This window comes from Mytilus californianus, unplaced genomic scaffold, assembly GCF_021869535.1.
Source record: "Mytilus californianus isolate M0D057914Y unplaced genomic scaffold, xbMytCali1.0.p SCAF_15, whole genome shotgun sequence".
Taxonomy (NCBI): Eukaryota; Metazoa; Mollusca; class Bivalvia; order Mytilida; family Mytilidae; genus Mytilus; species Mytilus californianus.
Window position 1 is genome coordinate 26,883,895 of NW_026262637.1, and position 140,717 is coordinate 27,024,611.

The 140,717-nt window shown below is 32.4% G+C and overlaps 4 protein-coding genes across 7 annotated transcripts; 2 read left to right on the forward strand and 2 right to left on the reverse strand.

Annotated features, from left to right (window-relative positions):
- Positions 1-5,545: 5,545 nt before the first annotated feature.
- Positions 5,546-33,588, forward strand: LOC127725778 (organic cation transporter protein-like). Of its 4 annotated transcripts, XM_052233049.1 has the most exons (11): positions 5,597-5,637; positions 15,856-16,128; positions 23,045-23,228; positions 24,430-24,533; positions 25,080-25,234; positions 26,146-26,314; positions 27,143-27,367; positions 29,493-29,719; positions 30,087-30,268; positions 31,273-31,424; positions 32,319-33,588. In XM_052233049.1, the coding sequence occupies exons 2-11, from the start codon at positions 15,974-15,976 to the stop codon at positions 32,386-32,388; spliced, it is 1,623 nt and encodes a 540-aa protein (XP_052089009.1). In that variant the 5' UTR covers positions 5,597-5,637; positions 15,856-15,973; the 3' UTR covers positions 32,389-33,588. The 4 variants fall into 4 exon arrangements, with proteins under 4 accessions (XP_052089010.1, XP_052089009.1, XP_052089008.1 ...); XM_052233050.1 differs by lacking the exon at positions 15,856-16,128 and having other exon boundaries at positions 5,546-5,637; XM_052233048.1 differs by lacking the exon at positions 5,597-5,637 and having other exon boundaries at positions 11,693-16,128.
- A 5,738-nt stretch (positions 33,589-39,326) lies between these two features.
- LOC127726012 (uncharacterized) lies at positions 39,327-47,803 on the forward strand. The gene is made up of 4 exons (XM_052233309.1): positions 39,327-39,940; positions 42,049-42,078; positions 42,794-42,916; positions 47,028-47,803. Exons 1-4 carry the CDS (start codon positions 39,808-39,810, stop codon positions 47,801-47,803), a joined length of 1,062 nt encoding a protein of 353 aa, XP_052089269.1. The 5' UTR covers positions 39,327-39,807.
- A 977-nt stretch (positions 47,804-48,780) lies between these two features.
- LOC127725779 (snake venom 5'-nucleotidase-like) lies at positions 48,781-72,282 on the reverse strand. The gene is made up of 9 exons (XM_052233052.1): positions 71,701-72,282; positions 66,643-66,859; positions 65,391-65,576; positions 62,380-62,577; positions 61,700-61,831; positions 55,203-55,322; positions 52,190-52,345; positions 51,075-51,278; positions 48,781-50,164 (listed from the first exon to the last, which is right to left on the reverse strand). The coding sequence occupies exons 1-9, from the start codon at positions 72,025-72,027 to the stop codon at positions 49,887-49,889; spliced, it is 1,818 nt and encodes a 605-aa protein (XP_052089012.1). The 5' UTR covers positions 72,028-72,282; the 3' UTR covers positions 48,781-49,886.
- A 14,276-nt stretch (positions 72,283-86,558) lies between these two features.
- LOC127725780 (synaptotagmin-12-like) lies at positions 86,559-127,193 on the reverse strand. Its single transcript, XM_052233053.1, has 9 exons — positions 126,938-127,193; positions 100,362-100,552; positions 99,195-99,354; positions 96,666-96,801; positions 93,311-93,443; positions 92,255-92,467; positions 90,429-90,549; positions 89,322-89,455; positions 86,559-87,219 (listed from the first exon to the last, which is right to left on the reverse strand). Exons 2-9 carry the CDS (start codon positions 100,527-100,529, stop codon positions 87,049-87,051), a joined length of 1,236 nt encoding a protein of 411 aa, XP_052089013.1. The 5' UTR covers positions 100,530-100,552; positions 126,938-127,193; the 3' UTR covers positions 86,559-87,048.
- Positions 127,194-140,717: the final 13,524 nt, after the last annotated feature.

Below are 140,717 nucleotides of genomic sequence, written 5' to 3' on the forward strand. Positions count from 1 at the left end.
GTTAGAGCTGGTAGAAGTTTCTATAATTTTGATATTATTTGTATCAATAGTAGTAAACTACACTGTCAAAATCTTTTTGAGATAGAGCAGGTGCGATTTTTTTAATTTGAATTTATTGTCTAAAAGAAATGCACTACGAAATAACTGTGTTCTCGGGCCTAAGAGATGAATTCCGTAAATGTAGATTCTGTACTTTGGCAACTTTCCTGAATGGTTTGCTGGTTTCAATTTGTCAAACTCAATAAAAGTAAAGGATTTACATCTTTGTTTGACAGAAATTCTGTTAAAATGTCCCATTTTGTCATTATACGGCTAAAATAAGCATTTTAAAGCAGTTTCCATTTTATGCCTAAGAGCCATATGCTGACTTTCTATCTGACAGCTTTTTATGTTCCTGATATTTGTGTTTCTATGCTTAAATCAAATTTAATTAATCATTTGTGAACTCGGAATCTAGAGAAAAGTAGATTATCACAGAAAAAATGTGCAGAATATTTGTATTTATGTCCCTGGTTAAACGGCCTGTTTGATGTATGTGAAATGTGAAGAGCTTTGTACATAAAATCTGTAGTCCGTCACAAATATTTCACTAAATCTTAAAAAAAACCACTTTACAATGATCAGTACACCCTATTCATTTCATATGCTACCATAATTTTCTTCTTTAGGATAGTAAGTGGTTCAAATATATGCCGAATGAGACTAAAACTACATGCAAGTTTTCCATTGAAAAGAGAAAAACTGGTCATCAGACCATACTGTCTGCAAAAAAAAGTTAAATTCAAGAGTCCTTTTGCAATTAGACTTCTTGTATCATGACATCTTAGCATAGAAATGAGCGAAACGTAACAAATTTCAATTTCTTATAGCCTCTGTGTGCATTTTTATATGTAAATATGGGCTACGGCCTAAATAATTCTCAGTCTTACATGGCCTAAGACCATTTCATACTCATGTGGTATGCTTTTTTTTTAACTTTTCTTTACATTTAAAGTACATTTAATATATATGGAAGAATAATGCATGGTTAAAAACCTTCAAAAACTTCAAATTGGTTGAAAAAAATGCATGTTTATGTAAGGCTCCCCTTAATTCGAAAATCTCTATTTTCAGGCACAGGCTCATAAAAATTTGACTTTTGAATAACTGTAATAAATCTGATAAATCAAATGAGTGTTCCATTGCTTTTAATACTTATTATATTAAATTCAAGAGTATTTAAAAAGCAAATTTTTGCAATATTTAAATTTTTTAGGGCAAAATCTTGACAGTTGAAAATATTTGATTTAAACGTCAAAAATAAACATCCAAATTTCAATATTAAAATGGCCTTAGTTTCTATAATATATATCCTATGTCCCTGAAACTTGGCCAACTATCTTAAAATTGCCTAAGCTTAGGTCATGCAAAGTTTCATTAAAATTGGTCAAGTCTTTCTATCCTATTGGGTATCGTCCTTTGGTTTTCGTTGACGAATATAGTCCCTAGTGTGAACAGTGTATAACTTGCATTTTTTTTTATACACTTTCCCAATTTATTTCTTGATATTTTATGCATGAAATATTAAGTAAGGGGATGAAATTACATGTTTAAAAAATTTGGGTGCTTAATCTTTATGTTAAGTAGTGATTTGGTTCAGTTAAAAAAGGTCAAAAATTAGAATGTCTGAAGCTGTCAAACTGAATTTTAGCCCCCCTTAACACAGAATTGTCAATATTCTGAGTTAGAGCTGGTAGAAGTTTCTATAATTTTGATATTATTTGTATCAATAGTAGTAAACTACACTGTCAAAATCTTTTTGAGATAGAGCAGGTGCGATTTTTTTAATTTGAATTTATTGTCTAAAAGAAATGCACTACGAAATAACTGTGTTCTCGGGCCTAAGAGATGAATTCCGTAAATGTAGATTCTGTACTTTGGCAACTTTCCTGAATGGTTTGCTGGTTTCAATTTGTCAAACTCAATAAAAGTAAAGGATTTACATCTTTGTTTGACAGAAATTCTGTTAAAATGTCCCATTTTGTCATTATACGGCTAAAATAAGCATTTTAAAGCAGTTTCCATTTTATGCCTAAGAGCCATATGCTGACTTTCTATCTGACAGCTTTTTATGTTCCTGATATTTGTGTTTCTATGCTTAAATCAAATTTAATTAATCATTTGTGAACTCGGAATCTAGAGAAAAGTAGATTATCACAGAAAAAATGTGCAGAATATTTGTATTTATGTCCCTGGTTAAACGGCCTGTTTGATGTATGTGAAATGTGAAGAGCTTTGTACATAAAATCTGTAGTCCGTCACAAATATTTCACTAAATCTTAAAAAAAACCACTTTACAATGATCAGTACACCCTATTCATTTCATATGCTACCATAATTTTCTTCTTTAGGATAGTAAGTGGTTCAAATATATGCCAAATGAGACTAAAACTACATGCAAGTTTTCCATTGAAAAGAGAAAAACTGGTCATCAGACCATACTGTCTGCAAAAAAAAGTTAAATTCAAGAGTCCTTTTGCAATTAGACTTCTTGTATCATGACATCTTAGCATAGAAATGAGCGAAACGTAACAAATTTCAATTTCTTATAGCCTCTGTGTGCATTTTTATATGTAAATATGGGCTACGGCCTAAATCGACTCTAAATAATTCTCAGTCTTACATGGCCTAAGACCATTTCATACTCATGTGGTATGCTTTTTTTTTTAACTTTTCTTTACATTTAAAGTACATTTAATATATATGGAAGAATAATGCATGGTTAAAAACCTTCAAAAACTTCAAATTGGTTGAAAAAAATGCATGTTTATGTAAGGCTCCCCTTAATTCGAAAATCTCTATTTTCAGGCACAGGCTCATAAAAATTTGACTTTTGAATAACTGTAATAAATCTGATAAATCAAATGAGTGTTCCATTGCTTTTAATACTTATTATATTAAATTCAAGAGTATTTAAAAAGCAAATTTTTGCAATATTTAAATTTTTTAGGGCAAAATCTTGACAGTTGAAAATATTTGATTTAAACGTCAAAAATAAACATCCAAATTTCAATATTAAAATGGCCTTAGTTTCTATAATATATATCCTATGGCCCTGAAACTTGGCCAACTATCTTAAAATTGCCTAAGCTTAGGTCATGCAAAGTTTCATTAAAATTGGTCAAGTCTTTCTATCCTATTGGGTATCGTCCTTTGGTTTTCGTTGACGAATATAGTCCCTAGTGTGAACAGTGTATAACTTGCATTTTTTTTTTATACACTTTCCCAATTTATTTCTTGATATTTTATGCATGAAATATTAAGTAAGGGGATGAAATTACATGTTTAAAAAATTTGGGTGCTTAATCTTTATGTTAAGTAGTGATTTGGTTCAGTTAAAAAAGGTCAAAAATTAGAATGTCTGAAGCTGTCAAACTGAATTTTAGCCCCCCTTAACACAGAATTGTCAATATTCTGAGTTAGAGCTGGTAGAAGTTTCTATAATTTTGATATTATTTGTATCAATAGTAGTAAACTACACTGTCAAAATCTTTTTGAGATAGAGCAGGTGCGATTTTTTTAATTTGAATTTATTGTCTAAAAGAAATGCACTACGAAATAACTGTGTTCTCGGGCCTAAGAGATGAATTCCGTAAATGTAGATTCTGTACTTTGGCAACTTTCCTGAATGGTTTGCTGGTTTCAATTTGTCAAACTCAATAAAAGTAAAGGATTTACATCTTTGTTTGACAGAAATTCTGTTAAAATGTCCCATTTTGTCATTATACGGCTAAAATAAGCATTTTAAAGCAGTTTCCATTTTATGCCTAAGAGCCATATGCTGACTTTCTATCTGACAGCTTTTTATGTTCCTGATATTTGTGTTTCTATGCTTAAATCAAATTTCATTAATCATTTGTGAACTCGGAATCTAGAGAAAAGTAGATTATCACAGAAAAAATGTGCAGAATATTTGTATTTATGTCCCTGGTTAAACGGCCTGTTTGATATATGTGAAATGTGAAGAGCTTTGTACATGAAATCTGTAGTCCGTCACAAATATTTCACTAAATCTTAAAAAAAACCACTTTACAATGATCAGTACACCCTATTCATTTCATATGCTACCATAATTTTCTTCTTTAGGATAGTAAGTGGTTCAAATATATGCCAAATGAGACTAAAACTACATGCAAGTTTTCCATTGAAAAGTGAAAAACTGGTCATCAGACCATACTGTCTGCAAAACAAAGTTAAATTCAAGAGTCCTTTTGCAATTAGACTTCTTGTATCATGACATCTTAACATAGAAATGATCAAAACGTAACAAATTTCAATTTCTTATAGCCTCTGTGTGCATTTTTATATGTAAATATGGGCTACGGCCTAAATCGACTCTAAATAATTCTCAGTCTTACATGGCCTAAGACCATTTCATACTCATGTGGTATGCTTTTTTTAACTTTTCTTTACATTTAAAGTACATTTAATATATATGGAAGAATAATGCATGGTTAAAAACCTTCAAAAACTTCAAATTGGTTGAAAAAAATGCATGTTTATGTAAGGCTCCCCTTAATTCGAAAATCTCTATTTTCAGGCACAGGCTCATAAAAATTTGACTTTTGAATAACTGTAATAAATCTGATAAATCAAATGAGTGTTCCGTTGCTTTTAATACTTATTATATTAAATTCAAGAGTATTTAAAAAGCAAATTTTTGCAATATTTAAATTTTTTAGGACTAATCTTGACAGTTGAAAATATTTGATTTAAACGTCAAAAATAAACATCCAAATTTCAATATTAAAATGGCCTTAGTTTCTATAATATATATCCTATGGCCCTGAAACTTGGCCAACTATCTTAAAATTGCCTAAGCTTAGGTCATGCAAAGTTTCATTAAAATTGGTCAAGTCTTTCTATCCTATCGGGTCCAAGGACACAGTTATCGTCCTTTGGTTTTCGTTGACGAATATAGTCCCTAGTGTGAACAGTGTATAACTTGCATTTTTTTTTATACACTTTCCCAATTTATTTCTTGATATTTTATGCATGAAATATTAAGTAAGGGGATGAAATTACATGTTGAAAAATTTTGGGTGCTTAATCTTTATGTTAAGTAGTGATTTGGTCCAGTTAAAAAAGGTGAAAAATTAGAATGTCTGAAGCTGTCAAACTGAATTTTAGCCCCCCTTAACACAGAATTGTCAATATTCTGAGTTAGAGCTGGTAGAAGTTTCTATAATTTTGATATTATTTGTATCAATAGTAGTAAACTACACTGTCAAAATCTTTTTGAGATAGAGCAGGTGCGATTTTTTTAATTTGAATTTATTGTCTAAAAGAAATGCACTACGAAATAACTGTGTTCTCGGGCCATTTGAAGTCAAATTTGCTAGCTAAACGCTAAAATAAACAAAACTGCACCATACGACTATTTGACGACCAATCTTAAATTCAAGTAAAATCATTTTACTATGACTGTGCAAATTTTTAGCCGTGTATTATGAAGTGAAATTAAACTCTTTTAATATTCGACTTTTTCATATTACGTCACCGCACTATTAAACAAGGAAGTACTTTATTGAATGCCATTATTGACCACATGGACATATTGTATAGACACTTGTCCATATTATTGTTGAACTCGGACATGTAAGTTGACCTCTATATGTATTTGGTTTTTTTTTCAAGTTATTGTGTCGTTGTCTAATTGGCGCATGTATACCAACATCTCCCTTTGTTCTTATACATGACTTTGACTAAAAAATGTGGTGTAATAGTTGTTTTTATTTCCATATACCTACTTGCTACACGAGTTTAACACGAAGCTTTCGAGAAAAAAAACCTTGCACTGATGGGTTGCAAGGGCACACGGATGGGTAAGAAATATCCAAACACGACTTTATAAAGGCAAGACTAGGACATCGACATTTCTGTAAGAGAGAGAGAGAGAGAGAGAGAGAGAGAGAGAATTCTTTTGTGTTTTATGAAAAAAATGATTTTAATAAAAAGAACATAAAATTGATTTTACAAATGAAAAAACCACTAAAGATGACATTGTAGTCGGTCTGCCCACTAAAGGTGACATTGTAGTCGGTCTGCCCATTTCCCATTTTGTTTATATTAGTAAATACAAATATAATAATACTCTAGTTTAAGATTGATGACTGAAACACATCGGTGTCTTTTTTGTGGTATAAACCTCTTTTCTTACATTTACATGAGTGACATGCATGATGTAAACTGTACAAAATGATAAAAATAAAATTAAAGAAATATATGATAGAAATTATTTGGTGAACCTAGTTCTTTTGAACTATTTTGTCATGGGCATTTTTGCGAGGTATTTTTTTGTAGTATTCCGAGTAAAACTGGTACGCGTGAAAAAAAAAATCGTCAACTTTTGTCATTTTGCTCTGTCTTCCAGTAATGTACAAAAAGTTAACGATGACGAACCGGAAGTAATATTAAATAAGCTATCAAATTAAAAAGTTCATATTATTTTCACAATTCTACTATCCTTGTCCGTTTTAGGGAGCTACCATTTGATTTTTATGGGGGGGGGGGCTAGGATGAAATTTGAAAAAAATAGGCAGGACAGGAGTTTTGAGTAAAAAAAAAGGCAGGATGAGATTTTTTGCAAAAAAAAAAAAGGCAGGATGACAATTCATGTAAAAAAAAAGTCAAGATAAACTAAAAAAAATAGGCAGGACCGAATAGAGTGAAAAATAAAAAGGCAGGACCGAATAGAGGGGAAAATAAAAAGGCAGGACAAAATTTTTCATCCCCCCCCCCCCCCCATAAAATTCAAATGGTAGCTCCCTTATGTGAATTAAGAATCTTTTCTTTAACGAAGAATCTTCTCTTTAACGATGCACACCTCCCACTGAAAAAGAATAACAATAAACACATACACACAACTTACATACAATCAAATGCAACATTAGTAAAATATATATATTGACCGCAATTAATATTTAATCAAACAAATAGCGAGTAAATATGAATTCAGCTACAGTGGGCGATTGATGAGATATCGCGCCTTTATAAGTTTTCACTTCGACATTTTTTTATAAAGATATATGATATAGCCTCTTTCATAAAACGACTGTCTACGAAACGCTATACAGAAAACTAACGATCGTGCAACACGAACCCCGCCAAAAGCCGGGGTGAATTCATTTGCTCCAGAAGTGTAAGTAGTTCTTGTTCTACAAGTACCAAGTACAATGCCCCCGCTATCATATAACGTTATAAAGGGACATAACTAGAGAACTGTAAAAGTGACGCCACCTAAATTCGAACTTGATCAGAAAAATTTTTGGTAATAAGCATTGTATACAAGTTTCATAACATTTGGTTGAGGCTAACTAAAATTAGAGAACGGAAACGGAAAATTCAGCAATTTTTATTCATTTGTAACGGGGCATAACTGTAGAACTATTAAAGTGACGCCACTCAAATTCGAAATTGATCTGTGTTTTGTGGTAATAAGCATTTTGTATAAGTTCCATAACATATGGTTGAGGAAAACTAAAGTTAGAGAACGGAAAATAATTTTGGGACGTACGTTACTTTATGCCCCTCCGCTGCGGATTTCCTACAAGAGTCTTTACATTTCCGGACTGAATATTCAATCAATTTAAAATTAATGATTGATTGGTAGATTGATTTTTATTTGCTTAAGTCCAGTGGCAAATATGTCATGAATATTAAGGACGAGAACACATTATCAATAACTTGAATACGTTGGTTCTGGATAGTGGTCCGACTGCAATATCCCTACGCTTGGCGTCGGATTAAACGTTATCATTATGACCGAACGTGGCTTTGTACTTATACATCCCGCACATCCAACCAAACGGACGTCCATCTCTATCATGGGTTTTACTGCCAAACGGGAGAGGAAATATGTCCCACATGCCAACATGTCTACACCCCAGTCAACCCATGCGGTCCAAAAGTACTGATACAGTGTGTATTTAAAAAAGAAATATACAGTTACATGATTATGTAAACAATGTGTGAAAATAAATAGTTGCATGTACACTCAAGTAATTACTATAACCAATGGTGTCACGTTTTGCCATTAAGGCTAAACGTTGATGTACATGTCTTGATTTACCGTCAACCGGAAAGTTCAGATCAAATATTTTTGGGCACGAAAGGTGTATAAGGGACTATATACATGTATAATCATAAAAGGTCTAAGAGAAAAGTTTAAACTACTTATGATCAACTTTGACTGAGGGAGTTGCAACCTCCTTTTTTTCTAACATTTACCAAATTTTTCAGTTAAATATTCAAAATTGACATTTAAAGTGAAAGAAGATTGGTAAATAAGTACAATGTAAGTAAGCATTCATTTAAAGTCGGCATATATGTACGCAATGAGCTCTGATGAGGGCTTTAACTAGGCCGCTAGGTCACCTGCATTGGTATAGACTTAGTTTTAATTGATGAGAGCTATACTAACGCTTTTTGCATTGCGTGATCTGCATGTTATTAAGAACTTGTTATACAGTGAATCTAAACTTCTTCTTGTATAGTATGTGTTAGTATTCAAAATTCGTTTGACATGAAATATGATTAGTATAAAAAAACGAATTATTTAAAATATTCAATAAACGTCTAATAATTGAAAGCCTGCATTTTGAATATGTTAAAAAATTGCCCAAAGGCATAAAATATAAAAGATATGTTTATGTGAATATTTAAGTACAAGTATAACAGTTAAAAGTGATTATTTAGTTGTCCCGATTCTATTTAATGTATAGCTCTTATGTGGATGATTATTACATATAAATTATTATTTTTATTCGTATGCAGTGACAGTTGTGAAGTGATCAATTTATAAAAAAATCTCATAATTGCAAATCGCTTGAAGGAATACAAGCGGTCTATTCTGTACTTATTAACCATAACGGAAGTAAAAACAAAACGTAAGAAAATGACTAAATATTAAATCTCATAAATCAATTTAAATAGAGCAATGTTACATTAAAAATCAACAATACTCTTAATTGACACTAACAATGTGCTGGAAGAAATTACATACGATGCGCCATCGGTATAAATACATATTCTGTTTCCAAACTTCGCTGACAGAAGCTTGGACATAGGATCTACCTTTCAATCATATTGAATCATGAAAAACATGTAAGCAATACAGTGTAGCGTGTAGGTGTAAAAGAAAAAGGGGGATAACTACTATCTCAGGAGCGACGAATAAGTCAACACCACGAAAAAAAAAAAAGAAAAGAAAAAAAGACGAACTGACAAACAATAGTCCACAAAACCTTGTACACAGTTAACTTAAACTTGAGTAGCGCGAAAAACCCAAACAAAAACAAAACAAACTCAACGGTGGTTATAGAGGATATCTAGCCAGTAAATGTTTTGTGAGAGTTATAATGGTATGATGACTCTTGAGGTGGGGGAAGTGTGACGGGATTGCTTCCCTCGAGTAATTGCTAGACACTTAGATAGCCGTAAGCGGTTGAGCTAGGGAAGTACTTCTTTATATTAGCTCAGTCGGGTAGAGCGCTGACATGTAACATAGAGAACCCGACGGGTTCGAGTCCCGGAGGCGACAATGTGATTTTCTAATAAGAATCAGGCTCTCCGGTTTCCGAACGGAGTTAAATTCTCAGTAACTCTCATTCTAATCTTTTATTAATAACATTATGATAATTTTCAGTATATATTAATACGTTATGGCAACTGTACTGTAATTGTATATTATAAATAGTATAGTAAATGCGCGATTTGCCCTCAAAGCGTTGTCGACGTCTTTGATATGCTAAGTTCTTACTAACCTATATATGTACGGTTAAATAGTTAGGATTTCGAGGGTTATGGTTACTCTCATTCTAATCTTTTTAATAAAGGTTGCGCTACGAAGCTCCTTATCGTCCATTTAAATTTAAAGTAAATTAAAAAACAATCATTATATGTGCACTCTCATAGCATAATACAATAAATTTACATTGGATACACATGTACACTTTCTAATTCTCATTTGCTTTACCTGGGAAAATATATCATATCAGCTATAAATATTCTTTGATTTGACATCACCAAGACAAAACGGTCTTAAATGCGGAAAAAAGTAAAAAGAAACAGACATCCCAACCTTGTTTTTCTAAATTTTACCCAATTAAGTGATCATCATTGACCTTGAAAAGTAAACCGGAAGTGGTGCATTTTTTTCGGATATTACTATTCGTTTTCATCTGTTGCTAGCTTTTTTCTCGCTAAAATTTATTTGCACTTTTGTATTAGATTGATTCCTGCATTTTGTGTCCTGTCTTATTACAGGCCAGAATAATTTTCTGTTTTTACCAGGCCAGGATATTCATTTTCAAAATCATCCCCCTCCAGAAATCAAATGGTCGTCCCCTAAAAGGTGTGTTGAAATTAGAAAAAAATGTAATCTGTTAGATGGATTTTATTGATAATTTCTGCGTTCTATCCTTTAAAAACCTTTGATACCTTTTGTTGCGTTAAATGTTAGAAATACTATAAGGAATTCAAGGGTATTCCAGATCTTCAACGACTCCTGACTCTTCGTCATAGAATTTTTTGTATTTTAAAATTGCATTCCTTTTAAAATAGCCAGTCGATTTGTCGTCCTTTAGTTTCGAGATTCATTTCTGGAACTTTATTTGTTATTATTGATGTGCAATGACCACACACACGTTATTGGCAGTAATTGACACAATCTATTACAAATAACAACACATATAACCAGATAAACGATTAAGATATATTAATGCAAAGTGAATAGATAATCAAATGCACGTAGTCACCTTTTCTGCATTGTAATAAATGTTTGCTCACACTAATAACCGAATTAATTTATGCTGAATCATAAACTCTATATATCCGAGTTGATGAATCTTGTATATTGCACTAGTATTATTTTTTACATGTTTTATGTAAATGTAATTTGATATCCTGCATTTATCATGTATACAAAACATAATGTAGACTCCCCTCCTAAATTATTGAAATCTATCATTTTGCAATTAACCATAATGCATTGGGGAATAAATTGCCCCATAATCATAATATATATGTAAATTTGATACACCCAAATCGAGCTACCGACCTAATGGGTGCATTTGATTCTTGTGAAAATAGGGGCTGCGCGACTTCGCTGTCAATAGAATTAAGTTTAGGATAGATAGAGATTCTCGGAATATGATATGGCTTTTTCAATATCGCACCCGTATCAACCCGAGACACCAATATAATCCCAAGAGCTCTCTTCTCGAGGGATCATATTGGTTAAGAGCTGATACGGTGTATGATATTGAAAAAGCGATATCATATACATAATATTATATACATTTACCTCAAGTACAACTAATCAAGATGTTTTTCACGAGAGATGACGTTATACATATTAGGGGTTTGATAAAACCTTTGCAACCCATTCGTCATAACTCGGCCGATTCCGTACCTCATAGAAGGAGAGTAGCGGAGTCACCCGAGGATTGCCGATTGCTTTGCAACCGTGACAGATATAGATTACGTGACGTCATATATCAGGGGTTTGATAAAGCCTTTGCAACCGTGACTGATTCTCCAGCACGATTGCCATTGATTGTACCTAACATACAATTTACTTGTATTTACCACTAAGTATGTTATAAATCATGTTATATCATATTCTTTCTCTCTTTCTCTTCTTGACCGTGTTTATGCCAAATATCTGTTCAGCTGCATCTGTAAGCAAAGTTCATATATTCCTTCTAATGTATTATGACACTATCATTTAACGCTTCGTCTAAATCATGAAGTTTTCCCCGCGATGTTGATTGTAGCTTTTCATTAACCTCTTTTATCTTTATCCTGGTTCACTGTGTCAAAGTGCCCCGAAAAAATCAGCGAGCTATTACTCCTGCCCCGGCAAAAAATGTTTGGACTCGATAGTATCTAATATCCAGTGAGGTGACGGACCCTACAGACAGAGAAGAGGTAGGATTTCTGTTTATTTATTTATTATTTGTATGACATTATAGAATATAAATACACGCATTACTATTTTCGATTGTGAGATTGAATATTTTCTACACCCGTTCTAGATTGATTGAGAAATCAGTAAAAAAAAAGAAATGCCAAATGATGAAAAGAGTGAACAACTTTACCTTGAATTTGTAAAATAATAAATTGTGCACATTATATAGAAAGAAGCGTACGAAAAGAAAGACATATACATTGGGATTACAAGATTCGTCACTTTTCGGACCTCAATAGTTGTATTTCTTTCTATGCATAGAACGAAAGAAATTGGGCGTGTAAAAATAGAAGGACCCGGTTTTGAAAATGTTGTTATCGACCGTTTTTGTTTCGTTTTAAAAGCACACATTTATGAAAAGCAACACGGATCTTTTCGTCGAAAGAAACTGAAAATAATGTATGTTATTTTAAAATATACCTGTCGTGTAAAGGTTAATTATCATGGGGATTTTTTCGAAGTAGGTAATAAAAAAAACATTTGTGTTCTCAAAATGTAATTAGTACATCTAGTTGCACTCATTATCTAATGAAATAATTAGTAGTGGAATACAAATACTTCATAACACTTGCAATTAATTCTGTTATTAATAACATTATGATATTTGTCAGTATATATTAATACGTGAAGGCGACTGCATAGTACTGTAATAGTATATTATATATAGTATAGTAAATGCGGGATTTGCCCTCAAAGTTATGTCGACGTCTTTGTTATGCTTACTTATGTCTTATTAACCTATATATGTAAGGTTAAATAGTTAGGATTTCGAGGGTTATGTATTTTTGGATTTTTTTGGGGGGTGATGAAATTGGTCTACATCAGCTGAACTTGGTTTTATCCTGCAATCGACCTTTCTACTATACTAATACAGGTGTACAGATAACACGAAGCGATATACGTATACTCAACGTATATAGTCTCCTGGTATCCTGCTTCTGTTGCCGCGAGCGAACGGTTATGTTAAATTACTGTTTACGTCACAGTTCAATTTGGGGTCCTCATTGCGGTCCGCGTTTTAGTCATGTCGATTTCTTTCAAAAACTTATTCAACGATTGGGATGGAAAAAAATGTACAAAATTAATTGCAGGATAAAGACAATAACTGTTTAGTGTCTTTAAATATCAGCTGTATTTGTACTCGGCTCGAAACAGGAGTAATAGCTCGCTGAAGCTCGCATTACACCTGTTTCTTAGCCTTGTACAAATACAGCTGATAGTTAAAGACACTAAACAGTTATTGTCTATATAAGATTACGATTCCCCAAGAATGTATTTACAATATTGTTAAGCATTCATAATACCGTCTAAAATTTTATTTTGTAATGACTTCAGATGACAGAAAATGTGACAATTGAGGGAGTAGACGAATCATATGGCATAATTTTGAGTACTTTGCTAATTTGCATTGCGGCTATATTGATTGATAAGTTTTTTTATTTTCATCTTCAAAATCCTCCTGTCCCCTAAGAAAATCAAATGGTCGTCCCTTGAGCATTGTTCCATGCATAGAAATGTCAAAATTGAGGTACGAAACGTGACCAATCTTGCAATCTCCGTGTATATATCTCTTTCTTTCGATTCAAAGTGCACAATTCAAGGAGAAATTAAACAAATTCGATAAAAGGTTCACTCTTTGAATTTCATCATATAATGCCGTGTATTTTACTTATTTCTCCATAAATACAATACAGTTACGGGGGAGGGAATGACGTTTCTAACGTAAAATGTTATTTTTCGCGACGTCAAACTGTGACATATCGAAAAAAGATGCATTTTTCGACTGATTTTTTTCATTCATACTGATTTAACTTGAAAACGAGTTCATGGACCGCTCTTTTTTTAAAATGACATTAGGTTTGATTACGTATAAAGGTTATTTGTACCAATCTTTATGAAAAAGTCACCGATGATTTTTTTTTAAATTAGATAAATATACAGCAAAAAATGACGTTTTTTTCTAAAATTCTGCAACTTTGATAAAAATTAATTATTTCCAAAGAATTGTTATACAAATTTAGAGCAAACTTATGTAAAGAAGATTTTCCAAATGTTTTTACAAAAATCCGCTTGTGTTTATCTTTTGAAACAAAAAAGTTAGGTATGTCTATCCAAAGAATAGAAATCTTTAATGTCCAAACAACCGAAATTTTGAGTAAATATCTAAAACTTCGACCCCATTTATCTCTAAAAGTAGCACATGAAGGTTTATTTTTTATTACATATTTGAACTGCTTAGGTAAAAAATAGCTTGTATGCAAATTTTCGTCAAAAATTCACCGTGGGATCGAAAATGTATCGTATGCCCTTAACCTATACGGTCGTAGAAAATAGTACCTATTACAATCGAAAATAGAATTAATTGTTTCCTACAATTTCATACAAATAACAAATGATCAGAAATCCTACCTTTTCTGTGTCTGTAGATTGTACCTCATCGTACTGAAAGTCTGTAGATTGTCCCTCGCCGTACTGAAAGTCTGTAGATTATCCCTCGCCGTACTGAAAGTCTGTAGATTGTCACTCACCGTACTGAAAGTCTGTAGATTGTCCCTCACAGTACTGAAAGTCTGTAGATTGTCCCTCACAGTACTGAAAGTCTGTAGATTGTCCCTCACAGTACTGAAAGTCTGTAGATTGTCACTCACCGTACTGAAAGTCTGTAGATTGTCCCTCGCCGTACTGAAAGTCTGTAGATTGTCCCTCACAGTACTGAAAGTCTGTAGATTGTCCCTCACAGTACTGAAAGTCTGTAGATTGTCCCTCACAGTACTGAAAGTCTGTAGATTGTCACTCACCGTACTGAAAGTCTGTAGATTGTCCCTCACAGTACTGAAAGTCTGTAGATTGTCCCTCACCGAACTGAAAGTCTGTAGATTGGCCTTCACCGTACTGAAATTCAACACCATCGAGTCCAAACATTTTTTGCCGGAGTACTTAAGACATTGTGTAGTTTTTTGTATTTTTTCACGTTTCTGGTTGATGCCTAAATTATTGGTGTCTTAACTTTACTTTTCAAATATGTAGAAGGCAACTGGTGTTTTAAAGGGACACATACAATCTTAGTATACTGCAATAATCTACCCCATCAGAATATGAAGTAATCATAGAAAATATGGTGTATTTATAAGTATTCTTTCGACGGAATCATTTTAATGGTCAAATTTCTATTAATATTATCACAATAATTCCAATACACCATCCCCCTCTCTTAGCCATATTCCCCTGTGTTTCTGGTATATAAGTAGGTGCGAGGTCATCGTAATCTAGGTACGCGGTCATCGAAACCTGAAAGCATTTAATATAGTATTTATCTGATCATAAACAGATGGTCTTCTATAAACACCATGATTGTCTTCTATTGTTTGCAGTGTTGATAAAACATTTAATCTGTAACATCAGTTTGAAACGACTTGTAAATTCTTCTACTTTCATTTCCGTTTTCGAAAGAGTATTGTCTTTTTTGTGGAATCATTATATAAAACCATTTAACATACTTTGCCTTGACTTTGAATGCATTTAAAAATTGTTTTATGACCAGTGTAGTAAATTCGAAGGATCCTCGAAAGTTTATAGGTGTAGAATAAAAGTTGATTGATCAACCTAATGAGAACAATTTAATAGCCTTTCCAAATTCATAAAAATAGAAATATCCCATATCTAGATGCAGGTCATACTAGACATGATAGAGTTATCTCTGTATTTCCTGTGAGACTATCTGATAATATTGACCAAACTCTTATGGTCAAAGATAAGATAAACAGGTCAAAATCCTTAAGTATACATCTTCAGACAGTCTTAATAAACAATATTTAAAGAAGGACAATTTTGCATTCTTAATGAAGATTTGTGTCATGCGCCATAACTTCAAATCTGGAACTGTGATAAAGGAACTGGTTTACACGTGAGAACCTTTACCGAAGATAGACTTCACCAAAAACTATCAGATTTCATAGAAGAACAATGAAACAAAAGTTAAAGTTTGACGATGTCATTGAACTACTTGGTGGTTTTGGGACGTACCAGAAACGTTTATATTTATTGGTAGTGATACCAGCAATGTGGTGTGCTATCATGACTATTATAACAGTGTTTACAGTTGGAGAACAAGATCATAGGTATTTATACTTTTTTTACTGTAGGCGAACAGGTTCATAGGTATATATACTTTTTACTGTAGTCGAACAGGATCATGGATATTTATACTTTTCTATTGTAGTCGAACAGGTTCATAGGTATATATATTTTTCTACTGTAGTCGAACATGATCATAGATATATATATTTTTCTACTGTAGTCGAACAGGACCATATGTGTATATATACTTTTTACAGTTGGAGAACAGGATTATAGGTATATATACTTTTTACTGTAGGCGAACAGGATCATATGTATATATACTTTTTACTGTAGGCGAACAGGATCATAGGTATATATACATTTTACTGTAGGTGAACAGACTCGTGTGTACGAGTAGAGTTGTCATTTGTTTAGACGTACTTATCAAATAATTATTTCGGTGACTGCATCTTACGATCCTCCACGACAGATACTTTAGCTAATCTGCAATCAATTCCATCTTCATGCCTAATATATCATGTACTGTGTTACAACTCTAGATTCTACTGACAAGGAAAGGTAACACTAGGCCACCGAAAGCTGAAATTTTAGTTCAGTCTAGGTGGCCGAGTGGTCTAGAGCGCTGGAAACAGTGCAGGCGGGGTTGTCACGATAATCCAATAGCAGGAGTTCGAATCCCGGCGAGGGAAGAACAAAATTTGCTTCCTCAAATTTGCAGATTTAACATTGTTGTGCTGATATTTAGAGTAATTATATATATATATATTATATATACGTTTTACTGTAGGTGAACAGGTTCATAGGATTACATGTATATACGTTTTTACAGTTGGTTAACAGGATCATAGGTATCCATACTTTTTTTTACTTTAGGCGAACAGGATCATATGTATATATACCTTTTTTACTGTTGGCGACAGTTTCATAGAAATAAAAAGATGTGGTATGAGTACCAATGAGACAACTCTCCATCAAAGTCGCAATGTGTAAAAAGTAAACAATAATAGGTCAAAGTACGGCCTTCAACACGGAGCCTTGGCTCACACCGAACAGCAAGCTATAAAGGGCCCTAAAATGACTAGTGTATAACAATTCAAACAAGAAAAAAACGGTCTAATCTATAAAAAAAAACGAGAAACGGGAATGGCTATATATTCTTTTTCACAGTTGGCGAACAGGATGATTGGTTTATATTCTTTTCTACTGTAGGCAAACATGATCATAGGTATAGATACTTTTTTACTATATATGCGATAATGAACTTATGTTCTGTAGCCCATCAGGATCATAGGTATAGATTCTTTTTTTGACTATATGCTAAAGTAATCACATATATACTGTAGGTATAGATTATTTTTTCTTTACGCGAACAGGAACTTCTTTACTTATATGCTAACGTGATCATATTGGTATAGATCGTATGCACTGTAGGCGAACAGGTTTAGCTAAGGGATAAATTATTCTGTACAGTAGGTGCACATGATCATGGTTTTATGACTCTGTATTGTAGATGAACAGGATCATGGATATTCAATTTTCTTTGAAGTTTAATTTATGTATTGATTGGAAAGCTTCCATGCTAAAATATATTAGATAGAAAATGTTAAGTCTATTGTTTTGTATGTATTAGACAGTTTCCATTGAAATAAACATACTATGCTGTAAAAGGATTATCATCTTGAAGAATTTTGCATTGGAACATCAAACAGTTTTAAAAAAAATTGACAGAAACTTTTACCGGATCCATTGTTCGTAATACTTATAATATATGAAATAATTTGTTCGTTCGTTTTTCTCTCTCTCTCGGAAAAAAGGGAGCAGAAATTGAGTGAGGACTTGTCACAGTAAGCAAATTTATAAACTAATCATTACTTGTGTGAGTGTAGTTGAGGATGATTATATATATATATATATATATATATATATAGATTGCCTAACAATGTAATTTTAACACACTATTTAGTATGTAAATATAAGAAAGTTTAAAATATTTACAAAATGATGAAAATAAACGCAATATTTCGCTAGACTAACTAGCTTTATCAAGCGTGCATCTATCCAGGTGAAATCGGATGTAGATGATAAGAAACTTTTGCAGCTCAATGTATATGTTGCACTTGAATTTAGCTGCCTTGAAAATAATACATAATTTGGATGAAGTTCAAGATTTTTACAAAATTGGTAGTTGAAGTTAGCAACGTCCATTGGCCAATATTACAGGATAAAAAGGACGATGCTGTGTACTAAATTATTCTTTATCTTTCCTGTATCTTTTCTCATCTGGTACAAAACCAACAAAAACTGTCCTCTCACAAGACATCTTCGTTCAACGAAACATTCTTTTGATAATGTTACCTTCCAAATCATAGAAGTCAACACCGAGTGGGACACCACGGCGAGAAGGAGAAGAGAAAATTTTTGGATCAACCAACTCCACACTTTAGAACCTTATGGTCTTAACGAAAAAGATGAGAAAAGATACAGGAAAGATAAAGAATAATTTAGTACACAGCATCGTCCTTTTTATCCTGTAATATTGGCCAATGGACGTTGCTAACTTCAACTACCAATTTTGTAAAAATCTTGAACTTCATCCAAATTATGTATTATTTTCAAGGCAGCTAAATTCAAGTGCAACATATACATTGAGCTGCAAAAGTTTCTTATCATCTACATCCGATTTCACCTGGATAGATGCACGCTTGATAAAGCTAGTTAGTCTAGCGAAATATTGCGTTTATTTTCATCATTTTGTAAATATTTTAAACTTTCTTATATTTACATACTAAATAGTGTGTTAAAATTACATTGTTAGGCAATCTATAATTTTATTTGTGTAATTGAATTAATCTCTGTACTGATTAATCCACACTCCCATAGATTTGTATGTCATGTGCTGCTATTTATAGGCACTTATATATATATATATATATATATATATATATATATATATATATATATATATATATATATATATATATTTTACAATTCTTCTCAAATTTATAAATATAATCAATCGATGGTTGATTTTTGGGTAGCTTCATTTCAGTTTTAAATCAGACATCTGAATTGTATTTCATTAAAAAGGAGGACAAAACTAACAAAAAATAAGATCAAATAAAACATAAAAGTTGCCAAACTCTACACTTGTATATCAATTACCAATATAAAGAAAATATCAATATTTCATTAATAAACGTGTATATTCATATTTACACAAATCTTTTAATTAACAAACTTTAGTAGCGTTTTCTATTTATTTTAAATTTATGCAAAACAAAAATGATTGATTGTAAATCATGTTACAGGTGTGAATTAAAAATATCGTTTGATACTATTACGTAATGGAGATACATGCATGTTTTCTTTTTTATAAGTATACCAAACATTCTCTTTAAAATTATGCAAAAATATCTATCTGTAATTATTAATCATAACAACATTTAACTGTCATTATAGGGAAAACGGTACTATTACATTTTCCCAGCATTAGGTTGGTCTTTTGTGTACCCAAGGCAGGTGAAGGAAGTCAGCTTAGGAGCGCTGTGATTGGATGTTAGGGTACAATATATTTTTTTATTTATCTATGAATAACTGCAGTGTGTATATTTACAATATAAATTTTGAAACCTATTGAAATATTTTCTAGAGAATTATTCGAAAAGACTTCAAAAATTTCATAAATTTGGTGTAAAATGACGGTGGGCATGGATAACATTAACAAGCTCCATTGGAAGTTGGTCATGATACTATTTGGCTTCAATTTTCAAAACAGAATAATAAAATACTAACACCACACATAACTGTTTTATCGGGGTTTTTATTATAAAAAGTGGTAAATTTAGAAAATGTTAGTATTGTCGCCTATGGCAGAATAAATAGTACCGTTTTCCCTATACTGAAGATAGCAAGGGAAATCAAAATCAATCCGACTTCAGTTAAAGTATACTATTTTGAAGCTTTTGGTTAGTACATTTGATTTTTATCACAAAGAATAGAATTTTTTCACTGAGAACAATACTGTGTTGAGAAAAGTGCTGAGTCATCATAATAAGTCAAATTGATGGGTACTGATATAAAACTTTATTCTAGGATTTCAATATTAACTATATTGTATAAAATGCAGCAAACTATAGTTCTTTTGTATTTGTTTTCACCTTTCGCAATGATTAATTCAATTGGAAACACCAGAATTCAAGTCGCGACAAATATTTTTAACTGAAATATTTGCCTTTTTTGCTGTGTAATTCCCTAAATGTATCACTTGGGTATTTCTGTAGACATAATCTATTCAAATGGGAAATTGTCTGGTTAAGTTTGTACTGTTTATGGAGTAAGGCAACATTTGGTCATACAAGAAGCATTTTCAGTGTTAAAATTGTCCATCTAAGAAAAAAAGAGGCCCACTTGAGGCTAAATTTAGATAGAATTTATACTCTCCTGTGTAAAGAATTGGTCATATTCTTGGCAATTCATGCAGCAAATATTTCAATAGTGCTTCATTTTGTAGTTTCTATCTTTTAATATATCAGGCATATATAATTTTTCATTTTCTACTGTTTGAAAGGACTTTTGTTGGAAATTAATACTCCCAAGGGACATAATTCAGCTTTTTCATAGATTAATACAGGCAACAAAGGCAACTTTACAGCTGAGTATTTTGCATATTTAATGTTGAAAGTGTCTAATATCTTTGTTCTCATCATCTCAAGACAGAATAATGGATTTTATAACAAGCTCTGAAATTTTGAACCACAATATGGCATATACTAAAGCATGGAATGGAGATTAGTATGAAAAATCTTGAGTTTGTGCTTATGTTGTAAATTTTGGATGAAATGAATACAAATTGAATGGAACTGTTATTTTTATCTGTTTAAATGGAACTGTTTATTATTCTTTTTAAATAAGATAAGATATGATTGGATACAGGTTGTTTATTAAGCCTTATCTGAAAGAAGTAGAGAAAGAGGTAAACCAGCATGTAGGGGTGGGGACATTAATTGATCCATGTTTCTTTAAGTAATGGGAACATACAAGTATTTATTATAGCCAAGGTTTTCACAATAACCCAGTATTGCATTAATGGTGTCAAAAGAATTCTTTATATCTTTATGTCACAGTATAGGGAAAACGGTACTATTACATTTTCCCAGCATTAGGTTGGTCTTTTGTGTACCCAAGGCAGGTGAAGGAAGTCAACTTAGGAGCGCTGTGATTGGATGTTAGGGTACAATATATTTTTTTATTTATCTATGAATAACTGCAGTGTGTATATTTACAATATAAATTTTGAAACCTATTGAAATATTTTCTAGAGAATTATTCGAAAAGACTTCAAAAATTTCATAAATTTGGTGTAAAATGACGGTGGGCATGGATAACATTAACAAGCTCCATTGGAAGTTGGTCATGATACTATTTGGCTTCAATTTTCAAAACAGAATAATAAAATACAAACACCACACATAACTGTTTTATCGGGGTTTTTATTATAAAAAGTGGTAAATTTAGAAAATGTTAGTATTGTCGCCTATGGCAGAATAAATAGTACCGTTTTCCCTATAGCATCTTCCTTGATGAAAAACAAAGCGGCATAACTCAAGAATAACTTTGTAAAAATATCTGAAATATGAAAGGCCGCTTACGAAACTATTATTTATGGTGCAATATAAAGAAAAATAATGGATCATTCGCTCAAAATAGAATGAAAATTAAGAGTTGAATGCTAATTTTCTAGCCGACAAATATATAGAAAATACGAATAAACCATCATTTGCGAATTTTAAAAATGTTTTTAAAACATAAATGAGGGTGTGAATGGGGTTTAGAGAATAAGGATCCAAAAGTACACAATAAAGAATACAGAAAAACATGCCAAACAACAAAGAAGAGAGAATAATGGTGTATAAAATGTAAAGAAAAAAGAATAATGGACAAAAAATCAAAGAAAAGAGAAAACGGTACAAAAAATTAAAGAATACAGACATGAAGACCCCCTATCCAGACCCTCATAAATCTCTGTTAAAAAAACACATTACGTGACAACTATTTAGCACTTAAATATTGATATTTCAATTATTTTACAGAAACAAGTTCATCAAAATATTTACTGATTTTACGAAATATTAGACTAAGCCATCTCTATGAAAGAATATTATCACTTAAAGTCTTTTAAATAATGCGAATGAAGTATCAATGTTAATGTAACATAAAATAATGTCCCCCATGAAATATTGTCCGTCGAACAAAATTTCATATAAAATATTGTCCGCGGACACTATTTCATCATGCAATACTGTCCAGTACAATATTTCATTATGAAATAATGTCCTTGTCCATGAAATTTTGTCACCTCCTTTTGGACAATATTTCACTATAAAATACTGTCCATAACAATATTTCTTAATCTTATTATGTCTTCCCTGAGGATTCCTCTGCCATGAAATTGTAAGTGTTTCTGTATATTTAAAAAAAAAATTTCATGAAAAGTATGCATGTATAACCATAAACTGCTGCATACATTAATTAAGCAGGTTTGTTTGTTATTATCAATCAAATAAAACACTTTAATGATATCATTATCTAAAATATTAAATGTCTATAACCTCCCTTTCATCAGACAAAATTTCATAATAATCCATTTATGAAATAGTGTCTCAATATACAACCTTGGATAACCTCCCTTTAACAAGATAAAAAATCATACTATTCATATCTATGAAATATTGTCTGTATATGGTCAAAATTTCATATGGAAATTGGTCCTTCTCTGGACATTATTTCATAGATAGGGACAAACTTTCATGATACAAAGTAATGAAATATTGTCTTTGGGGACAATATTTCATAGGACAATATTTTGCTTTACATTAACAATAAAAGTTTGATTGGCCGATTGGCGTAGAAGGATATATCGCAGTGGTATCATTTAATTATTTCATTTCTCATCAGATGTAAGATTCCAGGCCTGGCAAACGATTCTTATAAGAGTCATGATGTATACACCAACAAGTCTTTATCAAAGCTATTAGATGAGGAATGTTCAATAGTTGTAAACAATACAGGAAATATAACAAAGAAATGTGACAGCTGGGTATACGATACATCTATCTTTACGTCAACATTAGTATCAGAGGTGGGTATTAAGTACACAATTGAGATCTACCATTGAACAATTGGAAAATAATTGCACTATTTTACGGTGTCTATCCGACCAAAAATACATAAAAAAGGTAAAAAGGAATTACCAAAATTACTGGACAGCACACCAGACCACATCAACAACCAGCACCCGACTTCTCCGAAAAAACAAATAACAGACAAACAAACAAAGACAAACAACAACAAACAACACACGTCCAGTTAGCCCGACTTGGTACAGGCACAAAATATGGTGGACTAGAAGTGCGCACAAAACATTCCTTTACCACTTTGCTCAGTCTACAGGAACCTACTTAATAAGATAGCTACAATTAGGTTAGATAGAACATTTTTAAGAACCTGGAAGGAGAGAACATAGCAATCTTTAGGACAAAGCGGCACCCATAAAACAGTCATATCCTAAGTAAAAAAGGGTACCTGAATTATTTTGTCTGTTTGAAAGTTCAAATAAAAATAGGGGGTCACGGGCATTCTTTTCTTGAAAATCCACAAAACACAAATTGTCCTAGCAAATTCAGTATAATTATCCGCCTTTGATTTCAAAAGGACTTTTTCTGAAAATTTAAAAATACACTTAACGACACTTGATTTTTTGATAGTTTAATCTTCAAGTTTTAGATGTTTCTGTTGTGCATTGAATGATATTTGGTAAAATATATTTAAACCAACAGAGTATTTTTGAAACATGCCCATAAGAGATGATCAGAATAGAAAATTTGCAAATTATTTTATTTAATTTACATTTTAAATTGCAAATTGCAAAAAATAAAAACAACACTTTATACATTTCATGCGTCCAAAGCGCTTTTTCTGAACTCGAAATATTACTTTGCATACACATTTCCGAATTGTCAAATGTGGACCCTTTAAATACTCTAAACCAACAAATAACAGCAAAAGTGCTTTATCTAGATTTCATTATAGTCTTTAAAAACAAACTACAACATTTCAGGTATTCTAAAAGTAAGTAAGATATTTCATGAAATGGAAGTTGAATTACTGTAAATTGTCATAGACACTTTTCAAAGATTTTACTAAAATATGAAAATCAAACCAAAAGATGTCATACTACTATAAGTATGACATCTTTTGGTTTGATTTTCTACTACTATTAGTATATAGAGTATTAGTCACCATACAATGAATTAAATGGAACTATTCTGTATGCTTTACAGTTCGACCTTGTCTGCGATAGAACAATACTCCAGTCGCATGCTAGCATGGGAATATTTGCTGGGGCTTTAGTAGGATCTGCTTTATTTGGTACTATTGGTGACATGTGAGTATACATTTTCAAAAAGAAATATAATACCTGAACATGCATTGAATGTGTAATAACATATATGAATGACTTTTTTTCTCTGCAAACGTGTTGTATTTTCTTTTTTTAAATTAAACAAACATTTTCAACAATATTTGCAAAAACTATGTTTTTTATCAGAGACACTGATTTTATGAGTTTTTACATTTTCTTGACTTCGAATGTCAGATCCTTTAGCGTTGTAAACTCGTAAACTACAATAATAAAGCAAAGCATTCCACAACAATGGGCTATATATACCATTTTACTAATTCTTTATTTTGATAAAGATGTAAACATGTAAACCGTTTTATGTGTCATGCGTGAACTTAAAGTTTTCTTCCACATGAGATTCTAATGAATTACAGCTTTTCACAAAAGACAAAAAGCATATGACGTCATTTTTATACACTTGGTGCAATGCAATTCAATAACAAAAACGGTCATAATTTGAATGTTTTTTACCAATCAAACTTCTTTAAAAAACACAATATACTTAAACACGTTTTTTTGTTGTTGTTGTAGATTTGGTAGAAAAGTAGCAACTTGTTTGTCGTTGATGTTTATGTTTGGCGGACAGCTTGGTACAGTCTTTATTCCAACCTACTTCTCTTTTATAATTATGAGATTTATAAGCGGCATTGGTAGTATTGGCTATTGGAACAGTGCAGTGATTCTAAGTTAGTGATTTGAATTTACATGTCACGTGACAAAAATACAAGGTTACTGATGAAGAATATTTGTTATCCCAAATATCTATTGATTATTTAATAATTATTGTTTTACTTATTTTTGTACTGTATCCTTTAGAAGTATACTTATTGTGTACTTATGTCTTTCTTTCATCACGATGCGATGCCTTCGTCAGAATGATCGCTGACTATTACCAAGGTGTTCTATATATATCACGTAAATCGTAAAAATTATACAGTATAAAATAAGGATGATGGATGAATGACTGTTTAACGTCCAGTGGCAAATTAAATGCATATTCAAGACGGGAACATGTTAGTGCAATTATGAATATTAACCCATTCTATACTAGACTGATAGGCTAAGAGGGATTTTTAACGTGCAAGTTCACAAGGTAACAGTCCACATGAAGACATGTCACCCTACCCGGACTACACTATTCTGACTCCGAGCCGACCAGTCTTTTCTCTTACTTTTTAATGCCATGTGCTTAGTGGAGAAGCAATACCATATAAGGCAATACTAAGCCGAGACATCCATAGAACAATCAGAATAACGAGACTAGGTCAAATATCAATCCACCAACTTAACAAATATATTGTCAATCAAAACGTCAAACATTTAGATTCCTTGTCTAGGTTTGTCTTTACTTTTGTCCCTTTTGGTTTTATCAGCTCTTTAACATTTGTATTAGGAAATAAGGTTTAGGATTTTCAAATAGTTTGGCATCGAGCATCATTGAAGAGACATTAATTGTCGAAATACGCATCTTGTGTAGTAAAATTGGTACTGTTTATATTATTAACTTTGGAATTTTTGTTAATGGAAGCGGTGTTGTTCTAAATATAGTACAGAGTTATATTAGTCGTTACTTTTAATACTCGGTACATTATTGTAGGTATGGAAATGGCCAGTCCAAAGAAACGGGTATGGACAGGAATGTTAATAGAGGTAGCGTGGGCTTTTGGAGAATACCTTACCGTATTTATTGCATTCTTCGTACGTCAATGGAGGCATTTACAACTCGTGTTTGCTGCACCAATTGGAATATTTCTTATATACTGGAAGCAAGTATGAATGGGGTAACAGTAAAGAAGGGAGGTCTAGTTTAATGTATAATAAATCCATTTCAAATTCAAATTAACATTGGAGTTCAATGAACATTTTTTTTTTATCTTCAACAAAACAGTAATTTTCTTAATTTTAAAGCTTAATTTTGCTTGAAGCGTAAATTTCTCTTTATACAAAAAAAATAATATCCAATTATGAATTCATACAATGTTTACGTCGAAAAATCACTCTTTGCTTTTTTTTTGTTGTTGAATTATTGTTTCGTTGACGTGTTTTCGTGTCTTTTGTCATATTTTATGTTGAACAGATCATACATCTAGGCACCACCAGTAATGTTGTCAAATCAAAGTAACAGCTTAATCATCAATGTCTTCATATAAAGTAAATGTTGAAAGTAATAGCAATTATTTTTTATTCTTCATCACCTGTTTAATATAATTCCGGATAAACTTCTATCAATATTTGAAAGGAGAAAGATAGATAATTTCGTTTTATAATTTGCATACCTTATGTGTGTTAGAAATCATGAACATGTTTCCTGTTGTTTAGTAACAAATGAAAATATTAAATTTCTGGTATTTTCGTGCAATGACAGTCTAGACAGCACTTAACCTTTCACAAGCAGCATGTAAAATTGTAAATATATTCAAACAGACATGTTTGCAAATGCAAAGGCCTACACAGAAACTATTTGCAAAAAGTGCCAACTACATTAATTTTGTAGTAACCATTCTAATGCATACATTTTCAATTGTCTGAATAACTGCTTCCTCTATGTCATTATTTTTTCACATTCAATATAACTTTGTTTTTTTCTTAAACAGAATCCTAGATGAATCCCCTCGATGGCTAGTGAACAAAGGTAGAAAAGATGAAGCGGAGAAAATTTTAACACATATAGCGAAAGTAAATAAAACAGAAAAACTACCAGAAGATATCGAAGTTTGTGAAGATGATCAGCCTATAAAAGGATCTTTTTTGGTTACTATTAGAAAAGTTCTAAGATCAAGGGTCATGGTTATTCGAACTTTGATTATGTTGTTTAATTGGTAAGCACACTATGTTTTTTTCTTTCTTTCGTCTTATCTCTGGTACAAATAACGAAATAAATTATCAGTCATTATCCAGATTTTAAATCATTTTAACTAGTATAAGAGACTAGCTGCAACTGAGATGGATTGATTTGAAAAAAAATCACATCATTATTGCCAGTGATGATTTAATCGTTAAAGTGGAAAATATGTGCAATTTATAGAAAAAAGGGATACCGGATAGATTCCGAAAAGTAAAGAACTACTAGGAAATAACTAATCTACAAATATATTAAAGCAACGGATTTTAAATTGCCTTTTCTTTTTATACGCATGGTATGTACGACTATTGACAACAATAGTGAAATATATAAAAACTCATTTTTCCGGAGAGCTATTGTATAGTTGAACCAGCAAGAAGAACACTGGTTATGATTAAAAGCCCAGAGACCTTTAAACTGGTCCTTCAGTAAAGGTTTACTTGCGTTCTTATTTCCATTGTTCAAATACCAAAATTTTAGGCCTACATTTATTTTCACAGATGCAGATATGTACGCAAACCCCTGAGTTATTTCGACCATTCAAAAACATTTGCAACGAAAAAAAAAACAATAACATAATCTTTGTAAAGACACTTTGATCTATAATATATGTATAACACACGCAGAAAACACAATCATATGAAAGTACATTATATGAAAATTGAAACACAGTTGAAGTTACTGAATACGATGCATGCACTCTTTCAGTTTAACCCAATATGATTTTTCGTGGAACTGCAACTTCTGAATAGATTTAGTACAAATGACAAAATGCATTGTGATAGAAATAAATACATTACAGCGATCGACTAATAAATGTTAACATATTTTTGGTAGCTAGGTTCTATGTAAAACGAGTCTTATGAATTCCTGAGGAAAACATATTTTTATTTTATCCAATGAGATGTTTATTACAGGATGACGGTTAATGCTGGATATTATGGACTGACATTGATTTTTATCCAATTAGATTTGTATTACAGGATGACGGTTAATGCTGGATATTATGGACTGACATTGATTTTTATCTAATGAGATTTTTACTACAGGATGACGGTTAATGCTGGATATTATGGACTGACATTGATTTTTATCCAATGAGATTTTTATTACAGGATGACAGTTAATGCTGGATATTATGGACTGACATTGATTTTTACATCGCGATGACCGTGAGGGCATTCCGATGTATTGCTATCGCCTATATTTTCCATTACGTAACTTTCGTTTTGGGTTTGTAACCGATCTATAAACATGATAAATACGCGGACATTAAGGAGTGCAAAAGTAACATTCCTTATCGTTTGTTTTAAAAACATCTCTTCAAAGAATACTGATACAAATATTTTTGTTTAGAACATAAATTAATAATATGAAAATGTTTTGTCGTTAGATATATATGTATAAGTAAAAAATCATTGATAATATCTATGCACATGTACCGAAAAATTGTGTTAACGCACGCGGAAGAATATCTCATGAACGTTTTGCGGCAATCCCCGCAAGGACCGGTAACTCTGCATGGAATATTGGTTTTGCGGGAAAATATGAATGCCTACTCATATCCAATCTTTTAGAAAAATCGAATTTTTATAAAAGAGTGTCCATCATGCACTTGCACTGCACTTTTATTAGAATAGTAGAATAGAATGGTGTACAAATGGATGAAAATTATATATACATGTAACTGTTATATCAATATACTATATAACAACAAACCAGTGTATACTGATTTGTATCACTACAATATAATAGTTATTACGGTGAGGTTGAATTTCCGGTCATTTATTCATCATCCACGCACGAACTTGTCTCAGAAAAAAATATATATCTGTACATTAACCTCAGTTTCAGGTATAGAGATGTGATTTTTTTCTGAGACAAGTGCTTTTGACAATCCACAAGAACATGCGGTCACCCGATGTTCAGTACTTCAGTACTTTGATTATCCAAAGAGATTTTTATTACAAGATGACAGTTAATGCTGGATATTATGGACTGACATTGATTTTTATCCAATGAGATTTTTATTACAGGATGACAGTTAATGCTGGATATTATGAACTGACATTGATTTTTATCCAATTAGATTTTGATTACAGGATGACAGTAAATGCTGGATATTATGGACTGACATTGAACAGTGGAAAAATTGGTGGCAATGTCTATGTTAATTTTACCGTATCAGTTACTATGGAGGTAATAGCTTATGTCCTGTGTATTGCATTTTTAGACAGGATTGGACGACGGACACTTCATTGTTCATGTATGATTATTGGCGGAGTTTCTTGTCTCTCCTCAATTTTTCCAGTGATATTCGGAAACGAGAGTAAGTAAAGATAAATGTTTTTGTTATATCACATTTTTACCATTTTAACACTCAGCATTTGATAATATAGCACATACACAAAGCATCATTAAATAGATTTTCAATATAAACTGTCATGATATTTCATGGTAGTCATTATAAGGCAATTATTCTACAAGCAGAAATTTTATACATTAGCACGAAACATTGTAAGTAATATTTTGCAAATGAAAAGAGCTGAACATTTTTTTAAAAAGTAAGTTTTCTCGTTCTGTTATACATATATGTATGCGTATTATTTTTGTTTGTTTGAAGGTTTTCTTTTAATGTTTGATCCTATCAAATTCTCTTGTGTTCAAATGAAAAACACGTTTCTCTTTTATTTTAGCACATTATTGGATAATAATAACATTATCCATGATTGGGAAGTTGGGTATTTCAGCAGCTTTTGCCGATATTTATTTCCTAAGTGCGGAATTATTCCCAACATCAATACGTAGCTTTATATTAGGACTATTTTGCATATTTGGAAGATTTGGCTCCCTTGCATCTCCATATATTGCTGATCTGGTAAGATACATAGCTTTGTATTTGAACTGCATTGTAGGTTGGGGAGATGTGGTTGTGTGGTTTTTATATACATCACATATCTGGTGTGAGACGTAACACTTTATTAGGCCTTAGTGTCCTATATTGTCTGGAACTAATGCCTTATCTATTGACCCATATTTTGCATATTGTTTACATTGTAACACTTTTGAGTCGAATGTCTTTCAATATTTCACAATCATCGGCATTATCTGTTAATGTTGTACATTTGAATAATCTTATCATTTGGATTCATGTAGGTTCATGCGTTAAACAATAAATTTTCAAAGCAAACTTGCATTTTTTGTTTGTTGAAATGACATCAGTTTTACAAGTCTATTTATTGATTTACTCTGTATGATATAGACTTAATTACATTCCCTGTTGTGTTGTAATATGTACAAGAATCGTCAAATCTGTTGTTTATAGGCGCTGACTTTGGCAAGCATTTTTGAAAAGCTTTACAATTTAAGCATTCATTTTCTTATCCATGTGCCACGATCAGAAAAATAACACTTTTAAAATTTCGTGCGTCCGACGCGGCTTTCTGAATGTACCATTATCAGGAGCGCTCAAACCCAAAAATTAAAAGTCAAGTTTGTAAAAATACCTGAATAAATTATGACAAAAAGGGACATAAAAATAGCCGAAATCAGCCAAGGTCAACTTTGACTGAGGGAGTTGATACCTTACTTTCTGAATATTTTTTTAATTTATCAACAGAGAACTTGATTTGAAAAAGGTATACATCATGTCAGTATGGAAGTGAACATCATGGATGTCTAAATAACAATAAAATACGAAATGGTTACAAGCTTTACAAACTTATAATCACTGAAACATTTTAAAATATTGTATTCGCTACATAAATGTTAACCAATTTGTCCGTTTCATAATTAGTGGTCTATGAATATATCTTAGGGTTTGTTAATAGAGAGTTCGTTTGGTAAAGCATTACTGTTACTTGTCTTTGTATATTATCTTAGGGTTTGTTAATAGAGAGTTCGTTTGGTAAAGCATTACCATTACTTGTCTTTGGATCTATGATGCTTGGAAGTGGATTCATGGCTTTAACATTGCCTGAAACAATGAATAAGAAAATGCCAGAAACAATAGAAGATGCTTTAGCATTAAAAAGGTATAATTTTTATGCAATGCTGTTGTTTATTTCTCACTATGCTCTAGTGTATTTAATGTCAGATATTGCCTCATTTGATGTTGCTTGTCCTCACGTCTCGATTATTGAGCGCAAACAATCATGAATGTATTTAAAACAGGAATAATTTATTACTTTTTTCCCTGAAAAAGACATGCAGTTATCTTACGTGCTAGTTAACTCAACGAAGGAGTCAAATTTTGAAAGTGTTTTATCATTAAAGAATAACCCAATACACAGGAGGCAACCATAAACCATAAGTCGAAGAGACACGGACAAAAAAGAAATAAAAACTGAAGAACCAAACAAAGCTTAGTTCACATTCACAAGATAGAAAACTAAGAATTGAGCAACACAAACCCTGCAAAAACCAATAGGTGAACACAAGAACGACTAAGCAGCTCCTCGTCATAAACAATTGTTTGGATGAGTGATTCATTTTCAAAAGAAAATAACCTTCATAATGGTTATCGTTTGTTGATGTACATCATATTTGTTTTTTGTTTGTTGTTTTGTAACTAAGCAAGTCGATGGTTTTCTCGTTTTAATTGTATTGCATTTTGTTATGTGGGGCCTTTTAACGTTTGCTATATTGTATGGGTTTTGATCATCGGCGTTGAAGGCCGTACGATGACATATAGCTGCTAACATCTACGTCATTTGATCTTTGGAGGATAGTTGTATAATTGTTAATTATACCACATATCCTTATTTTGTATTCATAGGTGAAGTAAATTGTTCTTTAGCTACAATAAAATCAATAGAAACACAAAGGATTTGAGACTTACTGTGAATAATATAAATGTGACTGATTTTGGTTTAGATATTTGCCAATAAAAAGTTTCCAGAAATTCAATAAGTTTGTTTCTTTTGCAGAAATAAAAGAATTGACCGAAACAATCCCGAAGTATGTATGGAACTAACAAAGGAACATCTGTCAACATAAAATACACAATTAATGAATAACAACAATTTAAAGTACAGTTTGCAGGAAAAGGTTCGGAACCTTTTTTGAAAAACCCTCAGTAATCACGATAAAACAGTTGGTTATATATATATATTGGTGTTCTGCTTCCAATGTATGATATATTGACATAAATAATCTTAACGAATCAATACATATTCTTGGTGGCAGTTTAACCGGTGTCAAGTTTATATATTTAAATAATTGATATTTTTGAACAAGATATGATTTTTTGCGAAACAAGAGATTCGTAAATTCAACAACTTTTATGGACTTTTTTCAATTTACTTTGGAGTTCGATATTTTTGTTAATATTTTTGCATATGTGTATTGCTTGCAAGAATCAAGATTGTATTTTGAATTTCTTCTTTATCGGTTAATTTTCAACATATTAGGATGTAAGTATAGCTTTGCAATCTGTTGGAAATTATTATGAGCTTCATATGATATGTGTGTACGCACATGAATAAAAGCCATAAAGTACCGTCTACGTGAACCCTATTTATAGTACTTACCTTCTAGACTGATGTACCATGACATAAACGAATGCTGCTTATCATTTGTCATGTTGTAAATATGTTTCCTTTGCAATAGCATAATTAATGCTTTCTGGAATAAAGTATTCATTCATTCATTCATTCATATTTATTAGATATACATACACAATGGCATTATCAACAATTTCTTTTACTGCAGAATTCAAAAATAACCAAATTCTTGTAATACTTAAATACATTTTTTTTCATCAAATAAAACTCTTAATAGTTAAAGTCATAGCTATGGAAACTGAAAAATACAACAGTAAAATAAATAAAACATTTATTTTGTAACAGTTTTAAGTCTGCATATTTATTTAAAGACCCTGCACCCGAAATGTATCCCGTTAACTTTCCTGGCGCCTTAGGATATTTCCTTGTGTTGTAACTTAAGCCCCCAATTCCCAACTTCTCCAATATGGACAAATATCAGGGACGTTATAAGTTCACTTAAAAATGTATTACGTATATATGTTATTCTTTTTATTTGCAAATTCCTAAAAATTACTGTACACGGCCATATTACATTTTTTACTTTATTTTGTTATTACCAATCATCACGAATCAACAATAATCATTTGCTTTTGTAATATTTTATACTGCCCTTTTGGGTGTCTTTAATTGACAATAAAAGTATTGTATTGTATTGTATTGTATTTGAATTTGGATAAAATAGTTATATAGCAGTAGCACACAATTGCATTTAATTTTACAATGTTCAAATTATGCTAAATAAAAGTTGTTCTTGATTTTCATCGGCAAAACAAATAGGTTTTATAACCTTAACGAGCGTAAATTTTTACAATACCTTTTTGAGTAAAGTCTTGGCTCACATCTAAATACACCCAAGGGTGACTGGGGAATACAAATATGGTCACTACATGTCTTCTTCCGACCGGCAGTAAAACCCTTGCCAAAGTGGGGAGTCCGTTTGGCTGTGCGGGATGTACAAGTACGCAGCAACGTTCGGTCAGAATGGGGATGTTAAATCCGACGCCTCGTGTAGAGAGAGTGCCACGCTATCTGCACGTTAAGGATCCTTGCAACAACTCTTTGAAGTGTCCGTAGGTTGCAAGGCTAAATTTCTGTCCTTTCTATCCAATATACCCTCTTTTCTAGTGGCAATTCAAATTTCGCCGACCTACGGCCTCTATTACAGGAGCTACCTATTGTTTTTATTGTTAATTTGTTTTCGTCCGGAACATGCATGCAACATTTGCCACTGGACGTTAAGCAATCTACAATCAATCAGTCAATCAATCACATCTAAATATTATTGACAGGATCTTAAAATGATGCTATTTTGGCAGGTTTGTACTTAGTTCAATAAGTCTGAAGCCCTAGTACAAATATGGAAGGCAGAATTAAAAAATATAAATTATCCTGGATTATCAACGTATTTTTGATAGGCGTAACACAACGCGTGTCTTAACCGCCTCGGTGGTCTCGTGGTAGCCTCGAGTGCGGGAGGTCGTGGGTACGAACCCCGGCCGGGTCAAACCAAAGACTTTAAAATTGGTATTTGCTGCTTCTCCGCTACGCACGCGGCATTAAGGAGTAAGAGCAAAGACTGGTCGGCTCGGAGTCAGAATAATGTGTCCGGGTAAGGTGACATGTCTTCCTGCGGACTGTTACCTTGTGAACTAGCACATTAAAAATCAGGCTCAGCGTGTCTGTCTAATACAAAGCAGATTAAATATTCATATTACAAAGCAGAGAGAGAGAGAGAGATACCAATGGGCATACGAAATTATAATTCCAATAGAAACAGACAACACAATGGCCATAAACAATAACGACGAAAAGGCGAGAGAGAGAGAGAGAGAGAGAGAGAGAGAGAGAGAGAGGATACCAATTACCAATGGGCAGACGAAAATTATAATTCCAATAAAAACAGACAACACAATGGCCATAAACAATAACGACGAAAAGGCTAATGGTATTGCGTTTCTGAAATCAATAGACGAATTGTTGCTTACTTTAACTTGCAACTGTAACTAAACAAATGTAATGTTGATTATGTACTGCTATAGATTGGTGATATAATAAGAAAGATGGAGTAAAGTCAGTAAAAAGTAGTCAAGAAATTAAGATAAATTTACCAATATGTATTTAAAACATTATCAAGTTTTTAGTGTGAACATTTGCAAAAAAATAGTTTTGATAACTCGTCAGGAGTCGGGAGAGCACAAAAAAACCCTTTCGTATTCGTTCCTTTACGTACATTCTACACATGTATATATCTAAAAGAGGGACGAAAGATACCAGAGGGACAGTCAAACTCATAGATCGAAAACAAACTGACAACGTCATGGCCAAAAATAAAAAGACAAACAGACAAATAATAGTACAGATGACACAACATAGAAAACTAAAGACTAAGCAACACGAACCCCACCAAGTATGAGTATGAATGGTACATATTTTTTTTTTTAATATTCAGATGCAGTTCGAAATGCATACAAAATGTGCATTAAAATCAGAAATACCGTCCAATAACGTATCATCACCTTATTAATAGGATGTTGAGAATATGTTAATTATAAGAGTATTCAATAAAAGCGACAAATATCCTGGAATTGACATTTCCCTTGATGTTATCTGTTTTATATTTATGGTAGAAAATGAAAGAGAATATTCTATTTACACTACAATAATTGTAACATTATCTTTGATCATAATAATAATAACAAAGAAAGTCTACTATTTACAATTAAAAAAAATATACAAACCACTAAAAACGATCTTTTTATTTACATCTTGTTACACGACATGGAATTATTATATTGTGAATTAATGAAATTATACGTACTCGTATAAAAAGGGTACTTTAATTTACACTACAAAAGAAATAAAGGTAAGAGTTCCAAATGGCACCCCCCACCATACTAAAAGAACCTAATAATGTACAGTTTATTCCGTGGGGGTGCCATATGGAACTCTTTCCCATACGGACATTCCCAACATTAACTACACGAATAAAACATAATAAATCTACCAATATACAAATATAAACAATATTTGACGAGGAAAGGTAACACTAGGCCACCGAAAGCTGAATTTTTAGTCCAGTTTAGGTGGCCGAGTGGTCTAGAGCGCTGGACATAGTGCAGGCGGTGTTGTAGATATCACAATAGCAAGAGTTCATATCCCGGCGTGGGAAAAACAAAAATTTGCTTCCGCATTGTTGTGCTGATATTTAAAGTAATTATTAATTAAATATGTGTTTTCAGTCGTGTACCACTTTCACTGGTGATCCAATGGATAGAGTTGTCACTTGTTTAGACGTACTTTCAAATAATTATTTCTGTGTTTGCATCTTAGATCCTTTACGACAGATAATTTAGCTAATCTGCAATCATTTCCATCTTCATGCCTTATATCTCATGTACTGTGTTACTCTAGATTCTACTGACGAGGAAATGTAACACTAGGCCACCGAAAGCTGAATTTTTAGTTCAGTCTAGGTAGCCTAGTGGTCTAGAGCGCTGGACACAGTGCAGGCGGTGTTGTCACGATATCCCAATAGCATGAGTTCGAATCCTGGCGAGGGAAGAACAAAAATTTGTCTCCGCAAATTTGCAGATTTAACATTGTTGTGCTGATATTTAGAGTAATTATGGATATAATATGTGTTTTCAGCCCTGTGTGATATCACCTTCACTGGTGATCCAATCATGGAAGAATCTGTCGTAGAGTTGTCACTTGTTTAGACATACTTATCAAATAATTATTTCTGTGACTGGATCTTACGATCCTTTACCACAGACAATTTTAGCTAATCTGCATTAATTCCATCTTCGTGCCTATTATATCATGTACTGTCTTACAATTCTGTATTTGATTTAGGAATAATAAAATTATCTGATAATGAATGTCTTAGTATCCAACGACAACGAACTATCAACCATGCTTAATAAAAAGCGACGTTTTGGTTTGCGGTCCATTATAATTACAAGTTGAAAAAAAGAATAAACCACTAAAAATGATCTTTCACGACATGGAATTATCATATTGTGAATGAATTTTTAACACTACAAAAGAAACAAACGTGCATTATTTGAGTTGGAAAAAGGAAAGAGCTCCACCCTTTTTCTCATAAAATATCATTTGTGTGATGGTATACAAAAGTTCTCTGTTATAGCGACAAGACACTCTTCCAAAGAACATTTATGTCTTAGTATCCAATGACTACGAACTATCAACAATGCTAAAAAAGCCCAGTTTTTGGTTTGCGATCCATTATAACTACAATGTTTATGCATTTCAATAAATAAAATAAAATAATTAACGAATTATAAGTATGCATTCAATTATTTAGAACTTTGTGGCTACTATCAAAAACAAACAAGAAATTATCTACATTATCTACATCACATTGGTTGACCTCTCAGCTTATTTCTAATTGTTTCCCCAGTCTGATATACAGTTGTAGGTTTAGCATCATTTCCTAAATATAAATGCACTTGTATGAAAATCAAGGTGAAGTGTCAAAAACGTTTACGCAACGTCACATTCTATTCATAAAAATATAATAATTTCAGACTCCGTTATTGCACAAATATAAATGAATGCCCTTATTCTTTATATAATTTGGCTGCAGATTTAATACACACCGAACTCTGTTATTTTAAGCAAAAATGGTTTTTGACCAAAACCAAAGAAGTAAACCCAAACATTGAAATTTACTAAAAACCATCAATAGAAAGGTACTTGTTTGGCGCGCAACGCCCTAGAGGTCATGTGATATCATTTGGACCAATAGTACCGGTATCTTCTGTTAGTTGATCGTTTTCGTTTTCTGAATACGTGTAATGTTAGATATGAAAAAGGATTTATGTGTATGCGTCACCAAAACAACAACCCTAAAACACAATCAACCTCATCAAATACGTACTTATGTTCTCTGTACTTTTACAACACTGCATCTATGGTCGCATGCAATTGTTGTAGGGATCAGAATGCAAAGCATCCGCCCATGTCTAAAGCGTTCCGAGTCTTGACAAGTTGTGAATCAATTCAAAAGAGACATCTTAGATCTGTTACCTAAACAAAACAATAAAATGGCGTCTTTAAAGGGCAATACTTCGGATTGAATCAACAACCTACATTGTGGTAGTGTTTTGTAGGTCATATATTGATCCCGACCACAAGCAACGGACGGCCTTTAAAACTATTTATACAACCCCAGTTCGTCGTAAACCAGATCTTCCCGTTCGTCCTGGTCCTAGATTATATGTTTTTGCTTTTTGTGTCGTTGAGCTACTGCCTGATTGACGTACAGTTGGGAACAGTCCTAACTCCTCTTCAGAACTGTCAGAATAATCTGTCTTAAAACTGTTCTGAACTATTCTAGAACCGTTTTACCATAGAATAATTGTACCCTAGAACTGATTAGGGTAGAACTGGCCAAAAGTGTTCTGGGGAGAAATGTTAGAAATTATTCTAGGGGAAAACTGTCCAAAGCTGCTTTAGTATAAAACTGTCAGAATTTATCCCACGGTGAAACTGTCCAAAAATATATATAGGGGAGAACAGCTTCTGTCAGAAACTGTTCTCACAGTGTCAGGAGAACTGTTCTAGAGACTGTTTTAGAACAGTTCTTCTAACAGTTCCTGATGGTGTTTAAGAGAGGTTAGAACTGATCAAACTTGTATAACCCCGCATCTTTTTTCGTTCGTATTGATTAAATTTCCGTGTGTTTTTTTAGCGATGTCGTTTTTTTGGTGTTTATTTTTATTTTTATTATCTCTCTGGCATCTCCATATTATTTGTATATGATACAATAAAATCTATACATTCTATAGCTTTGTTTTATCATAATATTCATACCAATAGATCAATGGAGATAGCCATTGATTAGCCAATTGATTTTACAAGGACACATGCTTTATCTTAAGTTTTGTAAGTTTAAGCTGAGGTTAAGATGATTTATTCTTACCAACTTTTTGATAGACAACTTCGTATTAATGATAATACTTGTACTTTCATCATTATATCTCATTTAAGCTTTTGAAATTATCGCACTCATGTTACAAGCTTACTAGCTTTACGAGTGTTTTCATTAGGGCCACTCACAAACAAAAGAAAAAGGAAAAATTACTAAATTACAAAATGGAAATTATTGAATGAATTCCATTCTACTTTAGAATATCATGGAAACCATTGAGAAGAAAAAAGAAAAGTATTTTAGTGTGGTGAAATTATTTTCTTGTTGTCTATTTCAAACCTGTGAAGAGCCGTCCTTTATTGACAAACACTTCAAAAGCAAATAAGATCATCTTGGAACGTGAGCATTTAGTGTTTTACATGGTAAATGTCTTGGTAACCTATCGGATCACCTCGGGTAAAGACATTAAATGGCTTAAAGATTGATGCGTGAAGAAACAATAATGGCTCTCAACCGGAAACAAAAGAATCACAAACAATCAGACGCAAATAAATAATTTTATCAAAGTCTGAAACGTCACGCAATTACATGTGTATATTAATTAAAATACAGTTTAATTTTATACAATGCAATCGTTCTTCAAAATCATGGACAAAATATTTTACAAGTTTACAACGCGATGTTCGTGGATGATATTGGTTAGCGACAGAGTTGTGGACGTGTGTTGGTGTCGTCTGCCAAGAATATTCAAGAGATCGGGGAAAAAAATATTTTGTTGAAAGCATTTAAATATATATTGCTTTTATGAACATTTTAGAATGAAGAATCAAAATGTTCACAAATATAAAATCAATGTGAAAACTTGAAGGTCTGTTATGAATTTTTAATAATATTGGATATTTATGTAAAACAGTTCTTAACTTCGTTTGAAATATTCTTTGATTTACGCATGTTGGTCATAAAGTTGATTTTATAATGGAATCTCGTATGGATTTGGAATCAGTGTCCCTTGATTCAGAATTCTGTGGAACACCACTTCACAGTAGTCTTAGTTTCATAAGCGTCCAAAGTTTATCATCTGCTAGAGGATCAACACCTCTTACAAAACGTAAGTATCTCTAAATATATGATTGTTAATGTCCGTTCACTTTGGATGTTGAGACCGAAATGGATATATATATAGATCAGGTAGATGTTTTGCAGTACTGTTTCATAGTTTAGATTTTGTACAATTGATAAGTGGTTGGTTGCTTAGCCATGGCTAATATTTAATCGATATGCGAACGAAAATAAATCTAACAGTGTTCAATTGCTTAGATTCTGCACATTCGGAATTTCAGTTGTTTATTTGATATTTTTACCCCAAGGCGTTTGAATGTCGATACCTTGAAAAAAATGATTCAAATTTAAACGTTGAATTTGGGTTACTTGTGAAGAATCAAGCACGATTACGCATCGCCGCCCTAACCTACTTAAATTGTTATGTTTTCTAAAGGTGCATTAATATGGACAACATGTGAATATATGTACATGTATTATAATCTACAAATTGTTATCTGAATCTGTACGGGTTATACGTTGGTATTCACTATATATTTTTTTTTTGTGTGAAGCATCCTAATCAGTATTTGCCAATTTGAGTGTTTTTCTTCTTGAAACATTAAACTGTCATAATTAAATTTAAAGAAAAAAGTATGTGTTTCTTTTTACATGGTTTGCATAATTTATCAGATGAGTGTAACATTGCATTGAGAGCAGGAAGCTGTGGTACTAATCCCCGGCCTGACCAAACCAAGTACTTTAAAATTGACATTTACTGCTTCCACCAAGCAAGCGACCTTTGGGACTAAGAGCAAAGACTAATCGGCTCGGAGACAGAAAAATGTGTCCATTTAGGGAGACATGTCACCTTACAGACTGTAACCTTGTGAGCTTTCAAGTTAAAATCTGATTAAGCATGTTAGGTTTTTCTCATATTACATGAACATAATATCGTGCTGAATATGCATGTAATATTTGTCGCTGAGCAGGCATCAATTGTCAGTTAGTACTATTAATTACAAATTTGCAGTTAGTGATCATTTGTTTATAAAAAAAAATGTATTTATAAAGGTAACATTTGTACTTCAGTAAAGTGAATTGTCAGTTGTATTGCTTTCAATACCGCCATACATTCACTTGCCTGTCCCCAGTGAGGACCCTTGTCAGTGGCGGTCATGTATCATATCTTAACGTTTTTGCGTCTTGTGTGAGAATTTGGTGCTGATGATAGATTTTTGATAAATTTATTCTCAACTTTTACGTCTTGTGTGAGAATTTGGTGCTGATGGTAGATTTTTGATAAATTTATTTTCAACTTTTACACACTAGGGAAGATTTAGAGCTTAACGTATAGACAACTATCTTTTCTTAAGTCTTTTTATTAGCCTCCAGATGTCTTTTGGGGTTTGTTTGTCGTTGGGTTGCTGTCTCGTTGACGCTTGTGTAACACGTCATTTTATTAACAAAAAGATTTAATTATGGTAAAGGATCATTTGAACTTGTTTTTGTCACTAGACGTAAATCAAACAACAACCAATCACCAAATCTGTCATGTTAGTCAATGTAATACTTAAACGATTACTAAATTGTCACATTAGTTTTATTTCATTTGCATTCTCTGATCAAACTTAAACATCGGTGAATAATTTAATTTTGGATGTAACACGTCTTCTGATTGGCTGAAAGTGTTTTGTCTATCATCTCATAGACATAATTTTGTCATGTGACCGCGACGTCATCAACGTTTTTATCATTATTTACTCCTTTTTAGAATTAAATTATAAGGAATGACTGTAATATTTTTTCTGTCTATGAAGAAATAACATAAAAATGTGGTGCACACTGAATAACCCGCGTAACCTGGAATAAAATTAACGGTACCAATTTTACTGCACCAGATTCTCATTTCGACAATCAATCACAGGCACTTGTCTCTGAAAAAATTACCTTCATACTTTATTATAAAGGTAACTTTTTTTCAGAGACAAGTGACTATGCAATCAATGTATCTTCAGTGATGACAAGTGTTTTGTGTATCTTCAGTAATGACAAGTGTTTTGTGTATCTTCAGTAATGACAAGTGTTTTGTGTATCTTCAGTGATGACAAGTGTTTTGCAAATGACTTTATTCAGTTGTATTCATTAAGGAAATACAGTAACGCATATCTATTTCAGGTAGAAAAGATAGAACTTATATAGAAGATGGTAAAAATAAGAATTTATTAAATAAATATGTAACTTCATAAATCATTACTAAGTAATTTTCATTAATAATTTTACACAAATGTTATTGGATCTTTATTTTTATCTTAACAGTATTATTGTTTTGTAATTTGAGAAAAAAAAAATCGACGAAACTTGAATTCAAAAGAACAAACCTGCTTAACTGTTAGTCGAAAGCTTCGGTACAGGTTCGTGTCTTGTTTGAATTTAAGATGAGATAGTTTAATTTTTTTTTAAATGACTCATCTGACTATAACACAATCATAATTGAGTAACTTACAAATTTCCATTTCTCATAGTACACATACGAAAATTAACAACTTAAGCAACTTTAAAAAGCTTTTTATTATAATCTTTACTACCTTGCATGCTTTAAATTTGTAATTGATCACATGCATGTAACTTTTTTTATAAAGATAATACGTAATATGTACTAAGTGGTAATGTTTTCCATTCTTTTTGAAAGTTTTTCACTTGTTTGTCTCATGTACAATGTTGTATGTCGCTTGCATATTTATTGAAGAAATTTCTTAAATCTTTGAATGTTTTTTCTTTTATTCGTTGCTTAAGACGCACAATGAAAATCTAATTTGTGTAGAAATAACAATTTATCTTTCTATACTTTTATTCTTAATTTATTATAAATTACGTAAAAAGTATGAACCAGTTGTTAACGTCACAATGGTAACGTTTGCAGGTCGACGTTACTATGACGCCACTAAACCGATGGAGAATGACTACGAGGTGCCATTACACAGACTACAATGTCTTCGTGGATTACAGAACAGTGGCATCCTGCAGATAGGGAACAAAGATACAGGTAAAGGATCAAATTTCTCATCTTTTTCCATTAAAGTGATGTTTCTGCTTCTGCCGTTTGGTGGCCGCCATCATTTCTTATTATTCTGCCACTTCTGTTGATATCAATTGATTGATATTCGGAAGCAAGTTACCATACTTTTTTTTTATTGGAAAGCGGGAAACAGGTGGCTTAATTGGCGGAGGAAGGGGCAAAAGACAAGATCCAACCTCTCATAATTTGCCTTTCTACATTTTAGATGAAATATGAACTATGAAAACTTAAGATACTTTTAAAACAAATTTATCATACATCTGTCTCGGGTGTTTGGTTCACCCGCGGGAGCAAAATGAAAATAGGAACTGATAATTTGAATAGTTAAAAGCGTTCTTCCAAGAAAAAAACTGAAACCATTTTTTAGATTGTCCATAGTATCTTTTATTTAGACCATTTTATGACTGTTGACGACAATTTTGGTAAAATAGGTTCTTTGTTAACTTTTGCATTGCACGAACTTTCATAGCAATTATTTGAATGACCATATAAAATAATGCCTTCTTTTACTTTAGGGGTCCCACAACCTATATATAGGTTATTTTAATGGGACCCCTAAAGTAAAAGAGTGCAATAATGCCTTCTTTTACTTTAGGGGTCCCACAACCTATATACAAGCCAATACTATATAAACAATCAATACAACAGTATATAATAAAACAACAGCACAATGCATTTTAAATACACTATATATTGCTTGTTTTCCCTACTTATATTTTTTTTCATTGTCCTCCTGGTATCTTCTGTCTCTTTTTCAAACGCATTTTTAGATCTTTGTTCCGTCACCCTTTATTATATTCAGTATTTTTTCCGTATATTTATCCTTTTTTTGGGGGGATACATTACCATTACTTTTGTCATTTGGTCACAAATATTCTGTAGCTTCGCGCATATGGAAACACATATTGTTCCATTGTTTTTATCTTATCTGATTTTAGTACTGATAAAAATCTAAAACAGGATCATTATCTAACTGATTAAGAAGTTAGTCACCGGCATTGTATTCTTTCAACTATTTTGCATCTTTTTAAGTTTAATTATTCACACAAACAATAAAAGCCTCCGAACAGTTTAATTGAAGTGATTTAAAGGTTGTGCTATACAATACAGTATATATTTATCAATCGAACTTATCACATTACTTGTCTATGTTATTGTGTAGCGTATGTGCAAAGTTTGAAAAGGCTCATCAAGGAAAATATAAAAAATACTTCTTTTTATTGGTAAGATGCTGGACGAAGGGAACGGGAAACATCTGTAGGCATGTTTCAACGCTTCAAAAACGAAAAGTTTGAATTTACATATGTCAACTTTTTATATTCTAACTTTGGGAAAACATGAACATTTATCAAGATTGCTTAAAGCAGCCTATTATCAATGAATCAATTATCATAAATTAAATCTTGATAGTTTTAACGATAGTTGTTTAGAACTAGTTATATGTATCATGAAATGATTGCGTTTAGTATTTCTGCCTTTCCTCCGTAACAGTTTGTAAGAATAGTAGATCGTTGGAATTTTATTATGTTTTCAAGCCTGGAGCAATGTAAGTAAGTTGTTATTTCTTCCAACAATAAAACTATCGATAAATTCACAACAGTGACAGGAAAATAATTTTCATGAAGCAAGTCCGCTTGTAGTCAAAACTTCATAAAACACATTTTGTTAAAGGAGTAGGCCCAGTAAGACCCCTTTTTGGCCCCAAAATATAGCAGTTTTGCAAAATTGTTAAAATGTAAATTTTTAGCTATTTATTGGAAAGAAGAATACTTCTGTTACATAAATATGGGCTGTTTTTTGACAATACAATGCACATGTATCGGGTACTAGCATCATTAAGTCATGCTAAATTACTGAAATCTTCGAAATTTCTGCATTTTGGTTAATTTTTAGACGGTTTCCGTCTGAAATGGAAGTGGCCGCATTTGTGTTCATTCTTAATATTTGAATGTAAGTTGTATTTGATGATAATACATAACATATATAAAGGTGGAGAATGAACACGGATGCGGCCACTTTCATTTTTGACAAAAATCATCTGAAAAGTGACATATTATGGCATATTTGATAGATTTTTCATATTTAAGCTTGAATTTGAGCGTCTTTAATGACAAAATCAGTTCAAATCTTTCACTTAAACTAATTGAATCGACTGAAGTAGACAATTAAGTGTTTAAAAAGTGTCCAAAATGTTTCATCAAATGAACCTGAATTTTGAGGCCAAAATCGGCCTTTACCGGACCTACTCCTTTTCGAGTTTCAATTTTATTTCATATCTCATTTTAATTCGTTTACAAGGTGATATTGGAATGAAGACGATGCACATACTTCTCTGAGTTATCCAATTTTAAGATATTTACAGTATGTGATGTTTCAGTGGTTTGCAAATAATCTATTGTTAATGTTTATATCGAAATCATTGTTGGAGCGAGAAGTTTGTTGAAATTTTATAAACCAGTAAATTTATTGGAAAAAAACCCCGGTTTGATAGTAAAAAAAAAGACGATTTCCGCCAAAGTCGTACACATTTATTGCGAAAGATGTTACAACAGTCAATGGGATACATGTATATGTTCTTTTTAGATTTAAAGAAGGAATACAAACTGAAGATAACACACAATTAATTCATTGATCTACGTTCGTATAAGGTTACATAAAAGAAAAGTCCGTTAATCGAGTAGGCTACTGGTCCGTTGAGATTAATTTGAAAGAAAAAAAAAACGTTTCGTTTTAATAGATTTTTATAATTTCTCATATTCGTAGAGTCTTTGCAAATAATGATAAATATCTTACAAAATGGTTCAAAATTACAAAATGAACAACAGTAAATTCTAAAGTCAAATGTTTATAATAACTGAATTAAACTTAAAGGCGACACGAGACTCACTGAAATCTATGATAGTCTTTTCGAAAATTTACAACAAAATAATAAAAGCGGATATAAACGGAGAAATTTGCACTAAAACATGACAAGAGAACCGAAGAAACTAAGTGTGATACCCTATAATTATTTCCTGAGTAATGAGAGCAATACTAAAGATAAAATTACAAAAAGAAACCTGTACGTTGAAGAGTAATATCCGTTCAACTCAGTCCTTTGACAATTTGTAACCATCAAACACTCGAATAAAATGTTAACCAATATTTTTACTTCACCTTTGAGTGATTAAAGTGACCATTAAGTTACTCCCTATACAATGAACCAATCAACGAATTGCGTTTAATAAAGACTATCATCAACGGACCATTTGTTTTTACGTTGCAAATCCCTGAAGCCTACAGATGCTAAAAATTTAATAATTTCAATGTAAATTTGGGCTTATAGTTTGAATTAACTATTATGTTTTACAATCACGATAATATGTTTAATTAAAACCGAAAAAGCGATGCCTTTGTTGACATGTTGTTCTTACACAATCCACAATAGAGTAACACACCTTTGTTGATGATTCTTTAATGGCCGCATTGTAACATATTGTATCGTGATAGTGAAATACAAAAACCTGTATAATTTTGCAACAATATTGTGTCAAAATCAAAATGAAATTAATCTTACCAATTGTAATAGTAAAAGATTTTCAACTGATCTTTAACGTTTCATCGTTAAATCCTGACCAACGAACCTATACCTATCAGATAAACATGCTGTTCTCCTATGTTACTCCATACAATAAATAGATCAACTTATCGAATCCCCGATAATCCAAAATGACGCCAATCAATGACCAAATAATTATAGATTATCGTTGATCATCTCAACGAGATTGATTTTCTCGCTTGAGCCGGTACGGCGAAAGTGAGAAAAGCAATCGAGTTGAGATGACCAATGATAATCTGTTTACCGCTTTTTTACCTATGACGACGTTGTCAATTTCATGTCAATTTCATTAGCAACGCCACGTGCCCCCTTAGTTTATAGCGATAATTTTCATATCACTCGACTCCACTGAGAAAGGAATTATCAGTCAGCAAGATCAAAGGAAAATTTCGTAAAATAACGATAATGACTCTTATAATATCCCTTATTGCTGTTCGGTTGATGTCTTTTCTTTCATTCTGATATATATTTTATTTTTAGATACGAAAACACGTCGTGTGTTAGAAGATTATTTCAAGACCTCTTCACATTCAACAAGTTCGACAAAACCAAGGAAAGAGTTTCCTAGTTTGAGGTCAAGGTCAAAACCTTTTAGCAACTTGAAACAAAAACAAATTGAGTTATATCTTCAGAACGAGCAATACAGAGCTCATAATACAGACATCGGTAGAAAATCAGTGTCTTTTGCGATCTCAGGAAATAAACGGCCAATCACAGAAAATGTGAAATTGAAAAGGCCAATAACAGAAAATGTAACATTAAAGAGGCCACAAGTGACTGTTCTACAGCAAAATAGTGAGAAAAGCAAAGTTGCCCGACCATATTCCGATAAATTGTTATTACGCCGACCGGTAACTAAAACGTCACAGTCGTTAACGGTTGATGATGATTTGTTCATTAGTATAGCAAGTTCAGTTCAGTTAAAACCATTAAACTTTAAGTCTTCAAACGATCAATATTTATTTTATACTCAAAATTATCCCCTGTTGTTGGACGCACATGCAGAAGAAAAGAAAATCATTAAGAAACGAACACCAACACCGGAAACAATGGAAGGTGCCGATCTGAAACGTGCACTACAACTGAATACCCGAATGACAGAGTTAGAATCAAGTTTAGAAACTTTAGACAAAGAAACAGAGGATGTAGATTTCAGGACAGTGCTACGAGATGATGTATTTTATCCAAATAGATGGCCTTGGAATGAGAAGAAGTCCTCTGGTCATGATATTGCAGAATCTCCACTTGCTAAATGACCGCGCACTCTCAAGAGTTTCTTAAATGCACTGAATAATGATATAATATATGTGGTACTATTGTTATGCAAAATTGTAGGCTGCGATATAAATTATTAAATGTTCAAATAGGCTTTCGATATGAAAATAATGAATCAGCGAAGGCAGAATAAAAAAAGTCTGAAACAGTCAGTCGATAACATTTTCTGATAGGCCACTCTTAAATTACAACCGAATATGATATGGTTCCCTTCTTTGTTTGTAGTACTGGTTAGTTAATGATACGCGGTATTATTTTTTTCTGCCCTTTTTTCTGATCTGTAATAGCCTCTGTTCAATTAATTCATACATTTTCTAGACTCTTACTATTTATAAGCACCTGAGATTACCTCCAGTTATTGTTGGGATTCGTGTTGCCAAGTCTTTAGTTTTCTATGTAGTGTATTTCGTTTTTTGCCATGGCTTTGTCAATATCTTTAAACTTATAAGTTTTGAATGTCCCCTTGGTACATGTATCTCCGTCTCGTTTTTTTTTTAAACTGGAAACAGTCTGTATAGACACTTGTTGGAGACCTTTTTTACCCCTAGATGCATTTTAGTCGTTGCATCATTGAGTAGCGTTCTCATTATATAACCGCAACTTCATTTATTCACATGCGATATATGTTATGAATATGAATATGGTCTTTTCATTTCTAACAAACTTGCACTCCAACTTGAGTATAAGTTTGAAGTAATCCTGATTTATTAAGTTCTGCAAAGAAGCAAATAACTATTTGATTTGAAGGGGAAGTAACTGGTTTTTTATTATAACTCCAAGAGAAAAGTCCAAGTTTCCTAACAGAAAAATCACTAGCTCGCAAGAGCACATTACCTGAACATTTCTCGCATTGTTGATTTTACTGGAAAACAAAATGATTATAACCCTGATATGTAAAACATCTTGTTGATTTATATAGGTTGAATGTCATGAACATTATTTTGACATTATCTACTAATCCAGTTTCAATTTTATTCAACATAAAAACTAACATATTAAAAAATATTATATGTAAATGTTTAATAAACAACAATATCATGTACAAGCAAAAAAAGATTAAAACATGTAAATTAACAAGCATGAAAAAGAGCATTAGTTTTGCCGTATTTAGAACCTGGATATTTACAAATGGGAAACAAATGTTCACACATCTGGTTACACTGAAGAACAGTTCTTAAAGCTATTCATTGGACAAAAAGCTTATCATTCAGGAAAATAAACAAACAATAACATTATAATACAATAAAATAGGCATGCCTACATGTAGCACATTTATCAAAAACAGTAAAAAACATAGTTAGTATAAAACGTTCTGAAAAATATAGTTAGAATTTTAAGTACAATACAAATGTAACATATATACACATTTCATTTCTATATAAAATAGTTATTATCATTAAATCACATTTGTTGTAGTATAATACTAATACTGACTGAATTGTTCCAAAATGTATAGAAAAACACATGTTAAATAGTATCACATAGGGGATATGTATACCTGAATAATCAATATCAACTAGAAAGTTGAATACCGTTTGTGATATTAAAGTTGAGTTAGAAGTATTCAAACAAAGTAAAGGTGGTTCGAAAAAGCTGTGGATTAGAGTCTAAAATTTAAGCAGCTTTACCAACAATCAAATAAATTTCTGCCGTCAACTTTACACTAATATTGACTAAAATTGTTATAAATTTACACTACATAACAATAGACGGTATTTTCATGTTTGAGACATACATGCTGCGAAATGGAATATTGAACGTTTAATCGTGTGGTCAAACCTTTACTTTTGCGCTCCTGGCCACTGTTCTGTCCTACTAAGTTTATATAAATTTAAAGTTATTTCATTTTAGCCATTCCGCTTAAGTCTAGAACATTTTTCTTTTGATTGTATAGTATATCATTCCTCCCAACAAACTTTTCTTATCGAAGGATATTCTGAAGCCATTGTTCGGAAACCTTCAACAGCTTTGTATTACCTTAGTAACCGCCAACTTACCTAGTATCTACATTTTGTACCTGACTTATATGATTTAGCCTGTATTCCTATTATCTCGTTAATGATGTCAGACATACAAAATGCATTTAAACAATAATGTATACAACATACAATACAAACATAACACATTAAAGCTAAGTATGGTGTTAGTGGATATAGCCTTGCTTGTTGGATCACAAGGCTGTGGACATTTCACACCATCACATGTTACTATATCTCCATTATCACATGTTAAACTTTCAATAGTTTCTGTTGAATTAACAATCACTATTCTCCCTTCAATGCCGTGGTAAAAAGGCGATGCATTTTTAACATATTCAATCAAAACATCTGAATCAAGATCACCTGTTAGAAATAAAACAATGTTTTAGCGTATTTCTTGTTAGATGAACAAATAAGATTATTAAGATACATATGAAGGATGCATCTAGAGAAAAAGACCATAAATTATTGTCAACGAACTCACCAACTGCAATTACGACATCTAAAACTCCATGTAGAGACTTAACGAAGGAAATGTTGAATAAGTGAGTATATGAAAGTTAAATACAATAAAATATCCGTCGTTTGGAATGATACTTATAAAAAGTCTGTCTATGCATTTATAACATATGTAGCTCCATAACGGGGGCACGGACCCCTTGCCCCCCTAAATCCGCCTTCTGGTATATAATTCCTTGATAATACCTCGATAACAAGGAAACTGAATAAGAGGCGAAAATATCTTAACGTGTTGTTTAAGAGCACTGCTTGTTACAGAACACCAAATTCATGAAATTGAGAGTTCCCTGCCTCTTTTGAAAAATTAAGATTAGAAAATGAGAAGTGTCGAATACAGTCATACAAAAATATGACATAGATAATTGCCTGAAAATCGTATTAGTTATTTTACAAAAAAATCTTAAGGTCTTCTCCAGTTACTTCCTCGTCTCCTCCGTTTAGTTATGTTGCGTCAATGTAAATAAAGATTAAGACACACAAACATATATTTCCGTGCTTTCATTAGCCACCATTCATCTCAATAGATAGTGTTGCTTCGCACTTTTATAAATATATATTTTAAAACATTACCGGTACACATTTTGCTGCATCAGATGCGCATTTTAACAATCAATGTTTCATTAGTGATCCTCGAAGGCAAACTAATTGAATGCAGAGCTAATAAATATGGACCAAAAATAAATATACGGTGTCCATTATACCAGCGCTGGCGTAAGTAACTAACTACAAAGTATAAAAACAAACATGAACTCACCAACAGTATGTGATAACTCTGCATTATCTCTAATCATGTGATACGAATCTCCACCAGTCAGAATAAAATTGGACAAAATCAAGCTGTACATAACATTCTCATCAATAGGTTCATATGCAGGAAAGGTACAGTTCTGACAGATAGCTAAAGCTTCAACAACTCTGTTTTGAGGTGGTTTTGCTAAATTATATTTTACTTTTATTCCTGGAAGAAGAAACCGTAACATTTTTGTTATCAGATATCACAGATATCGTTATATTGTCGTATTCGAGTACTACTGTGAGTTTGATAAGTATTATTACAATATACCTAATAAAAATAAGGAGATGTGGTATGATTGCCAATAAGACAACTATCCACCAAAGTTCAAATGAAGTAGATATAAGCAATTAGAGGCAACCGTACGGCCTTCAACAATGAGAAAAACCCCAAGCCATTCGCGTCAACCAAACTGTTGCTTAAGACAAACAGAAAAGACGAATTGAAATGTCAAGGGAAACAAGCAGGTCTACTTAGAGTCGATTATTTATTAATTTTCTGGTTATCTCTCTTAGATATTTGACAATAACAATACAATTGTAAGGTAAGAAATGAATACATCTAAATTACTTGTTCTGTATTTTATTGAGATTGGGCTTTATTTTTACGCACCCTATATGTTCGTTTCTTTACATGCGAGATTCAAAAGTCAATACATTTTCGATCGTTTCAAAGTAATAGTATTACAATATGCGGGATTTTCTCGCTGTGTAGAAGACCCATTGGTGGCCTTGGGCTGTTTTCTGTTCCTTGGTCGGGTTGTTGTCCTTTCACGTATTCTCCCTTTCCATTCTCAATTTTAAGGTTAATTTTATATCTTTATTTTTCTTTTTATTTTATATCTAGCATATTACTAACATTACATAAGTATTTATGGAACCATGTCGAAAAAAAACTTGAGTATCAAATTGATCTTTTAGAACAACAATATTATAAAAATATCATTGAGTAATCTCACAATCCATAAACTTTTATCATAGATAGGTATTTAGATTTCTTATGATACTTTAACTTAATTTTGAGGAAGAAAAAACCAACCGCCAGGTTCATTCAGTTAATAGTTGACGAAAACTCACCTGAGTATTGTAAAAACTTTCCACTTGGTTCAGCAACGTCATAGTCCGCAACACTATGTTCTAATGCTTGAAGTAAGTAATCTCCCCTGAGTTTGATGGTCTCCAATGTATTCCTAAAGGGTTGTGCTTGTAACGCATGCCCTACTGTTATATTTCCTACAAAAATAGAATTTCATATCATCAGGTGTAGACAGAAATCTTATTGGAACAGATTTGCCGATTCTGAAATTCCATTGTTCCTCGTAGTTATGTAACTGACTTTAGTAGCAGTTTACAACAGTATCATGCCTTATCAACTTAGTTAAAACAATATGATTTCAGTTTGAGTAGTGCATTATGTGTGTTAGGGTGCTCCTTCATCTAGTTGCAGCCCTCACTTTATACTTTATGAATAGGGTTATAAACATCACAAATGGAATGTTGCTACGTTCACTGCTACAGTAAAGGGGGGAAAAAAATCTCTGTTCAGTCTATTTTATAAATTGATTTGATGGGTATAATATAGATATAAAAAGATGTGGTATGAGTGCCAATGAGACAACTCTCCATCCAAGTCACAATTTGTAAAAGTAAACCATTATAGGTCAAAGTACGGCCTTCAACACGGATCCTTGGCTCACACCAAACATCAAGCTATAAAGAGTAAGTTTTTATATAACACATCTAATTGGCTTCTTAAATAGGACAAAACGGGTGGATTGTTGATTGGTGTTTAGTTGTGATCATCATCATGCATGTTTAAAACGTCAAAAAATAATTATGTATGCTCTGCAAATCAGATATTTTTCGTAGGTGTAGAATCTGTGCCTTGCAACATGTCACCTTCGGATCACTATAGCGGTCTATTTCCCATACTAAATTAGAAAAAAGCCTAGTTACATTCCTAACAAAACTTCATTCGTTAGCGCAATGCAACATGATTTATTTGTATTCTTAATGAGATATTTACCTCTGTCCATAGATGATCGTATAAATCAACCTGATTTGTTTGTATTCTTAATGAGATATTTACCTCTGTCCATAGATGATCGTATAGATCAACCTGATTTGCTTGTATTCTTAATGAGATATTTACCTCAGTCCAAAAATGATCGTATAGATCAACCTGATTTGTTTGTATTCTTAATGAGATATTTATCTCTTTCCATAGATGATCGTATAGATCAATCTGATTTGCTTGTATTCTTAATGAGATATTTACCTCTGTCCATAAATGATCGTATAGATCAATCTGATTTGTTTGTATTCTTAATGAGATATTTACCTCTTTCCATAGATGATCGTATAGATCAATCTGATTTGTTTGTATTCTTAATGAGATATTTACCTCTTTCCATAGATGATCGTATAGATCAACCTGATTTGTTTGTATTCTTAATGAGATATTTACCTCTGTCCATAGAAGATCGTATAGATCAACCTGATTTGTTTGTATTCTTAATGAGATATTTACCTTTTTCCATAGATGATCGTATAGATCAACCTGATTTGTTTGTATTCTTAATGAGATATTTACCTCTTTCCATAGATGATCGTATAGATCAACCTGATTTGTTTGTATTTTTAATGAGATATTTACCTCTGTCCATAGATGATCGTATAGAGCAACTTGATTTGTTTGTATTCTTAATGAGATATTTATCTCTGTCCATAGATGATCGTAAAGATCAACCTGGTTTGTTTATATTCTTAATGAGATATTTACCTCTGTCAATAGATGATCGTATAGAGCAACCTGATTTGTTTGTGTTCTTAATGAGATATTTACTTCCGTCCATAGATGATCGTATAGATGAACCTGTTTGTATTCTTAATTAGATATTTACCTCTGTCCATAGATGATCGTATAGATCAACCTGATTTGTTTGTATTCTTAATGCGATATTTACCTCTGTCAATAAATGATCGTATAGATCAACCTAATTTGTTTGTATTCTTTATTAGATATTTACCTCTTTCCATAGATGATCGTATAGATCAACCTGAATTGTTTATATTCTTAATGAGATATTTACCTCTGTCCATAGATGATCGTATAGATCAATCTGATTTGTTTGTATTCTTAATGAGATATTTACCTCTGTCCATAGATGATCGTATAGATTAACCTGACTTGTTTGTATTCTTAATGAGATGTTAACCTCTGTCCATAGATTATCGTATATATCAACCTGATTTGTTTTTATACTTAATGAGACATTTACCTCTTTCCATAGATGATCGTATAGATCAACCTGATTTGTTTGTATTCTTAATGAGATATTTACCTCTGTCCATAGATGATCGTATAGATCAACATGATTTGTTTGTATCTTTAAAGAGATATTTACCTCTGTCCATAGATTATCGTATAGATCAACCTGATTTGTTTGTATTCGTAATGAGATATTTACCTCTGTCCATAGATGATCGTATAGATGAATCTGTTTGTATTCTTAATGAGATATTTACCTCTGTCCATAGATGATCGTAAAGATCAACCTGGTTTGTTTGTATTCTCAATGAGATATTTACCTCTGTCCATAGATGATCGTATAGATCAACCTGGTTTGTTTGTATTCTTAATGAGATATTTACCTCTGTCCATAGATGATCGTATAGAGCAACCTGGTTTGTTTGTATTCTTAATGAGATATTTACCTCTGTCCATAGATGATCGTATAGATCAACCTGGTTTGTTTATATTCTTAATGAGATATATACCTCTGTCAATAGATGATCGTATAGAGTAACCTGATTTGTTTGTATTCTTAATGAGATATTTACTTCTGTCCATAGATGATCGTATAGATGAACCTGCTTGTATTCTTAATGAGATATTTACCTCTGTCCATAGATGATCGTATAGATCAACCTGATTTGTTTGTATTCTTAATGAGATATTTACCTCTGTCCATAGATGATCGTAAAGATCAACCTGCTTTGTTTGTATTCTTAATTAGATATTTACCTCTTTCCATAGATGATCGTATAGTTCAACCTGATTCGTTTGTATTCTTAATGAGATATTTACCTCTGTCCATAGAAGATCGTATAGACCCTGAATTGACTAAAGAGATGAACACTTGAGCTCCATCGATGCTGTCTGCATGTAATAGGTTCTGATGAACAAGACCATCTGCAATCAAATTCCCTGAAAATACAACATAAACAGATTTTCTGTAAATGTTCAATGTTTTCATGTCCATTTTAAGCTCAGTCATATAACAATAACTAAAAACACTTTTGATTATATTAATATGTTAATTTTTTTCTTAGAGTAAAACATATAATTTGATTTAATATAGTCATGCAAATATAATTACTTGTTATGTATCATCCTTGTAAAATATATCTAGGTAATGTTGCATCGCTCAACAGGAGTCGCAAATAGCAAGCATATTAACTTTGAGTCAATAACCATATCAAATTGGAGTCAATCCCGGGGAAAATTCACGACATATGGTGACCGAATGTCATATTCGTGTCTTGGTGTTTTGCAAAAAAAAAAAACAAAAAAAAAACGTAATATCGCAAACAAAGCAAAGATTTGTCCTTTTTTTAAAAGAAACTTTAACTAGGAACACTAATTTGGTTTAGAATATAGCAAAGTGCTCTCGACCAATGAAATTGTAGGATTTGATGTCTCTTAATTGTGACGAATGAATGTAAATCATGTTCTTATAAAAAAGAAGATGTGGTATGATTGCAAATGAGACAACTCTCCACAAAAGACCAAATGACACAGAAATTAACAACTATAGGTCACCGTACGGCGTTCAACAATGAGCAAAGCCCATACCGCTCAGTCAGCTATAAAAGGCCCCGAAATGACAAAGTAAAACAATTCAAGCGAGAAAACTAACGGCCTAATTAATGTACAAAAAATGAACGAAAAACAAATATGTAACACATAAATAAACAACAACCACTGAATTACAGGCTCCTGACTTGGGACAGGCACATACATACAGAATGTGGCGGGGTTAGTATGGGATTATCCTATTATTTGGGTCCATTTACAGTCCAAAACAAACAGTTTCCATAAATGAGTTATAACTGCCCAGAAGCACATTTATCAGATTGAAAGGATTTATCATAGTGATTGAAACTAACTAAAAGTTGAATTGTGAAACAAAAACAAAAACAAACAAAAAATCAAAATAAGCTGAAGTTTACTGATGCAGTAAAATTTGTACCTTTAATTTTATAATGAAAATATTAATAACTTCAAATTATTAAAACAAATTGAACAATATCAAAGCAATGCAAAAAAAATTAGAAATAACCTAAATCTTTAGCTTTCCAAAACTCTGATTACTGAACCAGTGGTTGGGAAGAATAGATAATTTTCCAATATTCCGATAAAATAAAAAAAAAAATAGGAATTTGATTTACGTTTTGAATATATTTAAAACTTTTAAAGGCATTTTATTTGAACATTTCCCTGACATAATGAAATAGTATTTGATTTAAAAAGCCGGACCAAAATATTGGCTGTGAAATAAAATTAGTTGTAACTCAAATATATTTATTGATTTAAACTGTAAATACAAAAAGGATAATTCCTCACTAAAATATTACATGATTTACATTCATACTCACAATCAAGAAACATATACAATTCCTACCATTTCTTTGTACTGTTGTGTCACCTAATGTATACAACGCATTTTTAAATATTTCCCAAATTATAAGAAATTCCTTACACGGTTCATTCCTCCTATAAATCTGGTAAGAAAAGTTAAAATTTCATGTGGGAATAGGGGGAAAACTTGTGCAAACAAAGGATTATACTGTATAAACATTGTTTATTCAACTTTTAATTGACAAGTATTTTTTTGGGTAGGTAATAGGTTATTTTCTATGTGTATGAATTCTGTGTTTTTAATTAAAATAGACATATAAGAAATGGAAACAAATATAAGTAAATCATTTTATTTCTTTTATAACACAAATTCAACAGTAGATTCAAGCAACCATTATAATATGAAACAAACAATACAAGTAAACAGCACTAAAACACATAAAAGATATTGCACACACATTAGAAATTCACTGTATATAAGTCTATTAAAGTTTATTAATCTATTCAACGTGAAGAAGGTGGGAGGCTGCATCACCAAACTGCACTGTTGTGACTTCCTGGCTGCGGTGTCTAACCTTAAACTCTTTTAATCTGTTGTTGATTTCGACATACTTTCGTGTTTGGGCCACTCTCTTCTCACCGGCTGCATACTGGATCATGGTCAGGGCGTTGAAAGCTTCCTTATGATTCAGTAGTTTTATGAGTTTAAAGATGTTTGGGTGTGGGTGCTGGACATGTTTCTTCAGCTTGCTGTGCCATCCCTCTAGATGATGTGTAGTCATCGAACCCATGTTGTGTAATGGTCTCAAAGGTGACTGTTCTGTTCGACCCAGTATGTTGTTACATAGTCTGTAAAGGGCGTGTAGTTGATGTTAGTATCAATCTGATCTATGTCGGTTAGGACATTAAACCACAAATCTTCAATCATAGTACGTGCCCACAAACCATCTATGTTGATTTCATCAATAGTTTTTGGTAAAACTGGTAGGTTCTTCTTGCGTTTGTTGTACATGGAAATCTTGCATGATGGGAAAGTTTGTTATAATTTTATCTATCATTAATTTATTTGTTCGGATGACATTTTTTTTAAGTTTACAAATTCAATGATTTTTTAATCTAACTTCTATTTATCTGACTTATTCTTTATCTTTAAGTAATTATTTGAATAAGAAAAAACATATTACAAATAAACAGTGTTTTAGTTTGATTTTTTTAAATAATATTATACTTAACAGTGTTACAAATATGTTTTCTTTTAAAAAATACAGGTAATTATTAGGTGAATTTTTAATTATAAAAACAAATCATTTATCAAAACATCTATTGTTATTTGCAAGTGGGAATAGAAGGAATAGTGATTTTTAAAAGTGGGAATAGGAGGAAGACAACCCTTACACCACTACAACTAATCCATAAATGAAATGCCGAAAAAATGAAGTCATGCATTAATTATAAACATTACACTGACAATGAAACTAATTCAATCAAGAGATCATTTGAGCCTTGAGCACTTTACAATATTCTAAGTTTGAAAGAGAATGATAATCCCTTACTTCATGATAAGTACTTGCTAATGCTCGTACTTAATCATGAAGAAAGGGATTATCATTCTCTTAATATACTTATTGATATTTTCTACTTGATCAGAGTTGATGAAATTTAACTTAGACCATTTATCAATACCGTAATGATTTTTTTAAAATATTTATTTATCCGTTGACCCTTTTCCTTGAAAGTAAATACGCCATCCAATCCTGTGATTAACGTAGGGGTGTGATCACGTTTCTCCAACATTTGATAATTAGACTAAAACAACATTAGGGATTATGGGATCCTCATAAGGACTGGCATCTTGATATTTACCTGCAATTCACCTGTTCTAAAATATTGTTAAAAAGGGGTATATTTTTAAAGATATATATTAAAACATTAACAAAATATTTTTTTTACCGTAATTGTTTTTTCATATATTTTTTCAAATAGTTTCCCAAGATTTTAAAAGTCGATATAATCTAGCACAGTGATGAAAATTTGTAATTTACTTTGTTTTCATATTTTTTTTCTCTATTTTTTTCATAACAATGTATCATTGATTACAATGTTGCGATCTTGAATAAAAATAAACATTTAATATTCTGAGAGCTTAAGAGTTTTTTATAGCTTGAGTCATTAAGCTTATATAAAAGTATCAAACGCTGCTTATTATCAAAGATGTAGTATATTTAAATTTCTTAGTCAATTTGCATTAATTGTCCAAAGCTTAAGTGACACATTGAGAATACTTGTAGCTCATAATTCACCAAGCCAGTTCCCACAGTTAAACACCCTATAGTTTACGATGCGATGTACCCAATTTTTATTCTCCCTTTTTCGTGAAAAAGTGGACGGATTTACGACTGATTCTTCCATCTGCTTAGACAGCATGCCATGACCACTGACTTCGCGGCTCTTATGATATACAGACAGAACGACTAGGTAGATATATGATTCTTCGCATTAGAAGACAACAGCTTTCGGTGACTTTGTATGAAATACAACTTTGTTGTTGCGCATCGTTTTAGATTTGGACATCTACATGTAACACAAATACAAAAATATATCAACTAATAGAATACATTACTAAAATGAGGTACAGTCAGTGAACATTTCGATTGTTCGTATTATTTTCAATAAAAAATCATTGTGAGATTATTTCTTGATAAATTTTTATGAAATTTTCAGTTTGATTTGAAATTTCTTTGTTTATTTATGGAATTTTTTGTCGAATAACTTCTTAAATTTGTAATTCAAAAACGAATAAAAATAATTACGTAACAGTTTCTGGTTATGTTCGACCAAAAATATATGAAAAATCAATTATTATAAAAAAAAAACAAAAAAAAACAATGGTTTGTTAATGTTTTGATATATCTCTTTAAACAATATCCCTTTTTACAATATTCTAGTTGAGAACTGATATAGGTGAATTACAGGTAAATATCAAGATGCCAGTCCTTATGAGGACCCCCTAATCCTTAATGTTGTTTAGTCTAATTATCAAATGTTAGAGAAACGTGACTAAACCACGTAGAGTATGTTTGAATAAGATTTATTAATTCGTCACGAATATACATATGTTCGTTGATTCCCTTTAAAAGAAGAAGAAAACTCGATTCTCCAGTAGAACATCACGGAAAAAAAATATTACACAATAATTCCATCTCAGTCACTTTTGAACCGTTGTATTACTGCAACAATACATAAGAGGATAGTAAGAAAAAAAATTGTGACATGCCTAAAAACAAATGTCAATATATCTATGACTGTGTCTATAAGAATGTCATGACGATTTAATTATGCAAAAAAAAGTATATATACGATCCAAAGCAACCTCTAGGATTCTGGGATTGTGAGATATCTTTCGAAATGTAGAAATTAGAAGACCGTATTTTGCCAAATTTGACTGTCTGAAGATCGGCTTTCGAGGACTACCCATACGACATATCCGCCATCTATGGTTTACATCGATACTTAGTTTCAGAAAAGATGAAATGAAAAGTTAACGAGTGACCGATGACGATGATAAAGAGCGATCATGTGATTACATTAGCTAACAATCTTGAATAGTAAATGGATGTATGATTGCATAACGTCCAGCATAAATATTTAGAGTCAGAATGTTTGGATCATCAGGTAATAGTCTGCAGGAAGACTCGTCATCCTACCCGGTCATATTATTCTGCAGCCGACCGCATAGTCTGTGCTTTAACTACTTAATGCCGCATACTACCGATATAAAGGTCTTTGGTTTGACCTGTCCGGGGTTGGAACCAACGACTTCCATCACAGGAGGTGAGCATGCTACTATCTTTAAATAATTCTATCAAATAATATTGAAATTATAAATGAAAATTATTCTTGTAAAATTTGATAGTGATTTAAATAACAAATGAAAATTTCTCTATATAAATTTGGTGCGTCCCAAATGTTTTTCGTGATTTTCCTTCGCCAGGAACGCTTAAACACTAAACTAGATATATAACATTGTTTCTATGTAAACTGTATACATCAGGTTCAATTAAAGTGAGAACCAGCATACAAGTTCATTACTCATGTAGTAAGAATCAATCGTTATTCTCTCATTCAGCTATAAAAATCTCGTGTGTTTAAGAAAAATGTTGATTTAGAGGGTACATTTCTGAACTTCGTTTTTCGATTAATAATGTTAAGTTTTGTTATAGATATAGGCGTCTCCTTGAAGTGAAACAAATTTCGATCCGTGTAATGTTTAAACGTACTTTTATATTTATGATTTTTGTTATAACTTTTGGGATTTATACCGCTATTCATTTTGGTCTGATTACGTAAGTTGATATTACCTCATGAGCATCTATTCTATATCCTACCTTTCTCAATTTCGAAAAACATGACCGATTTGAAAAGATTTTTAGATATCTTTAACTTTTTATTTATTTGAAATAAGTGACACTTAGTTCGCTTATCTATTTCTCATTATCATACAAATCAAAGTGTGTCAAAAACCTATTCGGTATATTGATTTAACATGTAACTACTTTTTTAGATTTGATGTAAAGCTAATACGTCATGCTCTTCTTGCGATTAAAGTGGGGAATGTTTGAGAAAGATTTACTAAGTCGTCATGCATATATTATTTTATTTGTTTTCCCATGATCACTCTTGCACTCTTGAAATCAGCTTATTTTCACCCTGTCCTTAATGAGCAATAGGGGATGGGGATATGCACACGAACATATTACCGGGTCAAATGTTTTTAGATGTCAACCCTCCCCTCTTTTACTTTGATCAGTGGAATAACAAAAAGTACACAAAAGAACGTACCACGAACATCAGTGTTAAAAAAAAACCTTAAATCTATAATAGATCAGATTACAAAGAAAACACAAATAAATCATAGACCAATTTGTTACATTACATTATCATACCCATATTACACTCTTGTAATCTACAGGTATGCCGATCTCCATTCAGGTAAACTAACGTCCGTCCTATAACATTATTCATCATTTCTAGTACCTCCTTTCCAAATTCATTTGTTACGTTCTGTACAGCTTCATCTGGTAAAACGTAAACATTTAATGATGCTTTAATAATTTAACCATGGATTGATCAATCAGTTAATTGTGAAGCATTTCTTAAACAATACATTAGTATTGTTTTAGTCTACATTTTTTTCGATTGTGTTTAAACTTCTATTTACTCAATTCAATATTTTCTTTCTTACAGTATTACAATAAAAGTCTTCAACGTTTCTTTTTATTTTGTTAAATGCAGTTAATTTTTCTTTCATTTTGGCGATTATTTTGTGCTATTTTGAGGAAATAATTTTTCAACATTCGGTACATAAGGATTTTCAATATTTTATTTCGACCAACCCTGAATTTTGTCAAAAAAGCATTTGGTGCATGAAATTATCTTCAGTGTCTTTCAATTTATAATATCTACATTTATCTATCTACATCTACAACAAGATGTCTGATGAAAACAATTGTTCTCACGTGAACATAGACAACAAATACATCTTCTACCTTCTTATGTTACATCAAATAAATGCAAACTGTTGGTAATAATATAACTGAAATTTATTAGGTATGTAAATAACTACCTTTAGGTATTGAACTGTCTAGTAATATAGGGTTTCCTCCATAGCTTATAATTTTCCCGTCGTTATCAAATTGCACTTGCAGAAATCCAAGGTATTTAGCAAAGGCATAATCTTGTACAACTAAAGCTTCGTCGCCATTATTCTTTATGACAACAGTGGGATATACATTTACTGGCTTCTCATTGGACGGTGCTGTTCCTAATATAAATATTGAGAACATTGAATATATCTATAGTTCTTAGTCTTATCCTCCGAAACCTGCATTTACTTTAATTCTCATACAAATACTATTAAAGTTGTGGTATGGAATAGTCGCCTGCTTTTGTCCTAAACTATTTCCAATGCATATTCTCTTGTCAATTTGTAAATATATAATACTAGACACCAGAATCGCCACACGGCCACTTTATATCTTCGTTGCTTAAGATAGCAAAACTTCTGACCAATCATTTTTGTTGGCATTGTTGTGGTCAATCTTAGAAAGTTTAAGAAAAACCAAATTCTCCTTAAAATTTCTGCGAAAAGTTTTGAAAACTGGCTAATCTGAGACAATGATTGCCTTGTTCAAGTGATCGTATTCAAATGATGCATATGAAGGAGACATTCTAAAAACCAAGATTATTAAATCAAGGCAACAGTATTTTACCGATGTTCAAATCTGGTAAATTGATTGGAAAGAGACAAAGCAAGGCTACAAACAAGAAACGCTTGAATTCCAAAAGAAGCGAGACCGGATGTGCTACCAAGATGGGTGCCTTGCTATGCATTCATCACCCGCCATGCGAATTCACTCTCAATCAAAATGTGTCAATCGGAAATTGGACACACATCGGTAAAATTACAGATCATACGACTTTACTGATATATTAAGGTCTATAAGACCGCAAAATACTTGCCGCTAAAGAGTTGAGACACCGATCATGTTGGTCAACTAATTCATGATGTTCCCGGTAAAACTTATGTATAGTGTCGATTTCAGTCATTCGTCCTCAAAATTATGTTGAATCAAGTTTTGTGTAAGGAGCATACTCCCGTTAAAGAATGCCTTATGGTGTGCGTATGCGCGAGTGTATGCACGTGCGTAACGTATTCACTGAGATATATACGATTGAGCAGAAGGTATGTTACTGCTGAGAAATGGGAAGTTGTGAAATTGTCACTCGATTTATGGAAGAAAATGAAAATGTTTTTTTTTTTCATAGTGTGTCAGCGGAAACTGTGTGCTACCAATGCCATCATGTTTGCCACCAATGCAAGTTTGCTAGCCGATTAACATTTCATGACAAAAAAATGATTTCGTTTTCGGTCGGCGAACTAACAACTGCTTCAATGATTGTTTTATTATTTTTCTTTGTTTAAAGTAGAACCATTGCATATATAACATATATATATATAATCATATATATATACCGAAGGTTTTTATATTATGATTTAAAGTTTCTGTTTCTATCTGAATTTTTTTTTTGCATTTTGAAATGAAAATATGACATGAAATAAGTATAAGTGTAGTAATGTCAGAAACCAGATTGCCTTTGTTAGCCTATCTCACTGTCAAAATGAGTAGAGTTATTCAATACAAACCATTGGAACTTTTCTATACCAACGGCGAATGTGTGCAACTAAGAATTTGCCGAACCACGAATTTTTTTCTTTATTGCTATACTATTATATACTACATTAAAAAAACAGAATTGGTGTTGCTACACTTGTCAACTTCATATTATATAAATGTTCATTTCAAAATCTACAAACAGTAACACTGTGTAGCATGACCACCGGATATAAAGACCACTGAAGCAGTGGAAAAAACCAAACGTGAAGTCAGGTCAGGTCAGATTCGTCTTATTTTCATAGTATTCGACGTTTTGGTGACAAGTCAAGTTTTGTGATAGTGATTCCTAATATTGTAGCTACTATTTAGGGGTGATAATGATCCTTAAATGGCCAGAATCGGATAGGGTGGTACCTGTTCAACGAAGCATGTGACGAGTTCAAACTGGTTAAAAACAAATTATCCTTCAACTATCCATTTGACGTTTTCGTAGAACAAAGGTATATCATATTTAAGCTTGAACAACACTGTATTTTGAAATGAACAATTTTTAACACAGAAAAATTCATATAAATAAAGCGAATAAATTGTATGGCGAATAGTGGAGAATAGTGGCGAATAGTTGTTTACTGTGCGAATTAGAATAGGTACTTTTTGCTATCATTGTTTCTTTGCTTCGGGGTACCTATATACACAGTGAATAAGGGAATGAAATATCATTGTTTGCTATTGTTTCGTGCATGTGTTCACTTTATCTTTTTTTAGTCTTTACGAATGTTTTCTTCAAATAATAAAGCACAATACATCACACATAAAATGTTTGTATATACATTAAACGCAAGTAAAATGATATGTGAAAACAAAGGCAATACCATTTGTTAAGATCCAAATCTCATCGAGTTTATAAAAATTGTGAATAAAAGGTAACAGAGACTACCAAAGTCTGCCACAATCCCAATTTAAAAACACCGCGAAGATACAAAGAACAACAACGATTGACGAGATTATATCGGCAGCTGTTCTTGCGTGGATATTTCATACAATCATACAATCACGTTAAAAACAATGCAGAAAAAAACGCAATGACCAAAACGAATTGAATATAGAAGTTTAATAAAGTGAAGAAAATAACTGAAATATTTAAGAAGTGTACAGAAGCAAATCGTGTTAAGACAAATTTGATAAGTAAACAAAAATTGAAGGGTTTTTGTGAGAAGATTGTGTAAAAGTTTTACCAATTTACGATATCAGCACCACTGCGGCCAAAGTTTATAATAGTGAAAATTATAACATATGATGAAGACTGCATGGTAACTTCATCTATGTGCATATTAGACCATTGACAAATGTGTACTTTACAAAAGAGCCATATGTTTATCAACACAAAGGTAAGGAAAAATAACAAAAGGAAAGGAAAAGTCGTTTCGTTTCTCATAAATGTTCAATACATATTAAATACCTGTATATAAGAACGTATTAGTATGGCCACCAACGACAATGTCGACATCATCTACTTCAGTTGCTATTTTTTGGTCGACTTTAAATCCTGCATGTCCAACAGCGATGATCTTGTTCACTCCTTGGTTTTTAAGAATGGTCACTTGTGTTCGAATAGATGTCACCTCGTCCAAAAAAATCAAATTGCCTGTAAAATTAGTAGTTAAAGACATCTTTGTTATTTGATTTATCTGCCGCTTTGAAAAAAGTTTACGGTCCATGAACAACAATTTGAAAAATTGCATACATATTGTTATCCAAGCAATATTGAAATTGTTGACAACAACAGCAGAAACATCTATTTCGTATTTAGATTTTGGGGGATTATTGACAATAAGAGGCGATTTGTTTTAGCAAACGACAAATGAAATGATTTTAGGTTTTGGATATTGTGGTGGTGTCTTTTAGAAAATACGAATACTTTTTAGAGCACATGGGACCAGACTAGTTTTTCTAATACCTATATACGGAAAAGGATATCAACTCGTCAGGAGCACAGAATATAGAGTATGTTTAAGTTTATATGTGTATAAAACGAGAACATTTACTCACTTGTCAATTCAAAAGAGGTCTGATTATTATTTAGATAAGACGTTCACTTAAAATGTTTAAAAAAAATTATAACGTCAAGCGACACTTTGTTTTGACCCCGAAAATGATTATATATCAGAATTATCAAATTACTGCATTACTTGTTTATTTTTAAGCGCCGAAGTCAAATGTGTTGACTTTCTCACCTTTTTTATTTACCCACTTTAACAGGAATGTGCAAATATGCTCTGGTTTAAGATTTATCCCTCATTATTATATAAGAATATTTGTATACTAGTATATTCAAATAAGTCTTGTGGGTTCCATTGACCACAGAGGTAACCCAGTAAGTGGATATTCAGCGTGACTTAAGATTTTTCCTCAAGACTGAGTGGATTGTTACTTGGCATGTTTCTACCAAATCAACAATTATTTCCTCCTAGATATACCAGATACCAATAACCTCACTGAGTGTTTTGACAAAAAAAAAACGTAATGCCTCATCCTCAAAGGTAAAGCAAATGAAAGCATTTCCACGCCAGGGTTAGAATTAAATTATTTGGTTTGACATCATATTTCATTCACTTTAAAGTAGCTTTAATGTTACATTATTGCTGTTTGTTTGCTTGTCTGATTTGAATTTTGAAAACATTTTTTTTTCTGTAATATAATTAATTTGGTACCTGGATTTGAAATAAAAGGTGTATTCTTTGTAGTGTAACCAATAATACCAATTTTTTCACCCCCTCTCTCCATGATAAAATTTTTTACGAATTTATTCTGAATGCTCGGCTCTCTGGCTGTATCAATATTACAGCTAACGATTGTAAAATTATTGCTATTTTCTAGAAGTGTCATTAGTCCTGAAATGCCTCTATCGAATTCATGATTCCCGAAAGCCTGAAAATAATAAAAAGAGGTTTGTGTAAATGATAATCTCCTACAGGTAAAATGAAAACATTCTTACTCGTTTGAAAATATGCTTTTATCTGTAGGAAATTGAATAATCTGTGTAATCATTAACTTTTTTTCAAATCTTTGAATTACATTTAATCTTTTGTTAAGCAAAACACTGTTGATATAAATGCATTTGTGGTTATTTTTCATTAAACATTGGTTAAAACGCATATATTGCACTTTCAACTGATCATGCTTTGCATGGACAAAGGCTCATTTTGTCCGGTTTAAAACTTTCCACACTTAGCAAAAGGAAGCAAATTGTGTAAAAGTGTATCATAACAGAATCAAATCGGCAATTGGCAAATAGTCTATTAGCATTGCCTAATGTTCATTGATTCGCTTATGAAGAAGAAAACTTAAATCTCCAACAGAACATCACAAAATATTAAAATAATATATGATCACACCAAATCAGTGACTTTTGAACTGTTGTATTTCTTGACACAATATATGACTTTGATTTGATTTATTGGTGTTTAATACCACTTTCAGCACTATGAGCTATTTTGTGGCGGTCAGTTTTTATTGGTAGAGAAAGCCGGAGTGCCCGGAGAGAACCTTTGACGTTTGACAGGAAAAATAACCATCCTTGTCAATTGAGATTGGAGTCGAGAGAACCTGCCACGTGCGGGGTTCAACTCACAACCTCAGTGTTAACATACTAGTTAAACAGTAGTTGAACTACTTAGACCACTCAGCCCTCGACAAAATATATGAAATAGTTAAAGACGAGGTTTTAAGAACAAACATTTGGAACATGCTATAAAACAAATAAGTCATTATTTCTAGTTGTCTACAAAAATCTGCACATTTATGAAATTCGTATTTCGATTGATATAATATGGGGTTTTATTGGACACATATAAGCGTCTGCTTGAAGTGAAATTAACTTCGATTTGTGCAATGTGTGCTTTTTGTATGTGAGTTTTGTTATGACTTTCGGGATTTATATCGCTATTTATTTTAAACTTATCACGTTATTTAATATACCTCTTGAGCATCTATTCTAAATCCTCTCTTTCTCAATTACGAAAAAAAAAATGACCGATTTCAATAGATTTTTAAATGTCTTCAATACTTCATTCATTTGAATTAAGTGACACTTAGTTCGCTTACCTATTTCTCATTATTATACAAATCAAAGTGTGTATTAATATCTTATCTTTTGCGTGTCTTTTAATACTTAGAGTGAACGAGTCAAATTCTAACCTTTTTATGTTTGACAAAATAAAATATTGCCCTCATAAATATATCATATTTACAAATAAGATTTAAAAATAAAAACGAAAATTGAAAACATTGTTTTGCTAGGTATTTTATTTATTTAAATGTAGTATACTGTGGATCATATTGTAAATAAGTATTTACAATTTGATTGTCATAGTAATGGGGTGTGCATTCAGTGAAATCGAAGTTTCTACAGAAAATCATTACCGATGTTCCAAAAGGAACTATTGGTTTTCAGAAAGAAAAAGCAATATAGAAGTTTATAAAAGAAAAGGACTACGACAGTTTCTTAAAATAATTGTAAGGGAAAAAATAAGAACATATTAAAGAATATTGAAAATTAGGTTGAAATGGAACCATTTTCCAAATTAGATATGGTAAGATCAGATGTTTCAAACTGATAAACATCAGAATTAATTTAGTAATAGTAGTGAAACGACTGAAAACTGAAAAAATGATATAGAAATTAAGAATGAGTCCTCTATGTAAATATGACGTTCATGTAGAAGATGACAAACACGTTAGAATAACATGCAAATAAATGATCTTCAAGATTTACGTAGCATAGTATTTTTTCAGACACTAACTACTATTGCACCATCATTTAATCTCTGTAATCTTCAGAAAAGTTTGACTTATATTTCAAATATAAAAAAGGAGATGTGGGGTATACGTCTATGAGACATCAACCAAACGACACTAGTAATACAAAGACATCTTAAAAAGAGCAATATGGTGTCTTCAACAACATAGACAGGCGGCTATATAATATGTCAAGCTCTTATAAAATATTGAATGAAGTAACAGACTTTCAAAGATCTAACACCAAATTTTCCAAATAACAAAAAAAAACAAATTTAAAATCGATAATTGTATCAGCAAATGCTGTATCAAAGGTTTTAATGATCATGAAATACATTATTAGTAGTTTAATCCATTTTTTTAATATATCTATGCTTACTGTTTGTTCATACCATTTTAAACATTTTTTTTTCGTTTTGAATATGTATGTGCATACTGTTTGCGCATACCATTTAAAAAAAAACTTTAGTTTTGTTGGTTTTTTTTACAATAATAAACATTTAGATTTTTACTCAATAAAATATTTGAACTCTGAACGTTAAACTTTATACTTGGCTAACAGACAAGAACGTTGTCAAATTCAAGTTGTTATGCAATGATCTTTATAATACTACAATTAAAGTTATGATGAATTTTTCCTCAGTTGTCAATGCTTCAGTAATGGTCGTAAACATATGTTTACTCATCAAATTATTACAACAAGGGTCTCACTCCCTCAAGCAAAGGTGACGTGAGCTTGTTCAGGTAAGACTTAATAGTTATGCATGATTATATAGCCTTCCGACCTGGTAATTAAAAATAAATTGCTTAAACGCACGAAATTCATAATTGTTTAATGACAACACGGTTTAGACTATATGGTGTATATCAACAACCTGGTATATTTTTATGTTTCCGCCGCAGCGGAGGGGGCATTAAGTGTTACCCTTGTCCGTCCGTACGTACGTCCCCAAAATTAGGTTCCGTTCTCTAACTTTAGTTTGCCTTAACCAAATGTTATGAAACTTGTACACAATGCTTATTATCATAAAATACAGATTAAGTTCGAATTTGGGTGGCATAACTTTTACCGTTCTTGATTTATGCCTCTTTATAACGTTATATGCAAGCGGGGCATCATCTGTGTACCATGGACACATTCTCCATTTATTTTTTAACTTTTGTAATGAAGCCTGATGTTTTGCACCAATTAAGTCTTCTTCTTCTCTCTTTAAGTAAACAATATACCATGCAGCAGACTGATGATTAATTACTGTTGCAGGCATGGCCTATTTACAAAAATTAACAAGAAGTTGTGTTTGAAGATTTGCGGGCATATATGTTTTTTTTTAATTTAATTTCATCGGGCAATTAGAAACCAAGTTCAAAAGAGCTATTTTTAATTTGATTTCCCTCCCTTAACAGTGTCCACAATTCTTGTACATCAATACATGTATAAGAATCTTGTACATCAATACATGTATAAGAATCTTGTACATCAATTCATGTATAAGAATTTTGTACACCAATACATGTATAAGAATCTTGTACATCAATACATGTATAAGAATCTTGTACATCAATACATGTATAAGAAATAAATTCATACACACATCCTTATTGACATGCTAATACATATAATTGATTTCTTTTTCATGGCTTCTTTAAAATTATTTCGCACGTATACATAATGACAGTTACATTTTACTTCATTATATTTAAACATAGATTGAAGTTAGATTTACAAGTTGTCACTAGACATAGGCAGATTTATACCTTTAATTGACTGGCAATGAAGAGTAAGTCGGCTTTGTTAAAAATTGTCTGACCTTGTTCTAATTTAAAATCTTTACAACACAATCACTTGTGCACATAAAACATCTCGCTACTGCACTTAACATGCTTATATGTTATGACGTAAAGGGTCTTAGGGTCAAAAGGTACTAAATTGTCGGATTTTAAAAAAAGATATTGAAGCAGAGTGAAATCAATTTTCATTAAGTTAAACTGTCTGCTAAGAACGCGCAAAAGGTGGGCTATCCACTTGAAGTGGTTGATAGAACATGTGACAAGTATCAAGTCCTATCCAAATCTCTCCGAGGTAGTTCGGCTAAAACCTTTTTTATTCCTCTTGTATTTCCCTTTTCCAATCTATATTTTGGCTTATAACTAAAAATTACTAAACATAAAACTTCACAATCAATTCCACTTAAGAAATAATTAGTTCATTTCCATGTTCAATGCTCATTTTAGCAAGGGTAGGCATTATATTTGTTAATATCTTTAAATCGAGCGTAAGTTTATCCATGTTATAAATGAGCATGTCAAGGTAGAATTATTACGCTTCTAATAGGAAAGTTTAAACTTTTGTAATTCAAAGCGGACCTAAAAGAAGCCACATTCGAAATGCAACGATTTCAATTTGATAAAGCACAAACGTTATAAAATACCAACTGTTTCACGATTAAAAAATGAATTGAAGAATGTAAACTTTATTGTAGAATGGTTTTATTTAGATTCCTACAGAGCAACACCAATAAAAATGTTCATTTTGTTCTCCGGTGTTGTGTTCAAAATACAATTGACGTTGCATGAACCCCATACGTTTTCTTTTCTTTTCTATAATGTGTAACGGGAAATGGTATTCCACTTGCTTCGTTGTCTTCCCAAGTTCCAGAAAGCTTTACAATTTTATTTTTTCTCCATCCAAACCTATCAAAAATCTCCTTCGCCTCGTACTCATATGTTACATAAATATACAGACTGAAAGAGCAAAATGACTACGATTTCGACAAAACATTAAGAAACAGACATAATATAATACTGAAAAATCAAGACTGCTATAAGATTTAAAAAGATAATTAAAAAAAAACGTAGAAACATGAAGATTATGGGATGTTTCCCTTTTCTCTTCTTTAAGTTAATAAAAGTATATAAAAGTACAGGATACATGGTAGAAAAGTTTTTTTTGTAAAATATGGTATTGTACAAACCATTGCATCATATCCTATGAGGTTCATGTAGGTGTGTACGATGGTCCCTCCGTGATATGTGAACCACAGGGTCCCCTGATACTGGTCTCCTCCATCCAGAAATAATGTATTGGGATACAGTCTCTTTATTTCATCCACTTTGTTCTTAAGTCTCGCCATACCCCCGTAACAATTTCCTGGGTCATCACACTGACCACCGTATTTATTCATCTCTTCATAATGTGCATGGACGTCATTTGTATGTAAAATTGTTAAATTAAATGAAATAACGCCTCTCACTAACAGAAAAATAATTATCGCTGTTAGATACATCATGCTGCTAGACATATATATTGTAACTCTTAAAAATATACTAGTTCATGTACTCATCCTATTTAGGTAAATCCTGTTTAATCACAAACTTTTAAATACATCTATATAGTATATCATTGAATATTTATTGACACACGTTTTCATGTATACTAGAACGTAAGTCACAAAGTCCTGATGAATTCAGAAGTAATGTTTACTGTTATCTAACCAAATAGTCAACGGGACACATAACCACTGGAGTGTTAAAAATGGACGTAAAATGTTGTACCTTTAAAAATTAAGAGGTAAATCATCATACAGTAGTTCAAATACTGTCTATTAACCTTTTTCTGTCAATTATTAAATTCAGTCAGTTTTCAATTAAAGAGCTGAATATGTGACATACCGTTCAAATTATTTTTAAATAATATACTTTGTGTGTGTATGTGTGAAGACATCATGTTATCTCTTGTATGGTGTATAAGATGTTATTCTATAAGATGTTACTGAATTGACAATGATTACAAATGAAATAACTATCATAATCATAATGTAACCACCCACGGCTATACATGGTGAATGATAACTTTATCGTTTTCTTGGGTTGGAAAGTCAGTATTTGTAGAGCAACAGTTATTTTTGATACTTTTATATCTTGAAATTTACAACGGTGTGGAATTGTTCATTGGGTTTAGATCCTCTTTTTATGATTTAAAAAAATGTAAATATCAACTTAATTAAACTGAAACCTCCTCTCTCTCCTTTCCAGTTGGAACCCCTAAAATCCGCCTTTTTCGTAATTTCTGGTTAGCACACACACGTACAGAATATTAATTAACAGTCGGAATATATACAGAACAAATTAGTTAATGTTTTGTGTTACAGTATGGCGACACAATTATTCTCATTTCCTGATGCATTTCTAGTTTGTACACTTTCGATTGCTTAAATATAGAATAAAGGTGTTATTCTTATAATTGATATATTTGGCACTTTTCCGAAGTCTAAAACCGATGATCAAAATAAGAGCTCCATCTATATAATTATGTGAATACTATTTTAAGTTTTGTTGTCGAATTTAGATTCAGCTAACTATTTTTGTTAAAAAGGACCACATATAACCGTTGCACTACGCTGTACATGAAAATTATCGACACAATATGTGAGCAGGTATCGATACATATTCAACAATACACAAGTCAAATAAAAATAGAAAGTTTATATCGTGCAATAAACCAATATTACTACAACAAAGTTTATTTACTTAGTTTGTTACTGGTAACCTATCCGATATCTTTATTTTTAAAAGTAGTGTAATGTTTTATTTTCTATGTTGTGATGGAGTGACCCTAAATGGTATCATAATGGCATTATAATGTAATAACTAATTTGTTAAAAATATGTTAGGCGCTCTTCTAAATTCACTATGAATAAAATAACCAAACAAATAATAGCCCATACATAATTAAATATCACCTCGGGGTTTACACATACACCTATAAGGTTAACGGTTATGAATGAAAGAAGAGTGGGATACTAGGCAATGATAATTCAACCCAACACGGAGCACTATGATCTCTAGACATTTCGTGACAGTGTATTATGTAGGTGCTTGTATTAGTCATGTATTCAACCCAACACGAAGCACTATGATCTCTAGACATTTCGTGACAGTGTATTATGTAGGTGCTTGTATTAGTCATGTATTCAACCCAACACGAAGCACTATGATCTCTAGACATTTCGTGACAGTGTATTATGTAGGTGCTTGTATTAGTCATGTATTCAACCCAACACGAAGCACTATGATCTCTAGACATTTCGTGACAGTGTATTATGTAGGTGCTTGTATTAGTCATGTATTCAACCCAACACGGAGCACTATGATCTCTAGACATTTCGTGACAGTGTATTATGTAGGTGCTTGTATTAGTCATGTATTCAACCCAACACGGAGCACTATGATCTCTAGACATTTCGTGACAGTGTATTATGTAGGTGCTTGTATTAGTCATGTATTCAACCCAACACGGAGCACTATGATCTCTAGACATTTCGTGACAGTGTATTATGTAGGTGCTTGTATTAGTCATGTATTCAACCCAACACGAAGCACTATGATCTCTAGACATTTCGTGACAGTGCATTATGTAGGTGCTTGTATTAGTCATGTATTCAACCCAACACGGAGCACTATGATCTCTAGACATTTCGTCACAGTGTATTATGCAGGTGCTTGTATTAGTCATGTATTCAACCCAACACGGAGCACTATGATCTCTAGACATTTCGTGACAGTGTATTATGTAGGTGCTTGTATTAGTCATGTATTCAACCCAACACGAAGCACTATGATCTCTAGACATTTCGTGACAGTGTATTATGTAGGTGCTTGTATTAGTCATGTATTCAACCCAACACGGAGCACTATGATCTCTAGACATTTCGTGACAGTGTATTATGTAGGTGCTTGTATTAGTCATGTATTCAACCCAACACGGAGCACTATGATCTCTAGACATTTCGTGACAGTGTATTATGTAGGTGCTTGTATTAGTCATGTATTCAACCCAACACGGAGCACTATGATCTCTAGACATTTCGTGACAGTGTATTATGTAGGTGCTTGTATTAGTCATGTATTCAACCCAACACGAAGCACTATGATCTCTAGACATTTCGTGACAGTGTATTATGTAGGTGCTTGTATTAGTCATGTATTCAACCCAACACGGAGCACTATGATCTCTAGACATTTCGTCATAGTGTATTATGCAGGTGCTTGTATTAGTCATGTATTCAACCCAACACGGAGCACTATGATCTCTAGACATTTCGTGACAGTGTATTATGTAGGTGCTTGTATTAGTCATGTATTCAACCCAACACGAAGCACTATGATCTCTAGACATTTCGTGACAGTGTATTATGTAGGTGCTTGTATTAGTCATGTATTCAACCCAACACGAAGCACTATGATCTCTAGACATTTCGTGACAGTGTATTATGTAGGTGCTTGTATTAGTCATGTATTCAACCCAACACGAAGCACTATGATCTCTAGACATTTCGTGACAGTGTATTATGTAGGTGCTTGTATTAGTCATGTATTCAACCCAACACGAAGCACTATGATCTCTAGACATTTCGTCACAGTGTATTATGTAGGTGCTTGTATTAGTCATGTATTCAACCCAACACGGAGCACTATGATCTCTAGACATTTCGTCACAGTGTATTATGTAGGTGCTTGTATTAGTCATGTATTCAACCCAACACGGAGCACTATGATCTCTAGACATTTCGTGACAGTGTATTATGTAGGTGCTTGTATTAGTCATGTATTCAACCCAACACGAAGCACTATGATCTCTAGACATTTCGTGACAGTGTATTATGTAGGTGCTTGTATTAGTCATGTATTCAACCCAACACGAAGCACTATGATCTCTAGACATTTCGTGACAGTGTATTATGTAGGTGCTTGTATTAGTCATGTATTCAACCCAACACGAAGCACTATGATCTCTAGACATTTCGTGACAGTGTATTATGTAGGTGCTTGTATTAGTCATGTATTCAACCCAACACGAAGCACTATGATCTCTAGACATTTCGTGACAGTGTATTATGTAGGTGCTTGTATTAGTCATGTATTCAACCCAACACGGAGCACTATGATCTCTAGACATTTCGTGACAGTGTATTATGTAGGTGCTTGTATTAGTCATGTATTCAACCCAACACGGAGCACTATGATCTCTAGACATTTCGTGACAGTGTATTATGTAGGTGCTTATATTAGTCATGTTAGTTGTTATTGTCTTTGAACTATCTTAAAGTAACTTTGAGTACGATCGATACCTAGTGTTTATTTTCTTTATATTAGTTGTTTTTTTTTTTTGCCAATCTGATAAGTCAAGCCATATACAACTTATTTTTACAGATTGTTCTTATGCTGTGTTGTTACACCACTGTCCCAGATTAGGGGAGGGTTGAGCGCTAACAACCATGTTTATATACCTGTATGTGCACGACTGTCCCAAGTCGGGAGCCTGTAATTCAGTGGTTGTCGTTGTTTGCTGTCTGTATGTGCACGACTGTCCCAAGTCGGGAGCCTGTAATTCAGTGGTTGTCATTGGTTACTGTCTGTAATATTGTTTTTCGTTTATTGTTTTGTCATATATCAGGCCGTTTTTTTTCTCGTTTGAAATGTTTTTTTTCTTGTCATTTCGGGATCTTTTATAGCTGAATTTACGGTATGGATTTTCCTCATTGGTTTAGGCCGCCAGTGACCCTAAGTTGTTGCATAAATTCACGTCATTTGGAATTTAGTGGATAATTGTCTAATTGGCAATCTTACCACATCGCCTTATTAAATGGCAGAAATTTATCAAAATATAGAATCGAGTGTTTAAAGGTATAGCTTTTAGTGCCTTAATAGACCTTAGAGGGTTTGAACTGTTCTGATTATTCGAATCTCTTCTGTTTTACGATTTTATGCCTTCCAAAAAGTAAAATAACAAAAATACCTAACTCAAAGGAAAATTCAAATCGGAAAGTCTCTTATAAAATGGCAAAATCAAAAGCTCAAACACATCAAAAGAATGGAACACAACTGTCATATTCCTGACTTGGTACAGGCATTTCCTTATGTAGAAAATGGTGGATTAAACCTGGTTGTATAGCTAGCTAAACCTCACACTTGTATGACAGTCGAATAAAGTTCCACTATATTGACAATAATGTGTAAAAATGTCAAAAATAGTGATACAGCAGTCAACATTGTGTTATAATCTTAATAACTATAAGAATAAACAAATATGTCAACAAAGAAAAACAAAATGGCAAATAGACAAAGCACATAAGCAAAAATGAAAGACAAGAATACAAAAAATGCACACAGCAAAATAACACAATGGCGGGATGTATAAGTACCAAGCCACGTCTAAAGGATATTACCAAAAATGGACAAAACAGTAAAGGTTTATAATTTACAAAGACAAATAAAAGAACACAATAACACGTAATTAAGATGATAAACAACGTCAGTACCTAGAATCTATACTTCAAGACCATCGTGTATTATTTGTGAAGTTGATACGGAATATTTATCAACAAGGTCTTGGTATCTTCCGATGAACTTTTTTAGAAAAAGGACGAGACGTTCTTTGACATAACCCTGGTTCATCAACTTTCTGCTCAGACACTGGTCGAATTCAAGGTATAATTCTAAAAATGAGGCGGAGGAAGCCGTGGCTGATGTTTCTTTAATTTCTAGTTCTGGAGGATATATTTATGGAACCCAATTAGAAAAGTTTGGATTGTTAATGGAAAGAACATCATCAGTGTATCTGAATGTGAAATTAAATTATCTGGCTTCTTTGATCTTCTTGTTTTTGACAAGTGTCAGAAGGAACTCCGACTTATATGAAAATAAGAAGAGGTCGGCAAGGAGAGGCGCACAGTTTGTTCCCATAGGAATGCCGACAATTTATTGGAACAATCTACCTCCAAATTCAACAAATATGTTGTCAATAAGAAATTCCAGCATACTGATCATTTGTCCCTCTTTGTAGCATGTTTAACCTTTTTGTTCACTATCAATTAACAAAATATGCCGTATGGTATCCCAAAGTAATAAATTTATAGCGTATGCTACCATTTTTATATTGAAAAGCATTGTGGATTATTTCTTTTAGACGATTTTTCAATTTCACATGGGGAATAGTGGTACATGTATACAGGGTTGTAAAATAAAACGATTTGATAGAATTAATTTCAGAGAAAGATCGAGATTTAGAATTAAGTTCTTAAGAGTTTTTTTAGAATTCACATATGGTTAATACCACTACGCGAGTAAACAGTTTTACAAAAGTTTGTTCATAGATTTATTCTAGAAAAACATTTCAATTCAATTCGATTTGAAATTGAATATACAAACATTTATTGAAGCATGTTAAGACACCATATTTATCTATTAAGCTACTCTACTATGAAATACATCAGTATACCTATGCTGTGGGCAAATTTCATGACATACTATCTAATGTCATTTAATGTCGTTTTATTACAAAATAAACCCACAACGAATTAGTTTTTCTACTTTTACAGTTTTTTTTTGGTGTAAATGATCAGTTTTTAAAACATAATATATTATTGATAAGATAATTTCTATGATATGTTATGTTTTTTTTCTATAAGGCTGTAAAAACTTCACTTTTAATATTACACTATGTTAGTAAAAAATGACAAGAAACATGCCGTACTATGATATACCCATCGGGGATAGTTTCGTGATCTCAAATTATTTCAACAACTGAAAGCATCATATGAATCATACAAATCATATCAATATAATGAACCTTAATGTTCAGTTGGCATGTTCTGTGCTTTTGTTCGTTGCAATTAAATTATCGCTTGTTAGTCATTCGAGGTCGCTTAAACATCGAAGTTCTATAAGTCAAAATAAATATGAGCTTTATTTGGCTTTACCAAAATAAATGAAAAATAATGAAATTATAACACTTTATCAATTTCGTGCAAAAGGTTGTACAAGAAAAACGAAATAAGAAGGAAAATGATTTATTTTTTCAGAGTGTTTGATTATAAGATAAGAACGTCCTTTTCAATCACCAGTTGGATGACAAAGAACAGCTTTCAAGACGTTTTGTTGGCATGAGAGAATATAGAAGTGGGGCAGAAAGAATAAGTCGAAGAAAGAAAGAAACCAACATGACAAACAGAAGAAAGAGAGACACCAACATGACAAACAGAAGAGAGACAAACATCAACATGACAAACAGAAGAAAGTCAAACACCAACATGACAAACAGAAGAAAGACAAACACCAACATGACAAACAGAAGAAAGACAAACACCAACATGACAAACAGAAGAAAGACAAACACCAACATGACAAACAAAAGAAAGACAAACACCAACATGACAAACAGAAGAAAGACAAACACCAACATGACAAACAGAAGAAAGACAAACATCAACATGACAAACAGAAGAAAGACAAACTCCAACATGACAAACAAAAAAAAGACAGACACTAACATGACAAACAGAAGAAAGACAAACACCAACATGACAAACAGAAGAAAGACAAACACCAACATGACAAACAGAAGAAAGATCGACACCAACATAACAAACAGAAAAAAAAAGACACCGATATGACAAACAGAAGAAAAACAAACACCAACATGACAAACAGAAGAAAGAGAGACATAAACATGGCAAGCAGAAATAGAGACAGACACCAACATGGCAAACATATTGAGAGACAAACACCAATATGGTAAACAGAAGAAAGGCAGACACTAACATAACAAACAGAAGAAAGACAAACACCAACATGGCAAATAGAAGAACGACAAACACTAACATTGCAAACAGAAAAAAGAAAGACACCAATATGACAAACAGAAGAAAGAGCGACACTAACATGACAAACAGAAGAAAGGCAGATACTAACATGACAAACAGAAGAAAGACAGACACTAACATAACAAACAGAAGAAAAACAAACACCAACATGGCAAACAGAAGAAAGAGAGACACAAACATGAAAAAAACAGAGGAAATTTTTTAAAACAAACACCAACATGGCAAACAGAAGAACGATAGACAAAAAACATGGCAAACAAAAGAACGACAAACACCAAAATGGCAAACAAAAGACAGACAAACACTAACATTGCAAGCAGAAATAGAGACAGACACCAACATGGCAAACATATTGAGAGACAAACACCAATAAGGTAAACAGAAGGAAGACAGACACTAACATGGCAAACAGAAGAAAGACAAACACCAACATGGCAAATAGAAGAACGACAAACACTAACATGGCAAACAGAAAAAAGAAAGACACCAATATGACAAACAGAAGAAAGACAGACACTAACATGACAAATAGAAGAAAGGCAGATACTAACATGACAAACAGAAGAAAGAGAGACACCAACATAACAAACAGAAGAAAGACAGATACTAACATGACAAACAGAAGAAAGATAGACAACAACATGGCAAACAGAAGACAGGCAGACACCAACATGGCTGAAAAAGGACAGACAGACACCAACATGGCTGAAAAAAACCCAGACAGACACCAAAATGGCAAACAGAAAGAGACACACCAACATGACAAACATATGAAAGAGAGACACCAACATGAAAAACAGAAGACAGACAGACACCAACATGGCAGAAAGAAGACAGTCAGACAGACACCAAGATGGCACACAGAAAGAGATGCACCAACATGACAAACATAAGAAAGACAGACACCAACCTGGTAAACAGAAGAAAGACGAACAGATAAAACAGTTAAGAAAAACACTACACAAAATGCATAAATTGAGCACCAAGCATTTGATAAAAACCAGAGACAGACACCAACATGGCAAACAGAAGAAAGACAGACACCAATATGACAAACAGAAAGAGAGACACCCAAAATGACAAACAGAAGACAGACAGAAACCAACATCGCAGAATAAAGACAGACAGACACCAACATGACAAACAGAAGAAAAACAAACACCAACATGACAAACAGAAGAAAGAGAGACATAAACATGAGAAACAGAGGAAAAACAAACACCAACATGGCAAACAGAAGAACGATAGACACTAACATGGCAAACAGAAGAACGACAAACACGAAAATGGCAAACAGAAGACAGACAGACACTAACATGGCAAGCAGAAATAGAGACAGACACCAACATGGCAAACATATTGAGAGACAAACACCAATATGGTAAACAGAAGAAAGGCAGACACTAACATAACAAACAGAAGAAAGACAAACACCAACATGGCAAATAGAAGAACGACAAACACTAACATTGCAAACAGAAAAAAGAAAGACACCAATATGACAAACAGAAGAAAGAGAGACACTAACATGACAAACAGAAGAAAGGCAGATACTAACATGGCAAACAGAAGAAAGACAGACACTAACATGGCAAACGAAGAAAGACCGACAATAACATGACAAACAGAAGAAAGAGAGACACTAACATGACAAACAGAAGAAAGGCAGATACTAACATGACAAACAGAAGAAAGAGAGAAACCAACATAACAAAATAGAAGAAAGACAGAAACTAACATGACAAACAGAAGAAAGACAGATACTAACATGACAAACAGAAGAAAGAGAGACACCAACATAACAAACAGAAGAAAGACAGACACTAACATGGCAAACAGAAGAAAGACAGACACTAACATGGCAAACAGAAGAAAGACAGATACTTACATGACAAACAGAAGAAAGGCAGATACTGACATGACAAACAGAAGAAAGAGAGACACCAACATGGCAAACAGAAGAAAGACAGACACTTACATGGCAAACAGAAAAAGAGACACACACCAACATGGCAAACAGAAGAAAGACAGACACCAATATGGCAAACAGAAGAAAGACAGACACCAACATAGCAAACAGAAGAAATACAGACACCAACATGGCAAACAGGAGAAAGAAAGACACCAACATGGTACACAGAAGACAGGCAGACACCAACATGGCAGAAAAAATACAGACAGACACCAAAAATGGCAAACAGAAAGAGACACACCAACATGACAAACATAAGAAAAAGAGACACCAACATGAAAAACAGAAGACAGACAGACACCAACATGGCAGAATAAAGACAGACGGACACCAACATGGCAGAAAGAAGACAGTCAGACAGACACCAAGATGGCACACAGAAAGAGATGCACCAACATGACAAACATAAGAAAGACAGACACCAACCTGGTAAACACAAGAAAGACGAACAGATAAAACAGTTAAGAAAAACACTACACAAAATGCATAAAGTGAGCACCAAGCATTTGATAAAAACATAAAAACCAGAGACAGACACCAACATGGCAAACGAAGAAAGACAGACACCAATATGACAAACAGAAGAAAGAAAGACACTAACATGGCAAACAGAAGAAAGACAGACACCAAAATGTCAAACAGAAAGAGAGACACCAAAATGACAATCAGAAGACAGACAGACACCAACATGGCAGAATAAAACGAGACAGACACCAACATGACAGAAAGAAGACAGACAGACACCAAAATGGCACACAGAAAGAGAGACACCAACATGACAAACACAAGAAAGACAGATACCAACATGGTAAACAGACAAAACAGTTAAAAAAACACTACACAAAAAGCATAAATTGAGCACCAAGCATTTGATCAAAACCAAGGGTTAATTCACATGGAATGAAAGGGCGAATAGATCCTTCATAACTTGTAACACCCGTTGAATTGTTCATTACAAGTAGAACTCGGAGATGTCATAAATGAGGAAAAGGGAACAGGATTGTGGCTACAGTAAATAGAACATATCAATAGTCATCTAGATCTGTGACACAATATTTCTTTCCTGGAATCTCATATAAACCAATTGTCTTAAATGTTGTTTTTTTTTCAGTGAGAGAAAATTAAACAAAAACATGGAAAATACTGATGTTCAGATTCCGCTTTCATACATTGTCATTAACCATTTTATACTATTATGTCACTTGGCGTATAATCAAAATCGAACGCTTTCCTATTAATATATTTTGTTATCTGTTCATAGGGTATTATCAGCTAACTAGTATTCAGTTTTTCGGTACTCACATGATATATCACTCAACTTATTGGGCTCCGTGAATAAATAATTTTTACAAAAGTCAACAAAACCACATATTTACCTCATCAAAAGACAGTAAATGTATAATAATACTGTGCTATCAATTTTAAATCTATTATCTATTATTTCTTTATCGTTTTTAAATTACCAATAAAACATACAATTTACATTTGGTTTTCCGAAGGGAAAATCCAGTTATTAAATTGGTGAAGTACGGCGGGCTTTTCAAATTTTAATATGTTGATATAATTGACAAAATGGAGGTTAAGTTCGATATTGCCAATTTCTACTTTTACCGTTCAGGAATTATGGTTCTTGATATGGGGTATGGGACTTTATGTCGTTTCAATGCAATTACTTTCCTTATTTTAAGATGTTGTTACTGATGAAAAAAATGGAGGTCAAGTTCGATATTAATGATTTTCAATTTTGCCGTCCAGGAGTTATGGTTCTTGACAGATTGAAAAATGGCACGTTTTGTAATTCCTGTGCAATTGCTTATGAACCGTTCAATCAATGCTCTTAAAATTTTGATATGCTGTTACTACTGATAAAATTTGTCAATATAAAAAAAGAAGATGTGGTATGATTGAATGAGACAACTCTCCACCAGAGACCAAATAATGTAGAAGGTTAGCAAATATAGGTTAACGTACTTTCTACAACTATGAGCAAAACTAATACCGCATAGCAGAGACATATATACTAAATTGTATTTATATGTCTCTGCGCATAGCAAGCAAGAAAAGGCACCGAAATGACAAATGTAAAAAAAAATCAAACGAGAAAACTAACGGCCTTATTTTTCTAGAAACAATAAACGGAAAACAAATATGATATACAACATCAAACGACGACCACTGAATTACAGGCTCTTGACTTGGAACAGTCACATACAGAGTGTTGCAGGCTAAACATGTTTGCGGGCGGGCCAACCCTCCCCTAACGTGGGACACTGGTGTAACAGTACAACATAAGAACGAACTATAAAAATCAACAGATCGATACAAAGCACAAAACAACTAACAAAAAAAAACAAAAGACACACAAACAGATCTGAGAATATTCGCAGTTACCGGAATCTAGTTCAAATAAATAAAAGTTCATGTATCTAGGACTAAAATACCAATCAGTACACATCCAACTTCTAGTGGATTAAGTGTAAAGACGTCATTAACAGTCATAGGAAAACACAACCTTGTGCAACGCCAAAATATAGGAGGTCTTGTGGGACCGTGAATATACATATGTGTAAAACAATTTAGTTGTGTTTTAATTTATTGATAACAAAATCCGTACTCATACCGATAAAACAATAAATGAAGATATGATAAGAGTGTTGAATTGGAAACCTTTTAGAATAAGTTTATTTAAAGGATAGATAAGTTTTCCCGGATCAAGTTTGATATTGACGATTTTCATTTTCGTCGTGCAGGAGTTACGGTCCTTGATAGATTAGCAATTTGCATTTTATATCTTTCGGTGCAATTACTTATGAACCGGTCAGCCAATGCTTTTAAAACTTTAATATTCTGTTACTGGTGACCGTTCAGGAATTAAACAATTTAATTTTTGTTTTAATTAAATACACAGGGTGAAAACAAGTACTGGTGGACTGTTAGTCCGTACAGGTATCATCTATTTAGAATTACAGACATGACTTGTATAGTACATACTATTTCGTAATTATTTTATTGAAAAAAATCTGTGTCTCTAAGTCATAGATGATCTGATATAAAAAGAAACCGTACACCATAATAGTGGATGCCTTAATCTTATTACATAATCATCATTGTGAAAGATTATTTATGCATTCAAGTGAGCTAGAGAATAAAGACATATAATAAAATCTGTTTCCTACATGATTCGGCAATAACAACTAGCTGAAAACTAAACTACCAACAGCAATAATTTCAATTAAATACAGATCTTTTCTGAATATTTATGTATCTCCATTTCATTGTGGATTTTCTTTTGTTCCGGTTAAATACATCGACTCCCTATTTAAAATAAATGCATTACATTGTACGAATACAGTATACAAACTTCTCAGACAAGATTTTATTTCAACTAGGATTATTTCCTTAGGGCAAAATTTCGATTGTCGGCATCATTTTGTTTCAGGAGATAATATTTCATGATAATACTACATTGTTAAAACGGTTTCTATGTTACGACTTTTTACAGCTTGGTTATTCAGCTGATGCAACAGAATAGGATTGTCTTTCCTGATTATCTGATTCAACTTTTTTACGAAGATTTTATCGCTAAAAACTATTATTTTCCATGATGATTGTTATCTATATTTTATATTCTATTTTCGCTCGAGGCAGGCGTTGGTATATCGTGTTGATAAGACGACCCTAAGTATTGGAACGATTGTTTCATTTAGATGTCATCACTCCTTTCTACTTGTTAGATTTTCCGAAAAATAGATATTTGTTTAAAAAAGTCGCCCACTTAGAATGTAAAATTAGCGGAGGTTATTCTTATAGAAATGAATGAAAGGAATATATCAATGCAAATTAGATATTTACATCAAGACGATCTTAATGATGTTACATGTATTTTAAATTTGATATTACAGGGTCTATAAATACACAATTCATTCATTTCTTTTCATTGTGTCAACCATGAAACTGTAAATGACAGTAAAAAACAACATTAGTATACATGTAACTGTAAATGATAGTAAATAAAGGCAACATAAGTATACATGTAACTGTAAATGACTGTAAATAAAGGCAACAGTAGTATACATGTAACTGTAAATGACAGTAAATAAAGGCAACATTAGTATACATGTAACTGTAAATGACAGTAAATAAAGGCAACAGTAGTATACATGTAACTGTAAATGCCAGTAAATAAAGGCAACAGTAGTATACATGTAACTTTAAATGACAGTAAATAAAGGCAACAGTAGTATACATGTAACTGTAAATGACAGTAAATAAAGGCAACAGCAGTATACATGTAACTGTAAATGACAGTAAATAAAGGCAACAGTAGTATACATGTAACTGTAAATGACAGTAAATAAAGGCAACAGTAGTATACATGTAACAAGGCCATCTGCAGACCCCTCAAAGGGTTAATGCAAGGATGCTCCCTCTGTACGATACATCGGATTGAACGTCCCCATTTCGATCGGCCATCGCTGCGTTTTCATTCATATCACCAGGTCCAATTTATACCACTAGGTTTTTTTCGACTTGTTGTTTTTGATTACTGCCTTTTTAAATAGTAATCTTCACGCTTTTTCAGTCATATGTATAAAATTACAGAACGAATTTGCCGGTTTTTTTTTAGGAAATGCGTAGCTCTTTGTTATTTTCTATTATATTTGTTTACATTTTTTACACATAGACCTTCTGCAAATTGACATATTGTTGAAGAATGCAGAATGCAAGTTGCCCTATATATGTCTTTTGGCTGTATGTGTCGTTAAGTGGAGGTACCATTGCCTTATACACACTTTCTTCTTTTTCTTCGCACCAGAATTGAAAAAGCTTCCTTTTCAAAAAATGGAAGACGCCTTCAATGTTGATCACATTAACGGTACCACTTGCGAATTTCGACAATTAATGTTTTTTCAATGATGCTCAAGGGCAAACCCTAAAACAAATATTGAAGGACTAAAAGTAAAGCAAAACCCGGACAATGAATTAGAGTTATGCATTACTGTGGAACAGTCCTTAGTTTTAAACTTTAAATGAAACCATATTCGTATTTCCATGCCAGTACCGAAGTACTGGCTATTAATATGGTAATACCCTTGGGGACTTACAGTCCAATAGCAGATATATCGACCCTGTGGTAGTAATATCATTTACGCTACCAAATCGAACATTAAAGGCAAGTACAAACGGAATACGTCAAAACAAAACTCATGTTTATTTAGGGGTATAGTATTTATTCATTTTAAATAAATTGAAAAGTAAACATTTTATAGAATGAACAATAAAGGAGTAAACTTAAACAAGCATGGTTTATTTATTATCTTAAAATATATATCAATCACAGATCATACAAGACAACAGCCTCTGATAACCTAACAGTAAAGGGTCACAACATAGAATGGTGAGCAGTTTATAATAAAAAATAAATCTATAGTATCATCAAAATTGTGCTAAAATAAAAGTGTAAATCTAAATTAAAAGTTTTCAGCATATATACATTATTACCTTTCAAAACGTTACATGTTTCTGTCTAATCCGATACTGACTTTGTAACATATGACTAAATAAAGTGGGACTATTTTATCTGAATTGGCCAACTTAGTTTGTATTACAAACAAATATCGATACATGTATAGAAATTGGTAAATCAACAAGCACCCAGATTGTCTATCTTGCTTTGTGGAGTGTTTTCATTTTCGCAAATAATGCCACATTGCCACTGGCTTGCGCAAACTCGACATCATTTGGTTCCAGTGTGAAAGTTCTGTACCGGAAGTGTTAGCACCAACGATGACATGACCTAAAGATGGCGTTTTATTTTCTGGCAAATGTTCAGCAACAGTTATTCTAAGCTGCACCGTCTGAAATAATGAGAGTTAGATTCTGTTATAACATGTTCATTTCCAAAAAAGTAACAACAAAACGTAGATCGGTACGCAAAAGACCAATCATTTAGAGGTTTCTATATTTACAGTAGTCTTAGATAGCTCTTAATTTTGACGGCCGTTTTGGGACTTGCTGTGATCGTTGGACATCAGAGCGCAGTCCATAAAGAAAACATGTAAATTGCGAAGTTTCATTCATTAATTTTACTCCACGCACATGTAACTTTTACTCAAGTACAAGCAAAAGATTTATTTTCCTCAACCCACAATTTTCAGCAGCAGGCTTCACTTTCACTTTGAACAACATATTGCAATCTCGCGTAATACTTTCGCAGTAGTAATCATGGAAGCAAATTTATGCAAACAGGATGACATGTGCTTCATTTGCATGCGATAGATTGCATAAAGAGGCAAAACTCGATAATATCTATAGGTCAAATCGTCCATATGCATAAATTAACCCCAATATTCTATTTGCACAGAATATTATAACGAAGCCACCTGGCAAATTGTTCAAAGTGAAAGAACGAAGAAAAAACGGGGATTGAAGGGAATAACGTTTTCATTTGAGATTCAGAGTATTAGCACGCGATTTAAAGTTACATATTCGTTGAGTAAATCGAATAAGAAAATTAAATGATGTATGATTTATCTACTTGAAAATATATCTATTACGACTTCGAGACAGAGACTTGCCGCCCCAAGTCTTGGTCGACAATTTCCATGTTTTCTATATGGATTGCGCTCTGACCTCCAAAGGCCCTAGCAAGTCACAAAAAGGCCGTCAGACGTCTGGTCAATCTCAGACTATATCCTCATCTATTTTTGTACTGCATCACGTGTTTTGACACCAATCTAGATGAAAAAGAAGATACTTTAAAGATAATAAAAAACTAGTTTAACCTGCTCACGTATTGTTATGCATGGGAGATAGTCATAACAGAAGATGTACACAAATTATATACTGAGGTATTTAATTGAAGCTGTTAGATAGCATTTCGTTTATATTTGACCTCTGCAGATGAATCACTTTCAACATTTGCAGCATGAATTGGTTTGTTAAATATCAGTAACTGAACATTCTGGAACTAGACTATGTAGATCTATTAAACGACCCGAGGAACAGCCATGAATGGACGAAAGTGAAATTTAATGTAACATAGTTCAGTCTTTTATGTAGGACCAGACAAAATAAAATCATTTCAGTTCAAAACATATTGACCAGTGTAAAATCTAAAATTTAATAAATCTATTGATAGTGCAATAATCAATACATAGGAGAAACTAATTGACTAAACAAGGATCATTGCAAAGAGAAACCCATTTTACTAGTGCAATAACTGAAACATAGGAGGAACCATTTACGTTGGCAATAATCGATACATTGGAGAACCTTATTCAGAAATGCCCACAATTAGCATAAAGAGTAAGTTTTATTACGTAAATACAGCAAGTGAAGATGGGTCCAATCTGTAAAGTGTATGTATGTATTCATGACAAATGCTTGTGGTTTTCCTCTTAACCGTAATGAGGTTACACACATTATCATATTTGTGTTTCTAGATAAATTACTAATGTGTATATAACTGTACCACATGAGGAAGTTCTTCGTATGGTTATTGTTTTACTTGTAAGGAAAGTAAAAAAGTAAAATTATGAGATATACTTAAACAATTCGGTTAAGAATTGCCTAATCTGCGAATGATTCACTGAAAAGAATGCACTGAATTAGGATGTCGGAAATTAAGATGCAGAAATAAATCAAAGCATTGTAAACTGAAAAATTTCCATCATCATATCGCTGGATCATTAGTTCATCTCGATTGTTTTTATGTTGACATATCTTTTCTTTTCTGTGAAGTTTTTGTGAATTTGTTTGTCTTGTCGTCGATTTGTTTTTCAAATACATTCGTTGACCACTGAAATCTTTTAAATTAAAAATGCAGAATTAATTAAAAAGAAGCCATTTCCAGTAAAAGGTAAGGGCGAATGGAGAATGGAAGGCGTACTAACAGATTCAAAGGCAGTTTCAATTTGTACAAATCTATTCTGTTACCAGAACTGATATAAATACATACCGGCAAGGCAGTAGCAGGCACAGAAAAGATCATGGCTTCATTAAAATTCGGATGTTTTTCTCCACGTTTGACTGTTGTTTTCTTTTTGCTTATTTTCTTTCCATTTTGCATCAAGTAAACCTTGACAAAAGGATCTAAAACAAATAAAGAATTCCTACTATATTTCATTTATTCAAAGATAAAGAAATAAAGTAATGGGATACAAATGAAAATGAAACTCTATACATGTCGTGCTTACAAAGCGATTTTCTCGATTAACCTTCATCATAAACGCTTAAACGCCAAACATGTTAAAACCAAGGATGTATAAATACACTGTACCTGAATGCGTTAATGTATTTACCAAAGAGAAACTTAAAGAATTATCAACATCATCTAAGAACAAATTTGCATGAGGGAGTTGGGACTCTTTGTTTCTTAATATTTTAGTTAACCAGCAGAGAACGTAAGACAAGTTAAAACACTAACTATTGTGCTAATGATACCATCGGGACTAGTACGTAAGAATGATAAAACGCAATGCGGCAAATTATTTACACCGAGATGGGTTAAAATTGGTATTCATAGTTTGGCCGAATCTAACTTTTAAATGTTATAATGTGTATTTTAACACAATACAGTAACGTACAAATATATATAAAGAAGTATTAACAAAAAACCAAACTCCAAGGTAAATTCAAAACGGGGAAGTCCATAAACATGCTACCAAGTTTATGATGCGCTCGAGGAAAACATCAACCGTTTCTTCTAGGACGATACTTGACACCGAATTAATTGTAGAGCAAATTATTAAAAGCAAATACCGAACTCCAAGATAAATTCAAAAGTGGAAAGTCTATATAAACTCTACGAAGTTTATGATAAAAAAGGACCCTAAAAACATTGAGTCTAACTACGCATCACTAAAATGAAATATCTTCTGTAGATTTGATAATTTTCTTGATGTCTCGTAGGGAAGTTAAACCCGTTCTTTACTTTACTGCAGTTTAATGTACAATGCTTTCTATTGTAAATATAGACAATATGCAGCTAAGGAAGATCCATTTATTATTCGTGATGACAAATATATAACGCTAGTTCCCGAGGGATTATATCAATGCTTCTTACCGCCTACGTCTTTCCCAGCTGTCATTCGAAGAGATCTAGCTTTGACGATTACAATTGTAAGTCTTTCTGCCGTAGGGAGGTAGCTTAAAGAAAACATAATATCACCATACTCTGTCGGTTTCTGAAACAATAATACATTAGTACATTCAATATATTCTAACGATTAACTTGCTTTATACTGCTTTGTCACTATATGCATAAATGCAATCATTTTCTCAAGTTTAGTAGATATGTTATCTAGCATCCAGAAGAAAAGAATGATTTATATTGAAAAGAAATCCAGTCAAACATAGTGATCCTATATTGATTTGGAATTGAAGTTTAGATGGAGCATTCTAACATGACTAAATGAACATTTAAATAGATAAAACGATATTTGAAACTTAAAATGTACGCTTCTATCGCGAAAGTGTGAAAAATCATTAATTGTATACATTAAAATGAACGGAAGAAAAAATGTTATCTATTATCTATTAACCTTATTTCAGTTTTTAAATGAAAATTCATACAAATCGCAAAATATCACAAAAGCTCAAAAGGGCTTTAAAATTTTTAAAACATGTTCGCAAGAGTGAAAGATAAGTTGTATTTCGATAATGACTGAAAGAATAAAATCTACAATTATGTGTATCGATTTTACTTCAATTTTTAATAAAAACTATTCTAACCGTACGATTTGTTCCAATTTGTCACACAGAAACTCTGTTTAGTTTTCTTAAAATTGAACATTCGTTGAACGACTCCTTATTCGTGATGACATTGATATCCATGTGTATAAACAATCACGGAAGAACCAAAAAAGAAGGACGATTGTTCAGTGATATTTCAAAAATCTTAGGCTATCATTCGGGCTACTTGGTCCAGATTTTCGTTGAACTTGAACGAAGAGTTCCGTTTAAATCTAAATAAAGTAATATCGACCTAGGCTAATTGTGTTATACATAGAATTTCTAAAGTTAGCTCGATCTTGGATAATTGAGCTATAACCAGAATTTCTATGGCTAAACTGTGATTAAAGTTAGAAAAAATTTCAGCGTCAGTAGATAATTGAGCACTTAAGGTAAATACATTATATTCAAATGATTTTATATGTTGGAAACATGAAGAAAAAATTTCCAGTGACGATTTTGATTCAAACATTTAAGAAATCACAAGGTTTTTCAAATTGATGCTGTTCCGCATATGGTTTATATACATTCGCCTTATGGAATGAACACTTTTTCCCAATAATTCTATAACAATAAATTGAAAGTATATATAGAAAAGGCTACTGAAATCAGATATTTTGTCCTTTTTTCTTAAAATCAATGCAGTAAATACATTTCCAAATTATATGTTGAGAGTAAATTTGTCTTGAAAGAAACCTGCATCGAAGGTTACTTTAATAATAAACAGAGCGTTTAAATTCAGGACTGTGTAGAGGGTGTACACCCCTTGGATCGAAATACAAATATAATTTTCGATAGAAATCTTCAAAAACATTGTACTAGCTACGCTCTCCGTATTTTGTACCATTACGCACAATAACGCTTCATTTCCTCAGACACTGGATCTGCCTCTGCCACAGTTCCCCTATTTCCTTCTCGTCAAAACATGATAGATAAAGACTAAGTATTAGTATTCTTAAACTAATACTGTTTCAAAAAACCAGACAGTGATTCTCCTTTTTAACACACGACCTTTTTATAGATTAGTTAAATAAGAAGACTAACGATCGATTCTTACGAAATGAGTGATACAATGTTATGCTGGTTCTCACCTTAATTGAACTTGATGCACAATATTTACATAGATTACAAAACCCGGAAATTAACACATCAACTTACGTCATCGATATCTCGTAAATTTAACCACATTTTGATTGGTATACGCAGATCCACGTCACCTACACGTATTTCTGATTCACCAATCACTTTATGTCTGGCATATTTATCCACTGCGAAAACTTGAAACTGAATTATTTTACTGTCTAGCTGGAATGGTTCAATGTTAAATAGAAATCTCTCCTTAAACACCGGATCTGTAGAATGTTTTTGTATCTGTAGATTAGATAAACAATATTCACAATTTATAAAGCTTTGAAAATCAAGATAAATACTATTTTTATAAATAGTTCTTATGTGCAAAAAGGGAACATATTTTTGGGGAAAAATAATTAAGAAAGGTTCTGGATCTTTATTATAATATAGATTTTTGCATTACCTGGTTAAAAGGTATACGGTTGTGCAGAATAAGGACGAAGATGTAGATCTGATTCACCCCTTATGTTTGTGCCTATTAAGATTTAGGTCATGTTTTAATTCGCTTCTTGAGCACATCCGTACATAGATAGTTTCGCAGGGTTAAATACAAAAAAATGGTGATAAAATGAAGTCAAATGTACTTATGGAAAGTATCTTGAAGAATTTCTGGAATATGTTCTGTTTTAACAATCTTGATATTATATGCAATTAAATGTTTAAGTGTAATATACATACATTATGAATTTTCGTAGAGTCTCAGTATAAAAATGAAATGGCGATAATGTGACGTAAAAAGTTATAGTCGAAGAATATCTGGAAATGTTTGTATATATCATTTACTTTCAAATATTTGGCTGATGAAGGTAAATCCAGAATAGCGCTTCGAACGCCTGAAATTTATAAAATGTTGTTTTCATTTTTACAGCACTCGGTCGATACCACTGCTTGGGGACATCAATCCCTGAGAGTATCATCAGCTCAGTAGTCAGTATTACATCATTGACTTTTAAATATTCGACCTTGACCATTCCTGATGATGGTAAATCCAGAAAAGCGCTTCGGACGCATAAAATTTATAAAGTTTTTTTTCATTTCTTATAGATATTCGCAGAACATAATTCTAATGTTTGTTGAACTTACTTTTGTTTGGAATGTTGATGTAGATGTATCCGGTAATATCGTTCCTTTAATGTAAGTATCAAGCGATCCTGAGTATTGGTTTGGTGTAAGGTCTCTTGCTTGTATTATGCTTACCACCAGTTCAGATACTTCCCTGTAAAATAAAAGAAATAAAAATGCAAGGACATTTCACTTTAATTCTAAATCAATTTAAAAAGTGTAGATGTAAGACAGACATTTGTGATAATTGACTGCAAGATGACAATGGATTGATGTTTTACGCCCAGTGTCAAATAAAACATGTATATCAGAACGAGGATATGTTGATATGGTATGATTATGAACCTGACGTTTACTAGACCTGTGCACTAAGTCAGATTTGCAACGTGCTTTTTCATATGCTAATAGTCCGCCAGAATATATTTCACCTTTACCAAATACATTCTGACTCCGAGCCAACCATTCTTTGCTCCGAATTCCAACTGCCGCGTGCCTAGCGTAGAAGCAGCAAATAACAATGTCTAAGTCTGACCCGGCCAGAGATCAAACCCACATCTCCCGCGCTTAAGAAAATCACACTATCAAGAAACCAACGAGGCGGTTCTTAGTTGAGCGACTGTATTTTTTTTATTTGAAACATTGAGTAGATGGACATATCAATTTGTACACGTTATACTATAATTGCAAAGAGAAAATAACAGTTGATAAATAACAAGTACACAAAAAGGAAAGTAAAATACATATTATGTACATCACGACAACTTTACCATTATGTATACATTTGTTGTCTATCAAATAGTATTATTTAACCGACCCTACACCTTTTATCGATTGATATATGGAAAAACAATTTGAAATCATGTATATCGAATGCCGTATATTTGTCTTTGACTAATTTTCATTAACCATGTGTCAGTACCACAACTAGTGGACAGGTAGCTCAGGCATAGACATATGATATATATATACTATCTTTGGTTGCTGCAATTAACAGTGGCTCTAGCGTTGGCCATGATTTTGTATTCATTTTGATGAACTTTCAGTTGTACTTTTTAGATTTTTACTAAAATTCAAAATCACTCGTTCATAGTAGGATATAGAAACTTTGCAAATTCGAATTTTCACCAAAGTGTATTTTTCTGATCTAGTTATGTCGTTGCGATATGACATTTATTTAGAAGTAACATAGATGATATTAGATTTCGAGACTGTATTATTTCCTTTTCAACAAAAAAAACCGTTGTTTTGGGCATACTTCAAGTAACTGCCATTATTTGTATAGTGCCTTTTTTTTTACTGTGCTTGTGTTTTTCGCTTTATAAAACCCAACGTTTTTTCTCTTTAAACATGGCATTCACAGTTTCTTTTAGTGACAGGGATGATTATTGTGTGTGTACAACCCTTATGCAAATCGAGGCCATACTAATTTTTTCAGCAACACTCTGGACCAAAAGTTTTGAACGTATTATTTATATATTTTTGTGCAAAGGGAGATCGCGGATAAGGACATTAATTTGCGAAAGGACTTTCCTTTAATTTAATACAAATATTAGACAGTATACCCCTAAAAAAGTATGCATATGTTACATTTCTGGATTAGCTTACTTTCTGATTATAATAATGTTCGTGTTTACTTTTTTCTTGATTAGAGAGAATAAAATTTGCCTCTCGAACCAAATACGTTTATAGTAAAAACACTTTTTTTGTTGCATGATGTCTAAGAAATTCGTCCTTAAAATTTGTGCACCACGTTATTTGGAAAGAACAGCATGATGTCCACATGCCTAAATCCCTTCATATTTAATGCTTATCAATATCACCAAAATAGATTTAAACAAGAATGTGTCCATAGTACACGGATGCCCCACTCGCACTATCATTTTCTATGTTCAGTGGACCGTGAAAATGGGGTCAAAACTCTAATTTGGCATTAAGATTAGAAAGATCATATCATAGGGAACATGTGTACTAAGTTTCAAGTTGATTGAACTTCAACTTCATCAGAAACTACCATGACCAAAAATTTTAACCTGCCCACTGGCACTATCATTTTCTATGTTCAGTGGACCGTTAAATTGGGATTTACCTTGACCAAAAACTTTAACCTGAAGCGGGACAGACTGACGAACGGACGGACGAACGAATGGACGCACAGACCAGAAAAAATAATGCCCCTACTACTATCGTAGGTGGAGCATAATTACATTGATTGCAATGTTAACATATTCGTGTATATGGAAATTTGACAAAAGCAGATGTTGAAAGTCTAAATTATTCTTTATGTGCCCAAAGCAAGTAGTAATCACACATATGAAATTTGGAAGAAAAATTAAAAAAAGTTAATCTTTTGACTTAAACAAATGTTAAATTTCACATACAACTTTACATGGCAAATAAAGGAAATAGTAGTATCCCGCTGTTCAATAGTCATAAATCTATTTAACTGAAACCAATCCGGGTCACAAACCAAAACCGAGGGAAACACATGAACTAACTGATTGAATGAGATGTTTAAACTTTATTTTTTCGTTTCTTTTTAAAAAGTAAAATAACAAAAATACCGAACTCCAAGGAAAATTCATAACGGAAAGTCCCTCATCAAATGGCAAAATCAAAAGCCCAAACAAATCAAAAGAATGGAAAACAACTGTCATATTCCTGAATTGGTACAGCATTTCTTAATGTAGAAAATGGTGGATTGAACCTGGTTTTAAAGCTAGCTAAACCTCTCACTTGTATGACAGTCGCATAAAATTCCTTTATATTGACAACAATGTATGAGCAAAACAAATAGACATGATAAGTACAAATGTCAGAAATTGGGGAACAGCAGACAACATTATGTTATAATCTTAATCACTATAAAAACAAACAACTATATCAACAAAGAAAAACAAAATGGCATGTAGACACTATAGACAAAGCACTTAAGCAAAAATGAAAGTCAAGAATACAAAAATTGACCATAGCACATTAACACAATGGCAGGATGTATAAATACCGAGCCACGCCTAAAGGATATTACCAAAAATGGACTAAACAGCAAAGGTTAAAACTATACAAAGACAAAAAAAAAGAACACTATCATACGTAATTAAGATGATAAACAACGTCAGTACCTAGAAACAATACTTCAAGACCATCATGTATTATTTGTTAAGCTGATACTGAATATTACAACAAGGTCTTGGTATCTTCCGATGAATCTTATTTTTAGAAAAAGGATGAGACGTTCTTTGACATAACCTTGGTTCATCAGCTTTCTGCTCAGACACTGGTTTAATTTTGCTTGTCTTTTTATCGGTCTTCATATTATAACATGTCCATTTATTTCACAATACAATGTTTCTTAATGTCTCTAACAAAGGGATCATACCTGTCATATTCTAAAGCAAACTCCATTTGACCTATTTTTGGCATGTCTGGTTGCATTTCCAGTACGGAAGAATCAGAGGCTACACTTTCACATGATTCGGCACGCCGTAAACCTTGTGGAATTTCAACTTCTGAACCTAAGTAATAAAAAGTAAAATTTCTACATTTTGTTTATGATTTTAAATTGTGAGGATGATATCATGTTGAAGTTTCATCAGTTTGCAAATACATAAAAAAAATAAGGAATTGCCAAAATTTGACAGTACCACAGACCACAGCTCCCACCTATAATCGAATCCTGCGAAAAATAGACATACAAACAGACAGATACAAAGAACAAACAACGCATTGCAAGGATAGCATATCTTGGTACAGTCACATACTGTTTTGGGGGTAAAACCAGATTTACAGACACACGCACCTCTCGCTTTGCCTTCATAGATCATATCTTGTAAAAGTAATCGCACACATATAATAAATAAACCTGTACTGTTAAGCTACCAAAATGATTACCTCGGACTTGAACAAGGAAATGAAAGATATTACATAATTGGAAAGCAGGTAAAAATGTGTTCGCTAACGACTACAGGAAGCTAGCAAAGGTATCTAGCTAGAGCTGTTGGTTGAATACACTTCAATCATGACAGTTATGAAGGCTCAATATAGAATTTAACTGAAATCGTTAGAATTTATGTAAGCCAGTAAGTATTTAAAATAGTCAGGCTATATGAAGAAAGAATCGTTTTAATTGAAATAGATATAATGTCACGCCTACAGCCCTTGCTGCTAATATATATGCATCTTTTATTTTTAAGTTTCATTTCTATTTACCATTGGGTAAAAACCGTCTATGATTATATTTTAACGAGAAACATTATACATTGTAGATACAAAATAAAATGATGCTAATGATGACTGTCTTTTTTGTTAAATATTTAAAAGTTTGTAACATTTGAAACCCTGCATGTAAATATAACTTATTTGGAGTAAATGCAAGTTTGCGATCACTAAAGCGAGCTTCATTATTATGTATTGTAACAAATTGTACATGTTAGAGTGAAATGCACATGCACATGCGAAACATCGCCATAAAATACGGAAGTTTGTTATTCCAAAATTGAAATCGTCTTCTTTTGTGTCGCATATTTTAGCACTTCTGATATAAAACCCTTTTCGGGGTAAATGAAACCCGGCATCCGTCAAACTAAAAGGGGAAATTGTTTATTATATGACATTTTATAATGTTTTACTTATATGCTTAAAAACTCATTGAAGATATCAGATTCATACTTTGGTACTCCAGACACGCGGTCCGTCTACTTAAAACTCGTCATTGGCGCTCGAATCAAAACAGTCGGTCAAAATTAATTACAAGGTGAAGAGCTTTAAACCCAAATTCCGAAAAATTGTTCAAAATTTAAAACAAATCATTTTAGACGCATGCGTTTTTACCACGGAACTTTATGAAGGACTTCCATCTACCAGATCAACGAGTAATTGAAGTTCTCTAATTCAATTTGTTCAATGATGCAATAATCTACCTTAAAAAATACGCATAGCAGTCTTTGGAATATATCTATATAATTATAATCAAAACATTGACAGACTAAATTTGTGCATTTTCTATCAAGTCTTTAAGTCTTTAAAAGCATTCGATGACCATGGTAACACGTTTTAAGAATGATTTCGCAATATTCAAGCTAAATTAATAAATTGAACTGAAATGAATTCTCAAACAAAATACCCTGAATATGTCAGGTAGAAGTTTATGTTTATGTTACATTATCAAATATAGTTACTTGTATAAGTATTTGCAACTTATGTTTCTATCAACATGACCAGCTAATGAAGAAAGAGAGGAACAAACTAAATCCTTTGGGAGATCATTAACACTTATGCAGGTCTACAGAAATAATCGTTATTTATGAATTATAGAACTGGGACAGAATTGATAAAAGTTATGATTGCTTTACGGCGAAGGTTGATTTCTATTTGTAATAATGCTAGAAAGTGTTTGAAGGAAACAAAGAATAATTTATCGACAATTAAATTACAAAATAAACGGTTTATGTGTTCGACTTTACAAAGAGAATTCATCCATTCGTTTATATATTGTCTACTTACAGCAATATGATCCTGGGGTTACAATTGATTATATTTTATACCTTTGAAAGGATCACATAATACTTTAAACAATTCCAATCGGTTACTAGATACAATGAAATATAGTGTCTTATAGGATTTTCTACCCCAAAAACAGCTTACCTAAGCTTTATTTGGCAAAACTTTTCGGAATTGTATGGTCCTAAATGCACTTCAACTTTGTTTTTTTTTAGGCTTTTAACTCTTTTGATTCGAGCGTCACTGGTGAGTCTTTTGAAGACGAAACGTGCGTCTGGCGTACAAAATTTTAATCCTGACATCTTTGATGAGTTTATTGACATAAAATGCAGTTTTAGAACAGATTCGGTGCTGTACAAATGTTGAAAATATGTAAGGAATGCTATACCTGTAATGATTTGAAACATACCGATTGATGCATTGCTTACAGATACAGGACTACTTCTTGAACTTTCATCCAATGGTGGTGAATATCTATCTGGCTGACCATATCGGGGATCCTTTTGTATTGTATCATACTGAACAAACTTTCCACTCGGATCCAGTACAAAATCAGATTCAGAATTAACCTAAACAATGCATTGAATAAATTGATTTAACAGTGTCAATCTTTGAACATCACATAATTCATTCATTCACATGAGGGTCAAACTTTTAAAGTTTTAAAAACCTGATTAAAATTTAATATCGAATATTCTGTAAAATATGATTTAAACTTGTCTACAAAAATTGGTACTCATTACATATATTAACACATATTCGTGAGTTGGAAATACTGAGTTCGTGTAAGTACGAAATAGATATTAACACGAGAGGTGTTGTTAAAATAGACAAACATGATGGTAAACTATTTTGTTGGTTCTTGCATGTACTAAATATTTGCGGTCTAAAATATATTTCATAATTGGCAAAATCTATGCGTTTTCCTCAAGGGCCTTTTACATGACGTCACAACTTTATTTATTATGATGTCCAGTATTGTATGCTTTGTATTACTTCATTTTCTAAGAAAACATAAACAGAAATTTTCAATTGAAAGAACAAATTTCAGTAAAAAATGAGGCCGAAAAACACTTATTTTGCACCCTGTCCTTTTACATCGCAAGATATTCGAACCAAAAAGAATTTGTCGAAATCTGAAAGACAATATATGCAGCTTAATTTCAATTAAAATTTCTATTTGTTAAAATTTCCGTCGTAAACATTTTTCTATAAAAATACTATAAATTGTTAAAATCAATCAAAATACAGTTTTGATCTATCTTTAGTGATTTCAATTTTTATCACATGATTAAAAATAACCATACCATTGGTCAAACCCCAAAGTACACGCCTGAAGCTGATACACTGTGAATTTTAGTAATGACTGATAGACTTTGAAAATGCCCCTGATGTGAAATAAGCACAGTGGAAATAAGCTAGAACAATTTGAGAAAATAAAGGAATTTTTCAAAAAAGTGGTAACCAAAGATTTCGAGAACCCATTTAAAAAATAATGGGAAATACAAACTCATACGTTCTTAAGAAGAAAATTAATATCTTTCTGAAGTACAAATAATATAATAGAAGTACATACCATGTATCCATTAAATTGGTCATGTTGTGTCAATACGTCTTTTTCCTCGCCACTTGCAAAACAGTGAGTCAGTCGGTATGTCCCAAATAACCTCAGCAAGATGGCAACAATAATAGCAACAACTATACATAATGCAATCACCAATAGTGCTGTTTCAGCGTCACTCATACTCCCAATGACTCTACATCAACCTACAGAACAGAAGTATAGATTGTTATTAGTGATCGTGGTATGAATGACTCATTTGCTAAGACTATGAATGATGCAGCTTACAAATAATATTAAGATTGATTATTTTATATCATGAGAACATTTTTCAACCTAAGGACACTTCCTGTTTCAGTGCGTAAATTTCATTTTGTAAACGAATTTAGCACAATATAATAAAGTTTCCTACATATGAAATGCTCGAATGTCTATAGCACTTCCGTAATATGTAACACGCAAAGGTTTTTTCGTGTGTCTTGAACGATGAAACGTTTGTCTTTGTACGTGCACATGTAGAGTGCCAACAAACATGTTATAAAAAATTAGGGGAAGACCATTTGATATCCGGGGGAAGGGGATTGTTTACGGATGGACTATTCATTTGAATCTGTTATTACGCATGCTCTCAAATATTTCCTGCAATTTGTATTGCAGAATATTCATTTTCATCCTGTCTTGGGTAAAATTATTTATTTTCAGCTCTTACAAGGCAATGATATTCATTTTCAAAATCATCCTGCCCCCTTAAAAATCAAATGGTCATTCCGTTACAGAGCAAAACTATCATTATAAGGCATTCCACAAAGAGGAACAGAGAATGCATGGGATATTTGCTACCCTGATGTTGATATAAATATAAGAGGTGGTATGATTCCCAATGAGACGACTCTCCACCAAAGTCCAAATGACGTGGATGTAAGAAACAATAGGTCACAAATAAGTGTGGTCAAACAGCAATCATTTTATCAGTCAAATCATCAAAGTGTTATTTTAGATTAAGCTGTCAATTTTTTTATAATTGACAGTAAAATTAAGCTGGTTACAGCTCTCCTTATCTTTATACTGTAACGTAAGAAGATGAACGTTTCTTGAGACATTTGATTCATTGTTCAATAAACCGGAGGAATATTTTTCGTTTTGTTTTTACCTTTGAAGGGTACAAATCTGATTAACTAATGTTATCGATTGAAATACAAGAGCATCAATTATTTGATAATTGAGAGTTGTTCAAATTGTCAGCGGAAGAACTTTGATTGAAGATTTTGTAATTTGACAGTGACATATAGATGTCATTACTTGAAGGCACTTTATGAGTATATTAATCATTCCGGTCATTCATGTTCGAAAAAATTAACTCAAGTCCATTTATCATTTTAAAAAGAACAGTAGTTTGTTGAAAAATTCTACAATTTTTTATACTTGAAAACTGTGCTTTCATAGAATAAGTCCATTTTACAAGTTTTAGAAGAGAGGCGAAAGATATCAAAGGGACATTCAAACTCACAAGTCGAAAATAAACTGACAATGCCATGGCAAAAAAAGAAAAAAGACCAAAAGACAAATAACAGTATACAAAACACAACATAGAAAACTAAAGACTGAGCAACACGAACCCCACCAAAAACCGGGGATGATCTCAGGTGCTCCGGAAGGGTAAACAGATCCTGCTCGCCATGTGGCATCATTTCACCTTTACAGTAACAGTGTACAAGGCTAATAATAATGTACCTTATTATATGACTATAACATTTATGATATCTCATTGGCTAAAATCATAATGACTCTTCTTTTGTTAAATATTATATTCACCGCAGGAAAAATCAAGAGAGGTTAATTTAAGATTAAGAAAAGCTAGCGTGTACAAAACAAATACACAGGCTTAGGTCAAAAGTGTTTCACCAATCGGAAATTCCCCTATTATTTCATATTAAAACACAGTTTAATAATAATTCTACTGAAGATATTTCTTGTCCGAAAATGAATAAATTTTGTTTTTCATTAGATACAGAAATATCTGCAGTTTCTTGCAATAATTGTGAAATATATTTATGATTTGTATTTTAAGGGAAATCACTCATCGTCTGTTTAAAACAAATATGAATTTCTGCATGAAAAAAATCATATGGCTTTATACGAAAAATGACACTTAATTTCAAAATTTGTATACAAATAATGATTTCTCAGTAATTACATTCCATAAAAGTATTTCATAATAAGCAGAAAAAAATGTACACATTTATGAGTTCATCATTAGATTAAAAATTTCAACAAAATTAGACCTCAAATTAGTTTTTGACAATAGTTTTTAATAATGTGTTTTTATATGAAATAATAAGGTTTCCAATAGGGGAACCACTTTTGACCTTAGACTGTAGTTATTTTCCTAAGAACGTCAATGACGTAGGTTTTATTAAGTTATGCAAATTTTCTTTTTTTTTCTGTGTTATTTTTTTGTGTGTAAATTTTATTGAACTTTTTAATGCTTAACTTATAAAAGTTGTAACTGCCAAAGCAGATATCATATGCAGTATAGAAACAAGTAACATTTGAATATCTCGTGCAAAAATTAGAAAATTAAAGATGGATGAAAAAGTCATTTTGATTTAGTCAAATGATTGTTGACTTTTGATATTAGTTGATACAATGATTTTCCATCCTCGGCCGTTTGACTCGGTAAAAGTCATATATCCGTGGTTGATAAATAATTGTATAATAATACTCCGCTTAACTTTTACAAAACCTTTACAGTTTACACCTTTCGTATTGTGTAAACAGGGAGAAAAAGTGGTTGTTAGCGAGTTTTACTTGATTAGTATATATTTTACCAAGAATTCATGAACCAGACAGTTTAATTCTTAAGTAGCGTTAAAAGAAACACCGTTGGATAGATCGATTGCAAAGAATAAATTGTCCTGATAATTAATGGTATATACGTCTTAACACTCACATGACAAGGTAAACTATAAGTTATATGTCATCCTATAACTATTTTCTTCTCTTCAATATAAGCATATAAGTATAAGTTTCGTTTTGGCCTTTCTTCCGTCAATTTTGAATGGAGTTTTCATATGTCATTAAACAGATAGGACATACGTTTACTAAACAACACCAAACGCGATACTGGGAAAAACATGGAAATTTGAATGAGCAAACAAAACAACACCCTAAATGCAAATATAGTTGCTTTATAACACGATCATTCCCTCATAAGATGGCTCTATCAAATCATTTTGCCTTAAAGAGAGAAAAGTCACGTTCGGAAATCTCCAACAGAAATTTGCAGTAGTAAACACAAGAAGTCACATTTACTACAGTCACAAGATGACGATAATGTAAAGAAGGTCTAAAACAAAGTGTTCCAATAAATTCATTTTTCTCACAATGAAATGGAGCTAACAATGCGTGCTACCTAATACATATGCCAAAATATTAATGTGATTCTAAATAAGACGAATTCCAATTCTATATACATAATTAGGAGTATTAAAACGTAAACTTGTTTTATTAGTCCCGTGAGTACATAGTCTAAGAGTTAAGTAACAAAAACCTCATTAGTAACTTGGCAAGGGAAATTAAGTATTGGCAGCATGTTTGCTTTTCCTCATCTTTTGTATAATTTTACAGAAATGAACCGAAATTTTGTTGTACAGCTTTTAGGAAAATATTAAAAGTAACGATTAGAATTGACAAATTAGCAAAGTCGACTTCACAAAAAGTTATATAAAGATGCATTTGTAATGTATGTCCTGCTGCTTCTTCGAAAGTCTTAATTGCGTGTTGTATGTTGATAGGTCATGGATATATAATTAAATTGAGACAACAAGTTCATCACATGTCAATTATTCAAAGAAATTAATGTTATTCATTTCGACGGTTACTTGAATTTCGGTAATGGCGGATTGAACCCATCGACGGCAAATACATATGAAGAAGAAATGATCAATAAATTGCATATATAACTAGTGAACACTTCTTTGTGATTCTTTTATTCGTTGTCCGATAAAGGTCATTTTTTAAATATCAATTTCAAACAAACAGACCATTGCAGGTTAGAGCACAAATCTGGACAAAGTAAAAATGTAATAGGCAACGAAAAACAAGTCGTTGAAGAAGCACAACTACGAAACTTTATCTCATACAGTAACACACTAGTAAATAAATTTTGAACTGAAATGACCATTTTGATCTGAAAAGCACTCAAAAGACTGAATAATAAGAAACTCATCTTTGTTTAGTATTTCAGTAAATATTTGGGCTTATATTCACTGCTGTAAATTCAGTAATGTTCAGTTCATTTGGTTGTAGTCAATAAAGATATCTTCAGTCTATTTTCAGACTGTTAAGTAAATGGTATTTACCTATACAAAACAACAAAATATTAAAAAGATAATGAATAGTACTGATATGACTAAAGGCGAAAAGTCTGAACAGTACTTAATTTGTAGTAGAAAAAAAGATGATTTTAAGATGAAAATGATCATTTAAGACTAAAATGCATTCACCAGTGATACATCGTACAATGGTCATTATAATAAGCTTCAAACACCTAAGGCACTGAAGTTCTTTGACATATTTGACTATATTTGCACATGGTATCAAGTACTTATTTTTGTCATCATAATTGATTATTGCTTAGGCCTAACGGAATGTATATATATGCGGCATTGGGAAAAATGAAAAAGAGGAATAGAGCTATATATGTGGTTTGAATCAGATTAACATTTTCAAACACTTTTGTTTGGTACTTTGTATTGTTACAGATATATTTTTAAAAATATTTCTAAATACTCAGTTCTGAATATTTTATCCGAGTATTCTACTATTGAAAAGTGGATTTTCCTAAAAATGTGACTAAGGTCTTAAAATAGATTACGTAAATGTAATATCCACTGTAATGAAACGATGTTTATGTTTATCGAATATAAATATTTTGTTCTACCTTTAGAATAAAAAAAATGCCGATGTCTGCAAAAAAATAAAATAGTCAATATAATATTCATGCATCAACACTATTATTAGATAATTAAATAGTGTTCAAAGCAATGCTAGCCTCATATTCTAATTAAAAGTTATATACTTCAATAAGATAAAGAACAGAACCACGCTATATGGTAATAGTTTCAGATATTAATCCAGTGGAAGAATATTAATGATAAGTTGGATGTATATTAATATAAAACCTTAAAAGCAATACAAAATAAAACACAACTGTATCGAACGTAAAATGTATAGGCAGTTCTCGGTAAATATGAAATTAATTAGGAAAATTCCCTCACTCATAACTGGGTTAATCCGTACTCGGGTCTATTAATCTGATTTTCAATGTAACAACACAGGCGATTGATCTATTAGTGATCATGAAGACAATATAAGTTAGTAGGAATTTTAAAGGCTTTGAAAAGGCAAACTGCTTTATGTTTGATAGACTATATGCTCAGCGAAATGACTGTCATTTGTTTTCAGATGCATTAAGGAAACCCAAGTTTTTTATCATCAGATTTACAAAACGTTTTTATCATTAGAGTTACACAAAATATAATAAAACGACAATAAACACATCGGTAATGCATTATGTTACCTTTTAGCTTTTCTAAGTACTCTTAGTTAAAATGATTTAGATAAAGTGCATAACGTTTGTACGTATTTTATAGAAATGAATACAATTAACATGCTAAAATCAGTTGTTACACAACAATTTATTGCAGTGGGATAACCATGATATACTGATAGAGTCTGTCAGGAAATTTACCAAAATTGGAATTGAAAGATAAATAGTGTTTCAGTATTGTATGAGTCAATGCTATCAGGTATAATCCAGTAAAATCATGAGCAGATTGTAACGTCTAAGTACACCAAGGAACATAGGGCTTACAGGTCTTATAGTTTTGAAGAAAAATACACTAACGGTTTCCGAGATCTGCCGCAGACCAATTCCTGTGGTGGAGAAGGAACGATTAAAAAGAAGAAACGGAGTCAAAACAATAACACTTAATTATATTTGTTACTCCTTTTTAATCTGTCTAAAAGGATGAGTATTAGACGAGATTCATAATTTCTGTCAATTCATCAAATATGAATTCAACAGAATTACAATCGTAATTATATAATCCAATAGATAAATATGGAAAATTCAATTAATTCCCAAAGGGAAATAATTTTTCACAATTTCCCTGGATTTATTATTTAATTACAAAATTCCTTTCATAACAGTTCTTCAAGAAGGTCTTTTTATTGGAAAGCATACTCAAAGGATTGAAAGTTGAGAATGAATGGCTAAATATTCAAAACTAGTTACAAGAAAATGCAAACATAATTAAATGTTACGTGATGACAACAATAGTATTGATGTTTGGTTTCAATCAAAGCAAACATTTAGTTCAGTTAAGACTTATACAAAAAATAAAACTGATTTCAGATTTACCTACTGCAGTATTATTAAGACAAAGAGGGAAAACATGAGACCTATTAGGTACAATAAATGGGAATTTCAAAAGAAGTATCTTCGCAGTACACATTCTTATAAACATGCATAATATCCGTGCTTGGAATCTTTTATTGATGAAAGTAAAACAGAACAATTAGGAAATACTCGGGTAGAGAAAAATATCTGTGGCCTTTTGAAAAAAACAATTTTTGAAGAAAAAATATTAAAATGAATGAAACCAACGTCATTTTATAACGAAAGGGAACAAACCAGGAAGACTACATTAATGAGTATTACATTATAAGAGATATGTATTTAACGACATACGTGTTCAGTTAGTCTTATCTGCAAGAGTATCTTCAGATTGTCACTTCATCATAATTCAAGCACAATCTACATTTACTAAAGCATAATGTTCTTTTCTGTATCATGTTTCTTATGTTTTAAGGGTTAGACTTTTTTTTATTTTAAATATAAATAATGGAGAGTTTCATGCAGAACCTTAACCGGGTCGTAATTACGTTAACACCTGATGGCAGTAAAATGATATGTTCAATCAAAAAGCTTCCTAGAGTTTACTTGGAACCGTCAATAAATGTCGGGAAATTGGAAACATGATCTGCCAATGAACAAAAGACATTGATTTAGTTTCTTTCATCCAGCCCGATTTACTAATTAATGGAAATCAGGAAAATTTGGCCATGGATATAATAAAGATCAAATGCATCGTCATCTGATATGAAATTAGCAAGAAGGAAGAGTGGTATAGCAAGAAAAAAGAAAAAGATATGAAATTAGCAAGAAGGAGAAATGGCACAGCCAGAAAAAAGAAAAAGATATGAAATTAGCAAGAAGGAGGAGTGGTACATCCAGAAAAAAGAAAAAAAACATAATTTACAAGAACAATTATGTAATGTGAGCTATTGTTCACTAGTGATATCCCCTCTATAAGTGTTCAGTAAACAGACTTTAATAAGCGATGGATTTGAATACGCATTATATGATATAACATGCACACATGACGTTTGAAGCCAAATGTCGGGAAGCTTTGATTTGTTACAGTAGTTCTTATGCAAAGTGCGACGAAATTTCAAAAACGGACAGATGGAAGGACAGAGGTTAAACCAAAGTTACCCCTTATATCGGAACGGGGGTATAAAGGGACACAACTTGCACTTCCTTTCGTCCGAGTATACTCTGTGTTTAAGTACAAGTAATAAATAGGTATGGAGTATATATCTGCCAAACTTTTTTAATGAAGCGGTGTTCAAATTAAACTTCTCTATATTTAAAAAGAATAGATGCTTAATGCTGACTCTTTCCAGTAGCAAATGTTAAAAATGCAACTCAAATTACTAGCATTAAGACTGATCACTGAAATATATTATCATGATATTAAAATGATTTCAAATATCCATAATACTACAGTATTTTTTTTAATGATATCAAAGTATTCAGAAACTTTAGAAATAACAAATACATGTATACTTAATACAGATAGGATAAAAAGGAACTACATCAATAAAGGAATGAAGGTTATTTGCTACCTCTATTCTAATTCATACTAAAATTTATAGTGCGCGAATATTTATAACTTCTCCAGACAAAACGATCTTAGATAAACACGTTTCAACAACGACTTAACAGAAAGCTGCTGCTAATAATCACTAGCTCTACCAATATTTATTGGTTTCCAAAACTATACTAGAAACCTTACAAATTTCGGTTAACATATGAATGCAGTAAAAGTTTAATATAAATTGTCTGGTCTTCTAACAAGTGTGCTTACAGCCGTTATATATCTTGTTATAGAAATCAAAAGTCAAAATCACCAGGAGCTTTGGGAATGGTAAAAATTAGTTCAAATGAATGTAGGAGAAGGTATAATAACTTTTTGGGCACTTGAAACCGAAAATAAAAGTTTAATAAATCTAAAGACATGACTGTAATTATATAAATATATGAAGTAACGATAAAACATAAGTAATGGTATTTATACATGTTTTTTTAATTGTGCTACATATATTTGCTAAAGAGCTTCGTAGATGTTCCATGTCATGCAAACTCTGACAAAATTACCTTATTTTGAGATCTTGCAATTAAGATTTTGATATCTGCTATGAACCTACTCCAAAGATATTTTTTGCTGCAAGATGTATAAAGATATTAATGTTGGTAAATTATCTTTGACTTGGCTCATATCTAACATGAAACTTTTTCAAGGAAAGAAGCACAAAAAGATTTAGACAGGTTCCTGGTACATTTACATATGGCAGGGTTAACCTTGTCATTTGAGTACACAACAGTCCTTTTATAATCCGTTTAAACACATATAAGAATGTCCAACAAAAGTCAGTTAAGAAAAATAATTTTCTCTATAGATTATTTCAGTGGTATAGGCAGCTAAAACATTCGAAGTTCCTGGAAGCAAAATAAAAACAGGGAGATGTGATATGATTAACAACTATCATTAGACCAAAGGACAAAGATGTGAAGAGTTAAATGTAACCGTACAGCCTTAACCAATGAGCAATTTCAACCATAGTATGTATAAAATGGCCCGGTATGACAATATGTCCAATAATTCAAAAGATAAAAAAAAAACAACGGCCGGATTAACACTATATATATTTAACAATGACCGAAAAATAATTATGGCAGACAACAACCAACGACAATCACAGGTACCACGCTTGGAACAGACATTCAAAGAACTTAGAGGGTTCCAATTTGCCTACGAACGCTCAACCCTGTCTCAACAAACCTGGGATTATGATGCAACAGCAAGAACAACCAGTAAAAATTAATTAGAAAGGATTTATCAGATCGGTGCATAGCCCAAAATAAATAACAACACGACACAAGACACAAAGTACCAATCAAAGAGTACTCGCAATGCTAAAAAAGAAGTGAAAAATACCAACGGGACATTTAAACTCATAAGTCGAAAATAAACTGACAACGCAATGAGAACTGTTTTGGAATTGTTCAGTTATTAATGTAAAACAAGTATAACAAAAAAACCGAACTCCAAGGCAAACTCAAAAGGGGAAGCCCATAAAATCTGATAAAAGCAAACGCTATCAATCCACCGAACAAGCGAAAAACAACTGCCATATTCCTGACTTGGTACAGTCTTTGAGGGTTTTGGTTAGTGAGTTGTAGTTTTTAATGTGCCGCCTCATGTCAGTTCATGGTGACATCAACCAAATTTGTTATCTTTTGTTTTCTTATTTCAAAGCCCTAAACACTGCCCATAAAAGAATGTCAACTTATTTACACATTACTTCATACAGATTATTAGAATATATGCTCGGCAAGTTACAGAAATTGATTATTAGTCATTTGAAAAATTAGATATTAGTTGCGTATACTAGAGAAGGAGGAATTAGGGTCAAAACGTCCAGTCTATTATAGATATTTTCGACAGATTACACTTGATATAACTTTTTTCATTTCTTTTTGGAAATTTTGTTACATTCATTTATTCGAATTAAAACGACATTCTTTTAAATCTTGGCAACTAGTCAAAATAATAGATGTTATATGCGTGAAAAGTCGCATGGGATTGACCACTTTACCAATTGACATATCTTGAATTTAATATTAACTATTTAGGGTTGAAATATGTCGATTTAAAATATTTGAGATTGATAGTTGTGTAAGTTTTAGTGAATTATTCATATTTCAGACTGAGAAATGAACGTGAGTTCCAATAAAATAAGAATCAATTCAGAGAATCTAAATGCATCGTCGGTTGCGCTTTTATATAACAATTTAATCTGCTGCTATAATGTACATGCAAAAGCAAATCAAGACTGGATGATTGCTAGAACGTTACCTTTTATGACTAACTCTCAAAAATACAACAGGGCGAACCAATAATTTTACAAAAAGAGAAGTGTAGCAATAAAAAAACACAACTTTCTTGTTGATTGCGTTCTAAAAAAAAAACATTCTACTTGAAGCCTTGTAAAGTGGAAAGATTTTGGTCAAACATTTCAACAGATAATATACATGATACATTTCAAACAAGTGGTGGTTCATGTCTATCATACTTGTTTTTCGTTAATTGTTTTGTTATAAATTAGGCCGTTAGTTTTCTCAATTGAATTGTTTCATATTTTTCATGTCGGGGCCTTTTATAGCCGACTATACGGTATGGGTTTCTCTCATTGTTGAAGGCCGTACGGTTGCCTATAATTGCTTACATCCACTTTATTTGAACTTTGGTGGATAGTTGTCTCAATGTCTCAATGGCAATCATACAACATCTCCTTATTTTTATATTAACAACAACAACAGCTGCCTATAGTCCTAAGTCACACACTAAGGATTTTTACTGCCGTCCTTGATATGACTATTCCCGATTAAAATTTGTCAAAAGTCTAATCAAAATCCGATGATTCGTGGCTACAAACTCAAAAAAATTATAAAAACATCTAATTAATCACGACAACAATCAGATGTTGTTCAGGAAGCGTCCCGATTAATCGTTTCCTGTCGAATTCGTCCCGATTACCCCGTTTTCAATCCGATTCTGATCCTATTTATATCTTTCGCATGATACAAATCCACAGAATCTGTCCCAACAGCGTCTCAGTTCTCATAAATGCGATCCAGCAGAGATCAGACAATGACCAGACACTGAACCGATTCGGAAGGAAGACATTCGTCAAGATTTGGCAAAAAACGGCAATGCAAAATTCCTCAGATCATTATATTTGGATATTTTGGAGCGTTGTTGCAGTCGATTTATGTTAGACACAAACACTTTTCGATTTGGAACAGTTACAAAATAACTGCCACAGTAGAATTTACCAACTGTTACAACTTTTACATCTATCATCAGTCATAAAACGACCTTTACTGGTATGGACAGTTGATTTTTTGTACAGTATTGGCTCGCTGAAACATTACCAATCCGAAGGACTCTGTTTCGAACGTATACGACTGCGTTCAGACAACGATATGACATTCCAGATAATTGAGGATGGTAATCCAACTTTTTCACTTTTCGTGTCGTAGCACTGTCTGATCGCAAACGGGAGCCAAAATCAGCTATGTGTGAACACCGCATAAAGTAGAAGAACAGTAACTGTAAATGTAATTTATTAAGTATTAATAATGTAAGATTTATTATCTTTGTTAAAGTAAAATTCATTTCGTGAACGTACGCACATAGCCCTTATAAACATCTACAGGGACTTAACTTGAAATGTGTGTGTTGCAAAATTCAGTGTGACTTATAACAGATAATGTTACCTGTACAAGCCAAAGTGAAAACTCTTCCCTAATTACAGATGACATTAGATGGCTCCATATATAAGATGATTTGAACCATTTCCCCAATCTTCTCACTGGTGTCATTTGAGAATTTTATTATCAATGTACTAGGATTTGCCATGCATGTGCCTACACGTTTAAATACCGTGTGCACAAACCTATTGTTCATTTTTTATTTTAAAAAATGTAGTGACAAATTAAAGCAAAGTAAAGATCAACAAAAAACCCACAAAACAAGCAAATATTTTGCACACACTAATCCAACGAGGATCCATGATATTTAGACAACATATGTTTATTTTTAATTAATTGCAAACTTTAATTTCCCGTTATATCGTTTTGTTTACCTTGGGCATATTAAAGTAAAATTTTGTATCTGTTAGAAACGATTCATTATTAGATATATAATAAAAGCAGACATTTGTGATCGACCAACAATTCTGATATCGTGCTATAACCATAAGTTCATATTATCGATCACATATAGAGATGACAAAACTAAAATGTTAGGTCTTCAATCAAAACATCTTTTTTTCTGTGGTTTTAATCACAAATGATAGAAGATGGAATTTTGTCGTGATTAAATAAATGTACTGTAACACATCAATACTAATAACGCTTTTTTTTCCTTTCGTTTTATAGATATTAGCATTGTTTTTACTTTTAGCTCCAAACAACGGGATACAGTAAACATTGCCGGATCGTACTAGAAATGAATGAATAAAAACGAATGCTAATTATTTTGATAATTTCAAAAATTTAGACATAAAACCCAAGTTATTAGAAATATTCACATGCATATGATATTTAAGTAAATCGTAATGGAACAAAAAAAGTTAACATCATAGAGTTCTGATAACAATACAAAAATACTAAACCATTTCTATCCCAGACTTGTATACCAACAGTAAGAAATTGAAATAAAGAGAATTGGAGAAAAGATTAATGGTGGCCACTAACAAAAATGTTACTTAACCAAGAAACTATAGTGGCAAAATTGATGACACATCTTCAAAAGTTTTATTGGTGTCTCTGGAAGTTTTGCTAGCTCCATCTTGCATTTATTAACCTTTCACGAGATATCTCAAGTCATCGGTTTAGATAACCTCAAGTGTGTTCCTATATTCGTTGCCACAATACAATCCTTCTTTCCTCTTTCATAACAATACCAAAGACAGTACGACTTTTCACATGACTCTTTTTTTGTCCTCAGCATCAATAATCTTGTCTATAGTGACGAATTCGAGTTCATCCTAGTTTAAGGTAGGATTTAGGTCGATCTTTGGCCCCTTTCATATTATGTAGACATTGACAGTTGTTTGTCTTCTTGTCTTTTTTTTCCCTTTTTTTGTCATTCTACTGTCTGTCTTCATTAGGGAGCTACCATTTGATTTTTATGGGGGGCTAGGAAGAAATATTTTGTCCTGCATTTTTTTTAGTTGTAATCTCTGTCCTGCCTTTTTATTTTTCACTCTTTTCGGTCCTGCCTTTTTTTTTATTAGTTTATCCTGACTTTTTTTACATAAATTGTCATCCTGCCTTTTTTTTGCAAAATTTCTCATCCTGCCTTTTTTTTTACTCAAAACACCTGTCCTGCCTTTTTTTTTAAATTTCATCCTAGCATCTCCTGATTTTTATATCTAGCACAGACTCGTATCTTTAAATTACGATTTTAAGTCAAATTGATCTGCAGTAAAATCACTGATGTACAATGAACAATGTAAATAAGAATTGTGTCCGAATTTAGTGTCTATGGTCTATCATATGAAAATACATTTGTACCATTGAAACGGTGTGAGCATATAAATATTTTGTCTTGTCGACAATGATTTTTGATGAAATAACTTTGTCCTCTATACGAACTGCAGACGCAGACACAAAAAAAACTATCTTAATTATTTGTTTAAGGAATCACTGGAATATTTTTTTCTGTCTATTCGAAATAACATCAAAAATGTGGTGATGACGTCATGGTTACATGACAAAATTATGTCTATGAGCTGATAGACAAAAACTTTCAGCCAATCAGAAGACGTGCTACATTCAAAGTTAAATTATAAATTGATAAACCTACTGTTAAAAATATGAATATTTGCAGGAAATAGCATTTCTACGTATGAACTAATTAAATGACATTTTTACGGATGAACTAATGATATTTCTACGTACGAATTAATGACATTTCTACGTATGAACTAATGACATTTCTAAGTATGAACTGATGAAATTTCTACGTATGAACTAATGACATTTCTACGTATGAACTAATGACATTTCTACGTATGAACTAATGACATTTCTTCGTATGAACTAATGACATTTCTACGTATGAACTAATTAAATGACATTTCTACATATGAACTAAATAAATGATATTACTACGTATGAATTAATGACATTTCTACGTAAGAACTAATGACATTTCTACGTATTAACTAATTAAATGACAATTCTACGCATGAACTAATGACATTTCTACGAATGAACTAATGACATTTCTACGTATGGACTTATGATATTTTTACGTTTTAACTAATGACATTTCAACATTTGTATATGTCAGTCTGTGGATGATAAGTATTGAAAACAACTTATCCTTAAAGATTTTCCTGTTGATGACATAATACTGATCGGACGAAGAATAGATTTAAAAGCTAATCAATTAAACCGTCAAATAAAATGTATAGAAAACCAAATCAAGTTTTAGCCTATTACGTGCTTGTAGATATTGTTTCGATTCCCGCTTTGTATGCATAACAAATGCAAGTTAGACAGCAACAAATGAAGTGCCAAGTGCAAGTCTATATAGACATTAAGTCATTTAGTTTAGAGAGATTAACATATAACATGATGCAATGCTTTGTTACCCTTCGGTAGCACATGACTTAATCTTTTTTTTGTGTGTGAGGTTCTTGCTAATCAATTATCAATTCTGTAGTGTTTTCTGGACTGATTTTGTCTTTCCGTCGTTTTTCCAATTCACCTTTTCAGAATCTAAAGGACTATGGGTAATCTCATTGTTCGTACACCAAAATAAAAAGTGACTTGCGTCATTGGTTGAATTTCCATTGTTTAGAACGTTTTAAACCAATCACAACGTTTTGGTGTACGCTTTTGAAAATATTACCCAGAATGCATTAAATTCTGAAACGGCGAATTGCCATTGTTTAGTCTTTTTTTCCTCAACTTATGGTTTTGATTACCGCTATGGTATACATGTATCTTACCCCCCCCCTTTTTTTTTATTTACCAAAAAGGTAATGAACTAAATATGTTTTTAGTTTTACCCTAACATAATGCTATTAGATCTCAGAAGATGGCTTTTGTTTCGTTCGGTGTCTACCACTGTTCATTCCACTTATGTTGTATATGTTTATGGCAATTCCAAAACTTTGGCGCCAAAATAAATTATTCTCACAAAAGATGAAAATTTCATAATTGGTATCAAATAAAACCAGCAGTTAGATTTTTACACATTTAAATATAATTATCCAAAAGCCCCCATTATACAATTTGATTAAAAAGAGAAAAAAAAATACGTCAAGAACAAATTAAATAATAACAACATTAGTGTTATTGTTGCCTAATCCTGGAATAAGATTTTGCAAAACATACATTTGAACTTGTTATATTGTTATGTATACTATATTTGTTTATACTGTTTCTTTTATGTTGTGAGACCTTAGTAAATTATAGAATTTAAAAAAAAACCGCCAAATTGGTGCTGAAAAAGGGATCTAAATTATAGACCTGATGACGAGAATAGGTGAACATGAAATGTCATTAATTTAATTCCAGTCGTTTTAATATGTTTGATGACCAGTCTAAATGTGCAAAATTAAAATTTTTAAAGATCAAGCATAGAGTATGTGCAACAGTTTCTATATTCGTATGCTATCTTTAATAATAAAAACTAAATATAAATTTTTGAAATGTCATAAGATTTTAATGAGGTCTGTTGGTTCTCAGCGGAAAAAAGAAAAAAAGAAATGAACGGAAAAAATAGACTTGGTATTTAAATATTTCAGTAAAACAAACTGGTGTAACACGCCGACACAATATTAGAGACACGTGCAGACGGAAATTATATTCCAAAGTATTACTAAGCCTTAGTTAGAACTTGGTATTTAAATAGTCAATATATAATGAAAATAATTCTCTAGATTTGTTTTATCCGCCGTTGTGTGAACAGAACAGGAAATGCCAGATGTACTTTAAGTTAGCTCCTGGGTTTCTTTCCAAAATAGAATGCACAAGGCCTTCCGACAAAAAGGGAAACACTGAAAATATCAACTGATGACAAAATGTTTATAAATTCTCTTACACTGAGTACAGAGTATAAAAGAAGACCAACAATTTGAAGTAGCGAGTATTGATTCTTTATCAAACATAATGTACATTAGATAATGATGAGAAAATCACATGTATCTTTATTATTAAATAACTGTATTGACTGTTTTGGATTCTAAAAGATTCTGAATATATACTTCCAACCTTTTCCTCTCAAAAGCGTGTTTGGTTGAAAAATTCTGTAACATAAATGTGTTTGATATAGACTATGTTTAAAGAATGTGAAAGAGAAGCAAAAGATACCAATGGAATATTCAAACTAATAAGTCCAAAATAAACTGACAATGCCATGGCAAAAAACAAAAGACGAAAAAAGACAAATAACAGTAAATAAAACACAACATAGAATACTAAAGACAAAGCACCATAGACCTCACCAAAACCCAGGGGTGAGCTCATGTGCCCCGGAAGGGTAAGCAGATACTGCTATAAATGCGAAAGATGCAAATTTACGAAATGGTACTTATCCGTATCTACTATACTTAAATAATGTTTATATCCTGACAGTTAAGCTTATTCTAGCTATTGTAATTAAATTATTTTATTTAATGCCAACCAAAAATCAACCTGATGTACCTCAAAGAACAAGAATGTAGTTGTTTATAGTTTTTATAACAATTCTTTGTGAGAGGTTTATAGTATTTGGGCAAAGGATTCATACAAAGTAAAGTAAAAACCCCGTATAAAAACTCAGCAAAGATATCAGGTTTACGACTAAGTAAGCTAGACACGCGTTTCCTCTATATTTTACTCTTCAGACCGGTTCAAATCAAAATAGTTGGAATACCACCTTCAGACCGGCTCTAATCAAAATAGTTGGAAGGCCACCTTCAGACCGGCTCAAATCAAAATAGTTGGAAGGCCACCTTCAGACCGGCTCAAATCAAAATAGTTGTAAGGCCACCTTCAGACCGGCTCAAATCTAAATAGTTGTAAGGCCACCTTCAGACCGGCTCAAATCTAAATAGTTGGACGGCCACCTTCAGACCGGCTCAAATCACAATAGTTGGAAGGCCACCTTCAGACCGGCTCAAATCACAATAGTTGGAAGGCCACCTTCAGACCGGCTCAAATCAAAATAGTTGGAAGGCCACCTTCAGACCGGCTCAAATCACAATAGTTGGAAAGCCACCTTCAGACCGGCTCAAATCACAATAGTTGGAAGGCCACCTTCAGACCGGCTCAAATCACAATAGTTAGAAGGCCACCTTCAGACCGACTCAAATCTGAATAGTTGGACGGCCACACCAATAACAAAGCTGACGCGCATTGAAATGTTAAATTGAAGAAAAAAACAGTTACTGTAGTTTCAAATCTGATGTATGCCATCTATGCCTGTATGTAGAACACCTTAGTGTTTCGAATGGTGTTAGATTTATGAATAGTTAATGTATAGAAAGTGAGCATATCAATAATAAGTCATGTCAACCCAGGATTGCTGTTAGACATGCACACACGTGGAGCTGCAGTATAGCGAAACTTAACACATGTTAAGTGAGATTATAGTCATGATAGTACCACTTAAACAGAAGAGACAATAGTCAGTTGATTTGTCGATAAGCCTTTTGAAAAGCCACACAATCAATACGTGAATAAGCTTAGGTAAGCATAACTAAATAATGGTAATAATAATTTGTAATAAATCAAAAATGTACTTTATATAGAAAAACGTGAATGTTATATTTGACAAATTTGTTTTATTGAATATATTATTTGCTAGCCAACTTCATAAACATCATTTTGTTTTCAATGGGTCTATTACCTATAAGACAGAATTTGAGATACTAATGAAAAAAGGAAAATGGTTTCAGCACTCTTCAGACCGTCATTGTTATACAGGTCAATGTTCCTGGTGATCTTTTGTTGTGTTTATTTTATCTGTTCATTCTACATGACGAAAAAACATTCGTCCGTTCATTAGTAAGTATTATATATAACTTTTGTGATAGGATTGATGACGTTCATGAGATGATCCTTATTCCAGTGCTTATATCTCTGGTGTCTAAATCAACTTGAACCTAATGATACTATATATTTATAAGGTGTGCGTCATATCATTTGCTATTAACTGACACTGATGGCTAAAACTCAAAACTAAGAGGTCTGACATGAAAAAAATAAAAGAAATCAAAACATAAATTTACCTCAACAGGACAACCATTAATGTCGGAAAAGGGAAAGAACATACTGTACACAAAGAACTATTAAAATAACGTGTCAAAAATAAACAGACAATACTTTGACTTAGATAGTCCGGCAACAAGTGCACAGACCCAATGATAGTAACATTAACATACAAGACCAATTTCCTTGGACACGACACCTTTCTATGGACACTTATCTTGTCGATTGACCTGTTATTTAGATAACTCAACTCCTTCAGTCAAAGTTGACCTTATATGAATTTTACTATTATTTTAAGATCCTGTTTGGTCATTTAGATTTTTTTATACATGCTTGGCTTTCAAACATTCGGCTTTGAGCGTTCCCGATTAAAGTAAATCCAAAAAAAACGACGAAATATATATAGTGTTGCAATGCATTTTGGTATCCTATCTAAATAATTTGTTTCTGGTTACATTTCCTCCCCCATCTTGGTTGTTACATTTCCTCCCCCATCTTGGTTGTTACATTTCCTCCCCCATCTTGGTTGTTACATTTCCTATTGCCCCTTTTAAACATGAAATAAATACCGAAAACAACCCTATAAAATAAGGAATTAACAATAGAGATATCTCTAAAAGACAGCTACGTCTATGCAATTGTATAAATTGATTGAACATTAACATTATCATGAAATTCAAGAATAGCTCAGTCTAATTCGGATCGGAAACGTATTTGTTGATTTTTGATAAATCATAAATGTCAGAGCATTCAAGCTAATTTTAAACCTTTTTAATTGAGTTATTTTATCAAATGGAAATCAAATAATAACAGGATGTACCTTGAAGAACTGCAATATAATTTTGATTGTATTTTTCAAACAATTTTGTGTGGGAGGTAATAGTATCTAGGCCCCAATGGTATAAACTGTATATAAATCATTACATGTCGTTCGTTAATTGTTTTGTAATAAATTGTTAGTTTTCTCGTTTGAATAGTTTCACATTTTGTCATGTCGGGGCCTTTTTTAGCTGCCTATGAGGTATGGGATTTGCTCAATGTTGAAGGATGTACGGTGACCTATATTTGCTTACATCCACGTCACTTGGATATTTGACATACTTAACATAAAATTTCCAATCAAACAATGAATATTACACTTTGGAAAAAAAAGACCTTGTGAAGTAGTTTACAGTATTTTGTAATTTGTTTTTGAATGGAAAGCTTATGTGTGTTACAAACAACATGCACGAAACGCATTTAATTTTCTAAGTTATCAATAAGCCTGAGATATAAAATTTCTAAATGACGTCCATAAAACAAAATGGAATGGCAATTTGAAGATGTTATATTTACTTAACCTGCCATTCCCCTTCCATCCCATTTCCTCTGAGATGGTTATTGATATTAAATTCTCATTCAATGTTATTTTAAGAAAATTCTTGTGTAACCATGCTCGTTTGTAAGTCAAGTAACCAATTAAATGCAACTATAAAATTCATTAAAGCAAATAGTGTTTTAATATAAATATGGCTATTAAGTCTGTTTATCTTTAATTTACATCCAATTTCTATACTTTTTATCAGTTATTTCAATTCAATTAGTTAAATAAATGATCAGATTCGTATGTATCAGGCATGCAAGTATATTTGATGGTATTTTCATATTGAATTTCCTCATTTCTCTTTATCAGTTATGAGATTTTACATGTATTTCTCTTGTTTTTATATACATGTTAACCATTTTCATGTTTGAGAGGAAAATGTTTCTAAAAATGATTACAGGAAATATTAACCATGTCAAAATCTCATCGAATAACGTTACTAAATTACAAAGTTGGCAATACCAAACCGTTATATCATCCAATAACGTAACTTAAAACAGCAAAGGTAACATTAAAAGTTAACCATGTCAACATCTCATCGAAAGACATTACTAAATTACAAAGTTGGCAATACCAAACCGTTATATCATTCAATAACGGAACTAAAACAGCAAAGATAACATTAAAAGTTAACCATTTCAACATCTAATCGAAAAACATTACTAAATTACAAAGTTGGCAATACCAAACCGTTATATCATCCAATAACATAACTAAAACAGCAAAGGTAACATTTAGAGTTAACCATGTCAAAATGTTATCTAATAAAAAAAAGTAACACACCAAATTGACCATGCCAAAATATCATCTCATGCGCATCTGGTGCAGAAAAATTGGTATCGCAAATGTTATCATTCTGATGAATAAACCAGCAAAATAATCGTGCACATCTTATCCAATAACGTAACAAAAACACAATAATAATACCTCGTTCAATAGCATTGATAAACATAAAATAGAATGTCTAAATACCAGCTGCCTTGATGCACATGAAACATGGTAATGTTGGACTAGTTAAGCAATACCAAAACCCCTCCAACTATCTTAATATCATTAACGGTACCAATTTTTCTGCACCACATACGCATTTGGACAATAAATGTCTCATCAATTATTAATTTTGAAGTTTAGCTTATGTTCTTTTGATTGTTACGTTCTCGAACATTTAATATTTTTGTCACCAAACTTTTGGTATCGAATCTACCGACTGATAATCCGGAACCGTTTGGTTGTTAATCCAGAAACACGTGTGAATTTATACAGAAATCATACCATACCATATTTGTTGTTTTTTTTTATCTCATTGATTAAAAAAAAATGGAATAAAAATACGAGAGAAAAATAAATATGCCTATTCACAGATCGAGGATGTATTTTCCTGCTGGAGGCATTTATTTCTGTGTTTCGTAAATACAAAACAACGTAAAAGCAAAAACGATTTTACTGTTCACTTAAACCTAATTTGCATTTCATGTTCTCACGTGAACAGAACCATCTTTTACCAATTTTATGAAAATAGACGAACAAAACGTGTACTGCAACAGCAAAAAATTGATATACATGGGCGTTGTCAGTTATTTTCCGACTTATTATCTTTCGCCTATCTTCTATATATATGCGGAAATCTAATTTTGATCAAATCTTTATTCTTAAAAACGAATCGATTGCAAATACCTATAATCATTCTTAAACTTTACCAAAAGACAGAAAGATGATATTTCTCTCACTTCTCAAAACAATTTAATTTAAAGTTGTGCTTGAGTATGGTTAAACCATTGTCTATTTCACGTGTATGATAACGATAAATCTTCAGACAACCTATGCATGAGTACAGTTAAACTATTGCCTATTTCACGTGTATGATAACGATAAATCTGCATACAACCTGTGAATGAGTACGGATACACCATTGCCTATTTCACGTGTATGATAACGATAAATCTGTAGACAACCTACACAATTCGTGTCTATCTGACAAAGCCAGTTGTGTCAATATGGTGGTGAATGTGGTTACACTTCTAATTTATTGAGTTTTATATTATTTAGGTTGAGAATGAGCAAATATATTGTTGAAAGGTCAATCCGATTTAAAATGTAGCACTAACTGGAAGACATTAGTTTTATTCAGTGTAGTCCACATTATTGGATTAATCGACATTTTTCTGACGAGAAGTTGAAGCATTGTATCGTAAATTTATTTGCTTTTCTAGCTGATCACAATTTAAAGACATAATACGTGAGAGGAATGTCTAAGGTTTCATTATCGAATTAAACATTGAAAAATATACGACGCTGTTCTGTCCTTAAGACTATGCAATAATTTATTTTCCTTGTGTTGAATTGAAAAGTCGATCAGATACAAAATAGATAGTTTAAATAGCAAGAAAATTGCTTTTGAAATCCAGCACGCAATAACTGGTCAATATAGAATGTCATTCTCGGAAATATCGGAAATAACGTGACCTAGAATAAAAGCAGGAAATGATATACAATGTATGCCGTTAAAATGAATTGAATCAGACTTCAAATTTATGGCAGAAGATGATTATTACATTTCTTTCTTTACTGGTTTCATAAAATCAACAATTGTAAACATTCGCCGGTGCATTAATATACATGAAAATAAGCTGTATATTAGGAAATCAATGCTAGAACATTTAAAGAGTGTCGTAAAGTCAAATAGTATATATACGAAAGACAGTAAATTTAAATTGTTTTCCCAGATGAACAGAAAATGAATCCTGGGCATTAATGATCCGTTTCTAGGCTTCGCAAGTAAAGATGGCTTTTTATCAAGAAAATGTGTATAGTGACACTTACTCAACATTTTAGTGAACATCCTTTGGTATATAGGAATAATAATTTCTTTTTAATCCCCTTTTGTTATAAATATTTGAAAAAAAAATTGATCAAGAATCTGTAAACTGCTTGATATATACTGAAAAGGGTATTTAAAACGGATGGACTGACAAATAAAATTGAGAATGGAAATAGGGAATGTGTCACAGAGACAACAACCCGACCAAAGAGCATAAAACAGCACAAGGCCACCAATGGGTCTTAAACACTGTGAGAAAATTCCGCACCCGGAGCGGGCTTCAGCTGGCCCCTAAATAAAAATGTGTACTAGTTCAGTGAAAATGGACGTCACACTAAACTTCAAAACATATAAACGAACTAAAATTAAAAAAAACATACAAGCCTAACAAATGCCAGAGGCTCCTGACTTGGGAAAGGCGCGAAAATACGGCGGGGTTAAGTATCATACCATCATAAAATATATGAGAAGAACATAACCCTATCATGCCAACAACTGGTTTTAGAATAAATTTGTTTATTTCCGATGCTAAGACCCTATGAGTGAATCAATATTAATACCAAAATATGCCATCTTTAATGGCCTGACAACAGTATCGTAACTATATCCCTTCTGAATAAGTCTGTTTAAAGGTTTGGTTAGCTTTTGAGGTAAGTGCCGACATTTTTATGAACGTATTGATACTTTCAAAATAATATCTCTGTCCGACATAAAAAATGAAAATTGTATAATACATGATATCATTCCCTACAAACTCTTCATTGCTAACAAATACAACTATCCATCTTAGATTTACATAACTGATATGAGTTCATGGATTAGTCCCGTACCTTTAACATACAAATGGTTTTTTCGAGCAATCTAATCAGATCAAAATAACTTATTGTATTGCATTAGGACAACAATATTTATTATACTTCATGTCAAAATGCCAGATTTTGATTGGTTAATTCGAGGGAGGCAATTTACTCTATCCCATGGCAAATACTCTATTACCCTTCATGGAGACGCTTGCTCAAGTGTGCGCTTTAATAAATACGGATGATTGTTATGTACAAGACGACATAGTTTATTACTTTGAATTTGAAATTTAATAGACAGTAATAACAGAATATTCAGTATGATAAATTAAATAACACATATCTGAGAGGCTGATAGAGCAGATTGTTACTCCTCGAAAAGACATTGTCAACCTTGACTTCGCCTCAGTTGACAATGTTTTCTCGGGGTAACAATCTGCTCTATCACCCTCTCAGCTATGTGTTATTTATATAATATATACATTGAAACTAATGCACAAAGGTACGTTCTACCCTGTTCAAATAACAACAATATATCGAGCACATAAAAGATGGAGGAGTTCAAACACCACCAATTTCTGAATGCCATCAATTAAGAGGATATTTTAACGATACTCTTGACCGAATGCCATCAATTTAGAGGATATTTTAACGATACTCTTGACACAGCTCAAAAGGATAAACTACTAAGTTATCACGTTGTATAACTAACGTCAACGCTGTAGAAGATAGCTACTCTGCTAATGGCAAAACGAAGTAGTTACTGAGAAAGATAGTTGCTCCTAAAATTGCAATTAACGCCTTTGTATTCAGTGATCAATATGAATGGAAAATGCAAAGATACTGAAGTGCTAACAAGCCATTACCACAGATTTCTATATAGCTGAACAATACATAAATTTACACCTTGTTATATTAAATAAATGGCAGCCTTCAGAAATGTTATGATCGTTGCAATCAATACCGTCCTGCTTCAGATAACACATTGTTAAATGCTGAAGGGGAATATATGCCATTCCAAGAAATGACACATCCAAATACACAACTACTTTGATACATTTATACCATTTATTCTAATGGATATAAACAATTGTCAAACTTAGTGCCAATCAAAGACGACAATTAGATGTATGGATGGATGTATTAGTGCTTAACGTCCAGTGGAAAATGTTACACGTATATCAGAACTATATCACGTTTATGTGATACGAAAAATGATTTGGTACTAGACCTCTACCCTAGCAGGCTTTTTAACATGTTAGTTCACAACATAATAGTCCACAGGAAGACATGTCACCCTTTCCGGACACATTATTCTAACTCCGAGCCGACCAGTCTTAAACATTTGCTCTTTCTACTAAATGTTGAATGCTAATCGGAGAAGTAGCAAATGCCGATTTCAGGTCTTTTGTTTGACCCGGTTGGAGATAAAACCCTCGACCTCCTGTTGGTTTTTTTTTAATTCTCATGATATCCTAGAAACAGTGTTCTGGTAAATATTGGTTAGGAACGGTATCCGTCAACACGTAAGGTATGCTTCGCAGAACTTGAGTATGGTTATAGCGTGTTCATTTTTCAGTTACCTTAAATGAAATTTTTCTCGTCAAAGTATGTCATTATGGTATAGAATGTAAATATCATAATGTTGATCAACACAAAAATTCGTCCTTTGGTGTATATCATTCAATTGACATGTAAATGTTGAAACTGAAACTGATTGGAGTTTATAAATACTACAAATGTCAAATTTCCGTGAGAGTTAAATGTTGTAACAAGGCGTTTATTCATTTATTGTTTTTCATTCTAAAGTAATGCTTTTAAGGGTTTAGCTATACTTATTGGCCCTTCTCGATTATATAAGGTCTTTAAAAAGTAAAATAACAAAAATACCTAACTCCAAGGAAAATTCAAAACGAAAAGTCCCTTATCAAATGGTAAAATCAAAAGCTCAAAAACATCAAACGAATGGAAAACAACTGGCATATTTCTGACTTGGTACAGGCATTTCCTTATGTAGAGAATGGTGGATTAAACCTGGTTTTATAGCTAGCTAAACCTCTCACTTGTATGACAGTCGCATAAAATTCCATTATATTGACAACAGTGTGTAAGCAAAGTAAACAGACATAGTAGTAAAATTGTCAAAAAATGAGTTACAGCAGTCAACATTGTGTTATAATCATAATTACTATAAAAAAAACAACTATGTGAACAAAGACAAAACAAAATGGCATAAAGGTACTCTATAGACAAAGCACATAAGCAAAAATAAAAGACAAGAATGCAAAAAAAATGACCATAGCACAATAACACCATGGCGGGTTGTATAAATACCGAGCCACGCCTAAAGGATATTACAAAAAATGGCAAATAAAAAGAACACTATAATACGTAATTAAGATGATAAACATTGTCAGTACCTAGAATCTATACTTCAAGACCATCATGTATTATTTGTGAAGTTGATACGTAATATTTATCAACAAGGTCTTAGTATCTTCTGGTGAAATTTTTCAGAAAAAGGACGAATCTTTCTGTTACATAACCCTGGTTCATCAACTTTCTGCTGAGACACTTATGACGTTTTTATCAGATTTTGGATTTTCAGAAATTGTAGCCCCGAGTATCCTAGAAAAGACATTAATTGTCGAAATGTCCATCTGAGTAGTAAGGACGGTGCATCAAAATGTGTACATGTATTATTGATGCTATAATTATAGTGAGACCTTCAACACGGAGCAAAATATTACACCTTACTACAAAGTTAATACGACCCCTGCTATCGCTTTGTTATGGCATTTCCTTGTCAGATGTCAAGAACTCTATACTAGTACATCTGGGCATTAATAAACACAGATTCGGGGTAATATCAACAGAAACGAGACTATCACGGACAAAGAAAATGCTCGAATAATTTGCTTGACAATCTCATCGTAAGATATACAAACAATACTCAAGTTTTAAGACAACCGATGGGAACATCAAGATTTTTTTATCTAGGTAAGTTGACGGGAAATAATGTATGACCAAGATACATACATACCTCAGATACACTGCGTTAACGATTTCTATTACCAAATTGACCAACAGAAAGAAAGTGAAGTAGCACATATAATAGAAGTCATCTCGAGTATTAATGCACTGTAAAATTATAGTATACAATTTAAGCACGGATAAACTTGTACGGTCTATACACAACGAAAGTGACAGACCCTGTCAATGTAGAGAGAAAGAAGGGATGTGATGTATAAAAAAAGAAGTTTTTTTTTTTGCAGCAGTAATTCATTAACGATTAACTATCCTTCACATACCAGACTTGTAGTCATTACTTATTCATAAAAACATATGATCATTGGTAAATATGGAGTGATGATAACATATTGTAAGAATATATATTGTAGTTCTGACAACAACCACACTTACCTGAATAATAATTGTTGTTCTCTAACTATGCTCTCTCCATTTCTAATTACACTCGTGCATCAACCTTACACTGAAGTATTCAAAATATAGGTTTATTAACGTGTCGGAGCGATGCTTTCAGTCTTATAGTTGGATCAATAAGACTAAATCAATGGAGAACAAACCTCGATCTCGGCGTAATGTAATAAAGTTAATCCCACGGGCCTAACTAAGTTAAGCATATAGCGGCAGGAAATATTACCGCCTAGCAATCTTTTTTTTTTACTGATGACAATTTGAAAGAAAAATGGAAATTGCATTGAAATATTGTTTGTTAAATAAATAATGATTTGTTTTGTTCACATTGAATGATCAATACTTTTAACGGTTTTCTTTTAATCTTGATATATTGGAAAATTGTTGATCCAGTGCGTTCTACCAGTAAAACAAATAATTAAAACTACGAACTTTACGGAGATGTTTTTTAATAAAATTTTACACTACATTAATTTGATTGTTATTTGTTAATAACAGTAATTAATTAGATATGACTGGAAACAGTAGAACTTCTGCCAGATCAAGGATAAAAGAGATATAAAAAAAAACAACAACATATAAATACAATGCCTTTCAAATCACCTTTTGTCAATTTTGTATGTATTATCTTGGCCTGAAAGAAAAAAAAAAAATGAAAGATGGTTATATTTAAACAAAACCAGATTATTAAATTTTGGAGGTTGTTCCAAATAAAAAAGCAAAAGTACAAACATACTGAAACTCTAACCTTGCATTCAAATGTAATGAGGCATTTTGCCCGTGGACTGTTAACAAGGACATATCATTCTATTTATTCTAATACATGTATCGGTCTTCTCTAAGCCTCTATTGCTTTCCTAACCGTTTTTCACAGACATCACTATTTTTGATTTTACTTTAAGATAACAGGAACGTATAAAGGTACAATCTCGTGGACTTTTATAAATATGTAAATGCTTCTAGAACTTGTCGAACAGCATCTAATTATCAAAAGAAAATACAATTATACAATGCACTTCATCATTTGTATTTCCTGAGTATAAGTTTGTTGAATATAAGTAAATAAGAGGTAGGTGATAAAGATTGAACATAAACATTGCCAGAAAACTTCAACTATTTAAAAACCACAAGAGTTGTCTAGGGTATAGAAATATGGCCATACTTGGACTTCTCCCGTTCGTCTGTAAAACCTTTTAAAGTAGGGCGTCCGTTTGGCTGTGCTGGATATATAAATACACAGCTACGTCCGTTCCTAATAAGGACGTTAAATCCGTTGTCTCGTGAAAGATGAGTGCCACTATCTTTAGCACGTTGGTGAACAACTCTGTGAGGGGTCCGTAAGTCTGCTCCTATCCAACATACTCTCATTTTCCAGTGGCAGTCCAAATTTCCCGCCCTTCATTCTTGCCGATCTACCATGCCTCTGAGAACCTTCCTATTGTATTACTTTTCAATTAATTTTCGACTTGAGTATGCACGGTGCATTTGCCACTGGACCTTAAGAAGGCAATACTTAATTGGCATTTCTTGTACTACGAATTTTCTTTCATTATCAGTTCTGAATCTTGTTTCTTCTTTACACAAAATTTTCAAGGATTATAACGCTTATCAAATCAGTGTGTTGTTATTTCATGAAGGCACAACTTGTTGATTGTCATAGATATTTTATTAAAACTAAATACAAAATATAGGAACAAAATAAATTTGTATTTTATATTGACAATTTTATGTGCTCATATCCTCATCGTGTTTAAACTCATGGACTTTTACGTTATCTGTCCAGATAGTAAACATTACCTCGTACCTACTGACAATAACATTTCCCCATAACAACTGGTAACTTTCTGGATAGAGAACATTACCTCATATCTACTGACAATAGCATTTCCCCATACCAACTGGTAACTTTCTGGATAGAGAACATTACCCCATATCTACTGTCAACAACATTTCCCTATACCAACTGGTAGCTTTCTGGATAGAGAACATTATCTCATATCTACTGACAATAACATTTCCCCATACCAATTGATAATTCAATGCTGTCAATAATGTTACATCATACCAACTAGTAACTTTCTATATAGAGAACATTACCTCATACATACTGACAATAACATTACATTATACCAGCTAGTAACTTTCTAGATAGAGAACATTACCCCATACATACTGACAATAACATTACATCATACCAACTGGTAACTCTCTGGATAGAGAACATTACATCATACCAACTAGTAACTTTCTAGATAGAGGACATTACCTTATACCTACTGACAATAACATTACATCATACCAACTGGTAACTCTCTGGATAGAGAACATTATCTCATATCTACTGACAATAACATTTCCCCATACCAATTGATAATTCAATGCTGTCAATAATGTTACATCATACCAACTAGTAACTTTCTATATAGAGAACATTACCTCATACATACTGACAATAACATTACATTATACCAGCTAGTAACTTTCTAGATAGAGAACATTACCCCATACATACTGACAATAACATTACATCATACCAACTGGTAACTCTCTGGATAGAGAACATTACATCATACCAACTAGTAACTTTCTAGATAGAGAACATTACCTCATACCTACTGTCAATAATGTTACATCATACCAACTAGTAACTTTCTATATAGTGAATATTACCTCATCCATACTTCTCACAATTTGGATAGAAAACATTAGTTAGCAAGAAGTCTTATAGTTTATATATCTCAATTTGTTCGATTCGCTCTTGTATGTAACAACATATTTGATGTTAACGAAAGAAATCTCTGTATTACTGAAAAATTATTACACCAGGGTTTTCAATATCACAAACTAGTCAAAACATTTACTAAATTTTATCATCGGTACAAGGACATTATCGTAAATATAAATCAACATGCAGACATCTTATATACGTTCAGGTACTTCACATCCAATCTTTAATGTTAATATTCTATACAAAGCACAAAAATGTCATCATTCACCTCAAAAGCTAACCAAACCTTTAAACAGAATTATTCAGAAGGGATATAGTTACGATACTGTTGTCAGGTCATTGAAAAGAAAATGGCATATTTTTGAATTAATATTGATTCACTCAGGGTCTTAGCATCGGAAATAAACACATTTATTCTAAAACCAGTTGTTGGCATGATACGGGTTATGTTCTTCTCATATATTTTATGATGGTATGATAGTAATCCCCTAACGGCATGTCAGTAACTGCTAGTAGTCCTTTGTTAATTTATGCATCATTGTCATTTTGCTTAGTTTCTTCTGTTACCTATTCTGACATCGGACTCGGACTTCTTTTAAACTGAGTTTTATTGTGCGTATTGCTGTGTGTTTGTTTATTCTGCATTTTCTAGAGGTATAGGGGGAGGGTTGAGACCTCACAAAACTTGTTTAACCTCGCCGCATTTTTGCGCCTGTCCCAAGTCAGGAGCCTCTGGCCTTTGTAAGTCTTGTATGTTTTTTTTAAATTTTAGTTCATTTATATGTTTCTGAGATTAGTGTGACGTCCATTTTCACTAAACTAATACACTTTTTTGTTTAGGGGCCAGCTGAAGCCCGCCTCCGGGTGTGGGATTTTCTCGCTGTGTTAAAGACCCATTGATGGCCTTGTGCTGTTTTATGCTCTTTGGTCGGGTTGTTGTCTGTTTGACACATTCCCCATTTCCATTCTCAATTTTATTATAGGCATTTGACTCATAATTCTCTACCATCAATTAAGAAATACGGAACAGCAATTTTTTGGAATAAAGATCTGGCGAAATCAATAAATATAATGCCTGATGGCAACAATCGTATCCAAGTGATCACAATCAATAGCAGTCTATTGAAAACATGCCTAGTTAATGTCTATATTCCATCCCTACAAGTAGCTGGAGATCTTGATTATAAAGACACAATGGATCAGATTTCAGAAATAATAGAAAAGATCAAAAATTCTTACTAGACCATTATTTGCGGGGACATGAATGATTCACTTCACAAAGACAACAGAAGACGCGACCAAAATCTGAAGGAATTCATGATCAACAACAACTTATCCTTAGCCAACAGATATCCAACGGCTCCTACATTTTACCATCATAATGGGAGGTACACCTCCCAAATAGACTACATAATTTTCCCTGAAAATGCAGCTGGGATACCAAATTCCAAAATAGTCATAGAGGAGAGACATCCTACGAACACCTCAGACCATACTCTAGTGAAGGCTAATATACCCATAAAGATTAACAAGACTACAACTCAACTAATCAAAATCTACACTAGACTAAACTGGGCAAAATGTGATACCAACACATATACATCAACGTTAAAATAAGAGCTGGAATGCAAAAGTCGAAGAAAACAATCCAGCGTTGAGGAACGTGTCAAAAATCTTGAAAATGCAATACACAAGTCAGGGAAAAGGTCCATACCTAAATATAGACAACTTAAAAGTTTAAAAAACTGTAGGTAAGGGTATTTGGAACAGAAAAATAAGCCAAGCATCTAGAGAATCAAAGAGTGCTTATACATTATGGAAAAAGAAAATCAATAGTCAACAAAATGCTGAGCAGGAAAAATCAATCTCACTGGCAAAAAGCGAAAGTTAAGACAGCTACAAAGAGCCTATTCCTCCAAGAACGAAAAAATTATCAACGATATAATGCAAGCCTATCAGAAAGAGAGCAAAACTTTTCATAAACTTATTAAACAACAAAGATCGAAACATGATACAAACACAGATATACTATTATACATTGGAAACCAAACATTTGAGGGAGAAAACATTCTATCAGCTTGGCAAACACACTTTGAAACACCAAATTTTGATAAAAATATCTTTGACTTGCAACGCTTAAAACTATCAAAATTACAAAACAAGATCAAATCGAAACTAGAACTTCCAAATAAAGAAATAACAAAAGCTACACCAACAGAAATTGAGTCTGCTATTCGGAAATTAAAAACAGGAAAAGCTTCTGATGAGAACGGCATCATATCTGAACCAGAGCTATTTCCATCACAAAACACTCTACAGAGAGGATTCACAGAAGGTGCATCAAGCCTATTTACAGCCTTTATAGTCTCTGAAACAACTATGCTATATAAGTTCCTGAAGATTGTATTAAAGCTATAAACATTAGATGCAGAAAAAGCTTTCGACACTGTCAGCCATGAAATAATGCAGAACAAAATGTTCCATGATTGCATTAGAGGAGATATGTGGGTATTATTGAAAAACATCTACACCAATATGACACTGGAAGTTAAATGGGGAGACCAAACAACCCAACATGTCAACATACAACAAGGAATTCGTCCAAGAGCTAAACTATCCACTCTCCTGTACAAAAGATATAACAACACAATCCTAAATGCAATAACAGGCAGTCACCAGGAAGCAACGCTAGGTACCATCTGCGTAGCTTCGCCAACCAGTGCGGACGATATTGCACTACTGGGTGAACCACAGGATATACAGGCAATGCTCAACATAATTGAATTCCATACTAAGAGAGACATGGTGAAAATAAACCCAGAAAAATCAGAAGTCCTATGTACATCTAAAGGAAAGAATTATCAGCAGAAAACATACATACTTGGTGAGAAACAAATCAACAGAGTAGACAAACTAAAACACCTTGGTATTACAAGAAATGACAAAAGCAAAGTAAAAACTGCTGATAGGCTAAAAACTGGTAGACAAACCATATATGCACTTCTAGGATCTGGCCTGCATGCACGTACAGGAATGTGCCCGCAAGTACTCTGCAAAATCTGGAAAATATAGGTAGTCCCAAGATATCTCTATGGTCTGAAAGTACAAATCTGCACAAAAGCTGACATATATGAGCTAAAAATACTACAGAGAAAAATATTTAGGCAATTCCTAAGTCTACCTGAACGGACTGCATCATCTGCCCTCTTCTTGGAGCGGAACCAATTGAAACAATCTTAGACAGAAATATGCTTTCTCTATTTCTTACAATTTCTCGGATTGAAAATGCAATAGAAAAGAAAATTCTACAATGGGAACTAGAAGTTGGAAAAGACTTTACAGAATCATTTATAAACAGAACAGGAAAAATCTTAAATAAATATAGTTTGCCAAATCCAAAAGATATTATAGAAAACCCGCCATCAAAATACAAATGTTAAAATATGCTGAAAAGAGCCATAAATAGATACTGGTCAAATATTTGGAAAGAGGAATGCTTAACAAAACAACAATTAAATACTTGTCAATCAAAGAAAACCCTACTGAAAACCCACACAATATCTGGAAGTCTGTCAGAAACAATCAGAATGACATTCGAGAAGTAGAGGTCAAAAGTAGGCTAATAACCGGAACCTACATGCTTCAGTCATCTAAAGCAAAATTTAGTTAAAATCAAACATCTGGAATATTTGAGCTCTGTACCAAAGCTGAAGAGGATATTAAGCACTTTTTGCTGGAATGTGAGGCTCTGGAGAGTGTTAGACAAAAACAGATGAACAAACTTCTATCTTTAACCGTGTTGAATGGGAGAGATGGTAAAGCTAATTATAAACAGGAGGATGTGCTTCAAATTATAATGGACTGCTCAAAGTTATCAACACCTACCTTATCTCATCTAAAAACAGATGACTTGATAGAAATAGAAAAAACATTCTCAAAATTTCTGTCACCAAATGCAAAAAAAACTCACCGAACTACAATCACAATGATACATTAATCAGAGGCTGAATTGAAACTGTTGAAACATCTAAATACTTTTCCTCAAGACCCTCAACAATGTGAATTTACATTTAAACAGCATCAATATTACTGTATCGGGTTATCCTATAGCAACAATACAGCTAATGCCTATGCTTACATACTTATACAACGCATATACAAAATAGGAAAGTTGGACCAAGCAGTCTGCATGGAATGCCAAGCTAACTGCTCCCATCTATGACTGGATCTGCTGCTTGCATCTAATTATATGCTTAGACCTTGGCAGGGGGTCACCATATTTCCAAATTTTACGACATAATTTTATAGTTACTGATATATTTTATTTTTGGTTTTCTCGTCTAAAACTGATACCATACTGACTTAATTTATTCCCTTTCTTTTTTAGCTCACCTTTCAAAAGGAAATGTGAGCTTTTGCCAGCACTTGGCGTCCGTTGTCGTCTGTCATCGTCCGTCGTCGTCCGTCCTCGTCCGTCCGGTGTAAACTATTTCAAACATCTTCTCCTCTGAAACTACTAAACCAATTCCAACCAAACTTAAGCTGAATGATTCTTAGGGTATCTAAAATAAAGTTTGTGTTTTATTTTCTGTTTCGTCAAAATACATGGCCGGTATGGCTAAAAATAGAACATAGTGGTAAAATGCAGTTTTTGACTTATATCTCAAAAACTAAAGCATTTAGAGCAGATCTGACAGGGGTAAATATATTCATTAGGTCCAGTTCTATCAGCCCCTGAAATTTTCAGATAAATCTAACAACAAATTGTTGGGTTTCTGCCACTAAGTTGATAATTTTAAGGAAATTTTGCAGTTTTTGGTTTTTATCTTGAATATTATTATAGATACAGATAAACTGTAAACAGCAAAAATGTTCAGCAAAGTAAGACCTACAAATAAGTTTTATATGACCAAAATTGTCAATTGGCCCCTTAAGGAGTAATTGCCCTTTAAGGACAATTTTACACAATTTGTTTATCATGTTTTCTAACTTTAAAAAATCTTCTTCTCTGAAACTACTGAACCAAATTAAACCAAACTTGAGCTGAATGATTCTTAGGTTATCTAGAATAAAGTTTGTGTTTTATTTTCCGTTTCCTCAGAAAACATGGCCACCATGGCTAAAAATAGAACATAGGGTAAAATGCAGTTTTTGACTTATATCTCAAAAACTAAAGCATTTAGAGCAAATCAGACAAGAAGTTAAAGTATTCATTAGGTCAAGGTCTACCTCCCCTGAAATTATCAGCCAAATCGGGTATCTGATTTTTAGGTTATTGCCCCTGAATTGATGATTTTAAGGAAATTTTGCAGTTTTTGGTTATTGTCTTGAATATTGTTATAGATAAAGATAAACTGTAAACAGCAAAAATGTTCAGCAAAGTAAGATCTACAAATAAGTTTTATATGACCAAAATTGTCAATTGACCCCTTAATGAGTTATTGTCCTTTAAAGACAATTTTTCACAATTTGTTCATCTAGTTTGGTTACTTTAAAAAATCTTATCCTTTGAAACTACTGAATCAATTTCAGCCAAACATGGGCTGAATGAGTTTCAGAGTATCTGGTATAAATTTTATATTTTATTTCCTTGTACGTCAAGAAACATAGCCACCATGGCTAAAATGGAACATAGGGGTAAAATGCATTTTTTTGCTTTTGAAGAAAATATGACAGATACAAAGAACATTTAAATGGCATTTTAAGCCACTCATTAATATATATTGAAAAGCAAAAATAATCATTGATGAAAGATTTAAGCAAAAAATTACAGGTGAGCGATTCAGGCTCTTGAGGGCCTCTTGTACGTTTTAATTAGCTTTATATTTATCTTTTTATTTTTTATATTTTATATTTTTTTTACTTTTTAAACATATGGTAAAACCATCCCTCTGTCTCATTAAAAGAAACTTAAAGATCATTTAAATCCTAAATTTTAACCTAGGTAGATCTACAAATGATGTAAATAGCACATAATAGCACATTTTAGCACCCCACCACATTATTTAAATATCTTTGTTAAGTGCTAAACCTATATCACAAGTGGGAGTGCTCCGATATATAACGGAGTAAAATACCTGTACAGAACAGAATACGAAAATATAATAGGAATAAACAAAAAAAAATATAAGACAAATGTATAACACTTATGTTTCTTTTCAACGATGTTAAAATTTTAGATTTAGGATTCCTCAATTTCTGATCATTTATTTTATTTTTACAATGTTTTTTTATTTACATTTGATTCATAAACAATAGATTAATGCATGACCACAACATTACAATCGCAAAATCGATTCAGATCTGACATGCTTTAATGAAATGCATTTATTAAATGTCACATGAAAAGTGTATAAATCATATTAGATCAAAGATGATCAAGATAACTAGGTAGGACATAACGATAATAATTACAGGTAATGCACGGAACCTGATGCAATATAAACGCTATATCAAAAATCACAATTATAAATCTTTAATTTGGTTCATGATGTGGCAAAAAGGCCAGAAGCCTCAACTGTTGATTTGTTCGACGGAGAAAGATTGGCAGATTTACCGTAAAACCAACAGTGCTTAATTTAAAAAAAAAACATTTTTTTTATTAATCTTCATCCTGAAGTCGCTAAATTGATATGTTTATGTATATAAATGAAGAACTAGAAAAACAAAAATAGGTCTGAAGAATAGTTATAAGTTTGTGCTTGTGGTGTATGTCCATTTATTTTGCGTCTCTTTATATTTCTATTTGCCTCGCATCATGGTACGAAGCTATTAGATTCATTCGATATTCATATGCCATCTTGAAATTATTACTTTATACATATCGGTTATAAAAGATTGTCGTATGATATGGCTTAAATTCCATTGACTAGAATGATATAGAAACATGTCCCGGACAGGAGAAGCTATTTAAATACAGTATGGGTATTTATGACCCGATCGACAATTATTGCTTCATGTTGACGTAATTTGTGATACTGCGAAGCACTCCGTAGTACCCCTGTAGAAGTTAAACTTGTGCTCTCTTAATTTTGGTCCTTGAGTTCATAGCATGCATGTGTCAATGGAGAAAAAAAAACTCTTTTTATGTTGTGTACACATTGTAATTTGGTATAAAAAAAATTTTGGGACCCCTTAACAAAACAGACACACTTACTTTAATTAAGCTTATGTCATTCATATGTAATCACCACAGTTTACATTCTAAACCAAAACTCTTATGCAAAGTTCATGTAAGAACACTACAAGATATTTTGGAACCGAAAAATTAGTAAGGCGAAGAAATAGAAATATAAACAGAATCTAACTATCTATTGTTCTCATTAAATTTTCAAGGCTTCACACTTTAGAGGAAAGTGCATAATGTTAGCTTCAAATATATAAATTTGTGGATTTGTGAGTAATACACCAAGCTGGTTAAATATTGAATGTAAACTTGTATAACTTGGAAACCCAAGGATTGACTGGGGTAATAGTCATCCTTTGGTTTTCTTCCGACCAGCAGTAAAACCCTTGCTAAAGTGAGCGTCCGTTTGGCTCTAAAGGCTGTCTAAATGTATGGCTTCGTCCGGTCAGAAAGAGCACGTTAAATCTAATGCCTCGTAATGAGAGAGTACCACGCTCTCTGCATGTTAAGAACCCTTGCAACAACTCTTCGAGGTGTCCATGGGTGGCATATTGAAAAACTAACTTTCTGTTCCTATCCAATATACCATCGTTTTCCAGTGGTATTCCAAAGTTCCCGCTATTTATCTAAGCCGACCGCCTATTACTGAACCTACCTAATATTATTCGTTATTTTGTTCTCGTCCTGGACATGTATGAACGTTATAGAAACAACAATCAAACATGTATCACCTGGTGAAACAAGGTGCATATCAAAATACTGACAGTTTGTACAAATGTTTGCACATGTACAAAATTAAAGCTTGTACACAACATATACATAAAACTGGAAGTGGCTGATACCAGTGTGTGATTCATCAAGCTCAAAGTTGAGCTCAAAGTCAAAAAAAGGATATCAAAACAATTTAATCGTAGATATTTATGTTCTAGAATCTTTTTTTATTGACCATAACATATTCATAGTGTCAGCTGGCCAGCGACTATTTTGCTTCCAGGTAATACATAACTATATCCAAGAGGTCTACTAAATCAACAGCAGGTATTAATCATGAATATAAAACGACCAAACAAGGGGAAATGATTCGTTTTAACAAATTTTCACGAGGAAATCGTTTGTACCTTTTTCGTTTGGGGTGGTTGAGAGAAATTAGCGGTGGATACAATTTTGATTGTAGTAAGTAACATTTGCTTATTTGCTAGCTTGTTTATTTATTTCTCTTATATTGGTAAAACTGTCGTTAACACTTTTATAAAACCCCTCGAAACCGTTCAGAAACATCCAGGAGAATCACACAAGCAATTTGAAAAATCACGTGAAATTCGCGAATTATTTTGGATAAAAAGACCTCAAACAGCTTATCCTCTCGGTCTCAATGACAAAATATTAGGACAGGGGAACATATCTAAAACTTCTATCGATGTCATTAATATTGTTGATAAACGACTTAGAAATAATAGGTCTCATGGTAAACGCAAAAACCGTAATCAACGTATTAAAAATCGTATAAATTATACACTTGCTGATCTGTTATCTATAATAAAAAATAATGGCAGACATCAAGTATTATGCCATCTTCGCTAGCCAAGGGTTACGATCCACTTCCCTCCTCTTCACCGTGAAGAGGAGGGAAGTGGATCGTAACCCTTGGCTAGCGAAGATGGTATTATGCAAACTGGGTAAGTAACCAGTAAGTAAATTATATGCTATTTTTCTGGAGTGTGATAAAATTTCTTTTTTAGCCCGTTTTATGAATACACCCGTATTATTACAGCCTTTTGTCATCACAGGCTGTTTCCTATTATCGATAAACCTGAAAATAATAAACGACATTTTCTTAAATTAAAATATATAAATAGAGGTATTGATTTTATTAACTTATCTAGCATATTTAATGACTCTTCCGTCTATAGCCAAATACCTCCATATTTTGATAATATAGATACCCATTATTTCGTATTCTTATAAAAAACCGAACAGAAGTTTGATTTTTAATTATACGTCAGTTACATCAAACGTCAATATAGAAAATAATGTTCCTTCCACTTGAGACTGTGAAACATCTAGTTTTAGATATGTTCCCTATGGTCATGTTATTACAGGAGACCTCAACATCGTCGAAGACCGTGAGGTCAAAACTTTTCTAAAGAAAGGACCGAAATACCGTCCTCCATCTATAATAGATTGGAAACAGTGTCGTCAGGTCATTAAAGACGCTCTGTCTGCCTACTGTAAAAATTGGTGCAAACGTGAAAAATCTGATAAAAAAAACTCTAGACAGTTATTTGAATAAAATTATGAATACTGTTAATATTCGAATATCTCATTTTGAAAACAATTCTGAAATTAATAATAGGGTTCATGATATTCCCATTTCTAGAATAAAAAATAAACTCCAAGTACTCGCAGAGCGGTTTGTGTTCGTACCGGCATACAAGGCAGCCAATAATGTAGTGGTGGTATGACGCATATACTACACGGAAGTTCTTCAAAATGAAATTATCAATTCCTCTGCATTCAGGTCCGTACGCACCACTGAGAGTCAAATCGTTAACAAGCATATCACTACCACTACCCAGCTTAAAGCCTCTTCCGAACATTTGAAAGTCCCTATCATGTACTGGTTACCGAAATTACACAAAAAACCATTTAAATTCCGTTTCATCTCCGCATCTAGTAAGTGTTCTACTACTAATATATCAGTGCTTCTTACTACCTCCCTTACTACTACCAAAGAACTGGTTATTAACTTTTGTAATAAAGCTTATGAAAATAATGGTATTAATTTTTTTTGGAGTGTTAAAAATTCTTAGAGGTTTTAGATAAAATACATGCCTCCGGGTGCGGGAATTTCTCGCTGCATTGAAGACCTGTTGGTGGCCTTCTGCTGTTGTCTGTTCTATGGTCGGGTTGTTGTCTCTTTGACACATTCCCCATTTCCATTCTCAATTTTATTTTGATGTTCCTTTTGGTTCTGTTGACAGTTATCATTTTTCTACTCTCTACACTACACTTCCACACAATCTAATAAAGAAAAAATTTTCATATTTAATTAACTGGTCTTTCGAAAAATCTCATTGTAAATTTATTTGCTGTAACTCGTTTAAAGCCTTTTTCTGTGACGAAAAAGGGAAGTATGCTAGATACACTTACTGGAAATGTGAGGATATGATTGAAGCTTTAAATTTTCTCCTAGATTATATATATGTACGTTTCGGCGATAAAGTGTATCGTCAGGTAGTAGGTATTCCTATGGGCACTAACTGCGCCCCTTTAATAGCAGATTTATTCCTGTATTGCTATGAATCTCAGTTTATGACCAAACTCAGTAGAGACACATCATTGTTACATTTGGTTGATACATTCAACAATACCTACCGTTATCTGGATGATATTTTTTCGTTAAATAATCCAGAGTTCTCTAAATATACTACCGAAATTTACCCAAAAGAACTTGCTTTAACTAAATCTAACATAAACAGCAGCAGTTGTCCTTTTCTAGATTTAGACATTTCAATTTCTAAAGGGAAACTCCATACTAAAATTTACGACAAAAGAGACAATTTTTCATTCCCTATTGTTAATTTTCCTTTTTTAGACGGTGATGTGCCTTTGGCTCCATCAAACGGTGTTTATATATCCCAACTCGTTCGGTATGCCCTTGTGTGTAGTGATGTCATAGATTTTAACGATCGTAATCAATGCATCACTGATAAATTATTAAGTCAGGGATTTCGTTACCATTAATTACTTAAAACTTTTACTAAATTCTTTCATAGATACAAAGATTTGATTAGTAAATTTGGCTGTACCTGTAGAAAACTTATTAAAATGGTATTTCACATCCTAAATTTTATGGTAATATTGTACTTAAAGCGCGGAAATCATTATGTAATCCGTGTAAACTCATCGAA

Excerpts from the sequence above, each read along its gene's own strand:
- LOC127726012 (XM_052233309.1), top strand. The coding sequence starts at position 39,808 with ATGGAATCTCGTATGGATTTGGAATCAGTGTCCCTTGATTCAGAATTC. Across the intron at positions 39,941-42,048 it reads ATCAACACCTCTTACAAAAC|GTAGAAAAGATAGAACTTAT; the intron begins GTAAGTATCTCT and ends TATCTATTTCAG. Across the intron at positions 42,079-42,793 it reads TAGAACTTATATAGAAGATG|GTCGACGTTACTATGACGCC; the intron begins GTAAAAATAAGA and ends TAACGTTTGCAG.
- LOC127725779 (XM_052233052.1), bottom strand. The coding sequence starts at position 72,027 with ATGTCTAGCAGCATGATGTATCTAACAGCGATAATTATTTTTCTGTTA. Across the intron at positions 61,832-62,379 it reads AGACAGTTCAATACCTAAAG|ATGAAGCTGTACAGAACGTA; the intron begins GTAGTTATTTAC and ends ACGTTTTACCAG. Across the intron at positions 50,165-51,074 it reads AGAGTTATCACATACTGTTG|GTGATCTTGATTCAGATGTT; the intron begins GTGAGTTCATGT and ends TATTTCTAACAG.
- LOC127725780 (XM_052233053.1), bottom strand. The coding sequence starts at position 100,529 with ATGAGTGACGCTGAAACAGCACTATTGGTGATTGCATTATGTATAGTT. Across the intron at positions 89,456-90,428 it reads AGCTGGGAAAGACGTAGGCG|ATCCTTTTGTCAAGGTTTAC; the intron begins GTAAGAAGCATT and ends TATTTGTTTTAG. Across the intron at positions 87,220-89,321 it reads TGCCTGCTACTGCCTTGCCG|ACGGTGCAGCTTAGAATAAC; the intron begins GTATGTATTTAT and ends TCATTATTTCAG.
- LOC127725778 (XM_052233049.1), top strand. The coding sequence starts at position 15,974 with ATGAAACAAAAGTTAAAGTTTGACGATGTCATTGAACTACTTGGTGGT. Across the intron at positions 29,720-30,086 it reads AGTGATATTCGGAAACGAGA|CACATTATTGGATAATAATA; the intron begins GTAAGTAAAGAT and ends CTTTTATTTTAG. Across the intron at positions 31,425-32,318 it reads GATGCTTTAGCATTAAAAAG|AAATAAAAGAATTGACCGAA; the intron begins GTATAATTTTTA and ends TTTCTTTTGCAG.